This window comes from Embiotoca jacksoni, unplaced genomic scaffold (assembly GCF_022577435.1).
Source record: "Embiotoca jacksoni isolate LCO1_2020_lvr unplaced genomic scaffold, fEmbJac1.0.p SCAF_9, whole genome shotgun sequence".
NCBI lineage: Eukaryota > Metazoa > Chordata > Actinopteri > Embiotocidae > Embiotoca > Embiotoca jacksoni.
Genome location: NW_027185447.1, coordinates 12,951 through 134,846, shown reverse-complemented (window position 1 = coordinate 134,846; position 121,896 = coordinate 12,951). Strand labels below are relative to the sequence as shown.

Genomic DNA, 121,896 nt, shown 5'->3' with positions numbered 1-121,896 from the left:
AGCTGAACACCAGACCTCATGAAACCACTGAACAAGTCTAAACAACTGACTGAATTTTGGCTTCATTTCTTTATTTATATATGTTTCAGGAGATTTTCAAGTCTTATTTAAATAGTTTTGTCCACAAGGACAACATTTTCAGGGGCCTTCCCGACCCAGTTTGAACCAACTGCAAAAAAGGTTAAGGTAATGACTGACCAACAATCAACACAAAAAAAAGTCCTAATGGTCAGTGTTGCTGATTTGGGGAATGAGGCTATGCCTATAGCAGCTGCTATTTGTAGCACATTTTGTAGAAACAATCAGCTTATTTCTCTGTCTTTTCAGTGTTAACTCTTTAACCATTTGCTACAGTGCATGTCAGATGTTAAGGGAAATGCAGAAAAGCTTGAGAAATGAACACAGTACCAAAGTAACTGTTGAGATGGCTAATGCTTTAAATTTAGTGCTATCAAATGGACTAAGATTTTGTGTCCAAACAGAGTAACCCGTCAGTCCTGTTGCTTACAGTCTGAATGTACAGTAACTGCTCATGAATTATCAGCCATCAATAGGGATGGTGTGATGGGTATACAGTGGGTACGGAAAGTATTCAGACCCCTTTAAATTTTTCACTCTTTGTTTCATTGCAGCCATTTGCTAAAATCAAAAAAAGTTCATTTTATTTCTCATTAATGTACACTCAGCACCCCATCTTGACAGAAAAAAACAGAAATGTAGAAATTTGTGCAAATTTATTAAAAAAGAAAAACTGAAATATCACATGGTCATAAGTATTCAGACCCTTTGCTCAGTATTGAGTAGACGCACCCTTTTGAGCTAGTACAGCCATGAGTCTTCTTGGGAATGATGCAACAAGCTTTTCACACCTGGATTTGGGGATCCTCTGCCATTCTTCCTTGCAGATCCTCTCCAGTTCCGTCAGGTTGGATGGTGAACGTTGGTGGACAGCCATTTTCAGGTCTCTCCAGAGATGCTCAATTGGGTTTAGGTCAGGGCTCTGGCTGGGCCAGTCAAGAATGGTCACAGAGTTGTTCCGAAGCCACTCCTTTGTTATTTTAGCTGTGTGCTTCGGGTCATTGTCTTGTTGGAAGGTGAACCTTCTGCCCAGTCTGAGGTCCAGAGCACTCTGGAAGAGGTTTTCTTCCAGGATATCTCTGTACTTGGCCGCATTCATCTTTCCTTCAATTGCAACCAGTCGTCCTGTCCCTGCAGCTGAAAAACACCCCCATAGCATGATGCTGCCACCACCATGTTTCACTGTTGGGATTGTATTGGGCAGGTGATGAGCAGTGCCTGGTTTTCTCCACACATACTGCTTAGAATTAACGCCAAAAAGTTCAATCTTGGTCTCATCAGACCAGAGAATCTTATTTCTCATAGTCACATGTTTGCCAAAAAACACATGAAGGACTCTTCATGTGTTTTTTGGCAAACTCTATGCGGGCTTTCATATGTCTTGCACTGAGGAGAGGCTTCCGTCGGGCCACTCTGCCATAAAGCCCCGACTGGTGGAGGGCTGCAGTGATAGTTGACTTTGTGGAACTTTCTCCCATCTCCCTACTGCATCTCTGGAGCTCAGCCACAGTGATCTTTGGGTTCTTCTTTACCTCTCTCACCAAGGCTCTTCTCCCACGATTGCTCAGTTTGGCTGGACGGCCAGGTCTAGGAAGAGTTCTGGTCGTCCCAAACTTCTTCCATTTAAGGATTATGGAGGCCACTGTGCTCTTAGGAACCTTGAGTGCTGCAGAAATTATTTTGTAACCTTGGCCAGATCTGTGCCTTGCCACAATTCTGTCTCTGAGCTCCTTGGACAGTTCCTTCGACCTCATGATTCTCATTTGCTCTGACATGCACTGTGAGCTGTAAGGTCTTATATAGACAGGTGTGTGCCTTTCCTAATCAAGTCCAATCAGTTTAATTAAACACAGCTGGACTCCAATGAAGGAGTAGAACCATCTCAAGGAGGATCAGAAGAAATGGACAGCATGTGAGTTAATCACAGCAAAGGGTCTGAATACTTATGACCATGTGATATTTCAGTTTTTCTTTTTTAATAAATTTGCACAAATTTCTACATTTCTGTTTTTTTCTGTCAAGATGGGGTGCTGAGTGTACATTAATGAGAAATAAAATGAACTTTTTTGATTTTAGCAAATGGCTGCAATGAAACAAAGAGTGAAAAATTTAAAGGGGTCTGAATACTTTCCGTACCCACTGTATGTACATCGATCAGCCGCATAGTTAAAACCATTAGCAGGTAAAACATAAAGTAGAACACAACAGCCCAGGTGTAAATTCTTCCTTTATAATATACATAATAATATGTTCAGTTGTTATTAAATCTGGTCGAGAGAGGTGTTGATTGAATATAACAGTCATTTTGGAAACTAATTTGTGGGGCTGTTGAACTGCCACATTTTTTTTGATTAATACTAAGAAGTAATCCTAATATTATGTTCCTCCTATGTTGCACCACAAATTACAGTCGTTAACATTTGAACTCACTGGAGAAATGTGTTCCTATTGTACTATAGAGAATGTATGTATGGTTGTGGATATCTGTTTGAAAGATATGTTTGCCTGCATGCAAAAAGGAATGTAACAAGACAAAGGCTTGGGATCAGGTTCAACAGAGTTGAGGGATGGCAAAACTTCCACAGTTGAGTCAAATAGTGATATAGTGCTGTCGTAGTTTGGCCACAAGGAACTCATGGGTTAAATTATGTCTTGTGATTATTCCAACAATCTGAAAGAGATGGCAGACAAGCAACAACAGTTGGGTCAGTCACAACATAAGCCACGTTATTGTGGACTGCGACACAATAGAACTTGTATTTGTGATTCCCTTTGGTGTGTCACTAACAAATACTGAAGTAAAAACATTTTTAAAAGCCCGTACTTGAAGAATTAAACCCTGCATAATTTTGGAACTGAACAAGTGTTTTTGATTAATACTTACTTCTCCGACAGCATTGACCACTGGCAAGTGTCGCAGGCCCATGGTCCTAAACAGGTTGAACACTTGGGAGATGCGGGTGTTGGGTGAAACTGTATATGGACATGGATTCATGTAGGGGGTGACATCCTGGGAACACAGGGATCATCATCTTTTTTTATTAACCCAAATATTTGTTGAATTGAAATTCCTGTTTGTATTCTTAGAAAAGTACTTGTCTAATTCAGTGATAAATTGTTCATACCACTATCATGCGGGGGTTGAGCAGGGTAAGGTCCAGGTCATGGATGTCAGGGTAACGTGGGTAATCTTCAGTCATCTCTGCATAAGACAACCTAGGCTGAGTTGTGCTCTGTGTTGGAGGGTATGGAGAATTTTGTCATAAAAGTCATAAATATACATATGCACGCGTGTGTGTGTGTGTGTGTGTGTGTGTGTGTGTGTGTGTGTGTGTGTCTGACCGACTGATTCTCAGCGTAGCAGACCCCTCGTATGAGCAAGTTGACCAGCTGGGAGCGCAGGATGAGGCCGTGGAAGGTAAGTGGTCTGAAGCGCTCCTCCATGGTCCACTCCTCACTGGGAGAATCATCTGGGTACAGGTTGGGGTAGGGAGCATGCCTGCATGTGGACAGCAACAACACCATAATTACAGGAAGGCAGACTGTTTCAGCACTATGGCACTAATTTTCACAGATTTTCCATGAAGTCCCTCAAGTTAGAAAATCACACTAATAAAACAATGGCAATATTTCGCTTGATGTAGTATTAACCTCCATGATAGAATTTACTATATTAATACATATCAAATGATACTTTTTTCACAATAGATTGGGCTATACTGTTGGTATGTTCTATGGTAAGGAAGGTTTTAAATGCCTAAATAAAAACAAAACAATCAAAGAAGTAAAGTAAAATACAATACAGAGTGTTAAACATACTTGGTTTTTAATAATTTAGTTAATGAGCCAGAAAAACTTGTATTAAATGACAATTATTTAACTTTCTATCTGAATAAATCTTTGTTGATGTGACATAAGATTCCATGCCAAATTAAAATAAAATCACAACAGATAGATCAGTATTTTTAAAATGTTCTTTTGAGGTCAATGAAAGGATTCCATTTTTGTAGAAGTCACCCCGTTAAATCGTTTAGCACCTTTCAGGAGGTGTGGTCATGAATCACTTTGATTATGCTGCCATCTCTTCATATGGAGAATTATTACAGCTTTTCACAAATAAACTCCAGAAGGCACACAAAAAAAACAGTAAGGGTAATTTTTAAATATTACCCCTTTATACATGCTTACACATGTTCAAAAAACGAAATTGGACTTTTCATTTTCATTCACACACAGCTATCTAACAAGAGGTTTCTTTATTCTGTAGCTGTAGTATTTAACCTTACTTTAAGTCCAGAACCCATTACATAATCGCTGTTTTCGCAGTGATTTACAATATGAGTTACATTATGAAATGGAACCGAATTAAAGAAAATAGTTTATAGTTTGGCTTTTGAACAAGACGTGAAACGTCAACAGGCCCTTCAAGCAAGTCCAGCTGCCTTTGATAAATTTGAGATATTTGATGACCTTGGGTGACTAAGAATCTTCACAGGCATGGACATGCATTTCTATTTAAATGAGTAAAAAAATACTCCCTTGCACCTCTACATGAAAACTTTGACAGCGCTCTTTATTCAGCATTGACAGGTCTGTCCAACTGCCTGCTGAAATGCAATTCACCTCCTCACTTTGTTGTCTGTGTTGCTGTAGCATGGAAAACTCATTCAGTTATTGAAGACAAAAGGCTAAAAAGGTTAGCTTAGTCACATCAAAAGGAAATGCATCTAATACTCTTATTGTATTTCACTTTCTTTGTTTGACTGTTTTTATTGAAGAATTTTAGGTCTACCATAATGTAACAACAGTACAATAATCTAAAATGAAAAAAACTCTCTATAAGGCCAGTGTGATATTAGCAACGCAGTTTAGCAGCTTTAATATTGAGCCATCCGTAACTTCAGACTGCGTGTTAAGTAGGACACGTACTTTCCGTGTGTACAGTGCAGGCGTCCGTCCTACCTCCTCTCTAACATTTGCTGCAGCAGGTCCTCTCCCTCCTCTGTAGGCTCTACGACGATGCTCTGCTCATCACAAACATTTTTTAGCTCACTGGATGGGTACGACCTCATGGACTGGCACCGCCGCCGCTGTTCCCCCGCACGGGACACAACACTGGATTTCTACATGTAACAGCAAAGGGTAGATTTATGCCAATAAATCTATTCGCTTTGGTGGTGCACACTTTTCTTGATGTTGAAATCCAGCACCACGACAATAATGACAAAAAAATAATAAATCTTAAATTACATAAGCATCTCAATTTATCTATACATTCTAAAGAAGAATACTTTTAATAGCCCGTTTAATTTTTTTATAATTATGAGAGAGAAGGTTGTCTTTTTAATGTAATCAAAAGAGGAGCTTGAGCCAAACAAAGTATTTTTGTAAATAATTGATATTTTTTATTTTAATTATTTGTTGTTAATTAGTTTCAGTTTCTGTGTGCATTTGATTTAAGATGCAATAAAGATAAAAATCCTCTGTCATGATATATGTTATATATATATCAATATTGTTGTGAAATATATTTTCAGCAAATTCTGTTGATAAACTGCTTATAGATAAAATAATCAAATAGAGCATCTACATTTGTGTAATCTAGAAAAATATCCATTATTTGATTCACACTGAAGCAAAAATCTTGTAAAATCATGTCCACAATGGCCTATTGCAACGAGATTTTAAAACAAAAAAAAAGGTCAAAATATTTTTTTTTTTAAAAAGCTCAGTAAATCCCTAAATCAGCTGCAAACTGTAGTTTTTATCAAATGTTACTTAAGCAGGAAATATTATTGCATTTTTTGGATACTATTTTCAGGCAGATCAATCCAAATTTGTTGCTCAAGTGACAATTCTGGGCACGGTGTGTAGGATTCGGTGAAAAGTGTGTGTTCATGGTTCATGGCACAGAGGAATACGATATATCAGCCTTTGATACAGACACAAAACTTGTTGACGGGATATATTGCTGGTTTTGTTTTTCAAGAGTTTAGATGATTTTTCTCAGTCTTTTGGGAAAAACTTAAAAATTCTTTCAAAAATTAAACATTAATGTACTGTTACATCTATCCATCCATTATCTATACCTGCTACATCACAGCCCATCCCAGCTGACTCTGGACAGGTTGCCCTTCCATCACAGGGCCAACACAGAAAGACAAACAACCATTCACTCACAATCAGAATCATCAATTATCCCAGCACGCATGTCCTTGGACTGTGGGAGGGCAGAATTCTCATTTTAATGCTATAGCACTTTACTGTACACTGTTGCCAGGGTTACAGCATTGTTAGAGAGATGTTTTAAATACATAGTCATTCCTATGTGCTGCTTTTTCCTTGTGTGAAACAATTGACCCCCCTATCCTTATTCATCTTTGTCTGGATATGAGGCTGGGCTTCGGCAGCTAAGAATGTTCAGTGGAACAGGACATACCTTGAATCGGATGTTGTTGCTGATCAGGATGTTGCCCTTCATGAAGTCCCGTTCATTCTGACGGTTTTCGGTGACAACAGGGAAAGCATGGTAGACGGTGGTACGCAGGATGCTGACTAGAGACTGGACTCGTGTGTGTGGGTACACGTAGGTCAAGTTGGGCTCCATAATATCACTGGCTGTCAACCTTGGAGAGATAAGGGAAATGGTACAGATGACTTGAGCACACAGGATGAGCAGTGATGTTACAATTTACCCAGTATGGGTCTTCAAAGGGCCTACATTTGACCTGAAGCTGTTAACAGCTGATGTCCAATGTCTGAGGGTCAGAAATTCAAGAGAGAAAGAAACTCAGCACTTGCACTTTTGGAAATTTGCTGGCAGTTCCGGCAAGGGTGGGAAAAGAATAAATTAGGCTATTATCATGGTCCACCATGTGCAGTTCTAAAAGTGAATAGAGCAGCTCAAATCTTCAGCTAAGGAACAAAAAAGGACACTTTTTAAAGTTTACTTCACATTGACAGACTGGGATTGAAACAATAATAATTATTCAGCGTGCTGCATAATCTCATATCAATTCTGTTTATGATCCACAAATAAGTAAATATAGATTAAAAAAAAATCTCCTTGTTTAAAGGCATACACTATAATAACACTAATAATTTTGACCATTACATCCTTATGGCCACTTGTGCTGGAACTAAAAATTTGAAAGTTTGGTCTTGAAGTTTGTAAAAAACAAAAGATGTGAGTCGGGTGTTTTTTGATGGAGGTACCAAGAAAGGAAGGAAGAGACTGGAAGAGACATGAATAAAACGGTTTGTGTGATGTTTGAGAGCTGTATGTGGGTGTACCTTCCTCAACTTAAGTGACATCAATATTACAGAGAACAGGTTTGCCGTATGTCCTGCACTGTTGACATGCTCAGAGAAGGCTGGACTGCATCAACATGCATCAACATGTGCATGGAAAAAAGATAGCAGTGTGCCCCTCGACTGCCAATGACACATCCTCAACTGCACGGTGCACACAGGTGAGCCCAAACCTCAGAAAAACACCACACATTACAGGACAGTCCTTTGCACATTGCACATAAACAGACCCTTTAGTCTTAAACAACAAATCTTACTTGTCCATCTCAGCCTCAGTCTCCCACTCCAGCAATGGTACTCCTCTTAGTTGGATGTGGATGTCATAGATGCCCTTATTGAAGAAATCTCCAGTCCACTTGGCAACCTAAAAATAAAAAGCAAACCATTTACCACATGGAGCCAACGTATAAACAACAACACTTGTAATCTGCCCAGGATTCCCAGATCTAAAGGGGAGGGTGGATTATTTTCATGATGAATACATCTGACATTTAGTGTCATTAATGATTAATCCCAAAAAAGTGTTTTCTTTAAAGTTTGAATTTAGTGTATGAATGTCATGGAATGGTGGCCATTAAATTGAACAATATCAAAATGTGTCTACTGACTAATCCACTATTAGCTCTTGAGTACTGGATGGAAATAATGAAACAGACATGTATTCTGAGGCTCAGCCTTCCCAACTGCAAATCTTTTCTCCAGTGCCCATTAGGAGGTTAATCAGGCCCTGATAACACATGCAGACACTACAAGGAAAGTTTGCTACATTTGATGTAAATGTCAAATCAGTGTTGATGGTAAATGTAGTCAGTTGAAGCAATACATTTATCAGTAAAGTCTCTGTGACTCTGGGTAGCAGCTGCAAAGGTTGTTCTTCTGGCACCAGCACCATTATCTGACATGTACTGTGAGGTACTTGGTGGCTGGATGAACTACAGGTTAACGGAGCTATCTATGTAGCCTAGGGAAGTGTTCAATCATTTGTTCTTTTCACTTGTACTGAAACTAGTCTCTCAAAATCCCAAAATAGGAGCATGGAGGAAATTATGGATGATGATACATTTTACAGTGTTTTGGCTGACTCAGACATTCAGCCATATTTATTTGAGCCAGAATATAACATCAAGGAAATGCAGCAGGAGGCTGTCAACAGAAGGGTTCAGTGTCTTGCCCAAGGACACTTCGGCATGTGTAAAGGAGGAGCCGAGGATCGAACCTCCACAACCTTTCAATTGGTAGGACACCCTCCTCTCCCATCTGAGCCAGAGCTGCCCCAGTGATACAACTATTTTTGTCACCTAACACTGCTTTCGCCATCAAAACGGAATAAAGTAGTGGTAGATGGCAATGTTTGACAAGCGGTTTTCTCAACACACATTGTGTTTTCAGTGGCTGCAAATGTTACTGTATAAGATCAGTACAGTAGCTCTCATTAAACACATTGTCTGGGTACTTATATTTTTGTTATTGTTGAGTGGGTTCTACAAGGTGAGATTTGGCAAAGGGAACCAAAGGATTTGGGGGTTAAGTGTAGAAGCTTGTGTGCAACGCATCCTGGTGAAACTCAATTTTCTTCATCAATGTACCATGCACTGAGTAAATTCTTGCTTCAATTGACTAGTTTACCTTTAAGACTGAGTCCACATAAAAAGTGGTACTATTCCCCATACTTTTCCGGGACTTGTAAGACAAACATGAAATAATTTCCTTATTTCCTTAACATTCCATGAATTAAAATAGCACTGTGGCTGAAATATAAAACATGGCAGTGTACCATTAGAGTGATCATGATGGGCAGCCCATAAGTGATTTCATTGGTAGACTCAATGAGGATGACAGTGAGACTAATGGTCATTCTGACCACACCTCCGAGGAAAGCGGCAGCCCCAATCAGAGCAAAGGTTCCTGAGTAGATGTCCATTTCCAGTTTTCTAACAGAAGAAAAACACACAGAAACAACCAGTAGAATCACAATGTAATGCGAGTGTGAGGTAAGAAACAGCAGAGGGAGAATGTACAGCATTGAAAGTGTCCGGTGAAGTGCATGAAGAATTGAGCCAACAGGCTATCTCCGACAGCAAGCATGAACAAACGGTGATTACTGTAAGCTGAGAGGAGCTCAAAGCCTAGCTGTGACAGAATGGTGTAACTATTCACTGTGCTACCAGTACAGTGCAACGAGGCTGTGAACCTGTCAGACTTTGGGGGCAGGCCCTGTTTACGCACAGCCCTTTGCACTCGGCCTTCAATGTAACCAAAGAACAACATAACTACAATTACTGATTGTGATAGGTATATATACTGCCTTCTTATCTTGTGTGAGACATATTTTTAAGTTACAGACTATTTTATGTATCTTAATTTGAAATGTCCCCAAACTACCTGTTTTACTGAATATAAATAAGATATTATTTCTACCCATCATTTGGGTCTATTTAATCCGGTGGCTTTATTCTCAAAAGTTATCAAAAAAGAAACCGTGCTGGAAAATGCAATTATGTTTGTCCCATGACCTTGCCCCCTCTAATTTGTCAATTGACAATTGAATCTTCTTTTTTTTTTTTTTTATCCAAACAACCTTTTAGCAAAAAGGTCTTCATCAAATAAACCCTGCTTGCAAAAAAGTTGAGACACTAAGTAAAATGTAAATAAAAAACTGACTAATTATTTGTAGTTGTTTGCCCCAGCAGTCTTTCACAGAGTGGTGAACCCCTCCCCATCTTCACTCTTGAGTTATTCTGCCTCTCTTTTTATAGCCAATCACATTACTGGCCTGTTCCAATTAGCCTAATTAGATGTGAAATTTCCCACCAGGCGTTTCTTTTGGCATTAAACAACTTTTCCAGTCTTTTGTTGCCACGGTCCCAAATTTTATGAGATGTGTTGCTGTCATCAATTTCAAAATAAGCATATATATTTTTCATAAAACAGTAACATTTCTGAGTTTTAACATTTGATATGTTGTCCTTGGTCTATTTTAAATTGAATATGGGTTTACGTAATTTGAAAATCACTGCATTCTGTTTCTATTTGACTTTTAACTATTATTTTGGAAAACGGGGTTGTAGACAAGAAGTTAGAAGTAAGGGATAAATGTGTGTATGGGTATGGGCCCAAGCATGCACTTGTGTTTGGGGCTAGGGCCCCAAGACAAATATTTGCATAGAGGCCAATCACAATTAAATGCTACAGCTGTGACAGCAGAAAAAGTGCAAGGAATTGAAATGAAAAAAAGAAATCACCTTGTTATATGCCCTGTGGACCTCCATGACCAGCTCTGACTCATTATGAGTTTTTGGCTTCAAATGGAGTATTTCCCTTCGTAAACTCACATATTGTACTCTTACATGTTCGTACTCTTACTCGTGGATTTCTACAGGGTAGCGTTGTCTCAAATTGCATGCAGCTGTTCTGCACTTACTGGTGAAAAACGTAACATTTGAATGCGTTTCCTGCCAACATATCTGCCGGATTTAATTACTTTACCCAGAAATGAATGTCTTTTAGTGCCCTCTGTTTCATGCACACAAAATCATACTGATACCTTCTGCCGAACAGCGGTATGGGGGTGAAATATAAACAATTTTGTGCGGTGTTCCGCAACACCTGCATCTTCTCCAGACACTGCAACTTGGAAACACTTTGGTCCTTTCAGTTCAGTTTTTGACCCGTTTTGTGTGCACCATCCAGGCACTTGCAGTCTACTGTATGCTTCCATTCTTGACAAGGCGAATGCACTTATGCACTAAAAAAAATGTGTGTTACTGCGCAAGTAAGCTACGGCATTTAGAACACAGCATTTGTTTCGTCATTTGAGGCATTCATTATTTCTCAAATATGTCCAACATTCCCCTTTAGTTCAACCAATTTGGGAAATGTGTTAAACTTTCTTCATGTCTGTTCTTCTTATGTATTTGTGAAGTCCAGAGTTGGATTCAGGTTTGTTAGCCTAGCTTAGCATAATGACTGAAAGCAGGGGTAAACGGTGTCAACTATTCCTTCAAATCAGGCTCTAAAACATTTTTCCTTTACATTGATTGACAACCTACGCTATAAAATGTGTCATGCTCAAGCACTTTATTGTAGAATTATATTTTTGGAAACCTGCGGGCAGAAGAACAAGGTAATGAGAGGTAAAAATACACTTATCTGGCTAACGTGCCAGCTAGCACATCTTGCAGACACAGTTTGTGTCCACTAAATGAATAAAAGCTCAACAATCACAGTTTTTTAGCTTTGTTTTGGGTGCCACCTGGTAAAAATAAGCTGGCTCTTTGGATTTCATAGCGCTGAGAATGAGAGACAGTCAAACACTGGTCAATACAACAATTGGGAGAATTTAGTTCTTACACTTTGAGGATGTTGGCAACCAGACGCCCAAAAGCTGCCCCGCACAGTAATGAGGGGACAAATAGACCGCTGGGAACAGACACACCATACGTCCAACAGGCCAACAGGAAGTACACCAGGAGGAACACTGACAGAGTCACCATGCTGAAGGTACCTAAGAAGAAGAACAACAAACATTTATGTAGATGTAGATTCATTTTGATCCTCTTTGTCTCATTCTCCCCCTCGTGTCTTTGTTGTCTTTGTCTCGTACTTTTTGTGTGTTGGTTTCCTTTGTCATTTTATCTTATCTCTTAAGGTGGGCTTCAGTTTGTCCTCCTCCCAAGTCTTCATGGAGAAGAGCAGCTTCTGAATGGTCTGGACTTAGAGTGCTTTATGACCTTAGCGGTCTCAAAGCACTTTACTATCCCAGCAAAAATAATATGGTCCCAACACTACATGAATCTTTGAGTGGCAGAACGAATTTCAGAATGAGATGATTTAACTAATATTGAGCTGTTATGATTGTGTGTGCGTGTGCTTATCTCACCATCCTGGTGGAAGAGCTGGTGGATTGCAGCCTCTTGTGGGTTGAAGAACAATGTTGCCATGTCATTGTAGGACTTGTTGGAACAAAAAAACTGGCGGATGGTTGAGTTAATGTCTTCATTGCCAGCCAGCTGAAAAAAAAACTCAACTTAATATAAAACAGTAAAAACATGCTGAATATAGAAAGACTATTGAGATTATCGTACAGTGTGCTGTGTTACTTCAGTCAGTAGAATTTATGTGAGGCTCACCAAGTTCAATTTAAGATCTATTTAATTCAACAGAGAACATCATTTCATAGCTATTCCACTATCTGACCGGCAGAAGTATCAAATGGTAGAATAAATTTGTCACTACTTTCTAGTTGTATGTAACAATAATTGCCAATGACATAATTAATAAAACTATTTTGACATAGACCCAGAAAAGCAACACTACAACAGCAGGCTAGATTAACAACTGAAAAGTAACTCATTCATTCTAGTTAATTTGCTAAAATCAAAATAATCTTCCAGCCACTGTAGGAGCAGTCATGACAGTGTTTCAAAATGCAACCACATACCATAACATTTTAGAACTAACATTACTACCTACAGCAGGCAAGAGAGAATATTTAAGACTTGCAAATTAAAAATAAGACTTCATGACTTGTAAATCTGATTCAGCTCTTACTCAGAAAAGTCCAGCAAGAATACTTGTGCTCACTATTGTAACGATGGATGAAAGAAATAATACTAACCGTTGTGTTATGAGTTGTGGGGGAGGACAGGTCACGACATTCACCTAACAGCACAGAAGCTGCAAATATTGCCACTGTTGTCACCATGGAAACCAGCAGACTCTCGAGAACTCTAAAAGTGTAAAGATAAGAACATCTGTAATTTCATGCTGGGAAGGAAATTAGTGTTTTCTTTTCAAGTATGCGCTTTCAAAAGCACATTTGATATTGATAGTTAATGTCTGACTGACAGCCGTAATGTTGTGTAAGATGGACCTTTCCTTGTGTGAACAGGTCACCTGATAAGCTTGGCCTTGGGATGGATGTGTCTGATGCGATACTTGGCCAGGTTCTTGTTCATACAGTTGAAGAGCGCCCCCAGCAAGCCACCTACCACACCCATGAGGACAAAGAAGGCCAGGTCCACTGCTGTCCATAGGTGGCAGTTCTTATCTCCATCTGGACACTGATCATCATACAACAGGGTGATTTATGATGATACATTACAGAGTGGATATATAATATCAACCTGACAATAATAATAATAATAATAATAATACTAATAATAATACAAATAATAATACATTTTAATATAACAGTTTCATTCATAGAGTGCTTCTCAAGAGGCTGATAATGGCTCAATGTAGCACAGGAAATTTGATTTAATTTTAAAAGCAGTTCTGAAAAGGTGAGTCATTTCCTGAACAGACAAATAAGTGCAGTCATGGATGTGGTAAAATTCTAGAAAGAGGGGGAATGGAGAGGAATCTTTCCCCTCAGGTCCTATGTTGGATCATGGATGTTTGGAACAGGAGGTTGGGACCAAGAAAAATGGAAGCTGCATGATGGGTGGTGAAAAGGTGGGGGAAGTTGGACTTAAGATGAATGGCCACAGAGAATGCACATGCAGAACTGTAAAGTTAACAAGCACTAATACATTATTCAGTTTGGAATATATACATCCAGTTGATCGGGTAACAGCCTATGATATGTTATCGATGTTGTCATGCGTTCATGGATGTGGGTAGTTTTATTGTTAAAACCCCTGGAAGGGAAGGTGTGGTTGTTTGTATTAGGTTCATGGTGAACATGGCAGTTGTCAATAAAGAAGTTGTAGAAGAACCCTAAATGTTTGTGATCTTGTAGAGCAGGGGTCTCAAACTTAATTTACTTGGGGGCCGCTGGAGGCAGAGTCTGGGTGAGGCTGGGCCGCATCGGGTATTCCACAAGAAAAGCTTTGTTAAAAAAATTCCAATCTTCTCAAATGTCTTTATTTTTATTTTTTTAACACAAAATAAGATGAAAAAATAAATAAACAAATTAAGAATTAATAAGTAAATAAATCAGTAATAAATAAAATAATAATAATTAGATTTCTCTAGTCAGCAACTATGTGTGGTTTCTTCAGTCTTCTATATCTGCTGTATTCAGATTTAAACGTCTTTATTAACAGTTCTTTAACCTCAATGGGTTCTTCTGGACATGAATTGTCCTGAACATGAATGGAACATTGAAGAACATGAACTGTTCTTCTGAACATGGCTTCTCTTGCCTACTCCTTGCTGCTAGAGACCTGGCAGCGCTTCCTCTCGCATAGCATCCCTGGTATTTTGCATACTCCTCAGCATGTCTAGTTGGATGTAATGACGTTTCAAATTGTATTCCTTGTGCACCGCAACTTTCTCTGTGCAAATAAGACACGTCGCCCTGTGCTCAACAAAGAAATATTGCATCTCCCACTTTTCCTGGAATTGTCTGTGCTCATCACCAACCTTTCTCTTCACTGCAGGCTTTGAAAAAGACATGTTTGGGGCTGTGGAATATATTTTAATTCCACTTGGTGTCACTGTCGTGTTTAGCCGTGTTTATGACATCATATAGAAATATATGTAGTGCTCATCGTGTGAGGCAATGCAAATAAAAAAATAATGACCCCCAAATAACGGTGCGACCCTATAATTGGTCCGGGTTATCGGGGACTGTTATTGCCGACGGACAGGTGTCGGTATGTGACTGCAGACCACATTAGGCTACATTATTGCCTTTCTTTTATCTCGCCGCGTACGCATCACTTTGATTTATTTTGTCAGAGAGAGACATATACACGTATAATGTCTCGCTGGGCAGCGACTTAAAAAACTTTTTTTTTTTGAAGTGTTGTGAACGCAGCGCGCTGGGACGAATGTCTGCGTTTGCCTAATAGAAACGAGGCAGCCAGCCAGGCACGGAAGAAAACTCTCCATGGCAACGCTGCTGTAACTTTCACTCATTGAGAAATGTTTCTCTGCTTGCATCAAGCCCGGTCGATGTCCCGCCCCCGAGAGCCATATACCCCACCGTGATTGGTAGGTTCGTTCAGCTCAGCACACAACACTGGAAAGTGCCATTCATATAAAACTCGGGCCGCACTAACATTAAACTTTCATATTAAGGTGGGGGCCACAAAATATCGTCTCGCGGGCCGCGAGTTTGAGACCCCTGTTGTAGAGTAACATTGGTAGCAGAAGAGGGTCAACCACCAGAGTCTCACCAGGCTTTGACAGGGGGAAGCCTGATGAAACTTTGAAATTTGAACCACAGTCATGGAACTTGAGATAAATAAGGAAACACTCTATGATTTTGGCGCTATTAGGAAGTGCAAGGGAAACAGCGATGGAAATACAAGTAGATGATTTGAACAAAGACACTGGTATCAATACTTTACTTGCAAAACTTGACAATTTGTTTCTTAAAGAAGAAAAAGACAGGACTTATTAAGTTTACTCGAGCTTTGACCAGACTATAAGAGAGTGCAGTGAAGCTATGTCAGATTAAATTATCGATTTTGAATCGCGGTACTTGCGGATTCGCAAGTACAACATGGAACTTCCCAACGCAGAGCTAGCTTTCAAACTGCTGCATACTGCCTGATTGGACATAAAAGATTGACAGTTACCACTCACAGTATATATAGATCTGACTGTTAGGTCAATAAAGTCAGCACTGAAAAGGATATTGGGAGGAAAAATGGCTGCTTCCAGTGAGGGAATTCATCGAGAAACTGCATATGTAACAGCGGAGATGATAGAGAGGTAAGTCATGGCCCCAGAAATATCAACAAAAGACACTATTGCCTGCCAGAATCCAACTGGACAGGTACAATCGCAGATCAAAGTTTGCTGTCTGTCAATCCATATTTCAATGGGCCAGAGACTGTCCACACAAAGGTAAGCAAATCAAGCTAACTGAAGATAATAACAGACGAGATAGAGAAGTGCATCATCCCTCTGTACACAAAAATGTCACCCACTGAAGCAGAAATCTTCATGACAGAGGGTTTTGGTTCTGCTTTTATTGACACGGAATGCACAAGGACTGTGTGTAGACAAGAATGGCTAGATAGCTACATCGCTGGACTCAGCCAGAGCCAGCTGAATGACCTGAGGAGAAAAGCAACACTCAGTTATCGGCTCTTGAGGTTTGGAGATGGAAAAGTTGTTAATTCCACCTGTGATGAATGACGCCCTCTGCTGACAAAAGCAGCCACTCAGGTGTCACGCAATGTGATCCGGTGGGCAGAAGACAGACACTCAGTGGGTAAAGAGGGTTTGCAGGGAGCGCTGCTGCAAACAGACTACGGTGGCAATTATTAGTTAGACTTGTTAAGTGTGCATTGTTGTTACCATTCCTCACGGCTGACTTTAGTTCTGTGTGTGTGAAATCTACCGGTAGGTGAATGTGGAATTTACTGTGGTTTGACTCGTTAATAATATCAGACATGTGGCTGCTCTTTTGGTGTGTAATTACAGAGCGCAGTAGTTTAATGACAAATTACCGCCTGTATCTTCATGCGTTTTTAAACTGCACAGTTTATTGAGAATGCAGTGTGTTAATAGATTAGTGAATTAAAATCTCAGTTATGCATGTTTAATTTCTGGTTTCCATTGTTTATTATGCAATTATTCACTTCTATGATGTTATAATCCATGCGTCACAGTGGTTAACCATTTAATTGTTGGAGATGCATGGTCACACTGCACGTGTGGACAAGGTAATTGTTCGCACAGCATATATAACTTTATATCTGTTTTGATTATTAATTTATTTGCTTCTGTTCCATAACCACACACATACATATACCTTTTGGTTTATTAAAGACTACCTGGAGACATTCAGCAGTGCATTCCGATCGATGCCCCCATACTGGCCACAAGTTTATATGAACCAGCAAAGTATACAGTCCACTCCACTACATTTATTCACTACAACACCACCAAAAGACTTAAAATCCCTGCAAAAATTGGACAGACCAAGTTCTATATTCAAATGGTAGTTGTCCCACTTAAAGTATCATAGTTTTGAGCAAAGCCTCCATGAAAAAGCGGGGACAGTCTTGGATATAGAAAATGATAAAACAGGAACTTTTAACAAACCTGTAAAACTTGACTTCACAAAGTTCTGGCCATTAATGTGTGAACATAATGGACAACAGAAACAAGGACATTCAATGGGCTGACCAGATCTTGATAACTGCAGATGGCACTTTAAAAGACAAAAATTAGCACCAAGTAAGCCATTGTGACGATGAAATTCTGACAATCTCGGAAGAAATTAGTACAGCAACACAACAGAAAATCTCGTTAAAGCAACATAAACAATGTGGTCATTCTCCCGGTGAGAGATGGCAGAGGCTTCTGAAGAGTGCAGAAAATAAAGATTCTAAATGTTCAGTAATCAGTTCAGTAAGTGGAGGGCAGTATCCTTTTTTTATGCTGCAGTATGCTGGGGTGGAAGAATGGCTTACAAGAACACTAGACAGCTGGTCATGCTGGTGTAGTGTAGGCTCACTGGGGGCAGTGGTGGAGAGGCAAATATGGAGGAAGGTACTGGTTACTTGTTATAATGGACAACACCAGCCACCCTCTCCATAACATTCTGGTGGGTTAGAGGACCAGTTGCAGCAGATGGATGGGATGGATGGATGAATGAATGAATGAATGAATGAATGAATGAATGAATGAATGAATGAATGAATGAATGAAGCAAGTAAGTGCTTCATCTATCTATGTTTTTATCACTGCTGTGTATGTCCACCCGAGTTAATGCAAAATTAGCTATGAGCAATCTACACGATGCAACCACAAGGCAACAAAATAAGCTACCGGACAGTATCTTTATAGTGGTGGGTGATTTCAACCACACCAATTTCAACAGTCTTACACAAATTTTACAAGAATGTTGACATCAAAATAAAGAAGGGAAAAACGTTGGACCAGGAGCTTCATATATAAATGATGTGCACTCTGGTTTTCAAGCACACAGTGGGATGTATCTAAATTAAAGTGACATGAGAATGTGCGGGCCGTGGCGCAAAATCTCGACCAGCTGTGAGAATGTACGGGGCTGTGCCGCAAACTCTTGTCTTGCCGGTGACTTGTTGATTTTAACCTGCAAAGTACTGAAACTCCCCAAATGTTTCGAAATAAAGTTTCCACCACAGTTTCTGGAACATCTCTATGAAGTAGTCTATGAAAAAACATAATTATGTCCAATTACGACTGCCAAAAGATACAGACACTCCTTCTATATCACCATGCTGTGTGCCCTATGGCTAATTTCCCGCAGATGAAATGCCTTGCTCACTGTGCCAGCAACAGGTTTGCCAGGGAAAATTGCAATTTTCTTTGTTTATGTGACATGGATGTTCAAGCACATCAAGGGCTTTACAGTTGCTGAGGTGCACCAACATGAATGACACAGAGAGGTGATGCACACAGATCCAGATAGTGAAGGTGAAATGAATTTCTCATATCACGTCATATAGATCCACTTTGTCATTCAAATTGAAACCAGCTGTGTAGTTTGTGCGACTAAGCCATAATTATTCCATAAGCAACTCTCAACTGTGAATTATATAGGTCTAAGCAAATCAAAATTTCTTTCAATATTACATGGACACTGTCTCACCAACATGACCCAGAACTTTCTGGTCAGTTGTAGAGCACTGCAGCTGTTGAAGTGCAGGATGAGGCCATGAAGTGGCAGATTCAGGAAAGTCTGGTTTGAACCCTGAATATACTTTGGAATTTTCACCGGAACATGGCAAACTGATCATTTTCATCGGTTGCAGAAATCCAAGATAACGAATGACTGCCTGCATTAGTGGTATAAGATTCAGCGCCGCAGATCCCGAAGACCTGATCATCCTACAGATCTGTATCATGCAAACAATTTTTTATGCTGAAAATCTGAGCAAAGCCACTATTTGTCGCCTGATCAAAAGTAAATATTTGGCATTGGAGCAATTCTCACATCCTAATGACCTTCATTACCAGTGTTTAATGAATTACCAGTGATTAAATTCTAACTGAAAAGCAACAGGATTAATTAAACCTGGCTGTTACCCTAGTCTGGAGCAGGCTAGTTTCACAGAATAAATCTCAATGGTAACTTATGTGCCTCTGCTTTTGTGAAACCGAACCAAGGCTTAATTAAGACAGGATACCTGGGATACCTTAATCCCTTATCCAGGTTTTGTGAAAAAGGCCTCAGGACTGAGGAAGCCTAATAATCACTACAGGACTGTTTTGAGGACACAGTTTGGGAGCTCTGAGACACCGGTAATCACAAAATGCTTTGAGAGACTGTTGCTGTCCCACATCATCGCCCGCATCCCCCCAATCTCGATCAACACCAGTTTGCCTATAAGGCCAATAGATCCAATGTCTGATGCTATTTCCTTAGCTCTTCACACTGCTCTCACTCACCTGGAAAATCCCAAAACCTACAGCAGGATGCTTTTTGTTGACCTCAACCTTTAACACTATCAACCTGCACAAACTGGTCAACAAACTGTAGACACTTGGTCTACATATCCACTTCTGTTTGTGGATCAAGGACTTTCTCACCAACAGACCCTAGAACGTCAGACTAGGTAATCAAATCTCCTCCACCAACATCCTCAACAACGGCTCTCTACAAGGTTGTGTTCTCAGCCGACTTCTCTCCACCTTATTCACCTAACACTGCATAAGTGCCATCTGCAAGTTTAATGACAGTGTTGGAGCTGTAGGTGGATAGACTGCATATCTATCTATCCATCTATCCATCCATCTATGTGAGTGAATGTGAAACATGTCAGAAATACAGTCAAACTACGTCTAAGCCTGCTGTTGGCCTACCACTGGCATCCGAGAACAACAAAACTGTGGCTGTTGATTTGCATGAAATTAAACCAGGTAGGTGTTATCTTCTCATTATTGACCACTTCACAAGATTTAGTGCTGGAAGCATTCTGACCACACAGAAATAGTGAAGTACTTTATACATGACTGGATAAGTGTGCACGGTCCACCTCGGAAACTGCTTAGTGACAATGGGGGAGAGTTTAACAATGATAAGGTGAGAGATCTGGCAGAAAAATTCAACATAGAAATAAAGACCACAGGTGCCTACAGCCCATGGAGCAATGGGCTCCGAGACAGACACAACCAAACAATGACTGAGATTATAATGAAAGTGAGGACAAACATCTGTTATGAATGGAACACTGCAATAGACTGGGCTTTTATGGCAAAAAAAAACACCATTGTCTATGGTTAACTCAGTCTAAAAGTCTAAGGACTGCCTCATCAGTCCTGAACCATCCCTTAGTTATGCTGTTATAGGCCCAGGCTGCTGGGGGACCTCGTTATGCGCTGAGCTTCTTTTCCCTCACTCTTTAACTCTCTATCTTACCATCACATCCCATTAACTTCATGCTTTTTCTCTCCTATAGTTTTTGCTTATTATCTGTTGCCTCTCTATTCAGTTCCCTTGTTTGCAAGTTTCTGTTCTTTCTTTTGCAGATGTCCCGTTATGAAGCTGCATTTTTCTGCTCTACGATTGTCAGCCCCACCAACAGTTCATGTTTTGGATCTCTATGCTGTCCTTTTCTCTCTCTGCTCTCCCCTCACCCCAACCGGTCGAGGCAGATGGCCGCCCACCTCTGAGCCTGGTTCTGTCGGAGGTTTCTTCCTGTTAAGAGGGAGTTTTTCCTTCCCTCTGTTGGAGGTTTTTCTCCTTTAAAGAGGAGTTTTTCCCACCTAGCTTATGTGGGAATTGTTTGAATTGTTGGGTTTCTCTGTATAATATTGTAAAGTTCTGCTGTAAGGACTTTAATGTGTTAAGTGCCATGAAATAACCTCTGTTGTGATTTGGCGCTATATAAATACAATTTAATTGATTTTTTAAAAATGTGTTGCTGCCATCAAATTTCAAATGAGCATATATTTTTTATAAAACAAAAAGTTTCTCAGTTTCAACATTTGATATGTTGTCTTTAGTCTATTTTCCAATCTATTTTCCAATAAAATATGGGTTTACATGATTTGCAAATCAATACAATCTGGGTTTTTTACATTTTACACAGGCCTGAATTTTTTTTGAAAACTGGGTTGTTCAGACTCACTAATTCTTTGACCATTTTTTGATGTGGAAAGATGAGAGTTCGGAGAAATGAATGGTGCGATTGATGGTGTTAAAAGCACCAGTGAGTTTGGGGGTGATTTTGAGAAGGGCTGTTTCCGTGCTGTGTCTTGTGTTGAATTGAAATGTATCATTAGCACAAGTTTGCAAGCCTATGCTGACCCCTCTGAGCAATCTGTGACTGCACACACAAACATTATGGGTGTTTATTTTAAGGGGAGGCTGTGCGATGAAGGTTGGCAGTTTGCTTGTGTTTAAGGTAGTTGCTACTTGACTTTGACTCTTAGACTATTTACCTTGAACTCTCCAAAGTTGAGTAGACCAGGCAACTGGAAAGAGCCCCACTTGTTGAAGTTGATCCCTGAACGGAAGAAATTGAGCGTAAAAGTGGCCGACATAGAACAGAAGAGCTGAAACAGAAGAGGCAACACACAAGCTTAGAAAAGGAACAGTTTATCTTATTCACCATGGTACACCTAAAATAGCTCTGTAGGACCATAGAGCAAACACAGCTGTACATAATACAAATAATGAATGACAGAAGAGCAAGTTGAATTGATCATTGTGGTAAAAAAAAAAAAAGTAACATTTCTGAAAGAGAGAAATCAAAGCTAAAAATTGTAGCAGTCTCCAGTTATGCTTGCAGGGGGGCGACTAAAGTGATGTTTTGAGCTAAACGTTAAAATCACCCAATATGCTCACAATGACTTTGTTACAATGCTGGTGTTTAGAAAGTAATATCTCCAATAGTCATGTTATTTTAGGATGTTAACATTTGTTTAAGTATGAAGCACACCGTACAGCTAAGGCTGACGGGAACGTTATTAGCTTTGCAGGTTTGGTCTAGAATACATGCAAATAAACCAAATACCAGACAAAGTCACAAAGTTCTAACCTAATAAAAAACCTCAATAAAATGTCAGAATATTATCAAATTTACCCAGAGAGGAACCTAACCCCCCCCAAAAATCTATATACAATAGAGAAAAATAGAAAAGATATTCAGGTATTTCAGTCTGTGCAAAAGTAGTGGGCTAATGTACTCTGCCATCCCTAGAGCCTTGCTGCTAGCGTGGCTAAAAACTACTGAGTCAGCAGAAAAAAAACACAAGTGGTTTCAACCATTATAGCATAAGGTGACCAACCACTTTCCAAGTAAGGGCCTGGTTCCAGAAAGAGGAGCCCTCCTCCAGACTGAAGAGGGTGCCACCTATTGGAGCACCAAAGGCAGCAGCTACTCCAGCAGCAGCACCAGCTGAAACAAAGTCTCGTTTGTCTCTGAAGAAAAGAAAAAAACACATGATGAGCTATACTTGATAGTATATACACTGCCAGCGAAGTGAACAGTCTGCAGTATTTTACTAATGAAAATGTATAGCACAGCCATACCTATCACTGCGGAAGTAGGGAAAATCAAATTTGATCCTCTTGAAAGTGATGCTCTGAAACTGATAGAGGGGGGAATATCTGATGAGTACACTTCAATGAAATGCATCAGTTTATTATAAACAGTACTGTGCAAAAGTTTGGACATTTAGATCGTATACATCAGGGAAGCACCTAATTGATCCCAAACATATTCTGCATCCTGAATAATAAATAACTATCCTCAGCCACAAGAAGAAAAAGGAGTCCTGCAAGAGATGGCTCTGATCTTAAAACCTTAGAATCAGTTTGGGATAACATGAAGAGACAGAAAAAAAAGTAGACAGACTAATACACAGAATAACTGTTGCATGTTCTCAATTATGCGAGAACAACCTTTCTGCCAAGTACCTTAAAAATGGAGTGACAATGTATCCAGGAGAACCGGTGCTGTACATAAATAAAATTTGACATGTGAACCCTAAAACCCTAAACACCCTAAGAACATGGCCGTTTCATACATACATACATGCTCTGAGTATAAAAATATATCTCAGTTGCAACGGCGTACCTGAGGAAGGCCAGCTCCCACGATGGCGCCACTGTGTATCATCGGACCCTCTTTCCCCACAAACAGACCTGAGTGGATTCAGATTCAGACAACTTTAATGATCCCACAAAGGGCAATTCATTTGCAGTTTACAATCAATACAGTCAGTCAGTCCATACACTCAATTCACAGACAAGTAGTATAGTCATAGATCAACAGATCAACATACAGCCTTGATACAAGGAAAGGAGCAGCAGTATCTAAAAAAAAAAAGGTATAGATACAAATAAGTTATAGTCCATACAAGTAACCATGATGAAATAAAAGACTTAGGGCCTGATTTACTAAAGGTTTGCGTGCGTAAAATCATGTGCACCGCCGGCAAAAAAAATTCCAAGCAGATTTACAGTGCATCCGGAAAGTATTTACAGCGATTCACTTTTTCCACATTTGGTTATGTTACAGCCTTATTCCAAAATGGATTAAATTAATTGTTTTCCTCAAAATTCTACACACAATACACAAATGATAATGTGAAAAAAGGGTTTTGGACATTTTTGCAAATCTATTAAAATAAAAAAATGAAAAAATCACATGTACATAAGTATTCACAGCCTTTGCCATGACACTCAAAATTGAGCTCAGGTGCATCTTGTTTCCAGTGATCATCCTTGAGATGTTTCTACAACTTGATTGGAGTCCACCTGTGGTAAATTCAGTTGATTGGACATGATTTGGAAAGGCACACACCTGTCTATATAAGGTCCCACAGTTGACAGTGCATCTCAGAGAACAAACCAAGCCATGAAGTCCAAGGAATTGTCTGTAGACCACCGAGACAGGCTTGTATTGCGGCACAGATCTGGGGAAGGGTACAGAAACATTTCTGCAGCATTGAAGGTCCCAATGAGCAGTGGCCTCCATCATCCGTAAATGGAAGAAGTTTGGAACCACCGGGACTGTTCCTAGAGTTGGCCGCCCGGCCAAACTGAGCGAAGAGGGGAGAGGGGCCTTAGCCAGGGAGGTGACCAAGAACCCGATGGTCACTCTGACAGCTCCAGCGTTGGTCTGTGAAGACAGGAGAACCTTCCAGAAGGACAACCATCTCTGCAGCACTCCACCAAGCAGGCCTGTATGGTAGAGTGGCCAGACGGAAGCCACTCCTCAGTAAAAGGCACATGACAGCCCGCCTGGAGTTTGCCAAAAGGCACTTGAAGGACTCTCAGACAATGAGAAACTAAATTCTCTGGTCTGATGAAACAAAGATTGAACTCTTTGGCCTGAATGCCAAGCTTCATGTCTGGAGGAAACCAGGCACTGCTCATCACCTGGCCAATACCATCCCTACAGTGAAGCATGGTGGTGGCAGCATCATGCTGTGGGGATGATTTTCAGCGGCAGGAACTGGGAGACTAGTCAGGATGGAGGGAAAGATGAATGCAGCAATGTACAGACACATCCTTGATAAAAAAAAAAAACCTGCTCCAGAGCGCTCTGGACCTCAGACTGGGGCAAAGGTTCATCTTCCAACAGGACAACGACCCTAAGCACACAGCCAACATAACAAAGGAGTGGCTTCGGGACAACTCTGTGAATGTCCTTGAGTGGCCGAGCCAGAGCCCAGACTTGAACCCGTTTTAACATCTCTGGAGAGATCTGAAAATGGCTGTGCTCCCCATCCAACCTGATGGAGCTTGAGAGGTCCTGCAAAGAAGAACGGGAGAAACTGCCCAAAAATAGGTGTGCCAAACTTGTAGCATCACACTCAAAAAGACTTGAGGCTGTAATTGCTGCCAAAAGTGCTTCAACAAAGTATTGAGCAAAGGCTGTGAATACTTATGTACGTGTTATATTTTTGTTCTTTATTTTTAATAGATTTGCAAAAATTTTAAACAAACTATTTTCACTGTCATTATGTGGTATTGTGTGTAGAATTTTGAGGAAAAAAAATAATTTAATACATTTTGGAATAAGGCTGTAACAACAAAATGTGGAAAAAGTGAAGCACTGTGAATACTTTCCGGACGCACTGTACTAACGACATGCAGTGAGGATTGCGTCTTTCAAATGTGAAATTTAACACACATCCATTTTGCGTGTTTGCCTGCATGCGTATATAATATTGGGCGTTTCTGCTTGAAAGTGCAAAATACTGGGAGATAAATTTGCAAATAGAACAATTTAGCAACTGCAATGATATTTACTAAACCTGAATATTACAAATAGAAGTGATTGTGTGTGTATTTTAGTACATTACATTTAGCTGATGCTTTTATCCAAAGTGACTTACAACAATTTTTTAGGGTTCAGTGTCTTGCTCAAGGACACTTAGGCATGTGGACAGGAGGAGCTGGGGATTGAACCACCAATCTTCCGATTAGTGGTCAACCCACTCTACCAACTGAGCTACAGCCTCCCCTGACTGAAAATATGACTGAAAGGCACGTATTAATCAGATGCGCAAATCTGGAGAGATGCCTGCTCTTATTGTGGTGAGAAGGAGAAACAGGAAAGCAAGGAATATGTAGAGAACGTGGATTTACACCCGTGAAAACATTTTTGAGATGACAAAGGGGAAAAAATTTCAGACATACCGTTTGTCCACAGATTACATTTATGAGTTATTAAATGAACTGAATGGTGATTGACAGGCAACAACAAGAAGGAGCCACGAAATACCACCAATTAAAAAAAACTTCTTATGACTCCGCATTGTCCTGCCTCTGGGTCATTCCAGCGTATCGCTGCTTGGATATCCCACCCAGTCCTGTTATTCAGGTGTGCTTTCCTGGGTGCTGAATGTGTCCCGCAGAATTCACAGGTGACTTCGAAAGGTTCACGAGCACTCACGAGGCACTGAATGAAAAGTCACCTGCTCATCACAGAAAGAGTTGGACCTGCTGATCGGTGTTTGTAGACGATCTAATCCACCATCCCTCCTCTTTTATTTGCAGACATTTTATTATTAAGCCTTTTTTTCGCCTTTTAGTTTTTCCCACAGTATTGACTTTCTTTCTAATAGTCTCCTATATAGTGTTTTGTTCTTGTTATATTTGTATTTCTTAATTTCAATGGCATCAGATTTCCTTTTCCTTTTGCGGTCGCTCTGTTTTCCATTGCTGGAATTACATTAACACACGCAAACCCCTCATTTAAATACAGCGATTTGCACCTGATTTCAATTACGCAATAACTCTTACTAAATCACATGCAAAATGGGTGCAAAACAAATGTGCAAACTGTTGGAAGGAACATGCAATTTAGTACCCTTTATTTGAGATCTTAGTAAATCAGGCCCTTAGAGTAGCAATTTGTTCTACTTTCATATCTCTTTCAAACCATCGGTCTTTCCTGGCCAAAAATGAACTAAAAATTAGTTTTGGAAATAATTGACGCTCCATCCACTGGACTAAAGAGATAATGTCTCTTTCAGAAAAGGCCTTGTTTATTTCAGCAAAAGATTGCCAATCAAATTCTGCACATATTACAACAGCATGGCTCCGTAGTAGTAGAGTCCGGGTGCTAAACTGGCCTGCCTGCCATACAGACCTGTCACCCATTTAAAAACTTTGGTGCATCATGAAATGAAAAATACTACTAAAGGAGACCCCAAACTTTTGAGCAGCTGAAATCCAATATCAGGCCAGAATGGGACTACTTTTCACTTTGTAAATGTTTTGGAACTGAGGAGACCAGTTGCTGGAGTTTTCAAATATTGTAAAGAAGAAGTGATGCAATACAGTGGTAAACATGCCCCTGTCCCAACTTTTTTTAAGACATGTTGTTGGCATCAAATTCAAAATAAGCATATATTTTGCATAAAACAATATAAGAGTTTACACTTTTTATATTTTCTCTTTGGTCTATTTGCAATTAAATATGGTTTGATGTGATTTGCAAATCATTGCAATCTTTTTTTTTCTTCCATTTTACACATTATACATTTTCAGAAACGAGGTCGAATTGTGTCAAGTGCCAAAACTTAATTTCTTAACTATAAAAATTAGAGGACACAGATCATGAATACAGGCTAATTACGTTAACATTCCAGCATTTAAAAATGCAGGTATTATCTTACAACTGTGACCAAATGCTCAGAATGGTCAGAAACAATGTTTATAAAATGCTTTCAGAGGTTAAACAGCCAATGTTGTTATTGGTTAAGAGTAAGTTGTCCTGAAACTGATGGTAGTAGTCAGGTGTTTGTTTCAATGTCAGAGAACCCGTCACTTCATCCAATTCCAGAAAAAGTCGGTAGTCCCTGCATTCCCAGGAGCATTCCCTTTTCCTGGATACCAACGGCAATGTGCTCCATAGAGTCGTGGATGAATTTGTTGGTACCCCTAACAGCTCATTAAAAAAATTGCTTCATTCCTCCTGACAGGTAACAAAATTAAAAGCATTTTTTTTTAAATTTATACCTACATGCCTCTGGTATGTCACAAAGTAAAGCGAGCAAAGAGCGAAAAAAGAGAAAAACATTTTTTTAAGACTATTAAGGCATTCTGGAGCAAACCATGCCATCCAGTGTCAAAAGGCTCTGTCTCAGTCATGGGTCCTCCAACAGGAAAATTATCCAACACACAGCTAAAAATCACCCTGGAAAGGCTAAAGACAAAACATTAAACTATTCTGAAGTGGCCCACCGTGAGTCCTGATATGAATCGTATCAAACATCTAGGGAAAAAAACTGAAACGTGCAGTCTGGAGAAGGCACTATTCAAACCTTGAGACAGCTGGAGCAGTTGGCTCTGGAAAGGTGGACCAAACTACCTGCTGACATATGCAGAAATCCCAACTGAGCTACAGAAGTCCTTTCTTCGCAGTGATTATTTTTGAAGGTTGGGCAACACAATATTAGGGTTAAGGGTCACATCAATGTTGTCATTGCCATTTTCAGTACTTTTATTATTTAAAATGATCTGTTGAATCAAAGATCAAAAGAAAAGTTAGTTTTTTATTAAACATGGAATAAAAACCAATGGAGGCCAGTTTCAAATTATTTCAGAGAAAATGTTCCTCTCGCAGCCACATTCAGGGACGTTATCCATAGTCTCATGGAACTTAAAGTGTACAATGTTATTTGCAACAGTGGTCACAGGATTATCACTCTGCTTGTAGATGGGTTTTATTGGTTTAACATTTAACAAGCTTGTCAATACTTTTTTTTGCTGATCTCCTTTCTGACAGCCCTTTCCTTTGTTTCCCTGTCCCACATGATACCCAGCAGCCGAGTCATCTCTTTTCTCCATTTAAATAGGCTGAATGACTGATTAAAGATTGAAGACATGATACTAAAGAGAGAAATTGGTTGGTTTGAAATATCGCTATCATCCAATTATAGTTGTTGATGGTATCAGCAAATCTGTCAAAATCATAAATATGTCATAGTCGTTTTAGGATATCTTTATAGAGGAAGCAATAATTTCTCTTTTTTCCTATCCATGACCATCAATGTCAATAATTTAGGAAGGCAAAGGGCAGTTTTTTATTGTTGCGCTCTCCTTCTCTCCTTCTCTCTTTGTCTCTTTCTCTCCATCTCTGTGTCCGTTTGTGTATGTGCCTGTCTGTATTGCCCTGAACAAGAAACTAAATCATGTGACCACTTTTTGGTTACAGCTCTTCAACTGTCAGACCTCAAACATTCAATCACTGATGGCTATTATCCAAGGAAAACGCAGTGTAGAGAGGTAGGACTGGCAGTATATAGTGCCGCAGGAGACAAGTTCGCAGTGCACACACACACACACACACACACACACACACACACACACAAACAGGCAACAGCAGTACAACGAGGTAGCCGTCACCCACATGTCATGCAGACAGTGTGTCCCAGGCATTAGTCTTCTTAGAAACACAGATGCCTTCATCGTAAATAATCGGTCATTACGCACAGCTATCATTACATGTCTTTGAGGATGTACGGGCCAAGCAGGGTTTTGAATAAAAATGGCAGGTACGACTTCCACTTGACTCCTGCCAAGATTAAACCAAAGTTGCTTGCTATGATCCGTTTCATACAATACCAACCTAAAAGGAAACTCAAAATAAGAAATAGGTAACACAGACAATTATTTTTTTACATTTCTACATGTTTGCATTTTCTACAGTGGCCCTGAGAGCTCAGTGCACTGCAACTTAAGAAAATACAAGCAAATAGACAAAACACAAGCAAATCAAGAAAATATCCTTTTTTGACAATGCATGCACAGCATTACAAAAAGGCACTGCCAATTAAAAAAAAAGAATACAGACAAGACAACAATACATTACAACAAAAAATTAAATTAGCAATATTTTCTAAATGCTACGCATGCATTGCTAAATGATGAGCTTCTCTTAACCTGCTTGTGTTTTGTCTGTTTGCATGTTTTCTTGAGCTGCAGTGCATTGACCTGTCAGGGAAATCAGAGCTTTGTTTTAATTAATGCTCTGTCTTAGCATAATGTGTTCTTTGCTTCTCCAACTGTGGCTACCTAAATCTGCTGCTTCTCCTGAACAGTGACAGCAAGCAATGCTAGCAAAGAGACTTGTCCTCAGTTTGGGCATAATAAAGGCTGGTCACTAGCACATCAAACATCTTGATAGGAGGGCCTAGGTTTAACTCACAGTGTCAGATATTTACAAACAGATGTTGATTTCATGTAAATCAATAAGGTTTTATAGAGGAATCGACATACTTTTGGCCATATAGTGTATACAATATTTAGTTTTTGTTTTAAAGTGGACAGTCAAATGTCTGATTTGCAAGGGTTTAAATACATATCTTTTTAGTTTACATCATGTGTGAAGCCAGATTAGTCATGGGCCTAAACTATGTAATGCTTGTTTTCAGTACACATTGCACTACTACTAACGTATATGTATTAAGAGACCGTATGGACAAATAACACCAGATACCCCTGATGAGCTAACTTTAGCTAATGTTAGACCCCTGATACTGTGTATGGGTTTTATTGGGTATTCTCGCTATCGTAGCAAGACATCCTCTTCAGCACATAGAGCATCAGGTCATCCTAAAGTCACAAGAACTTACGATGCAGGACACCACTGGTCTACAGATAAATTCCCAAAAGCTTTCACGTCATAAAAGTCACCAGGCCGAATAAACATTTTCTCCTCTTTCGGTTTGGGTTTGACTCTGTCTCATGGTGTGAACCAGCTGACCTCTGACTGTTCTGTCAGCCCCACAAGGTGAAACTATCCAGACCAATAATGTCTGCTGCCCTATGGTGGAACATTGTTACAACTCCACAATGACAAACTCAGTATTCAAGCTGAAACTATAATGCACATATAATGTTTTATTCTGTTTGTTTCTCACGCAAATTAATAACACTTTTACATATCATTCATGTTTATAAGCCTTGCTTATATAGTTAATCTGCAGACTCTCTACCTGTCTTTAGTTACTCATACTTGGCTAACAATATAAACTTGTATTAAGTATTTGTGTAACTGATATCAACAAGTGTTTAACTTTAGTCGTGGTGAACGAATAATGAACTTTTATTCTTGTTCCTGGCCTTACATTACATTACATTTCATTTAGCTGTTGCTTTTATCCAAAGCGACTTACAATAAGTGCATTTCAACCATGAGGGTACAAAACCCAGAACAACAGGAATCAAGAAAATACAATTTCTTCAAGAAAGCCAAACTACAAAGTGCTATCAGTAAGTGTCATTTTAAGTGCTACTAAAGTTCTACTGTTCAAGGTAAGGTCGGAAGAGGTGTGTTTTTAGTTTGCGGCGGAAGATGGCCTTGCTGTACAAGACTCTATCCCCACTCAAGCAGGCCTCTCCTTGGCCTGACGGGGCTTTTTGAGTTTTACCCTAAACCAGGGTTTGTTGTGATTGTATGTGCAGAACCTTTTGGTCGGCACACACCTGTCCTCACAAAAACTGATATAGAATATGACAGTGTCGGTGAGTTCATGCAGGTCTGTAGCTGCAGCCTCAAAAACGCTCCAATCAGTGCAGTCAAAGTAAGCCTGTAGTTCCAGCTTTGACTCATTGGTCCATCTCCTCACCGTCTTGACCACAGGCTTAGATTATTTTCATTTCTGCCTGCAAGTCGGGATGAGATGCACCAGACAGTGATCAGAGAGTCCCACGGTTGCACGGGGAACAGAGCGAAATGCGTCCTTTATAACAGTGTAGCATTGGTCCGGGGTGTTTGTGTCTCTGGTGGGTCACGTAACATGCTGTCTGTATTTGGGAAGTTCGTGACTGAGGTTTGCTCTGTTAAAATCCCCCAGAACAATGAGCAGGGAGTCCGGATGGGTTTTCTCCATGTTGTTTATCTATTCAGCCAGGTGTTGCAGCGCCTCACTGACACAGGTCTGTGGTGGGATGTAAACACTACCCAGAATAAACAAGGAGAACTCCAGCGGTGAGTATACCTTATTTAGGTAACTTCAAGTTGCAATGTAAGCCATTTTATCGAACACCAACCACATTAGGAATAACTGTGAACTTGTCTGCCAGGCGTTAGAGAAGGAGTTCGCTGATCCCCTAGCACAGACAGGCATGATTGCTGCCATGGCCGTTAAACAAGGGAGACAAGAATCTCCAAAGGAATATTACTAACGCTTGCTTCAAGCCTACTTTGGATTTCCCATGAAAATATGTCCACCAGAGCCAATAACAGTTATGCTGTAAGTCAACTCTGAATCTTGGGGCTTCTGCTTAGTTTCGTTCCAACAGTTACCCAGGACAGTCACTCAGACACCTTGGCTTCCTGGCTGTTGAGGTGATGCCAGGAGAGAAAAGGAGCTACGCTGGTCCAGCTCCCACCGTTCATTGGAGCTGTGTTCACTTAAGATTGTCACTGAGTCACTGTTGCTTCCTGCCTGCCAGGGGGGAGAGAAGGAGCTGTTGCAGCTCAGCCTTCACCTGCTACTCGAGGCTGACTGACATTGACTTTAACCTTTGACCATCAAAATATTATCATTTCATCTTTCACTTTTACATTTGTGCCAAATTTGAAGAAATCCCCTTAAAGCCTTCCGGAAATACTGCTTTCACAAGGATTGGCCCACAAGCCTATCAACACTCTGATGCAGAAGCTTTCCACCCTAAGGACAAAACACACAGGCTTAAGCAGAGCAATGTAATGCTCAATGCAGTAAAGCATGCAGACTTATTAATCGGGCTAACAAAAGTACCACTTCACAACCGTATGGCACAACACAAGGCAGCTAACTGTCCAGGTCATGACTTGGAAGTCCAACTACACCTGAGAAACAAGAGACTCTCATTTGAGGACAGCAATGTACACCTTTTGGTCAGGGAAGATGGTTTAAAAGACAATGAACGAAACCATCTCCATTGAACTAGAACGACCATCTCTAAATGAAGAAGGTTGTCTGTGACACCACTTTTAATCCATGATGGGCTTTTAAGTCAGCAGTTACAACCCAGAAAGGTTGGGAACCACAGATTTTTGAACAAAATTGTACTTATTGTAACCCATAACTGCAGATTTCAGATAATAAATAAAGATGAATAAAAAAGTAGAACTTTGTGCAATGTAGTGCAGTCAAAGTATAAAGCAGAAGAATGGGAAAATACCAAGTAAAGTTTTGAGTACCCATAACTGTGAAGTAGTTCAATAAATGTACTTGGTTACATTCTAATAATACAACTTTAACGTAGTTAGTTTAGGTTCAAAATCTTGTTTTTTTCCTGTACGTTAACAGAATTTCAGAACTATACTGCTTATCTCTGATAAGCTTGCCAAAGAATATATGAAGAGGCTTTTATCCTGTTTGAAATATTACTTTTTGGCTCAAATCACCTTGAGCAAAGGAAAATTCAGTGAAAAAAAACCCAACTAAATATTTTCCCATGTTGTTGACAGGAAATGTGACATGTTCAGTGTGATTTTGGGCACAAACACTGTCAATGTCAGGAATTTAAATCCAAAACCACTTTACCTCCAGCCACGCTGAACAGGACTCCAACAGCCTTGCAGATAAAAGTTCGCAGCCGGACAATTCCTGGAATCTTCACTCCGTTCAAGTAACTTTTGATTTCTGGAATCCCTGAACCTGAAGCATTTGGCTGAATAAAAGAGCAGAGAACATAGTATGTTAGTATACCACATGATACCAATGGTTCTTAAGTAACAAAAATACAGTTTCTTCAAAGTGAAACAACATATCACAGTCTATTGATATCACAAACTTCAAGCCCTCAGAACTTAGAAAGTGATGTCAATATACTGTACATACTGTCGTGTAACTATGTTTAAATAGTCTGTTGTTTTATACTAAAGGATAATAAACAACAGGTGGGTTTGATTATTCAATGCTTTATGTTGAGATGTTTCAAATCAATAGAAAGATCTCAAGCTAGAATCTAAATGTAACAAATATAGTTATTTTTATCTACTGGATGTTTTTAATTTCATAGATTAATTAAAAGGCATTTTTGCCAAACAGTTGACATTGTAGAAAGACAGCAAACAAGGGCACAGAGAACACAGTATGACCTGCAGAGTTCCCCCATCTTTACAATTAGACCACCACACACCTTTTTCCACAAGTTGCTTACATTTTGAGCTCAACTGAATCATAAGGTTCAAGTTGTGAAAATCTACTGTAGGTGAGTGGCCTTACCTCAATGAGGACGAGCATACTGGAGATGAAGACGAAGGTCATGTTGAATGCCAGGAGTTCCAGCAGAGACAGAGAGAGACAGCCATTGTCACTGCACTTCTCTACAGCTGGAGGTGTTCAGCTAAGGTATAATAACAGGTATAATAACCACCAACTATGAACTGCTTTTTTTCAAGTAGTTTTATACAAGTTTATTGTCAGAATATTCGGCAATGAATGGAAAATGATAGTTGTCTGGAAGGAAGAAAAAGGCATTCAAAACTCTGCTTCACTGTGGCATGCTCTGGGAGTCATTCAGAATTCTTTAAAGAGATATTTTTTGGAACTGGCTGAAACACTTCTCAAAAGTGTATAATGCATAGGAATTAATTCTGAATAACTGCTTATATGCTCTTAACATGGCTCTTTGTATCCCATTAGGTATTACATACGGCATATTAATATGCAAGCAGACACCTAATTTTCTGCACATTATTTAGACTGAATAAGTGAATGCAAACCACAACATGGACATTGTTTTCAAATAAAATCCAAACATAAAAAGACTAGGCACGTGAACAACAAACTTTAATGTATGGCTAACCATAAACCTGGAGACAACAAACCTCCCCCCACCGCCACCTATCCACAGTGACAACCTCAAGCCAGCTCCAGTATCTTCTTTAATCAACAAAATACCATGAAAGGTTAAACATGAAGCAACACTCAAGACCATCATTATATCTGTTATCAGACTGACAGGCCAACTGGCCAAACTTCTTTATCTATGGAGACACATCAAATAAACTTTGGACAACATTTAACCAAACAATACTCATTTATGGACCCTTAATCTAGAGCTGAGTGTGTTTCTGTGTTTCTCAGACCCCCTCTCACAACCACAATCCTACAACTCACCACCACAAAGACCAAAGGACATCCTTACGCATAAGGCAATTATACTATACTCAACCTATTCTTAACTGACTTGTCCAACAGTTTGTCTAAGGCATTAAGACAGGATAACTTTTTCTACAATCACTGATGCAACACTCCTTGTTTTAATCCTATCATATATGGTTATGTGGCCAATTAGAAAGTGATTACTATTTAAGATGAGTTTATTGGTATCTTATTGCCATCATCTGGACTTCCAGGAATCAAAAAATGTATGTAACATAATACAATACTGCACAGTTTCATAGTTTTAAAAATCGCTATTAAATAAGTCAAAACTGACTCTGGAAGACTGTGACTTGTTCTTAGGAGTTAACCAAAGTCCCTCCCCAGTGGAAAAAAAGGCCACTTATCAGATCCCTTCTTTGGTAATAAACATGCAAAAATCCCTTTAAAAAAAAAACAACAACAACAACACTTCATTGAGTTCTTTTGTGGAACAATACAAGCTCTCCACTCCCTTCACCCTTTATTTTAACCAGCCCCACCAGGCCAATCCACTCCCCACCGGACCTATTCATCAATTATCGCTGCATCCTTGCCATCGCTCTGACATCACAGCACACAAGTAACTTCCATATACTCTTAATTTAGTGTGGTAAATTACCAACTTAATTACTGGCCACTTTCAGGGAACAGTCCTTTCATTTGTTTAATCTTAACAGATAATAGGCTATACTATTGTTTTCTTTTTGGTCTTTTCTTTCAATGGCTTTCATTAACTGTCACTGTGTTGTTTGTTTTGTGTTGTTTTATCAGTATGTGTATTTGTTTCTGTCATTTAGTAGTGTCGTATTGTTTAGTTCTGGTAATAAAGAGCTTCATTGGAAGCTGGACAAATATTCAAGTAAGGTTGTGTAGTAATTCTGGATAAATGCTTTTGAATCCATATGAGCATATTTCCTTCTATACATATGGCCAGTTTTGCTGATTTCTTTAAAGAGGTTTTACTTTGATTATGTTTATTACTGGGGTTGTAGTTAAATGTGCTTTTAAATGTCATAGTTAAATGTCGACAAAACATTAGAAGACACATCTTTGTATAATGAAGTTAATTTCAGTATGACAGCAATTACAACCTCAATAATAAACATACACACAGTGTCAATAAAAAACTTAATATGATCAATTCCGTAAAAGTACAAATGGCTGAGCTACTTCATTGAATATGAAGCTATAGGTGTATATCCCTTGCTATCCTGTTAAACACATAAAGAGCATTACCATGTGAGAGAAAAGTCTGTCATTTCAACAATAAATTAAAATAATTATAGAATAAATTTCATAATATGATAGAGAATAAAATAATTATTTCATGTAGTATATTGAAAGTAGTTCAAACTTGATTCTCAAATTATTCTCAAAATATTACAGCTTTGTGTTAAAGTTATGTGCATTTTCCCAATAGTTTAATATCTTGCCAAATTATGATTCAGCCTTGTATTGTGATATTTTCTTCATAGAATTACCATGTTTGTCATATTATAAATTATTTTCTCAACACTAACATTGTCATAACATTACAACTTTTTTTATTAAATATTGACTCCAGAGTGTCCATTTTCTGTGGATCATGGAATGCTGAGTGCAAGTGATCACAGTTACCTATTCATATTTAGAATTCTGTAGTCATGTTAAAGGATACAGGCACCAACTAGAGTATATTTGATTTTAGTGAAGAGGCGTACAAAGAAATCCACAAACAGGCCCACCTGAAAGAGATATGATGGTGACATTTTTTGTTCATCTGCAGTTTGCTGAAATCTATAAAAACAAACAAAGATCAAGGATGCACCTACCAGACCCACTGTGACCCCGATAGCAAACACCATTATCCACCGAACTGCCTCATACTTTTTGGCTTTCTAGTGGCAGATAAAAAATATATATATATAAAAACATCTGACACAAAATATCTCAAACTGAGAATGGAAACCATATAGGAATTGCTTTGATATTGATGCTTTAAATATGATTATTTAATTTCTAAATTTAACTCAGAACTCTGAGCAGTTTTCCTGAAATTGCACTGAACTTTGTCCAAATGTTTCAACAGTAAAAAGGAACAGATACAAAACTCATCAGTTTGTGCAGTTGTAAATAGGGGCATTTAATTTTTATACAGTCAACATCATCTTGATTATGTTTGCTTCCACAGTTACTGATCAATTGTGTATATTTAATGCATACATATAATTACAGACACATTTATATTGTATTACCTTGTTGTCCATCCCTTCCACAACCTCCACATAGGGCTCACTGATGCAGCAGTCATAATCCAAGCTCTGTTAGGGTAACAATAAAAACACTTCAAATATTTTTGATTTGATTTTGATTTTATACACTTTATTAATCTCCGAGGGGAAATTTCTTCACTACAGCAGGGGGGCTCTCAGGGGGGAGATGCTGCAGCAGGCTGCCACTAGCACGGCGCCAGGTAACCTGACCTGAGGTGCATGTTTTTGGATGATGGGAGGAAGCCGGAGAACCCGGAGAGAACCCACGCAAGCACAGGGAGAACATGCAAACTCTGCACAGAAAGGCCCAGGACCAGATTTGAACCCGGAACCTTTTTTTGCTGTGAGGTGACAGTGCTAACCACTGCACCACCGTGCAGCCCTAAATATTGCCTGGATCACACATCCATTGGCTCTTAACTGCACCAAGCACAGTATGAACACATGTAGAGGCTGAATATTTTTCTCAGAATAATAGTTTTAACAGGCTTCTTACCTCATAGTCTTTCCTGGGTAGAATTTCATCTTCTTCATCTCGGATTTCACCGAGGATTGTCTGGGGGAAACAAAACCAAGAAAGAAAAATCCAAATATAGTATAAATAAAGTAATACAAACACAATACAGCAGTGACATTTTACTCAAATTAAAGACAGCGTCAGACTACAAGACCAGCTGAATACTAATTCACAACACAGACACTTTGGATTTAATCCTTAATATAGTCACAGTGATATAATGGTTATTGGTTAGAAAACACCCCTGGCTCTATTCAGAATAATGTAGAATTAAAGTTGAATATTGTGAATACGTAAACACCTAACAGAGAGTAAGCAAAAATATGTTCAATGCACCGTATGGTCTTCAAAACCTGAAGTGAAGAAAACCTATACAGTACTGAATTAAATGTAGACCAACTGTTGGACTGCTATTCAATTAAACATTTTGTTGGCACATAGGACAACATGTTATTTGCGTGTAATATGCATGCAAAGTTGAAGAAGGGACTCTGATAAAGCATAAAATGTCAAAAAGATAAGGGTCTCTATAGCTTAATTAAAAGGAGAACATTCCCTAAATTAAGGCTTTGTAAACAGGATGTAGTTCAAGGGCTTTTTCAACATAAGATCTCGGAAAAACAGCACGCATTGTATATAGCCCATTACATAGGCTATTGCCTAGATGCCTGTTATGCATTGTGAAGTGATTTGAGATCATTGTTGCTTGCTCGCAAAAGATTCAATACTACACAACACGGTGACTGAGCGGCAGGGTGGAGCAAGCAAGCCAGGCACTGACGAGAGCCAAGGAGAAATTCCGAAATGAGATCATAATACAATCAACAGATCACAACTTTTCCCAATTATTCTTTATTTTCGTACCAGTTCCTCTGGTGTCCGTGTCTCCCCTTCTCTGCAGCAACATTGGCAACAAAAACAGTTACCACAACACGCCATCTTCGTTGTTGTGTCATGCTACCTTCAGTGCCCACAGTTAAACGGGAAAGAACATTTAAAATGAAAAAAATTAAACTCCCTGGAAAAACCTGAAAAATAAATGTAGTAAGTAGAACATCGGATAACTTAATTTACAATAAATAGCCTAAGACACTGGAGCTGTGTCCTCAAATTGTGTTCATAACATTGCCTCTACACTAAAGATTTATAATTCCCATGACAAGTAAATGCAGCAAACCTAGTCGCGTGCTGATGCGACGCCAAAGGTGGATAGTTCCTCTAAACTGTTAAAACTGCGTATAATTTACGCATAAATCTATATTCTGAAATAAACCAATCCTAAACTTTTTTTTATTAAATGTATGCATAGCGAGTAAAGTAGATATCACACTACATAACCTTCTGATAGTGCTCAGAAATCCATTTTATTTGGTTGGAGCTCTTTGTATAAATGATTTTGAGCCCCCAAAATACAGGGATAGTTCATGCTGTATTTGGGGGCAGTAGGAAATCCATGAAATGTCCAATGATCTCTTTGACAACTATATTAACAACCACGTAGTATTAAGTAGTGAGCTACTTAGCAATGATCTGTTTTTACAACATTTTGGGAACATGATTAAAGTGTTATAAAATGTGATTTTTTTTTTTTTTTATATATATATATATATTTTTATGTTTCTTTAGAATGATAGTCAGCGTCAGGCCTCATAACATTATTACAAAATCGCTTTATACAAACACTCCACAAACGAGAAGTGAACAATCGATTGCTTGCATCTGTTGTGCATAAACTGCAAGTTTCCCCTTACAAAAGTGAATGCAACAGTCTTGTCACGTCCGCCACGTTGCGTCGGATTCTGGGGGGTATTCAGTTTACGTTTCCCACGTTGTAGTAGATCCTGTTCTGTGTTGAATGGGAGTCTGGGACAACTGCAGCAGAAAGACAGCTGACGCAGTTAGGTGAGTGAAAGACGCCTTTGTTTGCTTTATTTTTCCAACGTAAACAGAACGCATCTTGGTTCAGCAGTCTTAATGTACTAGAACATAGCTTTACTTAACATAGAGTTACTTCTGTGTTTCTCTGGTACTTTAATCATCTATTGTTTCGTGAGGCACGTTCGTAGCTGTGCTCTGCCAAGACAGCTAGCAGGCTTAAAGCTTTTTTGCAACTTTCGCACTACTCCGTGCACGTGCGTAGTATACTTTCATGAGGTCACTGTAACCAGAGTTATTACCAACATCTATTCAATTATATTTTGTTTATATAGCGCCAACAGATAAACAGGCAGACAGATGGATAGGCAGACACAAAGACACAACTGTACATAGGCTACATAAATAAAGACCTTTCTTCTCATTCTTTAGCGCGTCATAAATTCCCCAAATTGCCTCAAATACTGTGTACTGGGGCAGTGTTTTGTGAGCGGGATGAAAGATATTCTAGCTGCACTTTGTCACAATGTTGATGTGGTTTGGGATTTTCTTTTGTTCACATGGGCCAATTTTAATGATTTCTGTCCAGTACAGCCTAAAAAGTGAAGCCAGAAGGATTGGGAGGGATTTCTTGCACAGGTTTTGCAGACAACCCTGTGTTCCTGTAGTTCCCAAAGGGGACCTATTAAGGCCTGCTACAGATGCACTGTGTTAATAGAATAATTTTTACACAATTCTTGATTTTTCCAGCTCTGATCTGTCTGATCCAGATTATTTCTAAACACTGACATTCTCTGTTGTAAGTGATGTGTATGAATGCACGAGTCACTTTTGTAAAAGAACATTGACATTCTAAGCATCTTTGGAATTATTTTGTGTTATTATTCCAGCTGCACAATGTGCATTCACACTTTGTGAATAGCAAAGGTTACATTCTATAGTAGAGAAAACTAAACTCTCTCGTTAGGCTTTGGTTACGGTATCTAAACTGCCAAAAAATGTGTTTATGGTATATTTTTAGATGCAGTGTACTCCGGTGGCAGTAAGGAATTGGCAAAGGTTGGCTACTTCTATATTTGGGGTAAACCACCACCTGTTTGAGGAATGCAAGGGTGACAGTGCTGTCAGATATCCAAGTCGTAAATAGGATATCATGGTCGTTCTTTATTAATCCCAATTTTCACAAAGCATATATTTGTTGAAGTTCAGTTTTGAAAAAACATTCTAATACCTTCCTAACTGGCCAAAAGTAAGATCTCTTTAAAGGGTGTCACGTAGCCGTTCTTCATGTCAGGGGGAAGTCTCATCTTTTTTTGTTTTGTTTCCCTTCAGCAGATCATCTTTGAGACTACATACAAATGCATGCAATAGCTTAGCCACAACCTGTGGGTTGTACTGGTATGCATATGCAAATTATAACATGTATGTGTCTGGGGTAAATGTCTTGCCAGAAAACCCCATGTCCTCTACCATCAAACATGGCATGGAGAAAAATAAAATATGATTTCTTTATTTTATTTTTTTGTATCTAACTTACAGTGGGTACGGAAAGTATTCAGACCCCTTTAAATTTTTCACTCTTTGTTTCATTGCAGCCATTTGCTAAAATCAAAAAAGTTCATTTTATTTCTCATTAATGTACACTCAGCACCCCATCTTGACAGAAAAAAACAGAAATGTAGAAATTTGTGCAAATTTATTAAAAAAGAAAAACTGAAATATCACATGGTCATAAGTATTCAGACCCTTTGCTCAGTATTGAGTAGAAGCACCCTTTTGAGCTAGTACAGCCATGAGTCTTCTTGGGAATGATGCAACAAGCTTTTCACACCTGGATTTGGGGATCCTCTCCAGTTCCGTCAGGTTGGATGGTGAATGTTGGTGGACAGCCATTTTCAGGTCTCTCCAGAGATGCTCAATTGGGTTTAGGTCAGGGCTCTGGCTGGGCCAGTCAAGAATGGTCACAGAGTTGTTCCGAAGCCACTCCTTTGTTATTTAAGCTGTGTGCTTAGGGTCATTGTCTTGTTGGAAGGTGAACCTTCGGCCCAGTCTGAGGTCCAGAGCACTCTGGAAGAGGTTTTCTTCCAGGATATCTCTGTACTTGGCCGCATTCATCTTTCCTTCAATTGCAACCAGTCGTCCTGTCCCTGCAGCTGAAAAACACCCCCATAGCATGATGCTGCCACCACCATGTTTCACTGTTGGGATTGTATTGGGCAGGTGATGAGCAGTGCCTGGTTTTCTCCACACATACCGCTTAGAATTAACGCCAAAAAGTTCAATCTTGGTCTCATCAGACCAGAGAATCTTATTTCTCATAGTCACATGTTTGCCAAAAAACACATGAAGGACTCTTCATGTGTTTTTTGGCAAACTCTATGCGGGCTTTCATATGTCTTGCACTGAGGAGAGGCTTCCGTCAGGCCACTCTGCCATAAAGCCCCGACTGGTCGAGGGCTGCAGTGATAGTTGACTTTGTGGAACTTTCTCCCATCTCCCTACTGCATCTCTGGAGCTCAGCCACAGTGATCTTTGGGTTCTTCTTTACCTCTCTCACCAAGGCTCTTCTCCCACGATTGCTCAGTTTGGCTGGACGGCCAGGTCTAGGAAGAGTTCTGGTCGTCCCAAACTTCTTCCATTTAAGGATTATGGAGGCCACTGTGCTCTTAGGAACCTTGAGTGCTGCAGAAATTATTTTGTAACCTTGGCCAGATCTGTGCCTTGCCACAATTCTGTCTCTGACCTCCTTGGACAGTTCCTTCGACCTCATGATTCTCATTTGCTCTGACATGCACTGTGAGCTGTAAGGTCTTATATAGACAGGTGTGTGCCTTTCCTAATCAAGTCCAATCAGTTTAATTAAACACAGCTGGACTCCAATGAAGGAGTAGAACCATCTCAAGGAGGATCAGAAGAAATGGACAGCATGTGAGTTAAATATGAGTGTCACAGCAAAGGGTCTGAATACTTATGACCATGTGATATTTCAGTTTTTCTTTTTTAATAAATTTGCACAAATTTCTACATTTCTGTTTTTTTCTGTCAAGATGGGGTGCTGAGTGTACATTAATGAGAAATAAAATGAACTTTTTTGATTTTAGCAAATGGCTGCAATGAAACAAAGAGTGAAAAATTTAAAGGGGTCTGAATACTTTCCGTACCCACTGTATCTATCCATTACAAGTTAGACTTGTAATAAGTCTAACTTGCTTTTTTTTCAATTCATAAAGAAAAAATGAATAAAGGATTTTGCATGAGACCAAAATCTGACCGTTCTTTTTTTAATTCTGTTTGTTTTTGTTTTTTGATTCCGACAGTACAAAAGGTTTCTTGAAAGCTCTCGTTTCAAATGGAAAGACAATTGCCTGAACAGTGGGCTTTTTTAATTTTGTTGCAAATGATTTTCAATAAGTATTGGCAGAAAAAACTAAAACTTTTCCTCATTGTTTCATTTTTGTGTTTTGAGAAGAAAAGGGATTGTACTTTAGTACATGCATGGAGAGACAACAAACATTAACATAAAATAACGAGGTAGAAGGTATAAAGACAATGGGCTGCAGTGGTGGCACATAAATGAATCTAGATTTAGAGAGACAGGAGAGAGGCTTATTAGTGCATGATGAAAGTCCTAAAGCAGCCTGGGCTTATAATAGCATAACTAAAGGATGGTATAGGTTCATCTAAGCTTGCCCTAACTATAAGCTTTATCAAAAAGGAAAAGTTTTAAACCTAATGTTCCACATTTTATTAATATTGCTTAGATGAAAGAAAGCTGTCCTCGAGGCTTCCTAGAGTTGAAGAACATATTTTTGTCAAACATTACTGCAAGATTCCCCACAGTGGTGCTATAGGCCAAGGAAATGTCAACCAGGGTACTTGTGTGGTTGGATAAAGAATTTCTAAGATGTTTAAGACCAATTACAGTAACTTCAGTTTTTTTCTGGATTTGGAGGAAAAAAATTACAGGCCATCCAGGCTTTATGTCTTTTAGGGCTATGTTCAGACTGCAGGCAAATGGGAGGCATTTCTCAAATCAGATCTTTAATAGAGAATAATGTCTGTTCTGTTATTTGCATTGACCAGATTGAATTTGGTTAGTCCAGGCATCCCCAACTTATCTGCATATGTTGCTGTGATAACAATGTACGCACAGCTACTAATTGAGAAGCTGCCGGCACGGGAGAGGAAGTGTATTTCGGCTTCTGTCCGAGGACTGTTGTTGTTGTTGTTGTTATTGTGCTCCATAGTACAAAAATTTTCATTCTACGATAACTCAGTCATTCTGAAAATGACATTGTCATTGTGTGTTGTGTTGTGAGTGACGCAAGAAATCAGATTTGAGTCACCAGAGCGTCCGGACTGAGACGCACCTGAAGAAATCTGATTGGAATCGTATTTCAAACCACTGTGGTTTAGATTTGATTTCCAAAAATCACATTTCAACTGTCTTTTTGCTGTGCAGGCTTTCAAAAATCAATCTGGATACACTCTAAATGTGACGAACAATGGATTTGGGCTGTAGGTCTGAACAGGACTTTAGACATTCTTGAAGTTTGACTAACTGATTGGTTTCATAGATCATTTGCAACTTTCACCAGTGCTGTTTCATTGTTATGATGCACTCTAAAGCTTGAATGAAGATCTTTTAACAAACCATTCCTGTGTAAATACATAAAAACATAATTGATTTGCGATGGCTTCTAAAGATTTCAGGAATAAAGGGCACATTGGATATACAGTGGGGTGAAAAAGTGTTTGCCCCCTTCCTGATTTCTTATTTTTTTGCATGTTTGTCACACTTAAATGTTTCAGATCATCAAACAAATTTAATTAGTCAAAGATAACACAAGTAAACACAAAATGCAGTTTTTAAATGAAGGTTTTTATTATTAAGGGAGAAAAAAATCCAAACCCAAATGGCCCTGTGTGAAAAAGTGTTTTCCCCCTAAACCTAATAACTGGTTGGGCCACCCTTAGCAGCAACAACTGCAATCAAGCGTTTGCGATAACTTGCAATGAGTCTTTTACAGCTGTGGAGGAATTTTGGCCCACTCATCTTTGTAGAGTTGTTGTAATTCAGCCACATTGGAGGGTTTTCCAGCACTAACTGCCTTTTTAAGGTCATGCCACAGCATCTCAATAGGATTCAGGTCAGGACTTTGACTAGGCCACTCCAAAGTCTTCATTTTGTTTTTCTTCAGCCATTCAGAGGTGGACTTGCTGGTGGGTTTTTTTTAGATCATTGTCCTGCTGCAGAACCCAAGTTGGCTTCAGCTTGAGGTCACGAACAGATGGCCAGACATTCTCCTTCAGGATTTTTTTGGTAGACAGTGTTGGACTTGGGCTCCTGCTAGTACAAAGCCAATATGTGTCAGCCCCCAGTCCTGCGTGTTCTTTAATGAGGCAATAGGAGAATATGTCAGGCTTCAAGATATTTATTTAACAGCAACAGAATAACCAGTTTACAGAGCTCTGGGTCCAGACTATGTTTCCCTGACCGCAACAGAGTATGTGTCAGTTCACGAAGTCTGATCTCCTGACTTTCCCTGACCCAGTCTTCTTATAGTACAGACACCAAAAAGTCATGTGTATTGATGTATCCTTTGTTGGTTGGTGGAGGTGGTGGTTGTCTTCCTTCACTCCCTGGAGTCCTCCAGACAGCCGTCTGTTCCTGTTAATGCCTCAAAGAACAACAGTATGTGACCCCACAGGTTGCAGACCCCCTCCCGTGACCTTTTGGTTTTACACAGTACCTCAAAGAGAAACAGAATATGACCCCAAAGGTTGTAGACCTCCTCCTGTGACCTTTTGGTTTGGCCCAGCAGTATCACTCTCATTTACATACACAGCCTTTTGTCTACACCTTAGGATTAGTAGTTGATAATACGACCTATATACAAGTAATATGATATGGCATATATATATATATATGTTGTATTATTGTAAACATAACCTAGCACAGAATCGCACAACAGTAGAATTCATGGTTCCATTTATCACAGCAAGTCTTCCAGGTCCTGAAGCAGCAAAACAGCCCCAGACCATCACATTACCACCACCATATTTTACTGTTGGTATGATGTTCTTTTTATGAAATGCAGTGTTACTTTTATGCCAGATGTAATGGGACACACACCTTCAAAAAAGTTCAACTTTTGTCTCGTCAGTCCACAGAGTATTTTCCCAAAAGTCTTGGGGATCATCAAGATGTTTTCTGGCAAAAATGAGACGAGCCTTAATGTTCTTTTTGCTCAGCGGTGGTTTTCGTCTTGGAACTCAGCCATGCAGTCCATTTTTGCCCAGTCTCTTTCTTATGGTGGAGTCATGAACACTGACCTTAAATGAGGCAAGTGAGGCCTTTGGATGTTGTTGTGGGGTCTTTTGTGACCTCTCGGATGAGTCGTCGCTGCGCTCTTGGGGTAATTTTGGTCGGCCGGCCACTCCTGGGAAGGTTCACCACTGTTCCATGTTTTCTCCATTTGTGGATAATGGCTCTCACTGTGGTTCGCTGGAGTCCCAAAGCTTCAGAAATGGCTTTATAACCTTTTCCAGACTGATAGATCTCAATTACTTTCTTTCTCATTTGTTCCTGAATTTCTTTGGATCTCGGCATGATGTCTAGCTTTTGAGGATCTTTTGGTCTACTCCACTTTGTCAGGCAGGTCCTTTTTAAGTGATTTCTTGATTGAGAACAGGTGTGGCAGTAATCAGGCATGGGTGTGGCTAGAGAAATTTAACTCAGAAATTTAACTGTGATAAACCACAGTTAAGTTATGTTTTAACAGGAAGGGGCAAACACTTTTTCACACAGGGCCATGTGGGTTTGGATTTTTTTTCTCCCTTAATAATAAAAACCTTCATTTAAAAACTGCATTTTGTGTTTACTTGTGTTATCTTTGACTAATATTTAAATTTGTTTGATGATCTGAAACATTTAAGTGTGACAGACATGCAAACAAATTGGAAATCAGGAAGGGGGCAAACACTTTTTCACACCACTGTAAATCAAAATTTTCCTAATTAGCCTGGGTCAAGAGTCAGCTTTTTAAGCCAAGGTTTTAAACCAGCAACCTTAAAAAAAAAGTATGTGCTGCCTGTTGATGGATGGATGGATGGATGGATGGATGGGTGGATGGATGGGTGGGTGGGTGGGCGGGCGGGCGGGCGGACAGACGGATGGAAGGAAAAAATAATTTAATTGTGGGCCAAGAACAAAAGGATTACCAAATACAAAATCAATAGATGAATAAAATAAAAAGTGCACTAAAAACTAGGGGTGGTTCTAAAAATGATTATGAAAAATCAGGGTATTTTTGCGGTAATGATATTATTGATGATATGACAAAATACTGAAACGTATTTTATTATAAATTTTGATAGCACAATTTCCACAAAGTTTTATGTCATCTTAAACATAACATTATGCCCTCAAATCTTGATATAATGATTTATTATCTCGCCCTGATGTATGACATCATTTTGAAGAGGATTTAGTCTAAATATCTTAAATTAGTGACTGAACAGAGACATTTTGTTTTGTGTCTTCATTTTAGTATAATTTGCCATCATGGTGAACCAGGTCCAGCCAGGGGATGGTAGCTGGCAGTCTTTTAAGAGCGACTCCAGTGGGGCCAGCAACAGCGGCGGGGAGAGCTCCAAGGAAAGCTCCAGATGTTCCACACCTGTCCTGGATGCAGACCGGTTGGACAGACTGCGGGACAAGATGCGGAGGCGAATGGAGTCCGGAGACTGTTGGTTCTCACTGGAATTCTTTCCTCCCCGCACAGCCAGTGGAGCTGTAAATCTCATCTCAAGGCATGTGAAATCCAATTTTATATACAGATATATTTATGATGTGTTTTAATTTAGCAAACCCTGTGCATTAGCAAAAGTTGGGCACAATTACATAGTCAAAGGATTGGATGAAAAGTTATTAAGCTTGGCGGCATGGTGTTGCAGTGATTAGCACTGTCGCCTCACACCAAGAAGGTCCAGGGTTCGAACCATATCTGAGGCAAGGGCCTTTCCGTGTGGAGTTTGCATGTTCTCCCCATGCCAGTGTGGGTTCTCTGCTGGTACTCCGGCTTCCTCCCATCATTCAAAAACATGCATGTCAGGTTAATTGGTGGTAATTGCCCGTAGGTGTGAATGAGAGCAAGTCTGTCTGTCTTTCCATGTTTGCTCTGTAAAGGACCTGTCCAGGGTGTATCCTGCCTTTGCTCAAAGTCAGTTGGGATAGGGTCCAGCTCCCCTGTGACATGGTCTGTACTTGATCACCTTTCGGTCTCAAAGCGCTTTAACATAGTTTTCCATTCACACACTAATGAGACAGATCACCATGCAAGGTGCTGCCATCAGGAGAACATTCACCACCGATGGTTCAACTTAGGGTTCAGTGTCTTGCTCAAGGACACTTAGGCATGTGGACAGGAGGAGCTGGGGATTGAACCACCAACCTTCCGATTAGTGGTCAACCCACTCTACCAACTGAGCTACAGCCTCCCTTCCATCCCTACCATGTTGAAGATAAAGTGGGTATGGCTGGATGGATAGGTCTTAGCACAATTGCTACATACTTTGGCAGCAAACTAGGTCCTCCAAGATGTTTTTTTATAATCCTTATGGCGAAACATTACAGAGCTTAGTTATTGTGACCCATTTTAATACAGCTGAAGTTCTAAAATAGAGGGTTACTGAAAGGACAAGATTAGTGTCAAGGTAAATCAACATAGTATTTTTGTGAACCACTTGAGAATTGTCTATATTCCTACCAAACAACACCGGGACCATGTCTTTTGAGCATGTCATTTTTCTACAGATTTGACCGTATGGGTTCCGGAGGGCCCCTTTTCATTGATATTACCTGGCACCCAGCAGGGGACCCAGGCTCAGACAAGGAAACCTCATCCATGATGATTGCTAGCACAGCAGTTAACTATTGTGGCCTGGAGAGCATCCTCCACCTGACCTGCTTCAACCAAACCAAAGAGAAGATTTCTTCCTACTTGGCCAAAGCAAAGCACCTGGGCCTCAAAAACATCATGGCACTAAGAGGAGGTAGGAGAGGGGACATTTGCACTCCTTTGTGATAACTGTAACTTTACCCAGAGTATAAAGAGTAGAAAACTGTTGTTTAAAGAGAAGATTGGAGATGAAGATTTTTATTTTTATTAAAACAAATGTTGGTTAAGTCACTAACTGTTGCCGAATGAGGTAACATAATGGTTATTGAGCCTGTGGCCCACTGATTAAAGCTTTGCATTTCAGTATTTCAAACTTGGCAAGCTGGGTGTTGTTGGCGGCATTCTCAGAAAAAATCAAAAGCAAAGCACAGTTAGTTTCCATTATCCAGTGATTGTTCCACTTAAGGTAGTAGGCAGAGCTAACGCAACAGGCTAGCTCTTCAATTGTTCTTCAACTCGCTCTCCACCTGCCACCGACTGAAATAACATGGATCTGTGTAAAGTGAGAACAACATAGCTACAATTTCTACTTTACGCCATAGGTGCTACCTACAGAACAAACTGGAGAGAGACAAGATTTGGTAAATTTATACCTGCAGTGTAGCATGTTTGTCTTCCCCCTCTGCTTGTTAGAATAATTATAAAACTCTGTCAACATGTGGGTAACTTCTTGGCTCTGCTGTAGCCTTCCCCGTCACTGCTGTTGAGGCTGTAAAATGGTAGATAGATGGTGGATAAATTAAATTAAAACCATCACAACTCTTACGAAATGACACACTTCACTATCAGATCCATTCTGTTTGTTAACATAGCAGAAAAAAAACAGCATGATTGGATTATTTTATTCATATTCAAGTTAGTATAGGGCTAAACCATAAGTTTGCCAGCTCTGCCTATAAAAGTCTCTGATGCACATTCTCTCCTCATAAAACACTTCATGGGAATGACTCTGATCCTGCTCATTTGTTTGTAGATTTATTTGCCAGATGAGGTGTAATAATCTGATATGTCCACAGACCCAGTGGGAGCAGACTGGGAGGATGAAGAAGGAGGCTTCAACTATGCCATTGACCTTGTAAAACATATTCGATCAGAGTTTGATGACTACTTTGACATTTGTGTTGCTGGTATGTTCTCCACCTCCAGATCATGAGTAGATAGTTTTAATGGAACTCCACTTGAATTATATTTTACTAATTCAAATTTGTGTATGCGTGTCCAGGGTACCCCACAGGTCATCCTGAGGCAGAGAGCTATGAAGAGGATCTCAGGCACCTAAAGGAGAAGGTGGATGCTGGAGCAGACTTTGTCATCACCCAACTGTTTTTCAGGGCAGACACTTTCCTAAAGTTTCTGGATGACTGCAGGGCAATTGGTATCTTGTGTCCCATCCTACCTGGAATCTTCCCCATTCAGGTAACAAACTGCTTCTTCTAGGAACAGGAATACTGTTATTATTGTCATAAAAAAAAAAAAAAAAATACAGGTTGATTACCAATGGGCTCACTGGGAAACGCTCCAAGAAAACCAGTCACCCAGTCCTAAAACTTAAAGAAACAATTTTGAAACCTTGTTATATTTGTTTTGAATTGTTTGGTAAAGATAACATAAATAATATTGTTCATGTTGCTTTGATTAACAGTTTATATAAAAAATGTTAAAGAACACTGTTTAGATTGTTTGGCTGTAAATGTGGGAAGTAAAAAAATAATTTAGTTTTACTGTGAAAAGCGTCAACAGGAAGTGCTTTTATTTTGAAGTGCCAGGAAGTAACATGCTCTGTGGCTTCTTGTCATTAATGTGAGATGGTAGATGAACAAGATGTCAGGTGCAAAGCGCATTCTTTTCACTGTGTTCGTAATACTGCAGTTTGGACAGTAAAGTGTTCCATTTGAACAAAACGTGTCTTGATCCTCATGAGAAGCTTCCACTTCACAACAATATTCATTTTTACTTTTAATATTGTTGGCTTTGACCTAGTTTTAATTGCTTGCATTTCTAGTTCGGGTTTGTATATGTTATTGTTGTTCTGGCCATCACCTTTGGTTGTGTTTTTGTTCACTTTCTTTTTTTGAACTATTATTTTGACTTTTATTAATCCCACAATGGGGAAATTATTAACTAATCAAAATGTAGCTGATTGCCCTACATTTGCAGTAGTAATATTTTTTATTAGTAAATATGTTCCTCATTACCTCATTTTTTTTTTCCGTTTTGTCACACAAGGAGAATATATAATGTGCTCAATAATATTATTGAGCACATTTTTCATTTTAAATTTAATCTGCCCACAAAATGATGTGAAAATATGACCAGGAGTCACATATTTGGCTAAAAACACTGGCTCTCTTGGCTCCCTCTGTTGGTGATACCACACACCAGGGGCGGACTGAGACAATAATTCAGGCCAGGAATTTAACCAGGCAACTTTGTTCACGCTGAACACTAGGTCGCTAATTCTGTAGGCTAACTGTCAGGTGTAGCAGACTAGTTGTACAAATGGCCACTTTGTTCATCTGTGAGGAAAATTGTCCAGATTACAAAATGCAAAACCTTGGGACTGATCAAGAAGTTGCCACTCTGGATACTGAGTTGGTATGTTATTGCAATCAGTGCACCCTCAAAAGTTCTCGAGGAATACACCAATCAGAGGACATAAAAAGGTACAAGCAACACACAAAATAGTTTACCTACATTTTGACTGAGATACAGAATTAGCTCAAATTTTCAATGACTATCTTTATATTCAAGCATGAAACTTAACATTAAAAAAACGTGACACACAAACACACATTCACTGAAATTGAAGCTACAACTGTGTAAGTTTATTATAAAAGTTTTTTGACTAACCTGGTCCTTTAATGGTGAACATGTCACTTATTTTGCAGCATTTAGCTACATCTGTGGCACCTTTGTCTTTTTATATTCTGCCTCTGCTCCTTTCCTTTTCTCCTGATCATTCATTTAGCCAGGTGACTTGTCTTAAATGTTATGGTAGAGCGGTAGAAAGAGTTTATGGTTCCTGTTGTGTGAGCAGAGCGACATAATGACATTGTTTTTGATGACTAACATCAGCCGTGTACCATCGTGCTTTCCTTGGATGTTGAAGGCAAGACCCATGCTGCTTGGACTGGCGGGTCATGCCTTTACCATGCCTTTGCCATGCTTTTGCAGGCCACCGGGAAATGTCCTGATGCTTCAGACTGCCAGTCAGCATGTACCACACTCTGTCTTCATGTTGTTTTTTCCAGTTTAAGTGACATTTTTGGATAAAACACTGTAACAGTCCCCAAGTCCAAAAATTGTTGGTGTGTATACACATCCAGGGAGTTCTAGGAAAATCAAGATCATCTGAAGACAGAAGAGGAAAATGTCAAAGGGTGGCGAGAAAAGATGTCCACTTTCTTGTTAGACACAGCCAATCATCACCGTATATCAATCCTTTCAGCGTATAAAATTCTACCGGAATCTTTGGTCTTTTGGTCTTTTGACTGTTTTTGGTGAAGATGGAGTTTCAAAAGACAGCGGGGTGCTTCCCCTGGGTTTGAGTAGCTTCAGGTCTGACATGCTTGGTGATACTTGGCTTGAGTTGTGTAGGGGTCCCCTTCCTCTTATTACCCCAACCAGTCAAGGCAGATGATTGCCAACCTTTGAGCTTGATTCCCTTGGAGGTTTCACCTTCCTTTTAAATGTGAGGTTTTTTTTCTGACTGTTGGAGTATTTTTTCCACATTAAAAGGGAATTTGTTTTTCATCTTGGTATTGCTCATGTGAGACTTGTTTGGTTCCTCTCTATAGTGTTGTATGGTTGTTTTGTATGGACTTAACTATGTTAAGTGCATTGAGATAACTTGTGTTTTCATTTGGCACTGTATACATTTTTTTTTTAATTGAATTCATTTGAATCCACAAAAAATATTCACTCATGCTTTTAAATGCTTCATAAACTGAAGATGTAGTGAAGCCAAATCCTTATCTGCAGCTAACCAGTGTGTGTGTAGCCTAAAGAAATGGGAATAGTTTATATTGTACACAGGAATAAAGCTACTTTATCCTGTTCATCTCCAGGGCTACCAGTCTCTGCGTCAGCTTGTCAAGCTGTCAAAGCTTGAGGTACCAGAAGAGATCACCAAAGTCATCGAACCCATCAAAGACAATGATGCTGCTATCCGTAACTATGGAATCCAACAGGCAGTAGAGATGTGTCGTGTGCTGCTGGACAGTGGCAAGGTACCAGGCCTCCACTTCTACACACTGAATCGAGAGGTAGCGCCAATGGAGGTGCTCCGACAACTGGGAATGTGGATTGAAGACCCCAGGTAAGTCAAACAAACACATTTATGCTATTCGCTGAAGTGCGAAGTAGTCGAGGAGTTTTAGTAAACAAATGCAATTTAATCAGTTTCCTTTTAGTCAACAATATACTGTTCATATGCTGGGTAATTTCAAGATTTCTTCTTGAAACGTACTAGAAAAAGGATTAATATGCTTCCAACATAAACTTATAATATTTATATAAAATGAGAATAACATCTACCAAATTGTACAATCACACACACACACACACACACACACACACACACACACACACACACACACACACACACACACACACACACACATATACATACATACATACAGTACATACATACATACATGTATGAAGGCTCTCTGCTTGGCTTGAAGTGCTCTTTTGAGTTGAGCTGTGAGCCATGGGTTATCATTTGGGAAGAGTTTAAAAGTCTTTGTTGGTATCAGCATAGTCTCACACTATTGGATGTAAGAAGTTACGACAAACTGTTGGTGAAAACCTGCCAGTCAGTACAGGCTGAAGCAGCCCTGCAGACTCTGGTAGGTAGTGCTGAAAATCTCAGTCCTCTAAGCCTGACTGCCGGTGTTTGAGAGAATAAAGCTTTTTAATTTGTTCAGCCAGGCCTGTAGATAATTTTGAGTGTGTTTTTCAACTCAAGCGTCATTCCTCATCCTCATCTTTAGCTGAAGGACTGAGCCACCTGCTGTTTATAAAGCACCAGAGGTTTTATAGTCAAACACTGAAACAATTTAGTCACCACTCTTTTTCCAGCTGCTTTTCTCCTCTTGTGTTACATGTCACATATTGCTCATATGTGGGCAGCCTATGACCAACTACAAACATGGACAAGTGTACTGGCAACAGAGCAGCATATTTTACAAACGAAAGAGCAAACTATAATCTTAGAAATATATGAAGAAATTAAGCCCATTATCTGCATAAGCTATAGCTGCCAAATAATGGAAGGATGTGCCAGCAAAAAATTGTCAATGGAGTGAATGCGTAGGTTTTGGAGCAGCATACAATGCCATGTATTACAACAACAGGGGTCTGTAGTAGAAGAGTCTGGGTGCTAAATTTGCCGGCCTGCAGTTCGGACCCGTTACCCATCAAAAAGGTTTGGCACATCATGACATGAAAAATAAGACAAATGATACCCCGAATTGTAAAGCAGCTGAAATCCTACATCGGGAAAGAATGGGACAACATTTCACTTTCAAAACTTGAGCAACTGGTCTCTTCACTTCCCAAACTTTTACAGATTGTTGTTAAAAGAAGAGATGATTCAACACTATTAAACATGTCCATGTACAAAACTTTTGTAAGACCGTAAGAGCTGTTTGGTTATTTTCCATTATAGGGGCTCATGCGAATAAGGAGAAAGATTCCTGCCACGACTATTGTGCTAGAATGTAATAGGGCAGAGACTGGCGTTGGACCTTCCATAGCCGAAGGAAGCCATGGGTGATATACTGATATCAATCAGTATAAAAACTATGAAATTAAATATGTCTCATAATATCCCTGTGGAAAGCCAGAGGTTTGTGATCTTTGAACATTGCCTCCTGCAGAGGCTCTCTCACTACCTGAGCATCGGGCTCCACTCGATCTTCTATAATATGCGACGACATTTTTTGAGAGAATTGTTTGGGCAGTAAGTGGTGTTTTTAAACATTTTAATCCTATATCTCGAACTTAACCTGCAGCATAAGTTACCACAGTGATGAATTGCGGTAAGAAGTGAACCACCTTCGTCATATTGAATACCTATTGTTAAAAACCTGAAGTAACCTTGCCAACTACAATTTCTGCTCCGTAGTACAGGCCTCAGGTCTCTCAAAAAGATCCTGATCAAGTTAAACTTGATTTGTGGAATAGGCACCTGCTCTTCACTTGCCTGGTATTATGACTGAAAGATGTTAAGTTTTTTTTAGAGCTTGTGTTTTTGTTCCAGGCGTCCTCTTCCTTGGGCAGTGAGTGCCCATCCCAAACGGAAGGTGGAAGATGTCCGACCCATCTTTTGGGCTTCCAGGCCTAAGAGCTACATCTACAGAACTCAGGACTGGGATGAGTTCCCCAATGGTAGATGGTAGGCTCGATTACACATAAACTAAACAGACACATGACAATTCACATCACAATATCTCTTTATCAGTTTCATTATTGATGCATATTATCTTGTGCAGAAGTGATGAAAAGGTAAATTACTTTGTGTGAAGAGTTATGTATACCCTTGTAAAATGGTGAGTTCTGCTTTTGTCTTTAGGGGAAACTCCTCATCTCCAGCTTTTGGCGAGTTAAACGACTACTACCTGTTCTACTTAAAAAGCAAATCATCGAAAGATGCACTGCTGGAGATGTGGGGTGAGGAGCTGATGAATGAAGAGTGTGTCTATGAGGTCTTCACCTGCTACATCACAGCCAAACCAAACCAGAGTGGACAGAAGGTAGATAAGATGGAACACTAAATACAAAACAAAAAAAATAATGAACCATAGGCAGCTTGCGCTTCTCATGTTTGTTGTTCTCCTGTGTGCTTCCCTAAAGTGAGTCTGTAGCTATATCTATCTATCTATCTATCTATCTATCTATCTATCTATCTATCTATCTATCTAGCTATCTAGCTATCTATCTAGCTATCTATATAGGGATAAAGAGTATTTTGGCTGAGTTGGGTTTCTATATCTCAAAATATATCCTATATCTCTTTTATATTAGCATTATAAAAAGTTGTGGATCAATTTGGTTGACTTAGGAGGTTAGGTAGGGGTGCTAGCACTGAGCTGATGAAATTCTCATCATCATAGTTAGGGGCATAGATATTTGCTAGTGTTACTGGTATATTATAGATTTTCCCAGTTACAATAATATACCTACCATTTGAGTCCGAAATGATTTCAGATGGGGTGAAAGGGATATGTTTATTAATTATAAATAGCAGTTCCACATGATTTGGAGTTAAACTTAGAATGAATATAACACGTGTCCTACCCAATTTTTGTGTTGTTGTTTATGAGATTGGTTTTTGAGATGCAGAAAGACAAACATCTTCCCTAAGCTTTTTAAGGTGAGCTAGTATGTTTCCCAGTTTCCCAGTTCTATTCAAGTCCCTACAATTCCAGGTGACAAACTGTATCACGCTTTCTTCATCAGTCTTAGAGAGTCCCTTCATATATCTGTCTGTGTTCTATTTTTGTAAAGGATATGTATTTACACGATATCTTGGCATCCACGAAAAAGCAAATGAAGCGGATGGGAAGGGGGAAAAAGAAAACAAAATTGGGAAGGTAAAAAAGATAATTATACATACTGCACATACATACATTTTTAACAAAGATTGAACTCTTAGCTGTTCAACATTCCCAACAACCCAACCCACCCCCCACCACTTCCAAAACAGGTAGCAGGGAAAAAAGTGACAATTCCAAAGGCACATTGATCTTTTACGCAACTTTAGCTCCGAATTGGACTTGGTTCTTTGCTCCTCTGATAAATCTCTGTTTAAATCTCCTGAACCTCAGTTTGTTATTTAAAATAATTATTACAGCTTACCACAGGAGCTAGTACGAAAAAAAAAAAGATAAACAAATGAAATATACATATATACATTTATGTAGATAGGTGTTAGGTCACTCTCAAATAACGATTTGCCATAAATCCAAAATATCTGCTTGTTAATTGTACAGTCCCCTGGGTCTTTTAACCGGTGACGGCTTTAAAGATTTGTAGAACATGGACAACAGGCAAGTGACTGGCTACCTTGCCATAAACTTTCTTCGGTCCATTGGTTATGTCGAACCCTGATTTATATATCTATTCATCTATATGAATAGAGGCATGACATATGGGAAGGCACCATTAATGCTGAACAATATATACAGATTTTGGAGCAACATATGCTACCCAGACAACATATTTTTTCAGGAAGGGACGTGCTTATTTCAGCGAAATATTGGCAAACCGCATTCTTCACGTGTTACAAAAACATGGCTTCGTAGTAGAATACTCCGGGTGCTAAACTGGCCTGTTCACAATCCAGACCTGTCACCCATTGAAAACTTTTGGTGAAACATGAAATAAAAAATACAACAAAGGACACCCTGAACTGTTGAAAAGCTGAAATCGTATATCAAGTAAGTCATGAGTTTTAAAAGTTTTGGTAGCTATTTTATTTATCTTTGGACAGAACCCTGTTTCCCCATAGTTCCAGTCTTTATGCTGGCTAGGATAACTGTCTGTTATAGCAATTATTGTGTTGCGTTTAACTGTCATCAAATATATGACTTCATATCATGCTGATAGCAGGCTATGGTTTCATCTTCAAATAGGTGATGTGTTTGCCGTGGAATGATGAGCCTCTGGCCCCAGAGACCAACCTGCTGAAGGATGAGCTAGAGAAAGTGAACAGACGAGGTGTCCTCACCATCAACTCTCAGCCCAACATCAATGGCAAACCCTCCGCAGACCCTGTAGTAGGCTGGGGGCCTGCAGGGGGCTATGTTTTTCAGAAGGTAAAAACACTATTGGTCTTGTTTGTACCTTTGGATGAAGTGGTTAGGGAGCGTGCTGTATTTGTCTCATTTGGGGATATGCTATGATCTTCTCTTTGTTTAAAATACAGGCCTATCTTGAGTTTTTCACCTCCAGTGAGAATGTTACTGCTCTCCTTAAAGTACTGAAGAAGTATGAACCTCGTGTCAACTACCATATTGTTAATGTGCATGTAAGTTTGAACAAGAAGGACCGGTCATTCATTGTTTGTGTGTGAATATATATGATTCAGATGTCATAATAAATATTTTGTGGGCAGGGCCGTAACTTGACCAACGCACCTGAAATGCAGCCCAATGCTGTGACATGGGGGATCTTCCCTGGCAGGGAGATCGTTCAGCCTACTGTAGTGGACCCAGTCAGCTTCATGTCCTGGAAGGTAAGATAGATATTGTTCTGTTTTGCATGAATTCATGAATGTTCAACCTTATTCTGCTACCATGTAATTGGAGTGTTAAAGTCAAGACTTTTTATTTGCAGGCTTTGTGTTTACAATCAAAACAATTAAGTAATTTAGGTAAATGTTATTTATAGTCAAAAATATAATGGCAAAATTAATACATAGCTTGAATATGATTTTTATAATGAACCCACATGCATACAGTGTTTATTTAAACTTTTTTGAACCCTTTTAGAATTTCATCCAAAATGAACAGTTAATTTGAAGGTGACATTAATGGTATTATAATCAGGTGCGAGTGGGCACTGTTTAGTTCAGGGGTGGGCAAACTTTTTGGCTCACATTGACTTTTAAAATTTGACAGACGGGCCGGGCCAGCACCAGATGCATACATATCAAACATAAACATAAAAAAGGCATTACAGTGTTAATACTTACATTCACTTTTAGTGGGAACAGTGTTCTTGATCACCCTTCTTTGCTAGTGCATCGAAGTCTGGTGTTAGTTTTGTTGTGGCAATTCTCAGAACAGATCTGAGGTGTTCATCACTCAACTGGGATCTGTGAGGTGCTTTGTTGGTGTTCATCACACTAAAAGTCTGTTCACACACGTACGTAGAGCCAAACAACACCAGCATCTTCTGTGCCATCTTCTGGATGTTTGGAAATTTGGCTGCGCTTAATGAAGCATAAAACTCATCCAGTTTAAGAGGGTTGAACTTCTCCTTTAAGACGGTGTCACATTGGAGATCAATCAGTTCCAACTGCAACTCCTGTGGCGCCGTTTCAGGGTCTTGTGTGAAGGGACACGACACCAGCTGAAGTGACTTGTCAATTTTTCCAAAATCAGAGAACCGATGGCAGAATTCTCCGTGCAGGTTGTCCAGTGATTTCCTGTATTTTTTCACATGTCGAGGGGCCTCTTTCAGCGTAGCCAGCGTGGGGAAATGAGCAAATGACTTGTTTGACATTTGCTTTGAGAATAAAGCTAGCTTGGTTTTGAAGGCTCTGATGTTTGTGTACATTTCATGGACAAACTGGTCTTTCCCTTGTAGCTTCACGTTCAGCTCATTCATGTGTGTCAGCACGTCCACAGCAAAAGCTAAATCACAAAGACGATCTGTGTCACTCAGCTCAGGAAAATCGTCAGCTTTCTCAGGTAGCTCCAAAAATGAGACAATCTCCTGTTTGAGCTCCAACACTCGTTGACATACTTTCCCCAAACTTAACCAGCGGACGTTGGAGTGGTAAAGCAAGTCCTGGTGATCAGCGTCATTTTCTTCAAGAAGCTTAATAAACTGACGATGGTGAAGTCCCCTCGCTCCAATAAAGTTAACCACTTCTACAACTGGCTTCACTACGTGGTCAAGCTGCAGTACGGATTTACACAGTGCTTCCTGGTGGATTATGCAGTGTAAGAAAATGACCTCCTGCTCAGGGTTGTCCTCTTTCGCCCTCTCCTGGATTCTTTTGAGCAACCCGACGTTTTTTCAAGTCACATTTGGCGATCCGTCTGTGGTAACGTTGGCGAGCGGAGTCCAAGGTAGCTGGAGCCTCTCGATGACCCCCGACACGCCGTCATACAAGTCCTCTCCCCGCGTTTTGCCCTTCAGGGAGTCCACGGCCAAAAACTCCTCTGTTATCTCAAAATTGTCATTAATCCCTCCGATAAAAATTAAAAGCTGAGCGGTGTCCTTTATGTCATTACTTTCGTCCAGTGCCAAGGAATATAATGTAAATGACTCCGCTTTTTTGTTTAGCTTGCTAGCCAAGTCTTCGTCAATTAGCTCAACACGCCGAGTCACTGTTCTGCCTGATAAGCTCATTTTTTCAAATTTGTTCTTGCTCTCAGGACACAAGACACCTGCTGTCTCTACCATGCACTCTTTGAGAAACTCCCCTTCGGAGAAAGGCTTGCTGGTCTTTGCTAATTTGAATGCCAGCAAATAACTTGCCTTCGTGCTTGATTCTTGGATGGCAGTTTGTCAGATAAAGGTGTTTTGCTGAGCCTGCAAACTATCTGCCGACCTCTGAGCGGTCGCCGTCCGTTTTTGCGTTAACTGGTTGTTAGCGCAATTAGCATGCTTGGTGGAAAAGTGACGGCTGATGTTGTATTCCTTTAAAACCGTAACGGTTTCTTGGCAAATAAGACACACAGCCTTCGACCGGACTTCAGTGAAAAAGTATTTAGTCGTCCATTCCTTATTAAACACTCGGCACTCGCTGTCGACTTTTCTTTTCTTTGGCCCGTTCATTGTTGCAGATGGGGTCAGAGCAGCAGCAGAGTAACAACAGAGAGCAGCCCGGCCTCCGCAAAATCAAGTCAATGTATCACTGCGCCTAGTGCGCCACCTGGTGGACCGCCAGGTAATGCAGGACAAGGTCAAATGAATGCAGTCATAATTATGATATGATTTGATTTGGGCAATTCTGTACCAATCTTCGGCGGGCCGGATTAAAAAGACCAACGGGCCGGATGTGGCCCGCGGGCCATAGTTTGCCCACCCCTGGTTTAGTTAGTTTAAAGAGCAGGGATCTTTTAAAGTTCACAACACAGGATTATGTGTTATGGCATTGACAAAGAATATTTCTGAGGATATTGTTCATGCTCATCTGCCTAGAAAAGGTTACAAAAACGTTTATAAAGTGTTTGTATTCGGCTAATTCAGTCAGGCGGATAGTTGTAGAAATAGAGCATATTTAAGACCATTGTTACACTCCGATGTACTGGTCAACCAGCAAAGATTGCTCCAAAAGCAAGGCTTGGAATAGTCCCTGAGGTCTCAAAGGAACCCAGGTTAACTTCTAAGCAACTACGGCAAGAATCCAAATCAGAACATCCCCATGTTTTGGAATGGTCAAGTCAAAGTCTTGACCTCAATCCAATAGAAATGTTGTGAAGTTCCTAAAGAGAGGAGTTCACCATCCTGGAGTTAAAGCTATTCTACGAAGAGGAATGGCCTAAAATTCCTCAAAGCATATATGCAGGACTGATCAACAGTTACTGGAAACATTTAATTAAGCAATATTAAACAAGAGGGTATGCTTTGACGTCATTATTGGCACGACAGTGATGTGGTCAGGATCGAGCACACCCTCGAGTGTAATACTGCGATTATACAAGTCAGCAACTAAATAAAATATGTAATCCAAATGTATTCATATTGTGGGGCAATACGCTCTCAAAATATACAACTTTTTGTTTCTGTGACTACCGATTCCATGGCAGTACATGGGGAACGACTAAGAACTGGAAAACAATCAGTTGTGTCAGCAGACTAATGTAATGTTTCAGGAAGTAGACCGACCCTTAGCAGCAACTTAGCAACAGAGGCAATTTCTAGTCTGCTTTATTGCTTTTTAGAAATCGTTTCTCAAACTGAATAAATACAGCATATAGAAACACAAAACTGCTTAGCTTAGACAATCTGGTTGTAAGTAAGATATGTGCTTAAAAAATATAATGATTCCATCATGTATTTTTAAGATTTCAGCACAGTTACAGTCACTTGTAGTTTCATGGCGAGACGCTCAAAAAGGCCACCACGCCACATCCACACCGATCGACAAAAACAAATTCTTTTAACAACTTTTCATCTCCTAGGTGTTAAGATAGGACAGAGAAAATTTCAGGTCGGTGTGTCAAAATCTGTAGGAGTTCGTTAAAATACAACACGTGGGAATTGCCAAAAAAAGGCGACTAAATTCAAAATGGCGGAATTCCTGTTTAGTTGAGGTCATGCTGCCAAGAGACTTTTTTTTTTACATCTCGGTGTTATAAACATATACAAAAATTTTGGTGCATGTAGCTGAAACTAGGTGCCGGGGCTGCAGTTTAGGGGGCGCAAGCGAGCTGTTTGGCCACGCCGACTTGCAAAACACATCGGATGTATTGTCTCACCACGCCGGCTGTACAGTGGTGTGAAAAAGTGTTTGCCCCCTTCCTGATTTCCAATTTTTTTGCATGTCTGTCACAAATGTTTCAGATCATCAAACAAATTTAAATATTAGTCAAAGATAACACAAGTAAACACAAAATCCAGTTTTTAAATGAAGGTTTTTATTATTAAGGGAGAAAAAAAATCCAAACCCACATGGCCCTGTGTGAAAAAGTGTTTGCCCCCTCCTGTTAAAACATAACTTAACTGTGGTTTATCACACCTGAGTTCAATTTCTCTAGCCACACCGAGGCCTGATTACTGCCACACCTGTTCTTAATCAAGAAATCACTTAAATAGGACCTGCCTGACAAAGTGGAGTAGACCAAAAGATCCTCAAAAGCTAGACATCATGCCGAGATCCAAAGAAATTCAGAAACAAATGAGAAAGAAATTAACTGAGATCTATCAGTCTGGAAAAGGTTATAAAGCCATTTCTGAAGCTTTGGGACTCCAGCGAACCACAGTGAGAGCCATTATCCACAAATGGAGAAAACATGGAACAGTGGTGAACCTTCCCAGGAGTGGCCGGCCGACCAAAATTACCCCAAGAGCGCAGCGACGACTCATCCGAGATGTCACAAAAGATCCCACAACAACATCCAAAGAACTGCAGGCCTCACTTGCCTCAGTTAAGGTCAGTGTTCATGACTCCACCATAAGAAAGAGACTGGGCAAAAATGGACTGCATGGCTGAGTTCCAAGACGAAAACCACCGCTGAGCAAAAAGAACATTAAGGCTCGTCTCATTTTTGCCAGAAAACATCTTGATGATCCCCAAGACTTTTGGGAAAATACTCTGTGGACTGACGAGACAAAAGTTGAACTTTTTTGAAGGTGTGTGTCCCATTACATCTGGCATAAAAGTAACACTGCATTTCATAAAAAGAACATCATACCAACAGTAAAATATGGTGGTGGTAATGTGATGGTCTGGGGCTGTTTTGCTGCTTCAGGACCTGGAAGACTTGCTGTGATAAATGGAACCATGAATTCTACTGTCTACCAAAAAATCCTGAAGGAGAATGTCCGGCCATCTGTTCGTGACCTCAAGCTGAAGCCAACTTGGGTTCTGCAGCAGGACAATGATCCAAAACACACCAGCAAGTCCACCTCTGAATGGCTGAAGAAAAACAAAATGAAGACTTTGGAGTGGCCTAGTCAAAGTCCTGACCTAAATCCTATTGAGATGCTGTGGCATGACCTTAAAAAGGCAGTTCGTGCTGGAAAACCCTCCAATGTGGCTGAATTACACCAACTCTGCAAAGATGAGTGGGCCAAAATTCCTCCACAGCTGTAAAAGACTCATCGCAAGTTATCGCGAAGGCTTGATTGCAGTTGTAGCTGCTAAGGGTGGCCCAACCAGTTATTAGGTTTAGGGGGCAAACACTTTCACACAGGGCCATGTGGGTTTGGATTATTTTTCTCCCTTAATAATAAAAACCTTCATTTAAAAACTGCATTTTGTGTTTACTTGTGTTATCTTTGATGAATATTTAAATTTGTTTGATGATCTGAAACATTTAAGTGTGACAAACATGCAAAAAAATAAGAAATCAGGAAGGGGGCAAACACTTTTTCACACCACTGTATGTATCATGTTTCATGAGGTTTCAAGCATCCTATGATCTCAAACATCTACTTTGTGTGTCACGGCGAGACGTCAAACTTTGACAAAATCGAACAAAATTCTCAATATATCATCAACCACATGTTTAGGCTATTCTGACCTGACCTGTTCATGTGATCAACCAGCTCAACGTAGCATGTGAAAGTATGAAAAGTGTAATTTCCAGTTGCCACCAGGAGGCGCTATGACTATGAGCAAATATTACCACACAGGTGTCTTCGGGGCGAGACGCTCAAAATGGCCACCACACCACGGTCACACCCATCGATGAAAACTAATTATTTTAACAATTTTTAATCCCAAACATGTTAAAGAGTGCACAGAAAAATTTTCAAGTCAGTCCAACAAAATCCTTAGGAGGAGTTTGTTAAAGTACAACATGTGTGAATCGCCAAAAATGGCAACTAAATTCAAAATGGCAGACCTCCTGTTGAGTTGACGTAATGGTCCAATGTAACTTTTTTGTACGTCTAGGTGTGATACACGTCGACCAAATTTGGTGCATATACGTAAATTTGGCCGCCACAGCCACTCGCGACTCCACTAAAATACGCAATTTTTCTTACGAGACGTGATTGCCAACTTTCAGGAGTTTTTGAGTATGATAAAGCCTCTAAATAGTCAATTTATTTATGAGGAGAAAAATAATAATAATCACTTGAAAAACAATAGGGCTTTCGCACCATCGGTGCCCTAATTATATATTGCCATTAAGAAGGTGGAGTGGTATTTCTAGTGAATAGCTGGGTGTGCTGTTATGCTGATTTGAGCATGTTCTAAATGTATAGTTGACTAATCAGATCTCTCGGTCGGAACTACTCGTTGTGTAATTGCAGTTATTGTTGCATAAGGGGGTGACGCCAAATACTGACAACAAAGGTTTGTGGAGATGAAGTGAAGAAGTCAAAGGCGACCTTTCTAGGAGAGAGTGCACGGTCTGCCGAACTCTCATAAAGTCCCAGTCATAAAGGACTACACTCTTCCATATAAGGCCATGAAATGTGTCTCTGAAATTATACTACCTAACTGGGACTCAGCCGGGCTGTCTCCAGTCTAAGTATAGTCAACACCAATCTTGAACAGCTAGTTCATGAGGTCAGGGTGCCCTTACAGGACCTTTACCCCACCTACTTCTGGGAATCAGAAGAGTGTGTCTGGCCTTAACAATTGCATTTCCCTGACAAGGTTCACATTCTTATGTTTTGGGTTATATTTATGCAGAAATATTGATAATTCTGAAGGGCTCACAAACTTTTAAGCACCACTGTAAACAAGCACTAGAAAACCTCTGGTGTTGCTGGAGTAAGTAATGTTTTCAAAATTGTATTAAAAAAAAAACATTTTTAGTAGTCTAAGAGTGCTGCATTATTATTTTCTGGGAATAAAATGTGTTTTTCAAGTATTATATTCAAAAAAAATTCAAATGAATAAAATATAGGAGACTAATGTTTGATATAAATTAAGTAAGTAAGGCATTTGAGAGACGGGATTGAATTAAAACAAATATTTTAATCTGTTCACAAGGAGGACTCTCCAGTCCCTCACAATATTAGAGGAAGTACAAACAAGTTTCACTTAGTGCAGAAAGTTTTGCTTAAAGTCTATTTTGTCAAAAGTTGCAAATCAAAAAATATTATCAAGAATTATTGTTGCCAAGTGTAACCAATGCATCTCTGAATGGCATCTCCTTCTTCTAAATATTTTAACTGGACTTATGTGGATTGTTGAGGGAAAGTGGAAATGCGTATTTCTTTAAATAACTGGTTCCAATGACATTTGCTTGGTTACAAGCATCGATCTCCTGTTTATATCCCACTCAGCAGGTAAACTGACAATAGTCAGGCTGCCCTACATGTTTCCACTCAACACATTTGCCTAAAAGACATTTTGTCAAAATATTTAAACTATAATTAGCATAATCAATCGGTGATCTAAAGTATGAATGAGAAGGGGTACTCAGGAGAGGTTTGTGAAACACCACTCTATTCAAAAGAATACTTTCTCATGCTGTCTAAGGTAAATAAGCTATAATATATTAGATACCATGTTAATCATTTAACAATAGGCTATCTTTACATTGTGAATAATTCAAACCCATAATGATAACCAAATAAAGAGAAATTAATTTATATATATTCAATATTGGTATTAATTTAAAAATACATTTAATGCAGTACAAAAAAATATATTCAAATTTATTTTATATTTACACACAATTAGGAATAAAATAAAAACTTTCATTTTTAGTAAAGCTATCACAAAATTATGTTAAAATACACTTACGCTCAATATAACAAATAAACTGTAACCATAACACTAAACAAAACTAAAACAAATCTGGCCTCCAGGGGCATGAAGTAGGTTTGCGCAGAGAAGTCTGAATCCAGTGAAGTTTAGATATACACCAGCAGGTTAAAAGTGGTCCTTACAGTTCCATAAAGTGGTAAAATTGTCAATAAAACGTATCCCATGGCTGAGCCATGCTGATGTTAGCCATGTTTCCAGGATAAGGAGTCAACTGAATGATTAATTTCCCTTCTTGCAAGTAGGAATTGGTCCAGAGATGAACACATCTTGAGATTGATAGTGTTTTCAGCAGCAACGTGAAAAATAAATATCATAGTCCCAGAGCCTGTTCTCTTTCGCAGGATGTCAAAAGACCCTGTGTGGATAATAACCCTCAGACCTCTTGGATGAGTTGAGAGGATAACTGGTAGTAGCTCCGTTATCTCCTTGACAGTTGTGTTTTCATGCACAGATTTTCAATCTTTGCGATTTTTAACATGGTTGGTTATGGTGTACCCTATCAAAATATTGCCTGGTTCCAGTGTGACTTTTAACAGTGGTTCTTCTGGTTCTCTATCCAGCAGTTTTTTGGGGGCTTTTTCTCTTGCTTTTCTTTTCTTTCCCACTGCATTGCTGGTAATGTAATTAGCTTCCTTGGTTTCCACATACAGTACTTAGTGTTATCACACACTCCATTCTGAGTCAGTGGCTCATACTTGTTGTGCAAGGAGTTCCAGTGGTGGAGTGAGCATTGAAGCGGTTTTTTTTTTATGTGTTTGTGTCTGTGGTGGACAACATCAAACTGAGCCCTTGGCTGGAGTTGATGTTTTTGGCCTCACTGTAGTGCAATGCCAGTAAGATGTGCCACCAACAGCTTTACCAGGTGAGCAGGTGATTCTATCTGAGCCTGAGCTCCTACTTTGTTAAAATTATAAGAAACACAGAGAAAACAGATATCTGATAAATGGATGTTGTTCTCTTACTGTGTCTCTGTGTCTCAGTGTCTCAGTGTGTGTCATTTTATCCTTTGGCTGCAATCACAGTAATATGATATGAAAAAAATAACATTAATAACATACCTTCATTTTCAGAACCATCCGGGACAAAATCCGAACCAACCTGGTCACTTTCAAGTGATTCTTGAAAATATAAAGAGGAACACACTTAGTGCACTGGATGCAATACTAACATTATTCAATGTTTAAGAGTTTGCATCCTTTGCTCTGGCTGACTTAATCCTAGTTTTTCACAAACCTTCCTCCTCTCTGCTGACCCTTGCCCTTGCCTCAACTGCCCTATCGTACCTAACATTCACCAATGCACACAGCTCCTCTACTGTCAAAGACATACTTTTCCTGAAAATGAGAAAACAGTTCATTCAACAGTTAACAAATTAATGTACTGATTGTAGACATCAGACATTGATAAATACATCTCAGTCGGTAATCTAACATATAAGTTATCAAAACTCTTTTGAAAAAGATTTAAGGTTGGCACCACTCAATACGAAAATGACAAACTTAGCCCAGATGCTGTAATAGGTTTGCTAAGTATCCAAAGTATGTCTAGCTAATATTAGCAATCTAATTACTATACGAATCGAGACAGCATTTACAAGGAAGCTAACGAGCGCTTACCATTAGCCATCAATATTGAGTTGTAAATAAGAAAAGAATGTCAAGTAATCCATACAAATGACACTCATGAATAAATGTTGGTTACCACAAACTTGAATACAGTTGTCAAACAATAAACCTATAATGATACTTTACCTTGATGACTGTATTGTAATCAACAAGTGGCAATTGGCAGTCCGACTTCCACAGACACTATCCCCAAATAAAGGGAAGTGACCTGTAGTGCCTGAGGCGGGAGATACGCAGTTTGATGGACAGTTCTGACATGCAATGGAGATACATGTTAAATGGGTGATGTAATAGATTATTGATGCTCACAATACACAGAGAAGAATGCACACATTCTAATAGTAAAAGTCAAAAACGTCAAAAGTGGAGGTACGTGGTTTTCATCCAACAGCGACGATATACTTATTTTGAATTTGATGCAAGCAACACAAAGTTGGGACAATGGCAACAAAAGAGTGGAAAAGTTGTGTCATGCTAAAAAGAACACCTTGTCAAACATCTCACAACTAATAAGGTTAACTGATACAGCAGTGAAGATGGTGAGTGGTTCACCACTATGTGAAAGACTGCTTCAGAAAATAGTGCAATAATTTAAAAATAATATTCTTTAATGTAAAATTGCAAAGAATCTGGGGATTTTATCATCTACAGTACATAATCTAATTAAAGGATTCAGAGAATCTAGCGAAATTGCTGTACACAAGTGACAAGGATGAAAACCATTATTGGATGGCTGTGCTCTTGGGGCCCACAGGCGGCACTACATTAAAAACAGACACAATTCTGTCGTGGAAATCATAGTCGAGACTAAGAAGCATTTCCGAAAACCATTGTCTGTGAACACAATTCATCGCTGCATCATCAGATGCTGGTTAAAACTCTACCATGCAAAGAAGAAACTATATATAAACATGATCCAGAAACACTGCCGCCTTCTCTGGGCCAGAGCTCATTTAAGATGGACTGAGTATCAAAATTCAAGATTCTTTTTTGAAAACCATAGACACTGTATCCTCCTGGCTGAAGAGGAGAGGGACCATCCAGCTTTTTATCAGTGCACAATAAAAAAAACCAGCATCTGTATTGGTATAGGGGTGCATTAGTGCACATGGCATGGGTAGTTTGTACATTTGGTAAGGTTCCATTAATGCTTAATGATACATACAGGCTTTGAAGCAACATACGCTGCCACCCAGACAATGTCTTTTTTCAGGGAAGGCCTTGCTTAATTTAAGCAAAACAATGCCAAACCACATTCTGCACACATTATGGCTCCATAGTAGAAGAGTCCAGGTGCTAAACTGGCTTGTCTGCAGCCAAGATCTGTGTTCCATTTAAAAAATTTGGTGCATCATAAAATGAAAAATACAACAAAGGAGACCCCGAACTGTTGAGCAGCTGAGATTCTATCGCAGGCAACAATGGACAACCTTTCCCTTCAAAAAAAAAAAATCCAGCAATTGGTGTCAGTTATAAAACACAGTGTTGTAAAAACAAGATTTGTGTTGCTGGCATCAAAATGCATATATTTTTCATAAAACAATCAAATTCCTGTCAACATTAAATATGTTGTCTTTGATCTATTTGTAATTAAATATGGGTTTATGTGATTTTGCAAATCATTGCATTGTTCGTAATTACATTTTACCTAGCATCGCAACTTTTTGGGAAACTGGGTTGCATTCAGTGCTTTGACTTTTCGTTGTGACAGTTGGACTGAGTTTGTTTCGCTCTGGTCAGGTTGCGTTCCTTACTTGCTCCGATAAATAAAGGCCCTGATCAAGAAATTGGTGCCAGTACAATAAGGCACACGTGGTTGATGGGATAAATAGAAAGAAGTAACAAAATGCTATTAAAATTCAATTCAATTAAATTGTATTTATATAGTGCTAAATGACAATACGGGTCTTGTCTAAGGTCAGTTGATAAGCTTGAGTGGAAGATTGCTGCCATTCCTTCTCCACGGCCAGAATCTTGAGGAATGTGATGATATGACTGGGAGGATTTTTTTCATTAATACTGACATATTCTTCCACTGCAGCCAGGTTTCTGTGCGACAACATGAATCAATTTGATGATCAGTTGTCAACTCATTTACTAACAGAGATTTACACAAGAGAGATCTGATATTCATTAGCCCACATTTGATTGTCATGTTTTTTTTATCCATTAAATTGCTAGGATACATTTTTATAAATTTTTTGTAGATTTCTTTCAATTTAGGTGGTCGTGAAAGAGACACAACCTCGATGTAATATTGGAGGTTTTGGCGAGTGATATATCTAAAGGAGCTGAGGAGCTTGTACAGTGCATCCGGAAAGTATTCACAGCGCTTCACTTTTTCCACATTTGGTTATGTTACAGCCTTATTCCTAAATGGATTAAATTAAAAAATTTTTCCCCTCAAAATTCTACACACAATACCCCATAATGATAATGTGAAAAAAGTATTTTTTTTTAATTTTTGCAAATCTATTAAAAATAAAAAAAATCACATGTACATAAGTATTCACAGCCTTTGCCATTACACTCAAAATTGAGCTCAGGTGCATCCTGTTTCCACTGATTATCCTTAAGATGTTTCTACAACTTGATTGGAGTCTACCTGTGGTAAATTCAGTTGATTGGACATGATTTGGAAAGGCACACACCCGTCTATATAAGGTCCCACAGTTGACAGTGCATCTCATGAAGTCCAAGGAATTGTCTGTAGACGTCCGAGGCACAGATCTTGGGAAGGGTACAGAAAAATATCTGCAGCAGTTAAGGTCCCAATGAGCACAGTGGCCTCCATCATCCGTAAATGGAAGAAGTTTGGAACCACCAGGACTCTTCCTAGAGTTGGCTGCCCGGCCAAACTGAGCGATCGGGGGAGAAGGGCCTTAGTCAGGGAGGTGACCAAGAACCCGATGGTCACTCTGACAGAGCTCCAGCGTTGGTCTGTGAAGACAGGAGAACCTTCCAGAAGGACAACCATCTCTGCAGCACTCCACCCAGCAGGCCTGTATGGTAGAGTGGCCAGACGGAAGCCACTCCTCAGTAAAAGGCACATGACAGCCCGCCTGGAGTTTGCCAAAAGGCACCTGAAGGACTCTCAGACCATGAGAAACTAAATTCTCTGGTCTGATGAAACAAAGATTGAACTCTTTGGCCTGAATGCAAAGCGTCATGTCTGGAGGAAACCAGGCACCGCTTATCACCTGGCCAATACCATCTCTACGGTGAAGCATGGTGGTGGCAGCATCATGCTGTGGGGATGATTTTCAGCGGCAGGAACTGGGAGACTAGTCAGGATGGAGGGAAAGATGAATGAAGCAATGTACAGACACATCCTTGATAAAAACCTGCTCCAGAGCGCTCTGGACCTCAGACTGGGGCAAAGGTTCATCTTCCAACAGGACAACGACCCTAAGCACACAGCCAACATAACAAAGGAGTGGCTTCGGGACAACTCTGTGAATGTCCTTGAGTTGCCGAGCCAGAGCCCAGACTTGAACCCAATTGAACATCTCTGGAGAGATCTGAAAATGGCTGAGCACCGATGCTCCCCATCCAACCTGATGGAGCTTGAGAGGTCCTGCAAAGAAGAATGGGAGAAACTGCCCAAGAATAGGTGTGCCAAACTTGTAGCATCACACTCAAAAAGATTTGAGGCTGTAATTGCTGCCAAAAGTGCTTCAACAAAGTATTGAGCAAAGGCTGTGAATAATTATGTACGTTATATTTTCATTCTTTATTATTAATAGATTTGCAAACATTTAAAACAATTTTTTTTCACTTTGTCATTATGGGGTATTGTGTGTACAATTTTGAGGAAAAAAAATTAATTCAATCAGTTTTGGAATAAGGCTATAGCATAACAAAATGTGGAAAAAGTGAAGTGCTGTGAATACTTTCTGGATGCACTGTAAGACTGAAACTCTTCCTCCTGGCGTCAACTCTGGGCTATCATGCTTTAGGGGTGTTAATAAACATGGCCATGTTTCCAATAGAGTTGCCAATGACCAGAGTTGTTTTTTTAGCATGTGTGTCACTGAGTGGGGAAAATTGATAAGAAACATTGAAGGGGTTGGTGGTGAACCATGAGCTTTTGCTTCACACCTATGCTTCCTCCGTACTGCCAATCAACCGTCCTGTAGTCCTGGCTGTTCGGCTGCGGAGGAAGACCAGCTAAGGGAGCCTACAGCTCTGAGTAGCTCCACACCGCCTACCAAGGCCTGATTAGCTGCCACGGCTATTGGGTTGGTTTTCATGGTGCTCAGCATTTTTTAGGACTACACAAAACAAATGTAGCCTTATCTGACATCCCTGGCACATATTTTTCCCCATGTTTTCTCAGGATGAGGCCTTCGCCTTGTGGATTGAGCAGTGGGCTAAACTCTATGAAGACGAGTCACCTTCACGGATGATCATCAAGTATATCCATGACAACTACTTCCTGGTCAATCTGGTAGACAATGACTTTCCTCTGGAGAACTGTCTGTGGCAGGTCATCGATGATATGTTTGATCTGCTTGAGGGCCCTCCAGAGCCGATCAACGATGGAACCGTCTCTGAATAAAATGTGTGATTTGTATTCTTTTTAGGAAAGAAAACACTGGTTGAAATTTTATGCATTGCCTTAAACGCAGCTATTTACAATACAGTGTTTATGTGTACTGAAGTCATTTTTACCATCTATTTGTAAAGGCTTTTTTTTTTTTTAAACATTTACGTGAATGGGAAACATTGTGAAGAAATAAACTGTAGTGTCTCACCTGAACAAGATTCGGGTACAAAGATTTACAAAACATCGTACATTTCTGATCCCCAAGATATTTAGCACCTCTGCTGCATTTCAAGCTGAAAACTACACTTACAGTATGTGCTGACAAATTTGGGGTTGACCTTGTAGAGTTTCCTCATGAACTGACCTCAATAAACATCAGCAAATGACAATGTCACAAAATGAATTAACATACCATATAAATGTAATGTTTTTCGAGGATATGTAACTGAAGATGATTCAAATTGTCTCTTTCAATTTGAGAATGTTAATGACTTTTAATGATGTATATTGTATTGAGATATATATGTGAAGTGTCTTTGTTTAGCTCTGTTATATCATTGTCATATTACAGTCACACTATTTACCCTTGTTGCCTTAACATGTACATCATATTTATTTTTTCTTCCTGCGTTTTCATTAAATAGTTTTTCAGTAACCCGGTGAGTGTGTGTTACGAAGTTAGGAAGGGCATCCAGCAACTTTATCTATTATGAATGTGTGACTTTATTAGAGATTCGGTGAACACCACTTACTATACAGGTACATAGGCCACATCTTAGGATGGTACATGATCTTGCAGCTGCCAGGTAATATGGTGGGGAATTTCCACACATTAACTCAACCTTTCAACAACTCAATATACAAATTTACTACTCAATAAAATACCAGGAGGTGATGTAGAATATTCTAACACGACTGTAGCTGGAAGTCTTGAGCTTAGACTGTTAACTTGATTGCCTACATTTGATAGAGTCTGCTGTCGCCGATGCCACGCAGACGAATTGATGGAAGTGGGGCCAAAAAACCCTACTGACAACGTTACAATATTAACCTTATGACCATAAGAATAATTATAACTGCATGGCAGCTAAAAGCATAGGTGGACAAAGACACAGGAAATCACAGATCCAGCAGACAGTACAGAACATACTCTACTGTTGTTAATTTTTCTGACCTTTGGGTAGTGAGGGCTACCCGGAACAGCGCTTGCAAAAATGTGCATAACTCGGGTGCTGATTTTGATAAAGCAACAACATTTTAAACACTTACTCATCAGGGTTATACCTTCTCCCTGCTATGTGCACATCTCGGTCGTGCACATTGTTCACACACACAATAGGAGAAGTCTCGGGACCTTTAACCTTTACTACCAATATAACACACGACAAATTGCACTGGCAGTCATCATTCATGTGTGCCTTACACCGTTGACACCGTTTTCAATCTAACTGACTGTACATGTTCATATCCATTCATGTGCATATAGTTCTGTTACAATCTGACCTTGCACCTTCATTGTACACTGCTCAAAAAAATAAAGGGAAGACTTAAATAACACCTTCTAGATCCCAATGAATGACATATTCCAGTTGAAAATCTTTATTCGTTACATGGTGGAATATGTTGACAACAAAATAAAATAAGAATGATCAATGGAAATCAAAATCATTATCCTATGGAGGTCTGGATTCAAAAACAGCCTTATCTCAGCGAGAGAAGCTCAAATACAGAAATGCAGCTTAAAATTGCATCACAGCGCCACGGCTTAAACTAAGTGTTTACAAACAAGTTTTCTACTCAGAACTATGGCAAACGGGATAAACTACATGGCCAAAGTGGTTTCAAGTCACTTTGTGTGGACAATTTCACAGGAAACACAATGTTTCAAAAACAGTCTTATCTCAGCGAGAGAAGCTTAAATACAGCGTAAAACTGCATTACAGTGCCACGGCTTAAACTAAGTGTTTACAAACAGGTTTTCTACTCAGAACTATGGCAAATGAGATAAACTACATGGCCGAATTCGTTTCAAGTCAATATGTGTCTGCAATTTCACAGAAAACAGTATTTCAAATCTCACTTTCTCAGCCTAATGTAAAACTGCATCACAGCGCCACGGCTTAAACTAAGTGTTTACAACCAAGTTTTCCACTCGGAACTATGGCAAATGAGATAAACTACATGGCCGAAGTGGTTTCAAGTCAATTTGTGTCTGCAATTTCACAGAAAACAGTATTTCAAATCTCACTTTCTCAGCCTAATGTAAAATTGCATCACAGCGCCACGGCTTAAACTAAGTGTTTACAAACAAGTTTTCTACTCAGAACTATGGCAAATGAGATATTTATTGTGATTCCAATCAAAACCAGCACACTTTGTTTCTGGTTTTATTTTTTATATTGCAGATTTAGATGAATAGGGAAAGACTCTATGTTTATTTTCTTGTGACTTATTTTGCTCTTTACATCACACAGAGTATAATATTCTAAATGCTTTGTGAGTGAAATTATTTTGTCACATTTTTAAAATTGTGATTATTTATTTATTATTGAATGTGGTACAATCCACTAGCGAGAAAGTGAAACACTTTTCGATAAGGGTGGTGGTGGTGGTGAGGGGGGGGGGAGGAACAGATAATAACATTTACTTTAAACCTCTAGTTACCAATCTGTAACTGTGTCTCGTGGAAGATGGCGTCCACAGACGATCACTTAACGTCAGAATTCGGCGATGGAAAGTGGTTTCAAGTCACTTTGTGTGGACAATTTCACAGGAAACACAATGTTTCAAAAACAGCCTTATCTCAGCGAGAGAAGCTTAAATACAGCGTAAAACTGGATTACAGTGCCAAGGCTTAAACTAAGTGTTTACAAACAAGTTTTCTACTCGGAACTATGGCAAATGAGATAAACTACATGGCCGAAGTGGTTTCAAGTCAATTTGTGTCTGCAATTTCACAGTAAACAGTATTTCAAATCTCACTTTCTCAACCTAATTTAAAACTGTATCACAGCGCCACGGCTTACACTAAGTGTTTATAAACAAGTTTTCTACTCGGAACTATGGCAAATGAGATAAGCTACATGGCCAAAGTGGTTTCAAGTCACTTTGTGTGGACAATTTCACAGGAAACACAATGTTTCAAAAACAGCCTTATCTCAGCGAGAGACGCTCAAAAACACCATAAAACTGCTTTACAGTGCCACGGCTTAAACTAAGTGTTTACGAACAAATTTCTTCATCAGCAAATGGGATACACTACATGTCCAAAGTGGCTTCACTTTGTATCTGCAATTACACAGAAAACAGCATTTCAAGTCTCACTTTCTCAGCCTAATGTAAAACTGCATCACAGCGCTGCGGATTAAACTAACTGTTTCCAACCAAGTTTCATACTCAGAACTTTGGCAAATGGGATACACTACATGGGCAAAGTGGTTTCAAGTCACTTTGTGTGGACAATTTCACAGGAAACACAATGTTTCAAAAACAGCCTTATCTCAGCGAGAGAAGCTCAAAAACAGCATAAAATTGCTTTACAGTGCCAAGGCTTAAACGAAGTGTTTACGAACAAATTTCTTCATCACTACTATGGCAAATGGGATAAACAACATGGACAAAGTGGTTTCAAGTCACTTTGTGTGGACAATTTCACAGGAAACACAATGTTTCAAAAACAGCCTTATCTCAGCGAGAGAAGCTCAAAAACAGCATAAAACTGCTTTACAGTGCCACGGCTTAAACTAAGTGTTTACGAACAAATTTCTTCATCACTACTATGGCAAATGGGATAAACAACATGGACAAAGTGGTTTCACTTTGTGTCTGCAATTACACAGAAAACAGCATTTCAAGACTCACTTTCTCATCCTAATGTAAAACTGCATCACAGCGCCAAGGCTTAAACTAAGTGTTTACAAACAAGTTTCATACTCAGAACTTTGTCAAATGGGATACACTACATGGGCAAAGTGGTTTCAAGTCACTTTGTGTGGACAATTTCACAGGAAACACAATGTTTCAAAAACAGCCTTATCTCAGCGAGAGAAGCTCAAAAACAGCATAAAACTGCTTTACGGCTTAAACTAAGTCTTTACGAACAAATTTCTTCATCACTACTATGGCAAATGGGATAAACAACATGGACAAAGTGGTTTCAAGTCACTTTGTGTGGACAATTTCACAGGAAACACAATGTTTCAAAAACAGCCTTATCTCAGCGAGAGAAACTCAAAAACAGCATAAAACTGCTTTACAGTGCCAAGGCTTAAACTAAGTGTTTACGAACAAATTTCTTCATCACTACTATGGCAAATGGGATAAACAACATGGACAAAGTGGTTTCAAGTCACTTTGTGTGGACAATTTCACAGGAAACACAATGTTTCAAAAACAGCCTTATCTCAGCGAGAGAAGCTGAAAAACAGCATAAAACTGCTTTACAGTGCCACAGCTTAAACTAAGTGTTTACGAACAAATTTCTTCTTCAGGAAATGGGATACACTACATGGCCAATGTGGCTTCACTTTGTGTCTGCAAAAAACAGCATTTCAAGACTCACTTTCTCATCCTAATGTAAAACTGCATCACAGCGCCACGGCTTAAACTAAGTGTTTACAAACAAGTTTCATACTCAGAACTTTGGCAAATGGGATACACTACATGGGCAAAGTGGTTTCAAGTCACTTTGTGTGGACAATTTCACAGGAAACACAATGTTTCAAAAACAGCCTTATCTCAGCGAGAGAAGCTCAAAAACAGCATAAAACTGCTTTACGGCTTAAACTAAGTGTTTACGAACAAATTTCTTCATCACTACTATGGCAAATGGGATAAACAACATGGACAAAGTGGTTTCAAGTGACTTTGTGTGGACAATTTCACAGGAAACACAATGTTTCAAAAACAGCCTTATCTCAGCGAGAGAAGCTGAAAAACAGCATAAAACTGCTTTATAGTGCCACGACTTAAACTAAGTGTTTAAGAACAAATTTCTTCATCACTACTATGGCAAATGGGATAAACAACATGGACAAAGTGGTTTCAAGTCACTTTGTGTGGACAATTTCACAGGAAACACAATGTTTCAAAAAGAGCCTTATCTCAGCGAGAGAAGCTCAAAAACAGCATAAAACTGCTTTACAGTGCCATGGCTTAAACTAAGTGTTTACGAACAAATTTCTTCATCACCACTATGGCAAATGGGATAAACAACATGGACAAAGTGGTTTCAAGTCACTTTGTGTGGACAATTTCACAGGAAACACAATGTTTCAAAAACAGCCTTATCTCAGCAAGAGAAGCTCAAAAACAGCATAAAACTGCTTTACGGCTTAAACTAAGTGTTTACGAACAAATTTCTTCATCACTACTATGGCAAATGGGATAAACAACATGGACAAAGTGGTTTTAAGTCACTTTGTGTGGACAATTTCACAGGAAACACAATGTTTCAAAAACAGCCTTATCTCAGCGAGAGAAGCTCAAAAACAGCATAAAACTGCTTTACAGTGCCACGGCTTAAACCAAGTGTTTACGAACAAATTTCTTCATCACTACTATGGCAAATGGGATAAACAACATGGACAAAGTGGTTTCAAGTCACTTTGTGTGGACAATTTCACAGGAAACACAATGTTTCAAAAACAGCCTTATCTCAGCGAGAGAAGCTCAAAAACAGCATAAAACTGCTTTACAGTGCCACGGCTTAAACTAAGTGTTTACGAACAAATTTCTTCATCAGCAAATGGGATACACTACATGGCCAATGTGGCTTCACTTTGTGTCTGCAATTACACAGAAAACAGCATTTCAAGACTCTCATCCATAAGGCTCATCCTAATGTAAAACTGCATCACAGCGCCACGGCTTAAACTAAGTGTTTACAAACAAGTTTCATACTCAGAACTTTGGCAAATGGGATACACTACATGGGCAAAGTGGTTTCAAGTCACTTTGTGTGGACAATTTCACAGGAAACACAATGTTTCAAAAACAGCCTTATCTCAGCGAGAGAAGCTCAAAAACAGCATAAAACTGCTTTACAGCGCCACGGCTTAAACTAAGTGTTTACAAACAAGTTTCATACTCAGAACTTTGGCAAATGGGATACACTACATGGGCAAAGTGGTTTCAAGTCACTTTGTGTGGACAATTTCACAGGAAACACAATGTTTCAAAAACAGCCTTATCTCAGCAAGAGAAGCTCAAAAACAGCATAAAACTGCTTTACGGCTTAAACTAAGTGTTTACGAACAAATTTCTTCATCACTACTATGGCAAATGGGATAAACAACATGGACAAAGTGGTTTTAAGTCACTTTGTGTGGACAATTTCACAGGAAACACAATGTTTCAAAAACAGCCTTATCTCAGCGAGAGAAGCTCAAAAACAGCATAAAACTGCTTTACAGTGCCACGGCTTAAACTAAGTGTTTACGAACAAATTTCTTCATCACTACTATGGCAAATGGGATAAACAACATGGACAAAGTGGTTTCAAGTCACTTTGTGTGGACAATTTTACAGGAAACACAATGTTTCAAAAACAGCCTTATCTCAGCGAGAGAAGCTCAAAAACAGCATAAAACTGCTTTACAGTGCCACGGCTTAAACTAAGTGTTTACAAACAAATTTCTTCATCAGCAAATGGGATACACTACATGGCCAATGTGGCTTCACTTTGTGTCTGCAATTACACAGAAAACAGCATTTCAAGACTCACTTTCTCATCCTAATGTAAAACTGCATCACAGCGCCACGGCTTAAACTAAGTGTTTACAAACAAGTTTCATACTCAGAACTTTGGCAAATGGGATACACTACATGGGCAAAGTGGTTTCAAGTCACTTTGTGTGGACAATTTCACAGGAAACACAATGTTTCAAAAACAGCCTTATCTCAGCGAGAGAAGCTCAAAAACAGCATAAAACTGCTTTACAGCGCCACGGCTTAAACTAAGTGTTTACAAACAAGTTTCATACTCAGAACTTTGGCAAATGGGATACACTACATGGGCAAAGTGGTTTCAAGTCACTTTGTGTGGACAATTTCACAGAAATCACAATGTTTCAAAAACAGCCTTATCTCAGCGAGAGAAGCTCAAAAACAGCATAAAACTGCTTAACGGCTTAAACTAAGTGTTTACGAACAAATTTCTTCATCACTACTATGGCAAATGGGATAAACAACATGGACAAAGTGGTTTCAAGTGACTTTGTGTGGACAATTTCACAGGAAACACAATGTTTCAAAAACAGCCTTATCTCAGCGAGAGAAGCTCAAAAACAGCATAAAACTGCTTTACGGCTTAAACTAAGTGTTTACGAACAAATTTCTTCATCACTACTATGGCAAATGGGATAAACAACATGGACAAAGTGGTTTCAAGTGACTTTGTGTGGACAATTTCACAGGAAACACAATGTTTCAAAAACAGCCTTATCTCAGCGAGAGAAGCTGAAAAACAGCATAAAACTGCTTTACAGTGCCACGGCTTAAACTAAGTGTTTACGAACAAATTTCTTCATCACTACTATGGCAAATGGGATAAACAACATGGACAAAGTGGTTTCAAGTCACTTTGTGTGGACAATTTCACAGGAAACACAATGTTTCAAAAACAGCCTTATCTCAGCGAGAGAAGCTGAAAAACAGCATAAAACTGCTTTACAGTGCCACGGCTTAAACTAAGTGTTTACGAACAAATTTTTCATCACTACTATGGCAAATGGGACAAACAACATGGACAAAGTGGTTTCAAGTCACTTTGTGTGGACAATTTCACAGGAAACACAATGTTTCAAAAACATCCTTATCTCAGCGAGAGAAGCTCAAAAACAGCATAAAACTGCTTTACAGTGCCACGGCTTAAACTAAGTGTTTACGAACAAATTTCTTCATCACTACTATGGCAAATGGGATAAACAACATGGACAAAGTGGTTTCAAGTCACTTTGTGTGGACAATTTCACAGGAAACACAATGTTTCAAAATCAGCCTTATCTCAGCGAGAGAAGCTGAAAAACAGCATAAAACTGCTTTACAGTGCCACGGCTTAAACTAAGTGTTTACGAACAAATTTCTTCATCAGCAAATGGGATACACTACATGGCCAATGTGGCTTCACTTTGTGTCTGCAATTACACAGAAAACAGCATTTCAAGACTCACTTTCTCATCCTAATGTAAAACTGCATCACAGCGCCACGGCTTAAACTAAGTGTTTACAAAAAAGTTTCATACTCAGAACTTTGGCAAATGGGATACACTACATGGGCAAAGTGGTTTCAAGTCACTTTGTGTGGACAATTTCACAGGAAACACAATGTTTCAAAAACAGCCTTATCTCAGCGATAGAAGCTGAAAAACAGCATAAAACTGCTTTACAGTGCCACGGCTTAAACTAAGTGCTTACAAACAAGTTTTATACTCAGAACTTTGGCAAATGGGATACACTACATGGACAAAGTGGTTTCAAGTCACTTTGTGTGGACAATTTCACAGGAAGCACAATGTTTCAAAAACAGCCTTATCTCAGCGAGAGAAGCTCAAAAACAGCATAAAACTGCTTTGCAGTGCCACGGCTTAAACTAAGTGTTTACGAACAAATTTTTCATCACTACTATGGCAAATGGGACAAACAACATGGACAAAGTGGTTTCAAGTCACTTTGTGTGGACAATTTCACAGGAAGCACAATGTTTCAAAAACAGCCTTGTCTCAGCGAGAGAAGCTCAAAAACAGCATAAAATTGCTTTACAGTGCCAAGACTTATACTAAGTGTTTACGAACAAATTTCTTCATCACTACTATGGCAAATGGGATAAACAACATGGACAAAGTGGTTTCAAGTCACTTTGTGTGGACAATTTCACAGGAAACACAACGTTTCAAAAACAGCCTTATCTCAGCGAGAGAAGCTGAAAAACAGCATAAAACAGCTTTACAGTGCCCCGGCTTAAACTAAGTGTTTACGAACAAATTTCTTCATCAGCAAATGGGATACACTACATGGCCAATGTGGCTTCACTTTGTGTCTGCAATTACACAGAAAACAGCATTTCAAGACTCACTTTCTCATCCTAATGTAAAACTGCATCACAGCGCCACGGCTTAAACTAAGTGTTTACAAACAAGTTTTATACTCAGAACTTTGGCAAATGGGATACACTACATGGACAAAGTGGTTTCAAGTCACTTTGTGTGGACAATTTCACAGGAAACACAATGTTTCAAAAACAGCCTTATCTCAGCGATAGAAGCTGAAAAACAGCATAAAACTGCTTTACAGTGCCACGGCTTAAACTAAGTGTTTACGAACAAATTTTTCATCACTACTATGGCAAATGGGACAAACAACATGGACAAAGTGGTTTCAAGTCACTTTGTGTGGACAATTTCACAGGAAACACAATGTTTCAAAAACATCCTTATCTCAGCGAGAGAAGCTCAAAAACAGCATAAAACTGCTTTACAGTGCCACGGCTTAAACTAAGTGTTTACGAACAAATTTCTTCATCACTACTATGGCAAATGGGATAAACAACATGGACAAAGTGGTTTCAAGTCACTTTGTGTGGACAATTTCACAGGAAACACAATGTTTCAAAAACATCCTTATCTCAGCGAGAGAAGCTCAAAAACAGCATAAAACTGCTTTACAGTGCCACGGCTTAAACTAAGTGTTTACGAACAAATTTCTTCATCACTACTATGGCAAATGGGATAAACAACATGGACAAAGTGGTTTCAAGTCACTTTGTGTGGACAATTTCACAGGAAACACAATGTTTCAAAAACAGCCTTATCTCAGCGAGAGAAGCTCAAAAACAGCATAAAACTGCTTTACAGTGCCACGGCTTAAACTAAGTGTTTACGAACAAATTTCTTCATCAGCAAATGGGATACACTACATGGCCAATGTGGCTTCACTTTGTGTCTGCAATTACACAGAAAACAGCATTTCAAGACTCACTTTCTCATCCTAATGTAAAACTGCATCACAGCGCCACGGCTTAAACTAAGTGTTTACAAACAAGTTTTATACTCAGAACTTTGGCAAATGGGATACACTACATGGACAAAGTGGTTTCAAGTCACTTTGTGTGGACAATTTCACAGGAAGCACAATGTTTCAAAAACAGCCTTATCTCAGCGAGAGAAGCTCAAAAACAGCATAAAACTGATTTGCAGTGCCACGGCTTAAACTAAGTGTTTACGAACAAATTTCTTCATCACTACTATGGCAAATGGGACAAACAACATGGACAAAGTGGTTTCAAGTCGCTTTGTGTGGACAATTTCACAGGAAACACAATGTTTCAAAAACAGCCTTATCTCAGCGAGAGAAGCTGAAAAACAGCATAAAACTGCTTTACAGTGCCACGGCTTAAACTAAGTGTTTACGAACAAATTTCTTCATCAGCAAATGGGATACACTACATGGCCAATGTGGCTTCACTTTGTGTCTGCAATTACACAGAAAACAGCATTTCAAGACTCACTTTCTCATCCTAATGTAAAACTGCATCACAGCGCCACGGCTTAAACTAAGTGTTTACAAACAAGTTTCATACTCAGAACTTTGGCAAATGGGATACACTACATGGACAAAGTGGTTTCAAGTCACTTTGTGTGGACAATTTCACAGGAAACACAATGTTTCAAAAACAGCCTTATCTCAGCGATAGAAGCTGAAAAACAGCATAAAACTGCTTTACAGTGCCACGGCTTAAACTAAGTGCTTACAAACAAGTTTTATACTCAGAACTTTGGCAAATGGGATACACTACATGGAAAAAGTGGTTTCAAGTCACTTTGTGTGGATAATTTCACAGGAAGCACAATGTTTCAAAAACAGCCTTATCTCAGCGAGAGAAGCTCAAAAACAGCATAAAACTGCTTTGCAGTGCCACGGCTTAAACTAAGTGTTTACGAACAAATTTTTCATCACTACTATGGCAAATGGGACAAACAACATGGACAAAGTGGTTTCAAGTCACTTTGTGTGGACAATTTCACAGGAAACACAATGTTTCAAAAACAGCCTTATCTCAGCGAGAGAAGCTCAAAAACAGCATAAAATTGCTTTACAGTGCCAAGGCTTAAACTAAGTGTTTACGAACAAATTTCTTCATCACTACTATGGCAAATGGGATAAACAACATGGACAAAGTGGTTTCAAGTCACTTTGTGTGGACAATTTCACAGGAAACACAATGTTTCAAAAACAGCATTATCTCAGCGAGAGAAGCTCAAAAACAGCATAAAACTGCTTTACAGTGCCACGGCTTAAACAAAGTGTTTACGAACAAATTTCTTCATCACTACTATGGCAAATGGGATAAACAACATGGACAAAGTGGTTTCAAGTCACTTTGTGTGGACAATTTCACAGGAAACACAATGTTTCAAAAACAGCCTTATCTCAGCGAGAGAAGCTCAAAAACAGCATAAAACTGCTTTACAGTGCCACGGCTTAAACTAAGTGTTTACGAACAAATTTCTTCATCAGCAAATGGGATACACTACATGGCCAATGTGGCTTCACTTTGTGTCTGCAATTACACAGAAAACAGCATTTCAAGACTCACTTTCTCATCCTAATGTAAAACTGCATCACAGCGCCACGGCTTAAACTAAGTGTTTACAAACAAGTTTCATACTCAGAACTTTGGCAAATGGGATGCACTACATGGGCAAAGTGGTTTCAAGTCACTTTGTGTGGACAATTTCACAGGAAACACAATGTTTCAAAAACAGCCTTATCTCAGCGAGAGAAGCTCAAAAACAGCATAAAACTGCTTTACAGCTTAAACTAAGTGTATACGAACAAATTTCTTCATCACTACTATGGCAAATGGGATAAACAACATGGACAAAGTGGCTTCAAGTCACTTTGTGTGACAATTTCACAGGAAACACAATGTTTCAAAAACAGCCTTATCTCAGCGAGAGAAGCTCAAAAACAGCATAAAACTGCTTTACAGTGCCACGGCTTAAACAAAGTGTTTACGAACAAATTTCTTCATCACTACTATGGCAAATGGGATAAACAACATGGACAAAGTGGTTTCAAGTCACTTTGTGTGGACAATTTCACAGGAAACACAATGTTTCAAAAACAGCCTTATCTCAGCGAGAGAAGCTGAAAAACAGCATAAAACTGCTTTACAGTGCCACGGCTTAAACTAAGTGTTTACGAACAAATTTCTTCATCAGCAAATGGGATACACTACATGGCCAATGTGGCTTCACTTTGTGTCTGCAATTACACAGAAAACAGCATTTCAAGACTCACTTTCTCATCCTAATGTAAAACTGCATCACAGCGCCACGGCTTAAACTAAGTGTTTACAAACAAGTTTCATACTCAGAACTTTGGCAAATGGGATGCACTACATGGGCAAAGTGGTTTCAAGTCACTTTGTGTGGACAATTTCACAGGAAACACAATGTTTCAAAAACAGCCTTATCTCAGCGAGAGAAGCTCAAAAACAGCATAAAACTGCTTTACAGCTTAAACTAAGTGTATACGAACAAATTTCTTCATCACTACTATGGCAAATGGGATAAACAACATGGACAAAGTGAAGTCACTTTGTGTGACAATTTCACAGGAAACACAATGTTTCAAAAACAGCCTTATCTCAGCGAGAGAAGCTCAAAAACAGCATAAAACTGCTTTACAGTGCCACGGCTTAAACAAAGTGTTTACGAACAAATTTCTTCATCACTACTATGGCAAATGGGATAAACAACATGGACAAAGTGGTTTCAAGTCACTTTGTGTGGACAATTTCACAGGAAACACAATGTTTCAAAAACAGCCTTATCTCAGCGAGAGAAGCTCAAAAACAGCATAAAACTGCTTTACAGTGCCACGGCTTAAACTAAGTGTTTACGAACAAATTTCTTGATCAGCAAATGGGATACACTACATGGCCAATGTGGCTTCACTTTGTGTCTGCAATTACACAGAAAACAGCATTTCAAGACTCACTTTCTCATCCTAATGTAAAATTGCATCACAGCGCCACGGCTTAAACTAAGTGTTTACAAACAAGTTTCATACTCAGAACTTTGGCAAATGGGATGCACTACATGGGCAAAGTGGTTTCAAGTCACTTTGTGTGGACAATTTCACAGGAAACACAATGTTTCAAAAACAGCCTTATCTCAGCGAGAGAAGCTCAAAAACAGCATAAAACTGCTTTACAGCTTAAACTAAGTGTATACGAACAAATTTCTTCATCACTACTATGGCAAATGGGATAAACAACATGGACAAAGTGGCTTCAAGTCACTTTGTGTGACAATTTCACAGGAAACACAATGTTTCAAAAACAGCCTTATCTCAGCGAGAGAAGCTCAAAAACAGCATAAAACTGCTTTACAGCTTAAACTAAGTGTTTACGAACAAATTTCTTCATCACTACTATGGCAAATGGGATAAACAACATGGGACAAAGTGGTTTCAAGTCACTTTGTGTGGACAATTTCACAGGAAACACAATGTTTCAAAAACAGCCTTATCTCAGCGAGAGAAGCTCAAAAAACAGCATAAAACTGCTTTACAGTGCCACGGCTTAAACAAAGTGTTTACGAACAAATTTCTTCATCACTACTATGGCAAATGGGATAAACAACATGGACAAAGTGGTTTCAAGTCACTTTGTGTGGACAATTTCACAGGAAACACAATGTTTCAAAAACAGCCTTATCTCAGCGAGAGAAGCTCAAAAACAGCATAAAACTGCTTTACAGTGCCACGGCTTAAACTAAGCGTTTACGAACAAATTTCTTCATCAGCAAATGGGATACACTACATGGCCAATGTGGCTTCACTTTGTGTCTGCAATTACACAGAAAACATCATTTCAAGACTCACTTTCTCATCCTAATGTAAAACTGCATCACAGCGCCACGGCTTAAACTAAGTGTTTACAAACAAGTTTCATACTCAGAACTTTGGCAAATGGGATGCACTACATGGGCAAAGTGGTTTCAAGTCACTTTGTGTGGACAATTTCACAGGAAACACAATGTTTCAAAAACAGCCTTATCTCAGCGAGAGAAGCTCAAAAACAGCATAAAAACTGCTTTACAGCTTAAACTAAGTGTATACGAACAAATTTCTTCATCACTACTATGGCAAATGGGATAAACAACATGGACAAAGTGGCTTCAAGTCACTTTGTGTGACAATTTCACAGGAAACACAATGTTTCAAAAAACAGCCTTATCTCAGCGAGAGAAGCTCAAAAACAGCATAAAACTGCTTTACAGCTTAAACTAAGTGTTTACGAACAAATTTCTTCATCACTACTATGGCAAATGGGATAAACAACATGGACAAAGTGGTTTCAAGTCACTTTGTGTGGACAATTTCACAGGAAACACAATGTTTCAAAAACAGCCTTATCTCAGCGAGAGAAGCTCAAAAACAGCATAAAACTGCTTTACAGTGCCACGGCTTAAACAAAGTGTTTACGAACAAATTTCTTCATCACTACTATGGGAAATGGGATAAACAACATGGACAAAGTGGTTTCAAGTCACTTTGTGTGGACAATTTCACAGGAAACACAATGTTTCAAAAACAGCCTTATCTCAGCGAGAGAAGCCCAAAAACAGCATAAAACTGCTTTACAGTGCCACGGCTTAAACTAAGTGTTTACGAACAAATTTCTTCATCACTACTATGGCAAATGGGATAAACAACATGGACAAAGTGGTTTCAAGTCACTTTGTGTGGACAGTTTCACAGGAAACACAATGTTTCAAAAACAGCCTTATCTCAGCGAGAGAAGCTCAAAAACAGCGTAAAACTGCTTTACAGTGCCACGGCTTAAACTAAGTGTTTATGAACAAATTTCTTCATCACTACTATGGCAAATGGGATAAACAACATGGACAAAGTGGTTTCAAGTCACTTTGCGTGGACAATTTCACAGGAAACACAATGTTTCAAAAACAGCCTTATCTCAGCGAGAGAAGCTCAAAAACAGCATAAAACTGCTTTACAGTGCCACGGCTTAAACAAAGTGTTTACGAACAAATTTCTTCATCACTACTATGGGAAATGGGATAAACAACATGGACAAAGTGGTTTCAAGTCACTTTGTGTGGACAATTTCACAGGAAACACAATGTTTCAAAAACAGCCTTATCTCAGCGAGAGAAGCTCAAAAACAGCATAAAACTGCTTTACAGTGCCACGGCTTAAACTAAGTGTTTACGAACAAATTTCTTCATCAGCAAATGGGATACACTACATGGCCAATGTGGCTTCACTTTGTGTCTGCAATTACACAGAAAACAGCATTTCAAGACTCACTTTCTCATCCTAATGTAAAACTGCATCACAGCGCCACGGCTTAAACTAAGTGTTTACAAACAAGTTTCATACTCAGAACTTTGGCAAATGGGATACACTACATGGGCAAAGTGGTTTCAAGTCACTTTGTGTGGACAATTTCACAGGAAACACAATGTTTCAAAAACAGCCTTATCTCAGCGAGAGAAGCTGAAAAACAGCATAAAACTGCTTTACAGTGCCACGGCTTAAACTAAGTGTTTAATAACAAATTTCTTCATCACTACTATGGCAAATGGGATAAACAACATGGACGAAGTGGTTTCAAGTCACTTTGTCTGGACAATTTCACAGGAAACACAATGTTTCAAAAACAGCCTTATCTCAGCGAGAGAAGCTGAAAAACAGCATAAAACTGCTTTACAGTGCCACGGCTTAAACTAAGTGTTTACGAACAAATTTCTTCATCACTACTATGGCAAATGGGATAAACAACATGGACAAAGTGGTTTCAAGTCACTTTGTGTGGACAATTTCACAGGAAACACAATGTTTCAAAAACAGCCTTATCTCAGCGAGAGAAGCTGAAAAACAGCATAAAACTGCTTTACAGTGCCTTGGCTTAAACTAAGTGTTTACGAACAAATTTTTCATCACTACTATGGCAAATGGGACAAACAACATGGACAAAGTGGTTTCAAGTCACTTTGTGTGGACAATTTCACAGGAAACACAATGTTTCAAAAACATCCTTATCTCAGCGAGAGAAGCTCAAAAACAGCATAAAACTGCTTTACAGTGCCACGGCTTAAACTAAGTGTTTACGAACAAATTTCTTCATCACTACTATGGCAAATGGGATAAACAACATGGACAAAGTGGTTTCAAGTCACTTTGTGTGGACAATTTCACAGGAAACACAATGTTTCAAAAACATCCTTATCTCAGCGAGAGAAGCTCAAAAACAGCATAAAACTGCTTTACAGTGCCACGGCTTAAACTAAGTGTTTACGAACAAATTTCTTCATCACTACTATGGCAAATGGGATAAACAACATGGACAAAGTGGTTTCAAGTCACTTTGTGTGGACAATTTCACAGGAAACACAATGTTTCAAAATCAGCCTTATCTCAGCGAGAGAAGCTGAAAAACAGCATAAAACTGCTTTACAGTGCCACGGCTTAAACTAAGTGTTTACGAACAAATTTCTTCATCAGCAAATGGGATACACTACATGGCCAATGTGGCTTCACTTTGTGTCTGCAATTACACAGAAAACAGCATTTCAAGACTCACTTTCTCATCCTAATGTAAAACTGCATCACAGCGCCACGGCTTAAACTAAGTGTTTACAAACAAGTTTTATACTCAGAACTTTGGCAAATGGGATACACTACATGGACAAAGTGGTTTCAAGTCACTTTGTGTGGACAATTTCACAGGAAGCACAATGTTTCAAAAACAGCCTTATCTCAGCGAGAGAAGCTCAAAAACAGCATAAAACTGATTTGCAGTGCCACGGCTTAAACTAAGTGTTTACGAACAAATTTCTTCATCACTACTATGGCAAATGGGACAAACAACATGGACAAAGTATTTTCAAGTCGCTTTGTGTGGACAATTTCACAGGAAACACAATGTTTCAAAAACATCCTTATCTCAGCGAGAGAAGCTGAAAAACAGCATAAAACTGCTTTACAGTGCCACGGCTTAAACTAAGTGTTTACGAACAAATTTCTTCATCAGCAAATGGGATACACTACATGGCCAATGTGGCTTCACTTTGTGTCTGCAATTACACAGAAAACAGCATTTCAAGACTCACTTTCTCACCCTAATGTAAAACTGCATCACAGCGCCACGGCTTAAACTAAGTGTTTACAAACAAGTTTCATACTCAGAACTTTGGCAAATGGGATACACTACATGGGCAAAGTGGTTTCAAGTCACTTTGTGTGGACAATTTCACAGGAAACACAATGTTTCAAAAACAGCCTTATCTCAGCGATAGAAGCTGAAAAACAGCATAAAACTGCTTTACAGTGCCACGGCTTAAACTAAGTGCTTACAAACAAGTTTTATACTCAGAACTTTGGCAAATGGGATACACTACATGGACAAAGTGGTTTCAAGTCACTTTGTGTGGACAATTTCACAGGAAGCACAATGTTTCAAAAACAGCCTTATCTCAGCGAGAGAAGCTCAAAAACAGCATAAAACTGCTTTGCAGTGCCACGGCTTAAACTAAGTGTTTACGAACAAATTTTTCATCACTACTATGGCAAATGGGACAAACAACATGGACAAAGTGGTTTCAAGTCACTTTGTGTGGACAATTTCACAGGAAGCACAATGTTTCAAAAACAGCCTTGTCTCAGCGAGAGAAGCTCAAAAACAGCATAAAATTGCTTTACAGTGCCAAGACTTAAACTAAGTGTTTACGAACAAATTTCTTCATCACTACTATGGCAAATGGGATAAACAACATGGACAAAGTGGTTTCAAGTCACTTTGTGTGGACAATTTCACAGGAAACACAACGTTTCAAAAACAGCCTTATCTCAGCGAGAGAAGCTGAAAAACAGCATAAAACAGCTTTACAGTGCCACGGCTTAAACTAAGTGTTTACGAACAAATTTCTTCATCAGCAAATGGGATACACTACATGGCCAATGTGGCTTCACTTTGTGTCTGCAATTACACAGAAAACAGCATTTCAAGACTCACTTTCTCATCCTAATGTAAAACTGCATCACAGCGCCACGGCTTAAACTAAGTGTTTACAAACAAGTTTCATACTCAGAACTTTGGCAAATGGGATACACTACATGGACAAAGTGGTTTCAAGTCACTTTGTGTGGACAATTTTACAGGAAACACAATGTTTCAAAAACAGCCTCATCTCAGCGAGAGAAGCTCAAAAACAGCATAAAACTGCTTTACGGCTTAAACTAAGTGTTTACGAACAAATTTCTTCATCACTACTATGGCAAATGGGATAAACAACATGGACAAAGTGGTTTCAAGTCACTTTGTGTGGACAATTTCACAGGAAACACAATGTTTCAAAAACAGCCTTATCTCAGCGAGAGAAGCTAAAAAACAGCATAAAACTGCTTTACAGTGCCACGGCTTAAACTAAGTGTTTACGAACAAATTTCTTCATCACTACTATGGCAAATGGGATAAACAACATGGACAAAGGGGTTTCAAGTCACTTTGTGTGGACAATTTCACAGGAAACACAATGTTTCAAAAACAGCCTTATCTCAGCGAGAGAAGCTGAAAAACAGCATAAAACTGCTTTACAGTGCCACGGCTTAAACTAAGTGTTTACTAACAAATTTCTTCATCACTATTATGGCAAATGGGATAAACAACATGGACAAAGTGGTTTCAAGTCACTTTGTGTGGACAATTTCACAGGAAACACAATGTTTCAAAAACATCCTTATCTCAGCGAGAGAAGCTCAAAAACAGCATAAAACTGCTTTACAGTGCCACGGCTTAAACTAAGTGTTTACGAACAAATTTCTTCATCACTACTATGGCAAATGGGATAAACAACATGGACAAAGTGGTTTCAAGTCACTTTGTGTGGACAATTTCACAGGAAACACAATGTTTCAAAAACATCCTTATCTCAGCGAGAGAAGCTCAAAAACAGCATAAAACTGCTTTACAGTGCCACGGCTTAAACTAAGTGTTTACGAACAAATTTCTTCATCACTACTATGGCAAATGGGATAAACAACATGGACAAAGTGGTTTCAAGTCACTTTGTGTGGACAATTTCACAGGAAACACAATGTTTCAAAATCAGCCTTATCTCAGCGAGAGAAGCTGAAAAACAGCATAAAACTGCTTTACAGTGCCACGGCTTAAACTAAGTGTTTACGAACAAATTTCTTCATCAGCAAATGGGATACACTACATGGCCAATGTGGCTTCACTTTGTGTCTGCAATTACACAGAAAACAGCATTTCAAGACTCACTTTCTCATCCTAATGTAAAACTGCATCACAGCGCCACGGCTTAAACTAAGTGTTTACAAACAAGTTTTATACTCAGAACTTTGGCAAATGGGATACACTACTGGACAAAGTGGTTTCAAGTCACTTTGTGTGGACAATTTCACAGGAAGCACAATGTTTCAAAAACAGCCTTATCTCAGCGAGAGAAGCTCAAAAACAGCATAAAACTGATTTGCAGTGCCACGGCTTAAACTAAGTGTTTACGAACAAATTTCTTCATCACTACTATGGCAAATGGGACAAACAACATGGACAAAGTATTTTCAAGTCGCTTTGTGTGGACAATTTCACAGGAAACACAATGTTTCAAAAACATCCTTATCTCAGCGAGAGAGCTGAAAAACAGCATAAAACTGCTTTACAGTGCCACGGCTTAAACTAAGTGTTTACGAACAAATTTCTTCATCAGCAAATGGGATACACTACATGGCCAATGTGGCTTCACTTTGTGTCTGCAATTACACAGAAAACAGCATTTCAAGACTCACTTTCTCATCCTAATGTAAAACTGCATCACAGCGCCACGGCTTAAACTAAGTGTTTACAAACAAGTTTCATACTCAGAACTTTGGCAAATGGGATACACTACATGGGCAAAGTGGTTTCAAGTCACTTTGTGTGGACAATTTCACAGGAAACACAATGTTTCAAAAACAGCCTTATCTCAGCGATAGAAGCTGAAAAACAGCATAAAACTGCTTTACAGTGCCACGGCTTAAACTAAGTGCTTACAAACAAGTTTTATACTCAGAACTTTGGCAAATGGGATACACTACATGGACAAAGTGGTTTCAAGTCACTTTGTGTGGACAATTTCACAGGAAGCACAATGTTTCAAAAACAGCCTTATCTCAGCGAGAGAAGCTCAAAAACAGCATAAAACTGCTTTGCAGTGCCACGGCTTAAACTAAGTGTTTACGAACAAATTTTTCATCACTACTATGGCAAATGGGACAAACAACATGGACAAAGTGGTTTCAAGTCACTTTGTGTGGACAATTTCACAGGAAGCACAATGTTTCAAAAACAGCCTTGTCTCAGCGAGAGAAGCTCAAAAACAGCATAAAATTGCTTTACAGTGCCAAGACTTAAACTAAGTGTTTACGAACAAATTTCTTCATCACTACTATGGCAAATGGGATAAACAACATGGACAAAGTGGTTTCAAGTCACTTTGTGTGGACAATTTCACAGGAAACACAACGTTTCAAAAACAGCCTTATCTCAGCGAGAGAAGCTGAAAAACAGCATAAAACAGCTTTACAGTGCCACAGCTTAAACTAAGTGTTTACGAACAAATTTCTTCATCAGCAAATGGGATACACTACATGGCCAATGTGGCTTCACTTTGTGTCTGCAATTACACAGAAAACAGCATTTCAAGACTCACTTTCTCATCCTAATGTAAAACTGCATCACAGCGCCACGGCTTAAACTAAGTGTTTACAAACAAGTTTCATACTCAGAACTTTGGCAAATGGGATACACTACATGGACAAAGTGGTTTCAAGTCACTTTGTGTGGACAATTTTACAGGAAACACAATGTTTCAAAAACAGCCTTATCTCAGCGAGAGAAGCTGAAAAACAGCATAAAACTGCTTTACAGTGCCACGGCTTAAACTAAGTGTTTTACGAACAAATTTCTTCATCAGCAAATGGGATACACTACATGGCCAATGTGGCTTCACTTTGTGTCTGCAATTACACAGAAAACAGCATTTCAAGACTCACTTTCTCATCCTAATGTAAAACTGCATCACAGCGCCACGGCTTAAACTAAGTGTTTACAAACAAGTTTCATACTCAGAACTTTGGCAAATGGGATACACTACATGGACAAAGTGGTTTCAAGTCACTTTGTGTGGACAATTTTACAGGAAACACAATGTTTCAAAAACAGCCTTATCTCAGCGAGAGAAGCTGAAAAACAGCATAAAACTGCTTTACAGTGCCACGGCTTAAACTAAGTGTTTACGAACAAATTTCTTCATCACTACTATGGCAAATGGGATAAACAACATGGACAAAGTGGTTTCAAGTCACTTTGTGTGGACAATTTCACAGGAAACACAATGTTTCAAAAACAGCCTTATCTCAGCGAGAGAAGCTGAAAAACAGCATAAAACTGCTTTACAGTGCCACGGCTTAAACTAAGTGTTTACGAACAAATTTTTCATCACTACTATGGCAAATGGGACAAACAACATGGACAAAGTGGTTTCAAGTCACTTTGTGTGGACAATTTCACAGGAAACACAATGTTTCAAAAACATCCTTATCTCAGCGAGAGAAGCTCAAAAACAGCATAAAACTGCTTTACAGTGCCACGGCTTAAACTAAGTGTTTACGAACAAATTTCTTCATCACTACTATGGCAAATGGGATAAACAACATGGACAAAGTGGTTTCAAGTCACTTTGTGTGGACAATTTCACAGGAAACACAATGTTTCAAAAACATCCTTATCTCAGCGAGAGAAGCTCAAAAACAGCATAAAACTGCTTTACAGTGCCACGGCTTAAACTAAGTGTTTACGAACAAATTTCTTCATCACTACTATGGCAAATGGGATAAACAACATGGACAAAGTGGTTTCAAGTCACTTTGTGTGGACAATTTCACAGGAAACACAACGTTTCAAAAACAGCCTTATCTCAGCGAGAGAAGCTGAAAAACAGCATAAAACAGCTTTACAGTGCCACGGCTTAAACTAAGTGTTTACGAACAAATTTCTTCATCAGCAAATGGGATACACTACATGGCCAATGTGGCTTCACTTTGTGTCTGCAATTACACAGAAAACAGCATTTCAAGACTCACTTTCTCATCCTAATGTAAAACTGCATCACAGCGCCACGGCTTAAACTAAGTGTTTACAAACAAGTTTCATACTCAGAACTTTGGCAAATGGGATACACTACATGGACAAAGTGGTTTCAAGTCACTTTGTGGTGGACAATTTTACAGGAAACACAATGTTCAAAAACAGCCTTATCTCAGCGAGAGAAGCTCAAAAACAGCATAAAACTGCTTTACGGCTTAAACTAAGTGTTTACGAACAAATTTCTTCATCACTACTATGGCAAATGGGATAAACAACATGGACAAAGTGGTTTCAAGTCACTTTGTGTGGATAATTTCACAGGAAACACAATGTTTCAAAAACAGCCTTACCTCAGCGAGAGAAGCTAAAAAACAGCATAAAACTGCTTTACAGTGCCACGGCTTAAACTAAGTGTTTACGAACAAATTTCTTCATCACTACTATGGCAAATGGGATAAACAACATGGACAAAGGGGTTTCAAGTCACTTTGTGTGGACAATTTCACAGGAAACACAATGTTTCAAAAACAGCCTTATCTCAGCGAGAGAAGCTGAAAAACAGCATAAAACTGCTTTACAGTGCCACGGCTTAAACTAAGTGTTTACTAACAAATTTCTTCATCACTACTATGGCAAATGGGATAAACAACATGGACGAAGTGGTTTCAAGTCACTTTGTCTGGACAATTTCACAGGAAACACAATGTTTCAAAAACAGCCTTATCTCAGCGAGAGAAGCTGAAAAACAGCATAAAACTGCTTTACAGTGCCACGGCTTAAACTAAGTGTTTACGAACAAATTTCTTCATCACCACTATGGCAAATGGGATAAACAACATGGACAAAGTGGTTTCAAGTCACTTTGTGTGGACAATTTCACAGGAAACACAATGTTTCAAAAACAGCCTTATCTCAGCGAGAGAAGCTGAAAAACAGCATAAAACTGCTTTACAGTGCCACGGCTTAAACTAAGTGTTTACGAACAAATTTCTTCATCACTACTATGGCAAATGGGATAAACAACATGGACAAAGTGGTTTCAAGTCACTTTGTGTGGACAATTTCACAGGAAACACAATGTTTCAAAATCAGCCTTATCTCAGCGAGAGAAGCTGAAAAACAGCATAAAACTGCTTTACAGTGCCAAGGCTTAAACTAAGTGTTTACGAACAAATTTCTTCATCAGCAAATGGGATACACTACATGGCCAATGTGGCTTCACTTTGTGTCTGCAATTACACAGAAAACAGCATTTCAAGACTCACTTTCTCATCCTAATGTAAAACTGCATCACAGCGCCACGGCTTAAACTAAGTGTTTACAAACAAGTTTTATACTCAGAACTTTGGCAAATGGGATACACTACATGGACAAAGTGGTTTCAAGTCACTTTGTGTGGACAATTTCACAGGAAGCACAATGTTTCAAAAACAGCCTTATCTCAGCGAGAGAAGCTCAAAAACAGCATAAAACTGATTTGCAGTGCCACGGCTTAAACTAAGTGTTTACGAACAAATTTCTTCATCACTACTATGGCAAATGGGACAAACAACATGGACAAAGTATTTTCAAGTCGCTTTGTGTGGACAATTTCACAGGAAACACAATGTTTCAAAAACATCCTTATCTCAGCGAGAGAAGCTGAAAAACAGCATAAAACTGCTTTACAGTGCCACGGCTTAAACTAAGTGTTTACGAACAAATTTCTTCATCAGCAAATGGGATACACTACATGGCCAATGTGGCTTCACTTTGTGTCTGCAATTACACAGAAAACAGCATTTCAAGACTCACTTTCTCATCCTAATGTAAAACTGCATCACAGCGCCACGGCTTAAACTAAGTGTTTACAAACAAGTTTCATACTCAGAACTTTGGCAAATGGGATACACTACATGGGCAAAGTGGTTTCAAGTCACTTTGTGTGGACAATTTCACAGGAAACACAATGTTTCAAAAACAGCCTTATCTCAGCGATAGAAGCTGAAAAACAGCATAAAACTGCTTTACAGTGCCACGGCTTAAACTAAGTGCTTACAAACAAGTTTTATACTCAGAACTTTGGCAAATGGGATACACTACATGGACAAAGTGGTTTCAAGTCACTTTGTGTGGACAATTTCACAGGAAGCACAATGTTTCAAAAATAGCCTTATCTCAGCGAGAGAAGCTCAAAAACAGCATAAAACTGCTTTGCAGTGCCACGGCTTAAACTAAGTGTTTACGAACAAATTTTTCATCACTACTATGGCAAATGGGACAAACAACATGGACAAAGTGGTTTCAAGTCACTTTGTGTGGACAATTTCACAGGAAGCACAATGTTTCAAAAACAGCCTTGTCTCAGCGAGAGAAGCTCAAAAACAGCATAAAATTGCTTTACAGTGCCAAGACTTAAACTAAGTGTTTACGAACAAATTTCTTCATCACTACTATGGCAAATGGGATAAACAACATGGACAAAGTGGTTTCAAGTCACTTTGTGTGGACAATTTCACAGGAAACACAACGTTTCAAAAACAGCCTTATCTCAGCGAGAGAAGCTGAAAAACAGCATAAAACAGCTTTACAGTGCCACGGCTTAAACTAAGTGTTTACGAACAAATTTCTTCATCAGCAAATGGGATACACTACATGGCCAATGTGGCTTCACTTTGTGTCTGCAATTACACAGAAAACAGCATTTCAAGACTCACTTTCTCATCCTAATGTAAAACTGCATCACAGCGCCACGGCTTAAACTAAGTGTTTACAAACAAGTTTCATACTCAGAACTTTGGCAAATGGGATACACTACATGGACAAAGTGGTTTCAAGTCACTTTGTGTGGACAATTTCACAGGAAACACAATGTTTCAAAAACAGCCTTATCTCAGCGAGAGAAGATGAAAAACAGCATAAAACAGCTTTACAGTGCCACGGCTTAAACTAAGTGTTTACGAACAAATTTTTCATCACTACTATGGCAAATGGGACAAACAACATGGACAAAGTGGTTTCAAGTCACTTTGTGTGGACAATTTCACAGGAAACACAATGTTTCAAAAACATCCTTATCTCAGCGAGAGAAGCTCAAAAACAGCATAAAACTGCTTTACAGTGCCACGGCTTAAACTAAGTGTTTACGAACAAATTTCTTCATCACTACTATGGCAAATGGGATACACTACATGGACAAAGTGGTTTCAAGTCACTTTGTGTGGACAATTTCACAGGAAGCACAATGTTTCAAAAACAGCCTTATCTCAGCGAGAGAAGCTCAAAAACAGCATAAAACTGATTTGCAGTGCCACGGCTTAAACTAAGTGTTTACGAACAAATTTCTTCATCACTACTATGGCAAATGGGACAAACAACATGGACAAAGTGGTTTCAAGTCGCTTTGTGTGGACAATTTCACAGGAAACACAATGTTTCAAAAACAGCCTTATCTCAGCGAGAGAAGCTGAAAAACAGCATAAAACTGCTTTACAGTGCCACGGCTTAAACTAAGTGTTTACGAACAAATTTCTTCATCAGCAAATGGGATACACTACATGGCCAATGTGGCTTCACTTTGTGTCTGCAATTACACAGAAAACAGCATTTCAAGACTCACTTTCTCATCCTAATGTAAAACTGCATCACAGCGCCACGGCTTAAACTAAGTGTTTACAAACAAGTTTCATACTCAGAACTTTGGCAAATGGGATACACTACATGGACAAAGTGGTTTCAAGTCACTTTGTGTGGACAATTTCACAAGAAACACAATGTTTCAAAAACAGCCTTATCTCAGCGATAGAAGCTGAAAAACAGCATAAAACTGCTTTACAGTGCCACGGCTTAAACTAAGTGCTTACAAACAAGTTTTATACTCAGAACTTTGGCAAATGGGATACACTACATGGACAAAGTGGTTTCAAGTCACTTTGTGTGGATAATTTCACAGGAAGCACAATGTTTCAAAAACAGCCTTATCTCAGCGAGAGAAGCTCAAAAACAGCATAAAACTGCTTTGCAGTGCCACGGCTTAAACTAAGTGTTTACGAACAAATTTTTCATCACTACTATGGCAAATGGGACAAACAACATGGACAAAGTGGTTTCAAGTCACTTTGTGTGGACAATTTCACAGGAAACACAATGTTTCAAAAACAGCCTTATCTCAGCGAGAGAAGCTCAAAAACAGCATAAAATTGCTTTACAGTGCCAAGGCTTAAACTAAGTGTTTACGAACAAATTTCTTCATCACTACTATGGCAAATGGGATAAACAACATGGACAAAGTGGTTTCAAGTCACTTTGTGTGGACAATTTCACAGGAAACACAATGTTTCAAAAACAGCATTATCTCAGCGAGAGAAGCTCAAAAACAGCATAAAACTGCTTTACAGTGCCACGGCTTAAACAAAGTGTTTACGAACAAATTTCTTCATCACTACTATGGCAAATGGGATAAACAACATGGACAAAGTGGTTTCAAGTCACTTTGTGTGGACAATTTCACAGGAAACACAATGTTTCAAAAACAGCCTTATCTCAGCGAGAGAAGCTCAAAAACAGCATAAAACTGCTTTACAGTGCCACGGCTTAAACTAAGTGTTTACGAACAAATTTCTTCATCAGCAAATGGGATACACTACATGGCCAATGTGGCTTCACTTTGTGTCTGCAATTACACAGAAAACAGCATTTCAAGACTCACTTTCTCATCCTAATGTAAAACTGCATCACAGCGCCACGGCTTAAACTAAGTGTTTACAAACAAGTTTTATACTCAGAACTTTGGCAAATGGGATACACTACATGGACAAAGTGGTTTCAAGTCACTTTGTGTGGACAATTTCACAGGAAGCACAATGTTTCAAAAACAGCCTTATCTCAGCGAGAGAAGCTCAAAAACAGCATAAAACTGATTTGCAGTGCCACGGCTTAAACTAAGTGTTTACGAACAAATTTCTTCATCACTACTATGGCAAATGGGACAAACAACATGGACAAAGTGGTTTCAAGTCGCTTTGTGTGGACAATTTCACAGGAAACACAATGTTTCAAAAACAGCCTTATCTCAGCGAGAGAAGCTGAAAAACAGCATAAAACTGCTTTACAGTGCCACGGCTTAAACTAAGTGTTTACGAACAAATTTCTTCATCAGCAAATGGGATACACTACATGGCCAATGTGGCTTCACTTTGTGTCTGCAATTACACAGAAAACAGCATTTCAAGACTCACTTTCTCATCCTAATGTAAAACTGCATCACAGCGCCACGGCTTAAACTAAGTGTTTACAAACAAGTTTCATACTCAGAACTTTGGCAAATGGGATACACTACATGGACAAAGTGGTTTCAAGTCACTTTGTGTGGACAATTTCACAGGAAACACAATGTTTCAAAAACAGCCTTATCTCAGCGATAGAAGCTGAAAAACAGCATAAAACTGCTTTACAGTGCCACGGCTTAAACTAAGTGCTTACAAACAAGTTTTATACTCAGAACTTTGGCAAATGGGATACACTACATGGACAAAGTGGTTTCAAGTCACTTTGTGTGGATAATTTCACAGGAAGCACAATGTTTCAAAAACAGCCTTATCTCAGCGAGAGAAGCTCAAAAACAGCATAAAACTGCTTTGCAGTGCCACGGCTTAAACTAAGTGTTTACGAACAAATTTTTCATCACTACTATGGCAAATGGGACAAACAACATGGACAAAGTGGTTTCAAGTCACTTTGTGTGGACAATTTCACAGGAAACACAATGTTTCAAAAACAGCCTTATCTCAGCGAGAGAAGCTCAAAAACAGCATAAAATTGCTTTACAGTGCCAAGGCTTAAACTAAGTGTTTACGAACAAATTTCTTCATCACTACTATGGCAAATGGGATAAACAACATGGACAAAGTGGTTTCAAGTCACTTTGTGTGGACAATTTCACAGGAAACACAATGTTTCAAAAACAGCATTATCTCAGCGAGAGAAGCTCAAAAACAGCATAAAACTGCTTTACAGTGCCACGGCTTAAACAAAGTGTTTACGAACAAATTTCTTCATCACTACTATGGCAAATGGGATAAACAACATGGACAAAGTGGTTTCAAGTCACTTTGTGTGGACAATTTCACAGGAAACACAATGTTTCAAAAACAGCCTTATCTCAGCGAGAGAAGCTCAAAAACAGCATAAAACTGCTTTACAGTGCCACGGCTTAAACTAAGTGTTTACGAACAAATTTCTTCATCAGCAAATGGGATACACTACATGGCCAATGTGGCTTCACTTTGTGTCTGCAATTACACAGAAAACAGCATTTCAAGACTCACTTTCTCATCCTAATGTAAAACTGCATCACAGCGCCACGGCTTAAACTAAGTGTTTACAAACAAGTTTCATACTCAGAACTTTGGCAAATGGGATGCACTACATGGGCAAAGTGGTTTCAAGTCACTTTGTGTGGACAATTTCACAGGAAACACAATGTTTCAAAAACAGCCTTATCTCTGCGAGAGAAGCTCAAAAACAGCATAAAACTGCTTTACAGTGCCACGGCTTAAACTAAGTGTTTACGAACAAATTTCTTCATCACTACTATGGCAAATGGGATAAACAACATGGACAAAGGGGTTTCAAGTCACTTTGTGTGGACAATTTCACAGGAAACACAATGTTTCAAAAACAGCCTTATCTCAGCGAGAGAAGCTGAAAAACAGCATAAAACTGCTTTACAGTGCCACGGCTTAAACTAAGTGTTTAATAACAAATTTCTTCATCACTACTATGGCAAATGGGATAAACAACATGGACGAAGTGGTTTCAAGTCACTTTGTCTGGACAATTTCACAGGAAACACAATGTTTCAAAAACAGCCTTATCTCAGCGAGAGAAGCTGAAAAACAGCATAAAACTGCTTTACAGTGCCACGGCTTAAACTAAGTGTTTACGAACAAATTTCTTCATCACTACTATGGCAAATGGGATAAACAACATGGACAAAGTGGTTTCAAGTCACTTTGTGTGGACAATTTCACAGGAAACACAATGTTTCAAAAACAGCCTTATCTCAGCGAGAGAAGCTGAAAAACAGCATAAAACTGCTTTACAGTGCCACGGCTTAAACTAAGTGTTTACGAACAAATTTTTCATCACTACTATGGCAAATGGGACAAACAACATGGACAAAGTGGTTTCAAGTCACTTTGTGTGGACAATTTCACAGGAAACACAATGTTTCAAAAACATCCTTATCTCAGCGAGAGAAGCTCAAAAACAGCATAAAACTGCTTTACAGTGCCACGGCTTAAACTAAGTGTTTACGAACAAATTTCTTCATCACTACTATGGCAAATGGGATAAACAACATGGACAAAGTGGTTTCAAGTCACTTTGTGTGGACAATTTCACAGGAAACACAATGTTTCAAAAACATCCTTATCTCAGCGAGAGAAGCTCAAAAACAGCATAAAACTGCTTTACAGTGCCACGGCTTAAACTAAGTGTTTACGAACAAATTTCTTCATCACTACTATGGCAAATGGGATAAACAACATGGACAAAGTGGTTTCAAGTCACTTTGTGTGGACAATTTCACAGGAAACACAATGTTTCAAAATCAGCCTTATCTCAGCGAGAGAAGCTGAAAAACAGCATAAAACTGCTTTACAGTGCCACGGCTTAAACTAAGTGTTTACGAACAAATTTCTTCATCAGCAAATGGGATACACTACATGGCCAATGTGGCTTCACTTTGTGTCTGCAATTACACAGAAAACAGCATTTCAAGACTCACTTTCTCATCCTAATGTAAAACTGCATCACAGCGCCACGGCTTAAACTAAGTGTTTACAAACAAGTTTTATACTCAGAACTTTGGCAAATGGGATACACTACATGGACAAAGTGGTTTCAAGTCACTTTGTGTGGACAATTTCACAGGAAGCACAATGTTTCAAAAACAGCCTTATCTCAGCGAGAGAAGCTCAAAAACAGCATAAAACTGATTTGCAGTGCCACGGCTTAAACTAAGTGTTTACGAACAAATTTCTTCATCACTACTATGGCAAATGGGACAAACAACATGGACAAAGTATTTTCAAGTCGCTTTGTGTGGACAATTTCACAGGAAACACAATGTTTCAAAAACAGCCTTATCTCAGCGAGAGAAGCTGAAAAACAGCATAAAACTGCTTTACAGTGCCACGGCTTAAACTAAGTGTTTACGAACAAATTTCTTCATCAGCAAATGGGATACACTACATGGCCAATGTGGCTTCACTTTGTGTCTGCAATTACACAGAAAACAGCATTTCAAGACTCACTTTCTCATCCTAATGTAAAACTGCATCACAGCGCCACGGCTTAAACTAAGTGTTTACAAACAAGTTTCATACTCAGAACTTTGGCAAATGGGATACACTACATGGGCAAAGTGGTTTCAAGTCACTTTGTGTGGACAATTTCACAGGAAACACAATGTTTCAAAAACAGCCTTATCTCAGCGAGAGAAGCTCAAAAACAGCATAAAACTGCTTTACGGCTTAAACTAAGTCTTTACGAACAAATTTCTTCATCACTACTATGGCAAATGGGATAAACAACATGGACAAAGTGGTTTCAAGTCACTTTGTGTGGACAATTTCACAGGAAACACAATGTTTCAAAAACAGCCTTATCTCAGCGATAGAAGCTCAAAAACAGCATAAAACTGCTTTACAGTGCCACGGCTTAAACTAAGTGCTTACAAACAAGTTTTATACTCAGAACTTTGGCAAATGGGATACACTACATGGACAAAGTGGTTTCAAGTCACTTTGTGTGGATAATTTCACAGGAAGCACAATGTTTCAAAAACAGCCTTATCTCAGCGAGAGAAGCTCAAAAACAGCATAAAACTGCTTTGCAGTGCCACGGCTTAAACTAAGTGTTTACGAACAAATTTTTCATCACTACTATGGCAAATGGGACAAACAACATGGACAAAGTGGTTTCAAGTCACTTTGTGTGGACAATTTCACAGGAAACACAATGTTTCAAAAACAGCCTTATCTCAGCGAGAGAAGCTCAAAAACAGCATAAAATTGCTTTACAGTGCCAAGGCTTAAACTAAGTGTTTACGAACAAATTTCTTCATCACTACTATGGCAAATGGGATAAACAACATGGACAAAGTGGTTTCAAGTCACTTTGTGTGGACAATTTCACAGGAAACACAATGTTTCAAAAACAGCATTATCTCAGCGAGAGAAGCTCAAAAACAGCATAAAACTGCTTTACAGTGCCACGGCTTAAACAAAGTGTTTACGAACAAATTTCTTCATCACTACTATGGCAAATGGGATAAACAACATGGACAAAGTGGTTTCAAGTCACTTTGTGTGGACAATTTCACAGGAAACACAATGTTTCAAAAACAGCCTTATCTCAGCGAGAGAAGCTCAAAAACAGCATAAAACTGCTTTACAGTGCCACGGCTTAAACTAAGTGTTTACGAACAAATTTCTTCATCAGCAAATGGGATACACTACATGGCCAATGTGGCTTCACTTTGTGTCTGCAATTACACAGAAAACAGCATTTCAAGACTCACTTTCTCATCCTAATGTAAAACTGCATCACAGCGCCACGGCTTAAACTAAGTGTTTACAAACAAGTTTCATACTCAGAACTTTGGCAAATGGGATGCACTACATGGGCAAAGTGGTTTCAAGTCACTTTGTGTGGACAATTTCACAGGAAACACAATGTTTCAAAAACAGCCTTATCTCTGCGAGAGAAGCTCAAAAACAGCATAAAACTGCTTTACAGTGCCACGGCTTAAACTAAGTGTTTACGAACAAATTTCTTCATCACTACTATGGCAAATGGGATAAACAACATGGACAAAGGGGTTTCAAGTCACTTTGTGTGGACAATTTCACAGGAAACACAATGTTTCAAAAACAGCCTTATCTCAGCGAGAGAAGCTGAAAAACAGCATAAAACTGCTTTACAGTGCCACGGCTTAAACTAAGTGTTTAATAACAAATTTCTTCATCACTACTATGGCAAATGGGATAAACAACATGGACGAAGTGGTTTCAAGTCACTTTGTCTGGACAATTTCACAGGAAACACAATGTTTCAAAAACAGCCTTATCTCAGCGAGAGAAGCTGAAAAACAGCATAAAACTGCTTTACAGTGCCACGGCTTAAACTAAGTGTTTACGAACAAATTTCTTCATCACTACTATGGCAAATGGGATAAACAACATGGACAAAGTGGTTTCAAGTCACTTTGTGTGGACAATTTCACAGGAAACACAATGTTTCAAAAACAGCCTTATCTCAGCGAGAGAAGCTGAAAAACAGCATAAAACTGCTTTACAGTGCCACGGCTTAAACTAAGTGTTTACGAACAAATTTTTCATCACTACTATGGCAAATGGGACAAACAACATGGACAAAGTGGTTTCAAGTCACTTTGTGTGGACAATTTCACAGGAAACACAATGTTTCAAAAACATCCTTATCTCAGCGAGAGAAGCTCAAAAACAGCATAAAACTGCTTTACAGTGCCACGGCTTAAACTAAGTGTTTACGAACAAATTTCTTCATCACTACTATGGCAAATGGGATAAACAACATGGACAAAGTGGTTTCAAGTCACTTTGTGTGGACAATTTCACAGGAAACACAATGTTTCAAAAACATCCTTATCTCAGCGAGAGAAGCTCAAAAACAGCATAAAACTGCTTTACAGTGCCACGGCTTAAACTAAGTGTTTACGAACAAATTTCTTCATCACTACTATGGCAAATGGGATAAACAACATGGACAAAGTGGTTTCAAGTCACTTTGTGTGGACAATTTCACAGGAAACACAATGTTTCAAAATCAGCCTTATCTCAGCGAGAGAAGCTGAAAAACAGCATAAAACTGCTTTACAGTGCCACGGCTTAAACTAAGTGTTTACGAACAAATTTCTTCATCAGCAAATGGGATACACTACATGGCCAATGTGGCTTCACTTTGTGTCTGCAATTACACAGAAAACAGCATTTCAAGACTCACTTTCTCATCCTAATGTAAAACTGCATCACAGCGCCACGGCTTAAACTAAGTGTTTACAAACAAGTTTTATACTCAGAACTTTGGCAAATGGGATACACTACATGGACAAAGTGGTTTCAAGTCACTTTGTGTGGACAATTTCACAGGAAGCACAATGTTTCAAAAACAGCCTTATCTCAGCGAGAGAAGCTCAAAAACAGCATAAAACTGATTTGCAGTGCCACGGCTTAAACTAAGTGTTTACGAACAAATTTCTTCATCACTACTATGGCAAATGGGACAAACAACATGGACAAAGTATTTTCAAGTCGCTTTGTGTGGACAATTTCACAGGAAACACATTGTTTCAAAAACATCCTTATCTCAGCGAGAGAAGCTGAAAAACAGCATAAAACTGCTTTACAGTGCCACGGCTTAAACTAAGTGTTTACGAACAAATTTCTTCATCAGCAAATGGGATACACTACATGGCCAATGTGGCTTCACTTTGTGTCTGCAATTACACAGAAAACAGCATTTCAAGACTCACTTTCTCATCCTAATGTAAAACTGCATCACAGCGCCACGGCTTAAACTAAGTGTTTACAAACAAGTTTCATACTCAGAACTTTGGCAAATGGGATACACTACATGGGCAAAGTGGTTTCAAGTCACTTTGTGTGGACAATTTCACAGGAAACACAATGTTTCAAAAACAGCCTTATCTCAGCGATAGAAGCTGAAAAACAGCATAAAACTGCTTTACAGTGCCACGGCTTAAACTAAGTGCTTACAAACAAGTTTTATACTCAGAACTTTGGCAAATGGGATACACTACATGGACAAAGTGGTTTCAAGTCACTTTGTGTGGACAATTTCACAGGAAGCACAATGTTTCAAAAACAGCCTTATCTCAGCGAGAGAAGCTCAAAAACAGCATAAAACTGCTTTGCAGTGCCACGGCTTAAACTAAGTGTTTACGAACAAATTTTTCATCACTACTATGGCAAATGGGACAAACAACATGGACAAAGTGGTTTCAAGTCACTTTGTGTGGACAATTTCACAGGAAGCACAATGTTTCAAAAACAGCCTTGTCTCAGCGAGAGAAGCTCAAAAACAGCATAAAATTGCTTTACAGTGCCAAGACTTAAACTAAGTGTTTACGAACAAATTTCTTCATCACTACTATGGCAAATGGGATAAACAACATGGACAAAGTGGTTTCAAGTCACTTTGTGTGGACAATTTCACAGGAAACACAACGTTTCAAAAACAGCCTTATCTCAGCGAGAGAAGCTGAAAAACAGCATAAAACAGCTTTACAGTGCCACGGCTTAAACTAAGTGTTTACGAACAAATTTCTTCATCAGCAAATGGGATACACTACATGGCCAATGTGGCTTCACTTTGTGTCTGCAATTACACAGAAAACAGCATTTCAAGACTCACTTTCTCATCCTAATGTAAAACTGCATCACAGCGCCACGGCTTAAACTAAGTGTTTACAAACAAGTTTCATACTCAGAACTTTGGCAAATGGGATACACTACATGGACAAAGTGGTTTCAAGTCACTTTGTGTGGACAATTTCACAGGAAACACAATGTTTCAAAAACAGCCTTATCTCAGCGAGAGAAGATGAAAAACAGCATAAAACAGCTTTACAGTGCCACGGCTTAAACTAAGTGTTTACGAACAAATTTTTCAGCACTACTATGGCAAATGGGACAAACAACATGGACAAAGTGGTTTCAAGTCACTTTGTGTGGACAATTTCACAGGAAACACAATGTTTCAAAAACATCCTTATCTCAGCGAGAGAAGCTCAAAAACAGCATAAAACTGCTTTACAGTGCCACGGCTTAAACTAAGTGTTTACGAACAAATTTCTTCATCACTACTATGGCAAATGGGATACACTACATGGACAAAGTGGTTTCAAGTCACTTTGTGTGGACAATTTCACAGGAAGCACAATGTTTCAAAAACAGCCTTATCTCAGCGAGAGAAGCTCAAAAACAGCATAAAACTGATTTGCAGTGCCACGGCTTAAACTAAGTGTTTACGAACAAATTTCTTCATCACTACTATGGCAAATGGGACAAACAACATGGACAAAGTGGTTTCAAGTCGCTTTGTGTGGACAATTTCACAGGAAACACAATGTTTCAAAAACAGCCTTATCTCAGCGAGAGAAGCTGAAAAACAGCATAAAACTGCTTTACAGTGCCACGGCTTAAACTAAGTGTTTACGAACAAATTTCTTCATCAGCAAATGGGATACACTACATGGCCAATGTGGCTTCACTTTGTGTCTGCAATTACACAGAAAACAGCATTTCAAGACTCACTTTCTCATCCTAATGTAAAACTGCATCACAGCGCCACGGCTTAAACTAAGTGTTTACAAACAAGTTTCATACTCAGAACTTTGGCAAATGGGATACACTACATGGACAAAGTGGTTTCAAGTCACTTTGTGTGGACAATTTCACAGGAAACACAATGTTTCAAAAACAGCCTTATCTCAGCGATAGAAGCTGAAAAACAGCATAAAACTGCTTTACAGTGCCACGGCTTAAACTAAGTGCTTACAAACAAGTTTTATACTCAGAACTTTGGCAAATGGGATACACTACATGGACAAAGTGGTTTCAAGTCACTTTGTGTGGATAATTTCACAGGAAGCACAATGTTTCAAAAACAGCCTTATCTCAGCGAGAGAAGCTCAAAAACAGCATAAAACTGCTTTGCAGTGCCACGGCTTAAACTAAGTGTTTACGAACAAATTTTTCATCACTACTATGGCAAATGGGACAAACAACATGGACAAAGTGGTTTCAAGTCACTTTGTGTGGACAATTTCACAGGAAACACAATGTTTCAAAAACAGCCTTATCTCAGCGAGAGAAGCTCAAAAACAGCATAAAATTGCTTTACAGTGCCAAGGCTTAAACTAAGTGTTTACGAACAAATTTCTTCATCACTACTATGGCAAATGGGATAAACAACATGGACAAAGTGGTTTCAAGTCACTTTGTGTGGACAATTTCACAGGAAACACAATGTTTCAAAAACAGCATTATCTCAGCGAGAGAAGCTCAAAAACAGCATAAAACTACTTTACAGTGCCACGGCTTAAACAAAGTGTTTACGAACAAATTTCTTCATCACTACTATGGCAAATGGGATAAACAACATGGACAAAGTGGTTTCAAGTCACTTTGTGTGGACAATTTCACAGGAAACACAATGTTTCAAAAACAGCCTTATCTCAGCGAGAGAAGCTCAAAAACAGCATAAAACTGCTTTACAGTGCCACGGCTTAAACTAAGTGTTTACGAACAAATTTCTTCATCACTACTATGGCAAATGGGATAAACAACATGGACAAAGTGGTTTCAAGTCACTTTGTGTGGACAATTTCACAGGAAACACAATGTTTCAAAAACAGCCTTATCTCAGCGAGAGAAGCTCAAAAACAGCATAAAACTGATTTACAGTGCCACGGCTTAAACTAAGTGTTTACGAACAAATTTCTTCATCAGCAAATGGGATACACTACATGGCCAATGTGGCTTCACTTTGTGTCTGCAATTACACAGAAAACAGCATTTCAAGACTCACTTTCTCATCCTAATGTAAAACTGCATCACAGCGCCACGGCTTAAACTAAGTGTTTACAAACAAGTTTTATACTCAGAACTTTGGCAAATGGGATACACTACATGGACAAAGTGGTTTCAAGTCACTTTGTGTGGACAATTTCACAGGAAGCACAATGTTTCAAAAACAGCCTTATCTCAGCGAGAGAAGCTCAAAAACAGCATAAAACTGATTTGCAGTGCCACGGCTTAAACTAAGTGTTTACGAACAAATTTCTTCATCACTACTATGGCAAATGGGACAAACAACATGGACAAAGTGGTTTCAAGTCGCTTTGTGTGGACAATTTCACAGGAAACACAATGTTTCAAAAACAGCCTTATCTCAGCGAGAGAAGCTGAAAAACAGCATAAAACTGCTTTACAGTGCCACGGCTTAAACTAAGTGTTTACGAACAAATTTCTTCATCAGCAAATGGGATACACTACATGGCCAATGTGGCTTCACTTTGTGTCTGCAATTACACAGAAAACAGCATTTCAAGACTCACTTTCTCATCCTAATGTAAAACTGCATCACAGCGCCACGGCTTAAACTAAGTGTTTACAAACAAGTTTCATACTCAGAACTTTGGCAAATGGGATACACTACATGGACAAAGTGGTTTCAAGTCACTTTGTGTGGACAATTTCACAGGAAACACAATGTTTCAAAAACAGCCTTATCTCAGCGATAGAAGCTGAAAAACAGCATAAAACTGCTTTACAGCTTAAACTAAGTGTATACGAACAAATTTCTTCATCACTACTATGGCAAATGGGATAAACAACATGGACAAAGTGGCTTCAAGTCACTTTGTGTGACAATTTCACAGGAAACACAATGTTTCAAAAACAGCCTTATCTCAGCGAGAGAAGCTCAAAAACAGCATAAAACTGCTTTACAGTGCCACGGCTTAAACAAAGTGTTTACGAACAAATTTCTTCATCACTACTATGGCAAATGGGATAAACAACATGGACAAAGTGGTTTCAAGTCACTTTGTGTGGACAATTTCACAGGAAACACAATGTTTCAAAATCAGCCTTATCTCAGCGAGAGAAGCTCAAAAACAGCATAAAACTGCTTTACAGTGCCACGGCTTAAACTAAGTGTTTACGAACAAATTTCTTGATCAGCAAATGGGATACACTACATGGCCAATGTGGCTTCACTTTGTGTCTGCAATTACACAGAAAACAGCATTTCAAGACTCACTTTCTCATCCTAATGTAAAACTGCATCACAGCGCCACGGCTTAAACTAAGTGTTTACAAACAAGTTTCATACTCAGAACTTTGGCAAATGGGATGCACTACATGGGCAAAGTGGTTTCAAGTCACTTTGTGTGGACAATTTCACAGGAAACACAATGTTTCAAAAACAGCCTTATCTCAGCGAGAGAAGCTCAAAAACAGCATAAAACTGCTTTACAGCTTAAACTAAGTGTATACGAACAAATTTCTTCATCACTACTATGGCAAATGGGATAAACAACATGGACAAAGTGGCTTCAAGTCACTTTGTGTGACAATTTCACAGGAAACACAATGTTTCAAAAACAGCCTTATCTCAGCGAGAGAAGCTCAAAAACAGCATAAAACTGCTTTACAGTGCCACGGCTTAAACTAAGTGTTTACGAACAAATTTCTTCATCACTACTATGGCAAATGGGATAAACAACATGGACAAAGTGGTTTCAAGTCACTTTGTGTGGACAATTTCACAGGAAACACAATGTTTCAAAAACAGCCTTATCTCAGCGAGAGAAGCTCAAAAACAGCATAAAACTGCTTTACAGTGCCAAGGCTTAAACTAAGTGTTTACGAACAAATTTCTTCATCACTACTATGGCAAATGGGATAAACAACATGGACAAAGTGGTTTCAAGTCACTTTGTGTGGACAATTTCACAGGAAACACAATGTTTCAAAAACAGCCTTATCTCAGCGAGAGAAGCTCAAAAACAGCATAAAACTGCTTTACGGCTTAAACTAAGTGTTTACGAACAAATTTCTTCATCACTACTATGGCAAATGGGATAAACAACATGGACAAAGTGGTTTCAAGTCACTTTGTGTGGACAATTTCACAGGAAACACAATGTTTCAAAAACAGCCTTATCTCAGCGAGAGAAGCTCAAAAACAGCATAAAACTGCTTTACAGTGCCACGGCTTAAACAAAGTGTTTACGAACAAATTTCTTCATCACTACTATGGGAAATGGGACAAACAACATGGACAAAGTGGTTTCAAGTCACTTTGTGTGGACAATTTCACAGGAAACACAATGTTTCAAAAACAGCCTTATCTCAGCGAGAGAAGCCCAAAAACAGCATAAAACTGCTTTACAGTGCCACGGCTTAAACTAAGTGTTTACGAACAAATTTCTTCATCACTACTATGGCAAATGGGATAAACAACATGGACAAAGTGGTTTCAAGTCACTTTGTGTGGACAGTTTCACAGGAAACACAATGTTTCAAAAACAGCCTTATCTCAGCGAGAGAAGCTCAAAAACAGCGTAAAACTGCTTTACAGTGCCACGGCTTAAACTAAGTGTTTATGAACAAATTTCTTCATCACTACTATGGCAAATGGGATAAACAACATGGACAAAGTGGTTTCAAGTCACTTTGTGTGGACAATTTCACAGGAAACACAATGTTTCAAAAACAGCCTTATCTCAGCGAGAGAAGCTGAAAAACAGCATAAAACTGCTTTACAGTGCCACAGCTTAAACAAAGTGTTTACGAACAAATTTCTTCATCAGCAAATGGGATAAACTACATGGCCAATGTGGCTTCACTTTGTGTCTGCAATTACACAGAAAACAGCATTTCAAGACTCACTTTCTCATCCTAATGTAAAACTGCATCACAGCGCCACGGCTTAAACTAAGTGTTTACAATCAAGTTTCATACTCAGAACTTTGGCAAATGGGATACACTACATGGGCAAAGTTGTTTCAAGTCACTTTGTGTGGACAATTTCACAGGAAACACAATGTTTCAAAAACAGCCTTATCTCAGCGAGAGAAGCTCAAAAACAGCATAAAACTGCTTTACGGCTTAAACTAAGTGTTTACGAACAAATTTCTTCATCACTACTATGGCAAATGGGATAAACAACATGGACAAAGTGGTTTCAAGTCACTTTGTGTGGACAATTTCACAGGAAACACAATGTTTCAAAAACAGCCTTATCTCAGCGAGAGAAGCTCAAAAACAGCATAAAACTGCTTTACAGTGCCAAGACTTAAACTAAGTGTTTACGAACAAATTTCTTCATCACTACTATGGCAAATGGGATAAACAACATGGACAAAGTGGTTTCAAGTCACTTTGTGTGGACAATTTCACAGGAAACACAATGTTTCAAAAACAGCCTTATCTCAGCGAGAGAAGCTCAAAAACAGCATAAAACTGCTTTACGGCTTAAACTAAGTGTTTACGAACAAATTTCTTCATCACTACTATGGCAAATGGGATAAACAACATGGACAAAGTGGTTTCAAGTCACTTTGTGTGGACAATTTCACAGGAAACACAATGTTTCAAAAACAGCCTTATCTCAGCGAGAGAAGCTGAAAAACAGCATAAAACTGCTTTACAGTGCCACAGCTTAAACAAAGTGTTTACGAACAAATTTCTTCATCAGAAAATGGGATACACTACATGGCCAATGTGGCTTCACTTTGTGTCTGCAATTACACAGAAAACAGCATTTCAAGACTCACTTTCTCATCCTAATGTAAAACTGCATCACAGCGCCACGGCTTAAACTAAGTGTTTACAATCAAGTTTCATACTCAGAACTTTGGCAAATGGGATACACTACATGGGCAAAGTTGTTTCAAGTCACTTTGTGTGGACAATTTCACAGGAAACACAATGTTTCAAAAACAGCCTTATCTCAGCGAGAGAAGCTCAAAAACAGCATAAAACTGCTTTACGGCTTAAACTAAGTGTTTACGAACAAATTTCTTCATCACTACTATGGCAAATGGGATAAACAACATGGACAAAGTGGTTTCAAGTCACTTTGTGTGGGCAATTTCACAGGAAACACAATGTTTCAAAAACAGCCTTATCTCAGCGAGAGACGCTCAAAAACAGCATAAAACTGCTTTACAGTGCCACGGCTTAAACTAAGTGTTTACGAACAAATTTCTTCATCACTACTATGGCAAATGGGATAAACAACATGGACAAAGTGGTTTCAAGTCACTTTGTGTGGACAATTTCACAGGAAACACAATGTTTCAAAAACAGCCTTATCTCAGCGAGAGAAGCTCAAAAACAGCATAAAACTGCTTTACAGTGCCACGGCTTAAACTAAGTGTTTACGAACAAATTTCTTCATCAGCAAATGGGATACACTACATGGCCAATGTGGCTTCACTTTGTGTCTGCAAAAAACAGCATTTCAAGACTCACTTTCTCATCCTAATGTAAAACTGCATCACAGCGACAAGGCTTAAACTAAGTGTTTACAAACAAGTTTCATACTCAGAACTTTGTCAAATGGGATACACTACATGGGCAAAGTGGTTTCAAGTCACTTTGTGTGGACAATTTCACAGGAAACACAATGTTTCAAAAACAGCCTTATCTCAGCGAGAGAAGCTCAAAAACAGCATAAAACTGCTTTACAGTGCCACGGCTTAAACAAAGTGTTTACGAACAAATTTCTTCATCACTACTATGGGAAATGGGATAAACAACATGGACAAAGTGGTTTCAAGTCACTTTGTGTGGACAATTTCACAGGAAACACAATGTTTCAAAAACAGCCTTATCTCAGCGAGAGAAGCCCAAAAACAGCATAAAACTGCTTTACAGTGCCACGGCTTAAACTAAGTGTTTACGAACAAATTTCTTCATCACTACTATGGCAAATGGGATAAACAACATGGACAAAGTGGTTTCAAGTCACTTTGTGTGGACAGTTTCACAGGAAACACAATGTTTCAAAAACAGCCTTATCTCAGCGAGAGAAGCTCAAAAACAGCGTAAAACTGCTTTACAGTGCCACGGCTTAAACTAAGTGTTTATGAACAAATTTCTTCATCACTACTATGGCAAATGGGATAAACAACATGGACAAAGTGGTTTCAAGTCACTTTGCGTGGACAATTTCACAGGAAACACAATGTTTCAAAAACAGCCTTATCTCAGCGAGAGAAGCTCAAAAACAGCATAAAACTGCTTTACAGTGCCACGGCTTAAACAAAGTGTTTACGAACAAATTTCTTCATCACTACTATGGGAAATGGGATAAACAACATGGACAAAGTGGTTTCAAGTCACTTTGTGTGGACAATTTCACAGGAAACACAATGTTTCAAAAACAGCCTTATCTCAGCGAGAGAAGCTCAAAAACAGCATAAAACTGCTTTACAGTGCCACGGCTTAAACTAAGTGTTTACGAACAAATTTCTTCATCAGCAAATGGGATACACTACATGGCCAATGTGGCTTCACTTTGTGTCTGCAATTACACAGAAAACAGCATTTCAAGACTCACTTTCTCATCCTAATGTAAAACTGCATCACAGCGCCACGGCTTAAACTAAGTGTTTACAAACAAGTTTCATACTCAGAACTTTGGCAAATGGGATACACTACATGGGCAAAGTGGTTTCAAGTCACTTTGTGTGGACAATTTCACAGGAAACACAATGTTTCAAAAACAGCCTTATCTCAGCGAGAGAAGCTCAAAAACAGCATAAAACTGCTTTACGGCTTAAACTAAGTGTTTACGAACAAATTTCTTCATCACTACTATGGCAAATGGGATAAACAACATGGACAAAGTGGTTTCAAGTCACTTTGTGTGGACAATTTCACAGGAAACACAATTTTTCAAAAACAGCCTTATCTCAGCGAGAGAAGCTGAAAAACAGCATAAAACTGCTTTACAGTGCCACAGCTTAAACAAAGTGTTTACGAACAAATTTCTTCATCAGAAAATGGGATACACTACATGGCCAATGTGGCTTCACTTTGTGTCTGCAATTACACAGAAAACAGCATTTCAAGACTCACTTTCTCATCCTAATGTAAAACTGCATCACAGCGCCACGGCTTAAACTAAGTGTTTACAATCAAGTTTCATACTCAGAACTTTGGCAAATGGGATACACTACATGGGCAAAGTTGTTTCAAGTCACTTTGTGTGGACAATTTCACAGGAAACACAATGTTTCAAAAACAGCCTTATCTCAGCGAGAGAAGCTCAAAAACAGCATAAAACTGCTTTACGGCTTAAACTAAGTGTTTACGAACAAATTTCTTCATCACTACTATGGCAAATGGGATAAACAACATGGACAAAGTGGTTTCAAGTCACTTTGTGTGGGCAATTTCACAGGAAACACAATGTTTCAAAAACAGCCTTATCTCAGCGAGAGAAGCTCAAAAACAGCATAAAACTGCTTTACAGTGCCACGGCTTAAACTAAGTGTTTACGAACAAATTTCTTCATCACTACTATGGCAAATGGGATAAACAACATGGACAAAGTGGTTTCAAGTCACTTTGTGTGGACAATTTCACAGGAAACACAATGTTTCAAAAACAGCCTTATCTCAGCGAGAGAAGCTCAAAAACAGCATAAAACTGCTTTACAGTGCCACGGCTTAAACTAAGTGTTTACGAACAAATTTCTTCATCAGCAAATGGGATACACTACATGGCCAATGTGGCTTCACTTTGTGTCTGCAAAAAACAGCATTTCAAGACTCACTTTCTCATCCTAATGTAAAACTGCATCACAGCGACAAGGCTTAAACTAAGTGTTTACAAACAAGTTTCATACTCAGAACTTTGTCAAATGGGATACACTACATGGGCAAAGTGGTTTCAAGTCACTTTGTGTGGACAATTTCACAGGAAACACAATGTTTCAAAAACAGCCTTTTCTCAGCGAGAGAAGCTGAAAAACAGCATAAAACTGCTTTACAGTGCCACAGCTTAAACAAAGTGTTTACGAACAAATTTCTTCATCAGCAAATGGGATACACTACATGGCCAATGTGGCTTCACTTTGTGTCTGCAATTACACAGAAAACAGCATTTCAAGACTCACTTTCTCATCCTAATGTAAAACTGCATCACAGCGCCACGGCTTAAACTAAGTGTTTACAATCAAGTTTCATACTCAGAACTTTGGCAAATGGGATACACTACATGGGCAAAATTGTTTCAAGTCACTTTGTGTGGACAATTTCACAGGAAACACAATGTTTCAAAAACAGCCTTATCTCAGCGAGAGAAGCTCAAAAACAGCATAAAATTGCTTTACGGCTTAAACTAAGTGTTTACGAACAAATTTCTTCATCACTACTATGGCAAATGGGATAAACAACATGGACAAAGTGGTTTCAAGTCACTTTGTGTGGGCAATTTCACAGGAAACACAATGTTTCAAAAACAGCCTTATCTCAGCGAGAGAAGCTCAAAAACAGCATAAAACTGCTTTACAGTGCCACGGCTTAAACTAAGTGTTTACGAACAAATTTCTTCATCACTACTATGGCAAATGGGATAAACAACATGGACAAAGTGGTTTCAAGTCACTTTGTGTGGACAATTTCACAGGAAACACAATGTTTCAAAAACAGCCTTATCTCAGCGAGAGAAGCTCAAAAACAGCATAAAACTGCTTTACAGTGCCACGGCTTAAACTAAGTGTTTACGAACAAATTTCTTCATCAGCAAATGGGATACACTACATGGCCAATGTGGCTTCACTTTGTGTCTGCAAAAAACAGCATTTCAAGACTCACTTTCTCATCCTAATGTAAAACTGCATCACAGCGACAAGGCTTAAACTAAGTGTTTACAAAAAAGTTTCATACTCAGAACTTTGTCAAATGGGATACACTACATGGGCAAAGTGGTTTCAAGTCACTTTGTGTGGACAATTTCACAGGAAACACAATGTTTCAAAAACAGCCTTATCTCAGCGAGAGAAGCTCAAAAACAGCATAAAACTGCTTTACAGTGCCAAGGCTTAAACTAAGTGTTTACAAACAAATTTCTTCATCACTACTATGGCAAATGGGATAAACAACATGGACAAAGTGGTTTCAAGTCACTTTGTGTGGACAATTTCACAGGAAACACAATGTTTCAAAAACAGCCTTATCTCAGCGAGAGAAGCTGAAAAACAGCATAAATCTGCTTTACAGTGCCACGGCTTAAACTAAGTGTTTACGAACAAATTTCTTCATCACTACTATGGCAAATGGGATAAACAACATGGACAAAGTGGTTTCAAGTCACTTTGTGTGGACAATTTCACAGGAAACACAATGTTTCAAAAACAGCCTTATCTCAGCGAGAGAAGCTGAAAAACAGCATAAAACTGATTTACAGTGCCACAGCTTAAACTAAGTGTTTACGAACAAATTTCTTCATCAGCAAATGGGATACACTACATGGCCAATGTGGCTTCACTTTGTGTCTGCAATTACACAGAAAACAACATTTCAAGACTCACTTTCTCATCCTAATGTAAAACTGCATCACAGCGCCACGGCTTAAACTAAGTGTTTACAAACTAGTTTCATACTCAGAACTTTGGCAAATGGGATACACTACATGGGCAAAGTGGTTTCAAGTCACTGTGTGTGGACAATTTCACAGGAAACACAATGTTTCAAAAACAGCCTTATCTCAGCGAGAGAAGCTCAAAAACAGCATAAAACTGCTTTACGGCTTAAACTAAGTGTTTACGAACAAATTTCTTCATCACTACTATGGCAAATGGGATAAACAACATGGACAAAGTGGTTTCAAGTCACTTTGTGTGGACAATTTCACAGGAAACACAATGTTTCAAAAACAGCCTTATCTCAGCGAGAGAAGCTCAAAAACAGCATAAAACTGCTTTACAGTGCCAAGGCTTAAACTAAGTGTTTACGAACAAATTTCTTCATCAGCAAATGGGATACACTACATGGCCAATGTGGCTTCACTTTGTGTCTGCAATTACACAGAAAACAGCATTTCAAGACTCACTTTCTCATCCTAATGTAAAACTGCATCACAGCGCCACGGCTTAAACTAAGTGTTTACAATCAAGTTTCATACTCAGAACTTTGGCAAATGGGATACACTACATGGGCAAAGTTGTTTCAAGTCACTTTGTGTGGACAATTTCACAGGAAACACAATGTTTCAAAAACAGCCTTATCTCAGCGAGAGAAGCTCAAAAACAGCATAAAACTGCTTTACGGCTTAAACTAAGTGTTTACGAACAAATTTCTTCATCACTACTATGGCAAATGGGATAAACAACATGGACAAAGTGGTTTCAAGTCACTTTGTGTGGGCAATTTCACAGGAAACACAATGTTTCAAAAACAGCCTTATCTCAGCGAGAGAAGCTCAAAAACAGCATAAAACTGCTTTACAGTGCCACGGCTTAAACTAAGTGTTTACGAACAAATTTCTTCATCACTACTATGGCAAATGGGATAAACAACATGGACAAAGTGGTTTCAAGTCACTTTGTGTGGACAATTTCACAGGAAACACAATGTTTCAAAAACAGCCTTATCTCAGCGAGAGAAGCTCAAAAACAGCATAAAACTGCTTTACAGTGCCACGGCTTAAACTAAGTGTTTACGAACAAATTTCTTCATCAGCAAATGGGATACACTACATGGCCAATGTGGCTTCACTTTGTGTCTGCAAAAAACAGCATTTCAAGACTCACTTTCTCATCCTAATGTAAAACTGCATCACAGCGACAAGGCTTAAACTAAGTGTTTACAAACAAGTTTCATACTCAGAACTTTGTCAAATGGGATACACTACATGGGCAAAGTGGTTTCAAGTCACTTTGTGTGGACAATTTCACAGGAAACACAATGTTTCAAAAACAGCCTTATCTCAGCGAGAGAAGCTCAAAAACAGCATAAAACTGCTTTACAGTGCCAAGGCTTAAACTAAGTGTTTACGAACAAATTTCTTCATCAGCAAATGGGATACACTACATGGCCAATGTGGCTTCACTTTGTGTCTGCAATTACACAGAAAACAGCATTTCAAGACTCACTTTCTCATCCTAATGTAAAACTGCATCACAGCGCCACGGCTTAAACTAAGTGTTTACAATCAAGTTTCATACTCAGAACTTTGGCAAATGGGATACACTACATGGGCAAAGTTGTTTCAAGTCACTTTGTGTGGACAATTTCACAGGAAACACAATGTTTCAAAAACAGCCTTATCTCAGCGAGAGAAGCTCAAAAACAGCATAAAACTGCTTTACGGCTTAAACTAAGTGTTTACGAACAAATTTCTTCATCACTACTATGGCAAATGGGATAAACAACATGGACAAAGTGGTTTCAAGTCACTTTGTGTGGGCAATTTCACAGGAAACACAATGTTTCAAAAACAGCCTTATCTCAGCGAGAGAAGCTCAAAAACAGCATAAAACTGCTTTACAGTGCCACGGCTTAAACTAAGTGTTTACGAACAAATTTCTTCATCACTACTATGGCAAATGGGATAAACAACATGGACAAAGTGGTTTCAAGTCACTTTGTGTGGACAATTTCACAGGAAACACAATGTTTCAAAAACAGCCTTATCTCAGCGAGAGAAGCTCAAAAACAGCATAAAACTGCTTTACAGTGCCACGGCTTAAACTAAGTGTTTACGAACAAATTTCTTCATCAGCAAATGGGATACACTACATGGCCAATGTGGCTTCACTTTGTGTCTGCAAAAAACAGCATTTCAAGACTCACTTTCTCATCCTAATGTAAAACTGCATCACAGCGACAAGGCTTAAACTAAGTGTTTACAAACAAGTTTCATACTCAGAACTTTGTCAAATGGGATACACTACATGGGCAAAGTGGTTTCAAGTCACTTTGTGTGGACAATTTCACAGGAAACACAATGTTTCAAAAACAGCCTTATCTCAGCGAGAGAAGCTGAAAAACAGCATAAAACTGCTTTACAGTGCCACAGCTTAAACAAAGTGTTTACGAACAAATTTCTTCATCAGCAAATGGGATACACTACATGGCCAATGTGGCTTCACTTTGTGTCTGCAATTACACAGAAAACAGCATTTCAAGACTCACTTTCTCATCCTAATGTAAAACTGCATCACAGCGCCACGGCTTAAACTAAGTGTTTACAATCAAGTTTCATACTCAGAACTTTGGCAAATGGGATACACTACATGGGCAAAGTTGTTTCAAGTCACTTTGTGTGGACAATTTCACAGGAAACACAATGTTTCAAAAACAGCCTTATCTCAGCGAGAGAAGCTCAAAAACAGCATAAAACTGCTTTACGGCTTAAACTAAGTGTTTACGAACAAATTTCTTCATCACTACTATGGCAAATGGGATAAACAACATGGACAAAGTGGTTTCAAGTCACTTTGTGTGGGCAATTTCACAGGAAACACAATGTTTCAAAAACAGCCTTATCTCAGCGAGAGAAGCTCAAAAACAGCATAAAACTGCTTTACAGTGCCACGGCTTAAACTAAGTGTTTACGAACAAATTTCTTCATCACTACTATGGCAAATGGGATAAACAACATGGACAAAGTGGTTTCAAGTCACTTTGTGTGGACAATTTCACAGGAAACACAATGTTTCAAAAACAGCCTTATCTCAGCGAGAGAAGCTCAAAAACAGCATAAAACTGCTTTACAGTGCCACGGCTTAAACTAAGTGTTTACGAACAAATTTCTTCATCAGCAAATGGGATACACTACATGGCCAATGTGGCTTCACTTTGTGTCTGCAAAAAACAGCATTTCAAGACTCACTTTCTCATCCTAATGTAAAACTGCATCACAGCGCCAAGGCTTAAACTAAGTGTTTACAAACAAGTTTCATACTCAGAACTTTGTCAAATGGGATACACTACATGGGCAAAGTGGTTTCAAGTCACTTTGTGTGGACAATTTCACAGGAAACACAATGTTTCAAAAACAGCCTTATCTCAGCGAGAGAAGCTCAAAAACAGCATAAAACTGCTTTACAGTGCCAAGGCTTAAACTAAGTGTTTACAAACAAATTTCTTCATCACTACTATGGCAAATGGGATAAACAACATGGACAAAGTGGTTTCAAGTCACTTTGTGTGGACAATTTCACAGGAAACACAATGTTTCAAAAACAGCCTTATCTCAGCGAGAGAAGCTGAAAAACAGCATAAATCTGCTTTACAGTGCCACGGCTTAAACTAAGTGTTTACGAACAAATTTCTTCATCACTACTATGGCAAATGGGATAAACAACATGGACAAAGTGGTTTCAAGTCACTTTGTGTGGACAATTTCACAGGAAACACAATGTTTCAAAAACAGCCTTATCTCAGCGAGAGAAGCTGAAAAACAGCATAAAACTGATTTACAGTGCCACAGCTTAAACTAAGTGTTTACGAACAAATTTCTTCATCAGCAAATGGGATACACTACATGGCCAATGTGGCTTCACTTTGTGTCTGCAATTACACAGAAAACAGCATTTCAAGACTCACTTTCTCATCCTAATGTAAAACTGCATCACAGCGCCACGGCTTAAACTAAGTGTTTACAATCAAGTTTCATACTCAGAACTTTGGCAAATGGGATACACTACATGGGCAAAGTTGTTTCAAGTCACTTTGTGTGGACAATTTCACAGGAAACACAATGTTTCAAAAACAGCCTTATCTCAGCGAGAGAAGCTCAAAAACAGCATAAAACTGCTTTACGGCTTAAACTAAGTGTTTACGAACAAATTTCTTCATCACTACTATGGCAAATGGGATAAACAACATGGACAAAGTGGTTTCAAGTCACTTTGTGTGGGCAATTTCACAGGAAACACAATGTTTCAAAAACAGCCTTATCTCAGCGAGAGAAGCTCAAAAACAGCATAAAACTGCTTTACAGTGCCACGGCTTAAACTAAGTGTTTACGAACAAATTTCTTCATCACTACTATGGCAAATGGGATAAACAACATGGACAAAGTGGTTTCAAGTCACTTTGTGTGGACAATTTCACAGGAAACACAATGTTTCAAAAACAGCCTTATCTCAGCGAGAGAAGCTCAAAAACAGCATAAAACTGCTTTACAGTGCCACGGCTTAAACTAAGTGTTTACGAACAAATTTCTTCATCAGCAAATGGGATACACTACATGGCCAATGTGGCTTCACTTTGTGTCTGCAAAAAACAGCATTTCAAGACTCACTTTCTCATCCTAATGTAA

The 121,896-nt window shown here is 39.0% G+C and overlaps 2 protein-coding genes and 1 pseudogene across 4 annotated transcripts; 1 reads left to right on the top strand and 2 right to left on the bottom strand.

Moving 5' to 3' along the window:
* Positions 1 to 2,167: 2,167 nt before the first annotated feature.
* Positions 2,168 to 38,629, bottom strand: clcn6 (chloride channel 6). 3 transcript variants are annotated; one of them, XM_069141536.1, is made up of 23 exons: positions 38,530 to 38,629; positions 37,645 to 37,704; positions 37,131 to 37,196; positions 36,708 to 36,773; positions 36,554 to 36,620; positions 33,973 to 34,079; positions 33,289 to 33,415; positions 23,367 to 23,434; positions 22,820 to 22,878; positions 22,576 to 22,708; positions 21,727 to 21,840; positions 13,285 to 13,451; positions 13,007 to 13,118; positions 12,269 to 12,398; positions 11,740 to 11,893; positions 9,164 to 9,320; positions 7,647 to 7,753; positions 6,518 to 6,704; positions 5,041 to 5,201; positions 3,421 to 3,577; positions 3,204 to 3,311; positions 2,963 to 3,088; positions 2,168 to 2,749 (listed from the first exon to the last, which is right to left on the bottom strand). In XM_069141536.1, the coding sequence occupies exons 1-23, from the start codon at positions 38,602 to 38,604 to the stop codon at positions 2,669 to 2,671; spliced, it is 2,589 nt and encodes an 862-aa protein (XP_068997637.1). In that variant the 5' UTR covers positions 38,605 to 38,629; the 3' UTR covers positions 2,168 to 2,668. The 3 variants fall into 3 exon arrangements, with proteins under 3 accessions (XP_068997637.1, XP_068997638.1, XP_068997639.1); XM_069141537.1 differs by lacking the exon at positions 36,708 to 36,773; XM_069141538.1 differs by lacking the exons at positions 36,554 to 36,620; positions 37,131 to 37,196; positions 37,645 to 37,704; positions 38,530 to 38,629 and having other exon boundaries at positions 33,973 to 33,991.
* Positions 38,630 to 39,493: 864 nt separating this feature from the next.
* mthfr (methylenetetrahydrofolate reductase (NAD(P)H)) lies at positions 39,494 to 72,469 on the top strand. The gene is made up of 12 exons (XM_069141313.1): positions 39,494 to 39,567; positions 47,094 to 47,355; positions 48,359 to 48,597; positions 49,520 to 49,630; positions 49,726 to 49,919; positions 52,571 to 52,821; positions 54,769 to 54,903; positions 55,081 to 55,261; positions 57,143 to 57,325; positions 57,436 to 57,537; positions 57,625 to 57,744; positions 71,605 to 72,469. Exons 2-12 carry the CDS (start codon positions 47,108 to 47,110, stop codon positions 71,824 to 71,826), a joined length of 1,986 nt encoding a protein of 661 aa, XP_068997414.1. The 5' UTR covers positions 39,494 to 39,567; positions 47,094 to 47,107; the 3' UTR covers positions 71,827 to 72,469.
* On the bottom strand, positions 57,777 to 71,518 carry LOC138193512 (general transcription factor II-I repeat domain-containing protein 2A-like; annotated as a pseudogene).
* Positions 72,470 to 121,896: the final 49,427 nt, after the last annotated feature.

Coding starts and splice junctions, on each gene's coding strand:
- clcn6 (XM_069141536.1), bottom strand. CDS start 38,604: ATGGCGTGTTGTGGTAACTGTTTTTGTTGCCAATGTTGCTGCAGAGAA. Junction 11,894..12,268: donor CCAGCTCTTCCACCAGGATG/GTGAGATAAGCA, acceptor TCTTCTTCTTAG/GTACCTTCAGCATGGTGACT. Junction 3,089..3,203: donor TCAACCCCCGCATGATAGTG/GTATGAACAATT, acceptor CTGTGTTCCCAG/GATGTCACCCCCTACATGAA.
- mthfr (XM_069141313.1), top strand. CDS start 47,108: ATGGTGAACCAGGTCCAGCCAGGGGATGGTAGCTGGCAGTCTTTTAAG. Junction 49,631..49,725: donor CTTTGACATTTGTGTTGCTG/GTATGTTCTCCA, acceptor ATGCGTGTCCAG/GGTACCCCACAGGTCATCCT. Junction 57,326..57,435: donor GGGGCTATGTTTTTCAGAAG/GTAAAAACACTA, acceptor TTTAAAATACAG/GCCTATCTTGAGTTTTTCAC.